Source organism: Phoxinus phoxinus (assembly GCF_949152265.1).
Source record: "Phoxinus phoxinus genome assembly, chromosome: 25".
Lineage (NCBI taxonomy): Eukaryota > Metazoa > Chordata > Actinopteri > Cypriniformes > Leuciscidae > Phoxinus > Phoxinus phoxinus.
In genome coordinates this window covers 3,709,620-3,831,515 of record NC_136900.1, presented here as the reverse complement: position 1 = coordinate 3,831,515, position 121,896 = coordinate 3,709,620, and the positions used below count along the sequence as shown (strand labels likewise).

The window sequence follows — 121,896 nt, the reverse complement described above, 5'->3', positions numbered from 1 at the left end:
GCGTACAGAGCCTGCAGAAACTGTTACGTGGTTGGAGAGACATCACAGGTGAAGGACATCATACAAAAGAGAGGAGAGATTCTGTACATGTATCAACAAATGAACCCAGTAGCAAATTATAGGGTTTTCAAACAGTTTTCTGCAGTAGAAATAACATGCCTAACCAAAAAGTGAGCAATACCCAGTGCCACTTAAACTCATGACACATACAAATACAATCCCCATCGAAATAAATGAGGCGGTTATTCTTTCATTTCTTTTTTTTTCTTTTTTTTTTGCTACTACTACAAGCCTGGAAACTGGACTTTAGGTGAAGAGCTGCCAAATTAAAGTAATAGAAAATTCAAAGAGGTCCAGAAGCTTTGCTTGTGAAGGAAGATTTGTCAGTCCATTCTGCCATGTCAATTGGATCAAATTGTGGGAAAACAACAAAAAACACTCTTTGTCCCAGGTACGTAGCCCACTCTGTATAGAAAAAGACAATATGTGCACATATATTTAGTTCATAAATACATTAATACTTGCATGGTAGTCATTAATACACAGTTTAATGGAATAATTCCCCCCAAAATGAAATATTCTGTCATAATTTACATTCCATATGCCGTTGCAAACAATACGACTTTATATATATTGTATGTTTTGCTTAAATTTTTGCTTAAATTTAAATTATAATACATTTTCATTTAATTGTAATTACCATGCAATTAGGTGTCCGCAAACATTACATTCATTTCCCACTTAAGTACATAATTTTCATAATAAGTTTTCTTTTTAAAGGTATTCTAAGGTGAACATATATTTTACAAAGGTGCTCAGATTACAAAAAGCTATCATGTGACTTCAGAAGACATGAAATATAAAGTGAGTATTTGCAGTGTGTTTCTGTATTTGGATGTGGTGTGAGTATTTGCAGTGTGTTTCTGTATTTGGATGTGGTGTGAGTATTTGCAGTGTGTTTCTGTATTTGGATGTGTTGTGAGTATTTGCAGTGTGTTTCTGTATTTTGTGTGTTGTGAGTATTTGCAGTGTGTTTCTGTATTTGGATGTGGTGTGAGTATTTGCAGTGTGTTTCTGTATTTGGATGTGTTGTGAGTATTTGCAGTGTGTTTCTGTATTTGGATGTGGTGTGAGTATTTGCAGTGTGTTTCTGTATTTGGATGTGTTGTGAGTATTTGCAGTGTGTTTCTGTATTTTGTGTGTTGTGACTATTTGCAGTGTGTTTCTGTATTTTGTGTGTTGTGAGTATTTGCAGTGTGTTTCTGTATTTGGATGTGTTGTGAGTATTTGCAGTGTGTTTCTGTATTTGGATGTGGTGTGAGTATTTGCAGTGTGTTTCTGTATTTGGATGTGGTGTGAGTATTTGCAGTGTGTTTCTGTATTTTGTGTGTTGTGAGTATTTGCAGTGTGTTTCTGTATTTTGTGTGTTGTGAGTATTTGCAGTGTGTTTCTGTATTTGGATGTGGTGTGAGTATTTGCAGTGTGTTTCTGTATTTTGTGTGTTGTGAGTATTTGCAGTGTGTTTCTGTATTTTGTGTGTTGTGACTATTTGCAGTGTGTTTCTGTATTTTGTGTGTTGTGAGTATTTGCAGTGTGTTTCTGTATTTTGTGTGTTGTGAGTATTTGCAGTGTGTTTCTGTATTTGGATGTGTTGTGAGTATTTGCAGTGTGTTTCTGTATTTGGATGTGTTGTGAGTATTTGCAGTGTGTTTCTGTATTTGGATGTGGTGTGAGTATTTGCAGTGTGTTTCTGTATTTTGTGTGTTGTGAGTATTTGCAGTGTGTTTCTGTATTTGGATGTGTTGTGAGTATTTGCAGTGTGTTTCTGTATTTGGGTGTGGTGTGAGTATTTGCAGTGTGTTTCTGTATTTGGATGTGGTGTGAGTATTTGCAGTGTGTTTCTGTATTTTGTGTGTTGTGAGTATTTGCAGTGTGTTTCTGTATTTGGATGTGTTGTGAGTATTTGCAGTGTGTTTCTGTATTTTGTGTGTTGTGAGTATTTGCAGTGTGTTTCTGTATTTTGTGTGTTGTGAGTATTTGCTGTGTGTTTCTGTATTTTGTGTGTTGTGAGTATTTGCTGTGTGTTTCTGTATTTGGATGTGGTGTGAGTATTTGCAGTGTGTTTCTGTATTTGGATGTGTTGTGAGTATTTGCAGTGTGTTTCTGTATTTTGTGTGTTGTGAGTATTTGCAGTGTGTTTCTGTATTTGGATGTGTTGTGAGTATTTGCAGTGTGTTTCTGTATTTTGTGTGTTGTGAGTATTTGCAGTGTGTTTCTGTATTTGGATGTGTTGTGAGTATTTGCAGTGTGTTTCTGTATTTTGTGTGTTGTGAGTATTTGCTGTGTGTTTCTGTATTTGGATGTGGTGTGAGTATTTGCAGTGTGTTTCTGTATTTTGTGTGTTGTGAGTATTTGCAGTGTGTTTCTGTATTTTGTGTGTTGTGAGTATTTGCAGTGTGTTTCTGTATTTTGTGTGTTGTGATTATTTGCAGTGTGTTTCTGTATTTGGATGTGTTGTGAGTATTTGCAGTGTGTTTCTGTATTTTGTGTGTTGTGAGTATTTGCACTGTGTTGCTGTATTTGGATGTGTTGTGAGTATTTGCTGTGTGTTTCTGTATTTGGATGTGTTGTGAGTATTTGCAGTGTGTTTCTGTATTTGGATGTGTTGTGAGTATTTGCAGTGTGTTTCTGTATTTGGATGTGTTGTGAGTATTTGCAGTGTGTTTCTGTATTTTGTGTGTTGTGAGTATTTGCAGTGTGTTTCTGTATTTGGATGTGTTGTGAGTATTTGCTGTGTGTTTCTGTATTTGGATGTGTTGTGAGTATTTGCAGTGTGTTTCTGTATTTGGATGTGGTGTGAGTATTTGCAGTGTGTTTCTGTATTTTGTGTGTTGTGAGTATTTGCAGTGTGTTTCTGTATTTTGTGTGTTGTGAGTATTTGCAGTGTGTTTCTGTATTTTGTGTGTTGTGAGTATTTGCAGTGTGTTTCTGTATTTGGATGTGTTGTGAGTATTTGCAGTGTGTTTCTGTATTTGGATGTGTTGTGAGTATTTGCAGTGTGTTTCTGTATTTGGATGTGGTGTGAGTATTTGCTGTGTGTTTCTGTATTTTGTGTGTTGTGAGTATTTGCAGTGTGTTTCTGTATTTTGTGTGTTGTGAGTATTTGCAGTGTGTTTCTGTATTTGGATGTGTTGTGAGTATTTGCAGTGTGTTTCTGTATTTTGTGCGTTGTGAGTATTTGCAGTGTGTTTCTGTATTTGGATGTGTTGTGAGTATTTGCAGTGTGTTTCTGTATTTGGATGTGTTGTGAGTATTTGCAGTGTGTTTCTGTATTTGGATGTGGTGTGAGTATTTGCTGTGTGTTTCTGTATTTGGATGTGTTGTGAGTATTTGCAGTGTGTTTCTGTATTTGGATGTGTTGTGAGTATTTGCAGTGTGTTTCTGTATTTTGTGTGTTGTGAGTATTTGCAGTGTGTTTCTGTATTTGGATGTGGTGTGAGTATTTGCAGTGTGTTTCTGTATTTGGATGTGGTGTGAGTATTTGCAGTGTGTTTCTGTATTTGGATGTGTTGTGAGTATTTGCAGTGTGTTTCTGTATTTGGATGTGTTGTGAGTATTTGCAGTGTGTTTCTGTATTTTGTTTGTTGTGAGTATTTGCAGTGTGTTTCTGTATTTTGTTTGTTGTGAGTATTTGCAGTGTGTTTCTGTATTTTGTTTGTTGTGAGTATTTGCTGTGTGTTTCTGTATTTGGATGTGTTGTGAGTATTTGCAGTGTGTTTCTGTATTTTGTTTGTTGTGAGTATTTGCAGTGTGTTTCTGTATTTTGTTTGTTGTGAGTATTTGCTGTGTGTTTCTGTATTTGGATGTGTTGTGAGTATTTGCTGTGTGTTTCTGTATTTGGATGTGTTGTGAGTATTTGCAGTGTGTTTCTGTATTTGGATGTGGTGTGAGTATTTGCAGTGTGTTTCTGTATTTGGATGTGTTGTGAGTATTTGCAGTGTGTTTCTGTATTTGGATGTGTTGAGTATTTGCAGTGTGTTTCTGTATTTTGTTTGTTGTGAGTATTTGCAGTGTGTTTCTGTATTTGGATGTTTTGTTAGTATTTGCAGTGTGTTTCTGTAATTGGATGTGTTGTGAGTATTTGCAGTGTGTTTCTGTATTTGGATGTGTTGTGAGTATTTGCAGTGTGTTTCTGTATTTGGATGTGTTGTGAGTATTTGCTGTGTGTTTCTGTATTTGGATGTGTTGTGAGTATTTGCAGTGTGTTTCTGTATTTGGATGTGTTGTGAGTATTTGCAGTGTGTTTCTGTATTTTGTGTGTTGTGAGTATTTGCAGTGTGTTTCTGTATTTTGTGTGTTGTGAGTATTTGCAGTGTGTTTCTGTATTTTGTGTGTTGTGAGTATTTGCAGTGTGTTTCTGTATTTGGATGTGTTGTGAGTATTTGCAGTGTGTTTCTGTATTTGGATGTGTTGTGAGTATTTGCAGTGTGTTTCTGTATTTGGATGTGGTGTGAGTATTTGCAGTGTGTTTCTGTATTTTGTGTGTTGTGAGTATTTGCAGTGTGTTTCTGTATTTTGTGTGTTGTGAGTATTTGCAGTGTGTTTCTGTATTTGGATTTGGTGTGAGTATTTGCAGTGTGTTTCTGTATTTGGATGTGTTGTGAGTATTTGCAGTGTGTTTCTGTATTTTGTGTGTTGTGAGTATTTGCTGTGTGTTTCTGTATTTTGTGTGTTGTGAGTATTTGCTGTGTGTTTCTGTATTTGGATGTGGTGTGAGTATTTGCTGTGTGTTTCTGTATTTGGATGTGTTGTGAGTATTTGCTGTGTGTTTCTGTATTTGGATGTGTTGTGAGTATTTGCAGTGTGTTTCTGTATTTGGATGTGTTGTGAGTATTTGCAGTGTGTTTCTGTATTTGGATGTGTTGTGAGTATTTGCAGTGTGTTTCTGTATTTTGTGTGTTGTGAGTATTTGCAGTGTGTTTCTGTATTTGGATGTGTTGTGAGTATTTGCAGTGTGTTTCTGTATTTGGATGTGTTGTGAGTATTTGCAGTGTGTTTCTGTATTTGGATGTGTTGTGAGTATTTGCAGTGTGTTTCTGTATTTGGATGTGTTGTGAGTATTTGCACTGTGTTTCTGTATTTTGTGTGTTGTGAGTATTTGCAGTGTGTTTCTGTATTTTGTGTGTTGTGAGTATTTGCAGTGTGTTTCTGTATTTTGTGTATTGTGAGTAATTGCAGTGTGTTTCTGTATTTGGATGTGTTGTGAGTATTTGCAGTGTGTTTCTGTATTTTGTGTGTTGTGAGTATTTGCTGTGTGTTTCTGTATTTTGTGTGTTGTGAGTATTTGCTGTGTGTTTCTGTATTTGGATGTGGTGTGAGTATTTGCAGTGTGTTTCTGTATTTGGATGTGTTGTGAGTATTTGCAGTGTGTTTCTGTATTTGGATGTGTTGTGAGTATTTGCTGTGTGTTTCTGTATTTGGGTGTGTTGTGAGTATTTGCAGTGTGTTTCTGTATTTGGATGTGGTGTGAGTATTTGCAGTGTGTTTCTGTATTTGGATGTGTTGTGAGTATTTGCAGTGTGTTTCTGTATTTTGTGTGTTGTGAGTATTTGCAGTGTGTTTCTGTATTTGGATGTGTTGTGAGTATTTGCAGTGTGTTTCTGTATTTTGTTTGTTGTGAGTATTTGCAGTGTGTTTCTGTATTTGGATGTGTTGTGAGTATTTGCAGTGTGTTTCTGTATTTGGATGTGTTGTGAGTATTTGCAGTGTGTTTCTGTATTTGGATGTGTTGTGAGTATTTGCAGTGTGTTTCTGTATTTGGATGTTTTGTTAGTATTTGCAGTGTGTTTCTGTAATTGGATGTGTTGTGAGTATTTGCAGTGTGTTTCTGTATTTGGATGTGTTGTGAGTATTTGCAGTGTGTTTCTGTATTTGGAAAAAAGGTTTGGAATGGCTAGAGGCTGAGTCATTTTTTTGTTTTGTTTGTTTACTAATAATAATAATAATTAATGTTTGTTTACTATTCCTATAGACAACACAGAATATAAATTGCACATCCAGTCTCCTTACCAATGAAGTCATATATGCATTTTGGCTTGTTTTTCCAGTAAACTCCCAGGAAATAAACTGGTACTCCAGTCAGCATAATGACCAGCCCCACTCCACACACCAGCGGCTCTGAGTGCAAACTGAAGCCCAGTAGTAGAGCCCAGAAGAGCAGATAACACACCGGCACAAGGAGACTCACCTGACAGGAGAACAAACAAAGCTTTGATATTCACCACTATAAACATGATCTGGCAGTGAATACTGTCTACTGCAGCAAACCTGGAGACTCTGCTGGATGCACTGTATAATGCACAGGCTGTCGAGGGTCGCAAGACTTTATAAATGGGTCTCCAGGATGATTTAAGGAAAATGTTTAACGGTTAACTGGGTAATTAGTATCCCTGTATATATACAGTAGCTAGATCAAATTAGTGCAGAATCAACTTTGCGTTGCCATCGGATCAAGGATCAGTCAAAAACAAAAGTTATCCCATGATTTTCTCACCCTGAAGTCATCCTAGGTGTATATTACATTCTTCTTTCATACGAATACAATCGGAGTTATTTAAAAAAAAATGTCCTGGCTCTTCCAAGCTTTATAATGGCAGTGAATGGCCCAAAAAAGTGCATCCATCCATGATAAAAATACTCCACACGGCTCCGGGAGTTAATAAAGGCCTTCTGAAGCGAAGCCATGCATTTGTGTAAGAACAAATATTCATATTTATAACCTTATTAAGTATACTTTATTTAGTAACCGTGACGATGTATGACGTAGGATGGTAAGCTTAGATGCCTCTCGCGGTTTAAACAAATAAGGCTGTGCCACAAACTGAAGCTCCTCTTCTATTATATAGAAATCCTCCGACATTTCTCTTCAAAATGGCTAATTCGTGACCGGTGTTTTGCTCTCTCCTCTGAGCTTCATCACGCTGTGCGTCGGGTCAGGTGTCATTCTTCCACCGTAAGTCAATGCGGACGGCCGTCTGGCGGAAGCTAGTCATTATAGTTTATAAAGTTATAAATATGGATATTTTTCTTACACAAACGCATGGCTTCGCTTCAGAAGGCCTTTATTAACCCCTGGAGCCGTGTGGAGAATTTTTATCATGGATGGATGCACTTTTTTTTGGCTTCAAATTTTCCCCAGCCATTCACTGCCATTATAAAGCTTGGAAGAGCCAGGACATTTTTGAATATTACTCCGATTGTATTCGTCTGAAAGAAGAAAGTCATATACATATAATGGAAACAAACTAATTTAGAGGTCTTTAGAATCGCGTGGAAAGACAGTATGTCACGTTATAAAAAGGCTCTAAAAGCAGCCAGGGCTGAGCATCTCCGCAAACTAATAGAAAATAACCAAAACAATCCAAGGTTTTTATTTAACACTGTGGCTAGATTAACAAATAAACAGACATCACCTGAACAAAATATTCCGTTACATCTTAATAGTAATGATTTCATGAATTTCTTCACTGAGAAAATAGAAAGCATCAGAAACACAATTGTAAATGTACAATCTTTGACAGCGTCTTATGATTCAGCCTCAATTATCGCCCCTCAAGAACAACTACAGCGCTTTACAACTATAGGACAGGAAGAGCTAAATAAACTTATCACTGCCTCTAAACCAACAACATGTTTATTAGATCCAATACCCACTAAACTACTGAAAGAAGTGTTACCTGTAGTGGAAGAGCCTCTTCTCAATATTATTAACTCGTCTCTATCTTTAGGACATGTTCCAAAAACATTCAAGCTGGCAGTTATAAAACCACTCATTAAGAAACCACAATTAGATCCAAATAACCTAGCAAATTACAGACCCATTTCAAACCTTCCATTTATGTCTAAAATACTAGAAAAAGTTGTGTCCGCTCAATTGTGCTCTTTCTTGCAAGAAAACGATATCTATGAAAAGTTTCAGTCAGGATTCAGGCCACATCATAGCACAGAAACTGCACTCGTTAAAATTACAAATGATTTACTTTTAGCTTCTGACCAAGGCTGTATCTCAATACTAGTTTTACTCGATCTTAGTGCTGCGTTTGACACTATAGATCATAAAATACTCTTAGATCGACTTCAAAATTACACTGGTGTTCAGGGACAGGCATTAAGCTGGTTTAGATCGTACCTATCAGACCGTTACCATTTTGTCCATTTAAATGGGGAAAAATCAAAGATAACGTCAGTAAATTATGGAGTGCCGCAAGGATCTGTGTTAGGGCCCCTGCTATTCTCAATTTATATGCTGCCACTTGGTAATATTATAAGAAAACATGGAATAAGTTTCCACTGTTATGCTGATGACACTCAATTATATATTTCATCAAGACCAGATGATAACACTAAATTATCTAAAATGACAGAGTGTGTTAAAGATATAAAATATTGGATGACGTGTAATTTTCTTCTATTAAATTCAGATAAAACGGAGGTATTACTGATTGGTCCAAAAAACTGCCCACAAAACCTCTTACAATACAACCTTAATCTAGATGGACGTCCTGTTACTTTATCCTCTACAGTAAAAGACCTGGGTGTTATACAACTTGTCTTTTGAAAATCATATTTCAAATGTCACAAGAACAGCCTTTTTCCACCTTAGAAACATTGCTAAGCTACGTAATATGCTATCAGTTTCTGATGCAGAAAAGTTAGTTCATGCATTCATGACCTCGAGACTAGATTACTGTAATGCTCTATTAGCTGGTTGTCCTGCATCCTCCGTAAACAAGCTACAGTTAGTCCAAAATGCAGCCGCTAGAGTTCTTACTAGGTCAAGAAAATATGATCATATAACACCAATTTTATCATCTCTACACTGGTTACCTATTAAGTTCCGTATCAACTACAAAGTATTGCTACTGACCTATAAAGCCCTAAATGGTTTAGCTCCTGTGTATTTAAGAGATCTTCTATGGCCATATAATCCATCGCGCTCTTTAAAATCGCTAAATTCGAGGCTTCTGGTCGTACCGAGGATATCTAAGTCCACTAAAGGAGGGAGGGCGTTTTCACATCTAGCTCCTAAACTCTGGAATAGCCTTCCTGATATTGTCCGAGGTTCAGACTCGCTCTCCCAGTTTAAAACTAGATTAAAGACGCATCTCTTTAGCCAAGCATTCACATGATGCATCTCATACCTTTTATACTACAGTTAAATCAGATCAAATGCATTCATATTATGAACAGCAGCTACGCTAATTATTTCCCATCTGCCTTTTTTGTTGTTATCTCGGGACACCTGTCTCAAAATATATAACATATATATAATATATATATAACTCAAATAGAGTTCGTCAGCTCCAGTTATGTATCCAGCCTCTCATGGAGACTTCAGATGCCCCAACGCCTGTGATGAGACGACTCGACGCCTGTGAAGAGACGACCCAACGCCGGCAATATGTTATGCCCTAAATTTTATGATTAACTAACTGTATTTTGTGTGTATATTTTTTGAAATGCATTTTCTGTAAAGCTGCTTTGAAACAATATGTATTGTGAAAAGCTCTATACAAATAAACTTGAATTGAATTGAATATACACCTAAGATGACTTGAGGGTGAGTAAATCATGGGGTAATTTTCATTTTCGGGTAAACTACCCCTTTAAAGGGATACTCCACTTTTTTTGGAAATAGGCTCATTTTACAACTCCCCCAGAGTTAAACAGTTGAGTTTTACCGTTTTCGAATCCATTCAGCCGAACTTCTGGTCTGACGGTACCACTTTTAGCATAGCTTAGCATAGATCATTGATTCTGATGAGTCCAGTAGCATTTCTTTCAAAATGACCAACGAGTTTCAGTATTTTTCCTATTACAAACTTGACTCTTCTGTAGTTACACCGTGTACTAAGATCGACGGGAAATGAAATGAAATGAGTTGCGATTTTCCAAGCCTATATGGCGAGGAACTACTCTCATTCCGGCGTAAGAATCAAGGAACTGTGCGGCGGTACCATGGGTGCAGCAGCGTAATGATATGACGAAGCACCTGAAAATAGTCCCCCAGCTCGGTAACTTCCAACATGACCGGGACTAAGTTTGTGTATTTTTTAGGCGGCAAATTAGGTTTCCAAATAAATACGGTTCGGGATCAGCACCAAAGTAAATGTCATCTAAATCGTCTCTCACAAATGTCTCCATGCTACAAGGCACGCTCCCTGTGCAAGCAGGTTGTCACATTGGTTTGTTGACGGCAAGTGCTTCGTCATATCATTACGCTGCTGCACCCATGGTACGGCCGCACAGTTCCTGGATTCTTACGCCAGAATGAGAGTAGTTCCTCGCCATATAGGCTTGGAAAATCGCAACTTTTCATTTCCCGTCGATCTTAGTACACGGTTTAACTACAGAAGAGTCAAGTTTTAAATAGGAAAAATATTGTAACTCGTTGGTCATTTTGAAAGAAATGCTACTGGACTCATCAGAATCAATGATCTATGCTAAGCTATGCTAAAAGTTGTACCGTCAGACCCGGAGTTCGGCTGAATGGATTCGAAAACGGTAAAACTCTTGTAAAATGAGCCTTTTTCCAAAAAAAGTGGAGTATCACTTTAAGAAAAGTGCTGAGCTGAATTGTTGTGCCATCTAGTGGTTTAAAGGAGAACAAAGTTAAATGTCTCTTTTTCCACGTTGTATACAAGTATTCTTATGCTTGGCTTGACTTGTTTGCGTGTTTATGGATGTGGGCCTATTTATGGGTCGCGTCAAATAAAAAAAAAAAAAGGGCCGGTCTTAAAAAAGTTTGAAAACCACTGGTATAATGCACAAATTTGCTTTACTATGTGCCATATAAGTACATGTTATGGATGTAGAAAACACACAGGCTTTTTATACTATTTGTATATAATTGAATACCTTGATGGGCCTGTATAAGTTTGGCTTCTTCCATCTGTAGTAGAGCAGGCCAGCAATAGTGACTCCATAGGAGAGGTAGTTGATGAAAGACACATAGTTTATAAGGTTGTGAGTTTCTCCAATGCACAAGATCACGATCGTGGCAGTGCACTGAAAGATAAGATCAAGAGGCACAGCAGAGAAAGAAGAATTAAAGAGTTCATTTTAGTTAACTAATTAAAACAAGTTACATCCTGAGAAGCAACATAATTGGCTGGTTGCTGTTACAAAAACTAATTGTTCTCATGAAAATCACATACACAGACAAGCAGAGCTGGAATCGGTGTGCAGTGCTTAAAGTGGATCATAGCAAGAAGACTGGGTAGATGTCCTTCCCGTGCCCCGGAAAAACACAACCTGAAACACACACGTAAACAGTAAATGCATAACAAAGGATCACTGTCATAATCGGCACTGCTTTCCAGTAAAAATATTGAAATATCCTTAAAACTATGCAAATGCAAAATTGCGTAAGATACTACTTGCTTACAAAATTTAGTGACGTACATTAATTTTAGTGGCGTGTTACAACAACAACAACAACAACAACAACAATAATAATAATAATATAGCTGCAAGCTGCAATAAAGGGGCCAATCACAGAAAAAGGCACAATGAGTTATGCAAGCATGTCTGGGAACATCAGACCAATGACAACAATAAGTAACTTTAGCAAAAACAGGTGAAAATCATAAACATAAATGAAATTGCTTTTCACTTTTGACCCCCTGGTATCAAACTGATGTGGTGAGGTCAGTGTGAGGTGACGTGTCAATATGGGGAAGCATTGTTCACTCCATCAACTCCCTTGTGTTATTCAAGGTTTGTGAAGCTTTTAATAACTTTTGGCCGGCATGGTCTGAAGATGATGTGAAGATGCAAAATAAAAAATAAATATTACACATTTGGAAACTTTCAGAAACTTTCCGCGATTCGAGACGATATAACGACTATAATTTAAAGAGACCAGTTTTATCATTTTGAGCAAACCGTTCAGAAGTTTGTGTAGCAAATGTGAGTAAAATAGCCATTTTTTCATATCTCCAGACAGAGCTGCCATAGACTTCAATAGTGGAAGAAGGAAGAATAATAACGATTACAATAGGTCCCTACGTACCTGCAGTGCTAATAATAATAATGTACAATTTAAAATAACTGTTTTCTATGGAAGCTTGTATCCGCTACAGAATAAAAAATAAAAAAGGTGATTGTATTAGTTTACATCACATAATTGCGAGATATAAAGTCACAATTGCGAATTATAAAGCCAGAATTGCGTGATATAAACTCAGAATTGCGTGATATAAACTTGCAATTGCGACTTTTTTTCTCAGAATTGCATGTTTATATTTTGCAATTCTGACTTTATAATACGCAGTTCTAAGAAATAAAGTCACAATTGTGAGATAAAAAGTCACATTTATATTTTTAAATGTTTTATTCTGTGGTGGAAACAAGCTTTCATAGTTTTTTTTATTATAATATATTTTATTCCTGTGTTCAAAACTGAATGTTTAGCATGATTACAGGAATAAGTTACAGTTTAAAACATATTACAATAGAAAAAGGACATATATTACAATTATTTCACATTCTTTTTTTATTTTATTTTTTGCTGTCTTTGTTTTTTTTTACCATTTTACCACAAGAATCGATATAATGTTCTGTGTTTCCTCAGGAGGTCAAGGTAACTGTGAAGGTGAAAGGAAAAAGAAAAGCGCTCACCTGGAGGAGGTGAAGAGATAACCATTGATGCCGCCGAAAGTGGAGAGTGCCACAGAGATCGGCATGAGGGTGGAAAACATCCCGAGGAGTTTCTCACCGAAAGTCTGAGGCATAAAGCACATCATTAATACATAAAGCCCACTGATATCACATGTGCCGTCTGTGTTGTTTTCACACCTGCTTTACTAAAGTATTCAAATCAAGCAATGTACAAATGCAGCCACACAATCTGTGTTAAAGGCAGGGTAGGCAGGTTTTTTCTAAAAAACTTTTTCCCAAATTAGTTTAAACTGTCTTTAAATACCAATACATAATTAAAATGTAAGTACTCTGAAAAAGAGAGTATAAAAATAGAGTGTCTGTAGCCCTCTCAGGGCTGCAATAAACACAGCTACTTATTCCATTCACTCCCACCCCCTCCCTTCTGGGCTCCACCCCCTCCCTTCTGGGCTCCACCCCCTCCCTTCTGGGCTCCACCCTCTCCCTTATTGGCTCCACCCCCTCCCTTCTGGGCTCCACCCCCTCCATTCTGGGCTCCACCCCCTCCCTTCTGGGCTCCACCCCCTCCCTTCTGGGCTCCACCCCCTCCCTTATTGGCTCCACCCCCTCCCTTCTGGGCCCCACCCCCTCCCTTCTTGGCTCCACCCCCTCCCTTCTGGGCTCCTTCCAAAGCCACACCCCCAAAACACATGAACGCGCGATGCCGACCGCTCAGCTGGAGGAGGACGCCTTTACCAGCGCCGAGCGCAGTGCATGTAGTGACATCATGAATCACATGTAATAAAATACCTAACTTTATCATTATTAATATAAATAAATAACTTTTAGCTAGCATATCGATACTGGTAAAGTTTAAAATATATTGAGTTCGATTCGGTAACGAACTAGTAACATAAGGCAAAGCTAAAAACAGGTTGCATTGATACACGTTTTCCCATTACCATCAGTTACACTGTGATGAAGGAGAATTTCGTGTAAGATTCAAACATATACGGTGTTTTGCATGTAAGAGCTTCCACTATGAAAGCACTGTTGACTCTGATGAGGACTACACTATTGATATTGACTCTCGTCTGACTTCTTGCTTTATCCAAAGACTTTTTGGTCATAGCCTTTTCGAATACTGTCTTCCTTTTTTGGCTTGTTTGCCTTCGCTGACTGTATATGCAGGTACTGGGAGTTTTGACTGCTCTTTCTCTGCCATAATTGTGATTATTCCTAGCTTCCGTGCCTCTTCCCCTCCTCGAGTCAAACGGGTGCGCGCATGTGGGCAGATCCTGTAGCGGCAGGGGTGGTAGCCATGGTAGCGAGGGAGAGTGACAGTCGCCCAGCCAATCATTTCATTCGTCCCGAATGGAAATAAGTAGCTGTGTTTATTGCAGCCCTGAGAGGACTACAGACACTCTATTTTTTTCAACTCTCTTTTTCAGAGTGCTTACATTTTAATTATGTATTGGTATATAAAGACAGTTTAAACTAATTTTGGAAAAAGTTTTTTTAGAAAAAAACCTGCCTACCCTGCCTTTAACCACATTTACACAGCGCTATTCCCAAACTTGTGCGTTGTTTCTAAAATAAATCTGACATATACTTTACTAAGACTATACAGCATCACTTCTCACAGAATACAGAATAAATCCATCACTTGATCCATGGTTATTATCGATTACTAAAACAATAAAAATATATTCTTGTTTTCTGTCATCAAAATAAACATGAACTGAAATAAAATAAAATAAATTCAAAAAAATTATTTGCTATAAGCTATTTTCCAAAACAATATATCTAATTTTCATTAGTTAACTTGATTTACTAAAACAAAACAAAAATGTTTTTTTTATTAAGATTAATAAAAACATAATATATAACATAAGACATATTGTTTTTATAAACTGATAAAAACACAACAAAATAGAAGAAAAAAACTTTAATTAAAATGAAAACTGAATATACAAAAATAAAATCTAATTCAAAATATAAAAAAAGGCTATAGTATATCAGTGATAGTACAAAAATAACACAGATTTAACCATCAATTGAGTTATTAACTGCTGCCCTGGGGACGGGGTGTGTTTCCCGAAAGCATCGTTAGCCAACTATAATCGCAAGTTCTGTCGTTATCAGCAGTTCAGCGAGTCGTGTTTCCCGAAAGCATCGTTCTAACGAACATTCGCAAACAGCATCGCAGAGTGTGTGTTAGTAACGACAGATCTCGGCCTGTGGTTAGAAGCAGTTTCTAGTTTGCATGACATGGACTTAATAAATCCTTATCTTGAGCAAAATAAGCAAGCTGATCTTTTATTTATAATACATACAAATGTAATTTACGTCTTTAAGTTTGTCAAAAGATTTAAAGCGTTGTTTTTGAAGTGTGTGAACGTGCTGTAGTGCGTAAGAACGAGACTGACTGAATCTGGAAATAAAGCAAAATGAGAAATAGTCCTCAGATGCCATGTTTGTAATTTATAGCAAAACATCGAGCATTAATTAGATATCAAACTAAAAAGGAAGTTATTACTCCATTCTCTTCTCAACTTCAGTTTCATGTCGACTGTAATGAAATTCCGTCTGCTTTCTGCGGACTGTAATACTTGTAATCCCATACATAAAAGTGACACAAATGTTTATTGAATCCGTGAGTGTTAGCAGTGTTAATAATCTAATAAGAATAAACCCGGCGGGTCAAAGGCCTGTACTTACAACAGCCACTGCGTTGGAGGACAGCAGCTCATCGGGAGACATGGAGGAAAAATAAGCGATGTTTGTGAGAGTGTACACACATGTCACCAGGGGAATGGAGATGTATATCGCTCGTGGCAGATTCCTGAGGTAAACAAACAAACAAACATATTATACCAACACAAATAATATTCACATTGGTATATCCAGCCACAGTGCATCATGTGTGGATAAAGATATTACGGAGTAGATCATAATTGTGGGTTAAAAAAGTGAGCCAAAAATGCATTTAGCCCATTGACAGGAATCTGTTTAGGATTTTAATCTATACAGTGCATGTACATTTTTAAATAGCATATCATTAACGTGACCCAAATGAATAATCCTGATAATTATATCAGTTGAACGACAGCTGTGAGCCAGAATGATTGTTCCAGCAGAGTGTGTGAGTCCAGGCATGTTTTAAAGTGGTGTCAGACGAACCTCCTGGGATCCACCACCTCCTCCGTGACGTAGTTGAGGAAGTTCCAGCCGCTGAAGGCAAAGGAGGCATGAAGGAAAGCCAGGGCAATCTGCCCTATAGACGGGGCTTTATTAAACGTGAACGCCACCTGTGGGGTCAGGCTCTCATAGTTACCTGAGCAGACGGGAACAAACGGTTAATCAAACATGCGCTGTGAAGAGAGATGACATTGCAAATGATTGAAAGGATTCCTGTCTATTGACAGACTGATATATCAGTATAACAGTTTGCCTTGTCAAAAGTCTTGTCAATATATTTCCCAGGGGGTGTATATATATTTTTAATTTCAAAATTATTCAACACCACTTTGTAGAGATCTGGTTTCATTTTGAGGATGTTTTTTTTAAAGGGGTTAAAGGGGTCAGGACATGAGAAATCAAATGTGCCTTGATCTTTGGATCAATAAGAGGTCTTTGTACTATCATCCTGCAAGTTTACAGCTTAAAACGTCCTCCTCATTATAAACAAAGCATTTATTTAATCAAAAACAGCTCGTTTTGATATTGGGTGATCTGTGATGTCACACGGGCAAACACATTTGCATATGACTGCCTCCAAAGAAAGACACGCCCACTCACATTCAGTCACTAACGGCTGAAATTTGTCTACACTGGATGTGAGCGTCACATCGCATCGAAAGCTCATAGAAGCCATTATAATGACGCACGCTGTCTACAGCACTGGATGTAGATGTGTATGTAGATACAGATGTGTGTTGGGTTTCTGATGTTTTCTACGTGCTTGAGTCTGTCGCCAACAGGACAATTGGAAGTGTAAAGGAACGCTTTGACACTGTTTTAATAGCTCATTTGTGTCTCTGTACAGTCTCCAGAAGGATAATGCAGCATCGGAAGCAAGTAGATTGTTTGTTTTGAATGGCATCTTGGATAATGTTGGAGGATTATGTGTTTGTTCGGAGAATTTGACAGCAGATTGTTTTGTAATCGAGGCACAGTGTAATGGAGAGTTCACAAAGAAACTTTAGTTGAAAGATGAAGCATCCAACTGTATTGGATCTGACTGCAGCTGCATCAAACCCTAAGTAAATTATTTCATAATGCCTTTCCTGTAAATTACACTTTTATATGGATAATGTTTTCATGTTACATTCTGTTGTTGGATGTACTAACGGACACAAGAGACTTGACTCCCGGCATCTAAATCACTGAGGACCTTGTGGTTGAAGTTGTTACTCGAGGATGGATGAGTACCAACTGTTCGTGATCCAGCTCCTGATAGTCTCCGGAGCGAGAAGGGAGAGCGCACACTTTATTACAGTTCATAGGAGTTGTTTTACGGATATTAAGCACCCCTGAAAAGGCAAGTCTCTATTTATTTGTTTACTGTTAGTTGTAACAAGTGTTTTTGTCTAATTCAATGTTGATGATAATGTATTGGAGAGAGACACTACGGGCTCTATTTTAACGATCTGAAACGCAAGTATGAAATGCGAAACGCAAGTAACTTTGTGGGCGGATCCCGGGCGCTGTTGCTATTATACCGGCGGGATAAATGACTCTTGCGCCGACGCAAATCTAAAATGTGTTTGTCTGAAGTTGCTTCATTATTCATAGGTGTGGTTTGGGCGTAACATGAAATAAACCAATCAGAGCGTCCTCTCACATTCCCTTTAAGAGCCGGCGCTTGTTCCATGGCGGATTGCTATTATAACGGCGGATTTGCCGGCGCACGCCAGGAGCGGTTCACAGCCGAGGAGACCGACGCTCTCATCAGGGCCGTAAAACACAGAGAAGTGACATTGTATGAGGATGGGAGAAACCCACCCAAATTAGCTTCGGTTAAACAGGCGTATAATAATTTGGGTAAATTTGTAATCTGGATTTGTGCCTATTTTTTCACATCTTCACGGACACAACAATGATTTCCCTCATGTGGTAACATGTTTCCTTGTAATAATGTATGATTTGCAAAAATGAAAACTGCTGCGTCTGTTTATATTAGAGAATCAAAGTGTATGCGCGTTGTTCACACGCTACATTATGGCCAAGCAAGCGCCCTTAAAATAGCATATGACTAACGTGCAATGCACCACTGACTTTAGACTAGGTTTTTCCTGGTCAGTGGCGGAAATGTTTTCTGAAACTGCAAAATAGCACCAGGGAACGTTTGTGCCAGAACACGCTCTTCTTTTCGCTGAACCCTCTGTAGGCATTATTGTCAGACTCCGGGTCGAACTGAACACTGCTGACAGTTTCCGACATTTTCAATGCGTGAGATTGTCCTGTTTTGTTGCCATAGAGCTCTTAAAGCTCCGCCCCCTCTTCTTGAAAGGGGGCGAGGAACAGCAGCTCATTTGCATTTAAAGGGACACACACAAACTGTGTTTTTTTGCTCACTCCCAAAAAGTGGCAATTTTAACTGTGGGGGTATTTTGAGCTAAAACTTAACATGCACACTCTGGGGACATCAGAGACTTATTTTATATCTCTTAAAAAGGCGCATAATAGGCCCTCATTAAAGGAACCGCCCCTTAAAAACTGATCATTTCAGACAGAGGGCCAGAATAAGGCTTGAAAATAATGTTTTTTCGCATATATATATTTATATATTTCTTCTTTTGTGTGTGTGTGTGCAAATTAACATTATAAGTGAACCTCAGGGAACATAAAAATAATGTAAAAATCCATGTCATGACCCCTTTAATGTTTTAGCAATGTTTTAACTACTTTGTTTTTCTCATTAAATTATTATATATATTTTTTGAATTAATGACACAATATTAACATAAAGCTCTTTAGATATCCATGTGACATTCTCACCTCCAAAGATCTGCACCAAACCGACAGTAATGATGAGCCCCAGAGCTAGAAGCTTTCCCACTGTAAACGCGTCCTGGATCCGTGTAGCCAAACGCACGCTGTAGCAGTTCACCCATGTCAAAAACACTACAAACATTCACACAGAGACAACATAAACATTTAAATAATGTCGAGATTGATTAACTTAATGTGTGACTTCAAATACAATGTTTAAAGTTTTCATGTAAAATGTTGCCATCAGAAAATACTGATTTAGGATTAGCTTGTGGTTCTTGACCAAAATGTGGGAATGCTCGAGGGGAAGTTGGACTTGTAATTCTATGGGCTCATCCATCAGTGTCACCGCTTACAGACTCTTTCATAATCACTTTCCCTCTACCAAGAGAAGTTTAAGCCCAATTGAAACAAATTACTTTCAATGAGAACAAAAAGGGGGGCAAAGAGCAGGTCTGTGAGGAGATGAAATGCCTAGCGTTTTCCTGCCGCTGTCTTGCTCTTGCTGTTTTGGTTTGAGCATGACTTATTAAAGCCACACAACAGGCTTTAATAAAGCGAGCTAATGCAGCAATCACATGCTATAGACCCATGCCACCTCCAACACTGATCAGTCAAGTGCTCTTGGCACAAATCCAGGGTTGTAACTGTAACTGGGTCATCCCAAAGACTTTAGATTAGTGGTTCTCAACCAGGGGCCGGGACCCACTAGAGGGCCTCAGCAAACTTTCAAAGGAGTTAAAGAAGCATCAAAATCAGCTAAAATATCTAAAAAACAAGATATATTCAATGAAGAACCAGGGTTCCCACAGTCTTGAAAAACTAGGACGTCTAGAATTCTAGATCGGAAAAAAATCATGTAAATTCATAAACTCTTAAAACTCAATTGCCTTTCATGGCCACTTTATTAGCTACACATTGCTAGTAGTGTGTTGGGCCCCGTTTTGCCATCAGAACTGCCTTAATTCTTTGTGGCAAAGATTCAACAAGGTGCTGGAAACAATCCTCAGAGATTTTAGTCCATATTATCATGATAGCATCACGCAGTTGCTGCGTTTGTCGGATCTGACCATCCATGATGCGAATCTCCCGTTCCAGCACATCCCAAAGCTGCTCTATTGGATTGAGATCTGGTGATCTGGAGGCCATTTTAGTTTAGTGAACTGATTTTCAGTTTGAGATGATTTGAGCATCATGACATGTGCGTTATCCTGCTGGAAGTAACCATCAGAAGTCATGAGTAAACTGTGGTTATAAAGGGATGGAAATGCTCAGGTAGGCTGTGGCATTTAAACGATGCCCAATTGGTACTAAAGGGCCCAATGTGTGCCAAGACAATAACCTACACACCATTATACCACCAGTAGCCTGAACCGTTGATACAAGGCAGGATGGATCCATGCTTCTGAATGGTGAAATCGAGACTCATCAAACCAGGCAACGTTTTTCCAATCTTATATTGCCCAAATTTGGTGAGCCCGTGTTTGAAACCTTCAAACGTCATTATATTTGCTTTTTTCCCCCCGGTTGAACAGAAAAACACACTTCACGAAATTCTGCTTAGAAATTGAGGTTAAATTCTGGTGAACCCTCATGTTAACCAAAGCCATTTCAAAATGTAGACTTTTAGCACAATTATATAAACTCCGTCATCAGGCTGTTTAAAGAAATGAATCGAATAGATAAATAAAGAAGCAAGCACTCACATATGCAGATGGTGGACAGCATGCGTGTGGCTATGTATGGAGGAATGCAATGTGGAAAAACTGGCTGAAGCACATAGTTGGAGAAAGTAAGCGCTATGACTGCCAATGTGGTGGGATACATGATCAATACTGCACTCCATAATAGCAGAAACCTAGAGAGCAACACAACACATTCAGGATATGTGACAGACGTTTGATTTTCATTCATTTTTCAAAAGATCACATATGAACCTGTCATACCCCATGAGACCGCCAAAAATCTCTGTGACGTAGGAATAGTCTCCCCCAGATTTGGGGATGGTGACCCCTAACTCAGCGTAGCAAAGGGAACCCAGAGCCGCTACGCCTCCTCCTAACACCCACACCACCAGCGCCAACCCAACGGATCCAGAATGCTCCAGAACACCCTTAGGAGAGATGAAGATTCCTGAGCCAATAATGTTACCTGAGAAAACAAACAAATCACATGTAATTGTTATTGCCTATCTACATTTGTCCTGAACACAACAGCCCTAGTCATTCATAATGCAAACCTGTTGTCTTTTCTTGGTCTGTATGTTTTACATTCACACATTCACACCTTCATATTAACATTTGCTCTTGGGCAAACCTGTGAACTCAATGAAATCACACTGGTGTCTTTGATATACTGTATACCACTTGATATATTATTTTCTATTTAATTCCTATTCATAAGAGAATCCTGGAAAAAAAAATGATGACAAGCAAAGTCCCTTTCATGCAAAGTTGACTGTTCCTATAGCAACCGGAGCTTCTAACGCAGCTTTACCGATCAGCGACTGGTTCTTTCATTTAGAAGGACGGGACTTATTTCACTATATTGCGCATTTATTGCGAAGTGGATTACCAACAATACTGATTGACCACCTATAAGCTGACCCTGTCACGCCGGGAGGAGAAACCAAGATCTACCACTTAGCCAAAGCACGCCATCAATCAACACAGCATATTGGCCAAATCAAATGCATCAAGAAAGATAATCAACAGGTCCTCCAAAACCCACCCGCCACCCTACGATGCTGGAGCGCATACTTCTCGGGGATCTGCAAACACCAGTTGCCCACCCGCCGATTCAAAGTGACAAACCCATCCTTGGACCCATCCCTGCCTTCACCAGTGCAGAGGTAGCAGTCAAGATGAAAACTGGGAAAGCGATGGGCCCTGACTACATCCCAGTGTAAGCCTGTCAACTGGGGCATCACTATCCTCACTGATTTGTTCAATTGAATTGCCAACTTATGGTGAGGCCTCACACACTTGGCTGACCTGCACCACTGTGACCATCTGGAAGGGCAAAGGTGACGTGGCCAAATGCCCCAATTACCGCCCAATCTGCCTCCTATGCCACGCAATGAAAATCTTTGAACGAGTTATCGAAGGCTGGCTTCGGGAAATAGCCTCCATTTTGCCAAACCAAAGCGGCTTTGTCCATGGATGCGGCACCACAGATGCAATCCATGCCGCTCCTGGAGAGGCACTGTGAGAAGAAAAGCCTGTACACATGGCGTCCCTTGACCTGGAGAAGGCTTTTGACAGAGTGCCCCACGGCCTCATCTGGCACGCACTTCAGGCTCACGGTGTCCCTGTAGCCAACGTGACTTGCTCTACACCAGTGTCACCAGCACCGTCCACTGCCCTGTTGGAACACTGCTGCCCTTACCAATTACCATTGGTGTCCACCAAAGCTTGCCTCTCTCACCACTCCTGTTTGTCCTGTGTATGGACCCAATCACCAAGGACTTGCAAGCGCCTCATTCACGCACGGACACTCTGCAGTTGACGTCTTTCTCACCACCAAATGCAAAGATGTGCAGTGGCTAACTCAAAGGTGGAAGACATGCTTGGATGACATGCAATTAAACATAAAAAAGACAGAGTACCTGGGACGTGGCTCCCAAACCGACATCAGCGTCAATGGCGAAGAACTGAAGAAGGCCCTGGACGAATACCTCGGATCCGTTATCACCAGTGACGGCAGCACCCTTTCTGATGCTAAAGCACGGGTTAACGTGGCATGGACGAAATGGCGCCAGCTCACTGGGATTCTCTACGACCACCGGATACCCAATCACCTCAAGGCCAAGATTTATAAGACCTGCACTGTGGCCCTTTATGGCACAGAGTGCTGGCCAGCATCGGAGGAACACAAACAAGCCCTTAACATCATGGAGATGCGAATGTGTACGGGCTTAGGGCTAACACGATTGGACCACATAACAGACAAAGATGTCAGCTGGGTGTTGTCCCAATTTAGGAGTAGATGCGCTAAGTGTGACTACGGACAAATCGTACGGAGCAACAAGGATTTAGTGGCTAGAAAGGCGCTGTGCCTAAGTCCCCAAGGATGCTGATCACGAGGACAACCAAAGATGCGGTGGCTCGATCGACTGAAGGAAGACATGAAGATCGTCAATGCTGCCAGGAGGACGCCCTCGACCGTGCCATAGGAAGAAAGCGGTGCAAAAAAAAGCAGACCTCGCAGACGAATAGGAGTAACACTAGGATGGAGAAAATAAGAAGCGTATTGAAACTGCTCAGGTAATGTCAATGGTATGACCTATTTCAGGGGTGGATAACATTATTATTTAAAATCGGTCAGAGCTAGAAATGTATCTTCAAATTTACAGGTAAAGCTTCATTTTGATGAAGACTTATGACAATCCCCAACTACTTTTTATGCACAATAACATGCCTCCCAAAAGAGGTCAACATGTTTTGTTCCCCCAGTGGGAAGTTTTTTCCCTCCCCCTGCCAATAACGGTGTGGAAAGAAATGCTCAACAAATTTTTTGGTAAACAAATGTTGAGATTTGTTATTTTACAAAAATAAACCCAGTCTGAGAAATATTCACTGGAGTAAAGACGAGCTCCAGCTTCCCTTTCATTATTGCATGCCTCCCAGTAATCCCAGTAAAAAAAAACAACAACACCCCCATAAGATTATGTAACAAAACTGATATTTATCCCTTTTTTTATTAAAGCATTACATTTGAAGTAGAACCCAATATTATTCAAAAGCGATCACAAATGCTTGCCTAGTCAACATCAGCACTAACCCTGCTGTAGTACCTGAGAGAGTTGCATGGCAAGACAATGATCAGCCCCCCTTCACTAGCCCGCTTCCTGGCAGCTCTTCTCTCAAGCACTCGTACAACGACATTACGTAACAGCAGGCATAAATAATTTACTGCTGCCCGTCAAAGCCCCGGATACCATCAGAAGCGGAGGGAACAATCTTTAGCTTTCATTCGGCGGCCCCTTTTAAGAGGACAAACACCTCTGAGAGGCCTACATACGGCGGATGTTGGTTTTAGACTCAAGGAAAAGAATGGTTTAAAAGATCTGCAAACTTTAAATGAATGTTGTTTAACACTCATTAATTGTTGAGATTCAATGATTATATTGTTTTCCGAGATTTTTAGTTTAAAAAAAAAGAATGGAACAAACAAGCAAGTCAGACATAACTACCTTACTATGTTCTTGAGTGATACTAAGAAATCACAAAACAAAAAAAGATTACTTAACAAAAAAAAAAAAAGATAATGCAATACAATCAATTAATCAAATACATTTTTATTTATAAAGCGCTTTACAACAACCAAAGTTGATCCAGCGCTTTGCTGGACAGAGACAAAAGTACAGACAAAAAAAAATAAAAAATACAGGATAATATAACGACCACAGTTACTGTTATTAAATAATTATGTAATTATTCATAAATCAATAAATAGCTATTAAATATGTATAAATACATATTAAATTTGTTACATATTAAAATAATATTATATAAAATAATAATTAAGCAACAAATAAAATTGATTTAAGCACTCTTAAATCAATAAATCACAAATAGTTAATCTGACTCTATGGTAATCTAACATGCATTTAAGAGTGCTTTAAACAGTCTATATTGTGTTCTAGTGTGCCTAAAAGCCAAATATAACAGTACACGACTAACAAGATGGTGAATATCTTGTCTTTATTAGTCTCAATACATTTACATGTTAGAAGAATGAACCATCATCAGAAAGGCAACAAGTTGTAAACTTCCCTTACCAATGATGATCGCGCACGCGCTCAGAAGTCCAATCTCCTTCTTGAGTGTCACGCGCTCAGGGATGCTGGAGTCTCGTTTAAGCTCGCTATCTTTCATGATGCTCCTCTGAGCCTCCGTCCTTTTCCTCTCTACTCCATCCATTTCAGTGAGCGCACGAACAGAGAGCTGGGCTTCCTCTCTTTAACTCGCTCCAGAGGACTGAGGGACGGTGTAAAGGCCGCGCAGGCGCCGCATCGCGCGCTGTCCGGGCAGAATGTTAACGAGCGCGCGGCATGACTGATTCACACACGCTGATGCAAAGACATGTTCTGACATTTTACAGAACCATAAATTACTTTATGATATTTGCACTTACTTAAAAAAAGAAAAGACAGAAATAATGGGCTAATTTATTCATTTATATACACTTTTATTTTTTATTTTTCTCTCAAAAGGGCAGCAGCAATTACTCACACAGATATAACCTACAGGCTTCCATAGTCTATGGCATGTTTACTAAAGAACACCAGCTGAAAGGAGAGTGGTACAGGGTGATCCCCACATCCACAGAGGTTTCCTCAAGCTCCCATTCATCCTGAAAGGATCCCCAGTGTGGAATTTAAGAAGTCAAGTCGTGAATTTGTGGCCGCAGCTTTTCTCTGCATGCAGAATAAAGGAGGCCAGTTTTCAGCTGATCTCCCAAGGAAAGCCGTTGAGAGTGAGCTGCTTTGTAGTCCAGCAGGAAGGCTGAAACTCTGCCAGCAGTGTGCGACGCTTAACAGAGGAAGTCGAGCAGAAAACCAATATATCACAGGAGCAACAGAGAGGAGAGGTGGACACAGGGAGAAGATGTACTGCGGAGAGCACACTATATGCCTGCACTCAAACCAGGAGGAAATTCATGTCTCAACTCAATTCAAATTGGCCAAGTCTTAAATCTTATGTGCCAATGATATTTGTTGTTGTTGTAATTTCATACTGAAGCAAGAAAATCTGAGGTTTACGAGTTCAAATGGTCAACGACACCATTTTGCCAGTGCCAATTAGTGACCTAAATATATGGCAGAATCTTTCATTTTGTTTTGTTTTGTTTTTTGCACAAACTTTAATTTCTCAAATCAGTACATATATCCAAATTATCCACATTATCATATAACCGGATTATTACTGAAAAAAAAAAACTATATTTGTTGATGCTGTTCATAAAAAAAAAAAAAAAATAGATTCAAAATCATTATTAAATATTTTGAATTCAATCATGCTTTCCACAGGGCTGAATTGGGAGAGTAAATGTTGAACTAGTGTTATTTATGCAGTTTTTTTGGAGAGACTTTTGCTATTTAAAAGTTTCTGCTATGTCAGTGTTTTTAGGGGTGAAGTGTTGATCTTGAGCTTGGTTTAAGGACCCACGAACGAGAATTCAAATGGCTGTAATAATAAAGCAATAATATCGGTCTGGATGAAACCAGTATCACTCTAGACTGCCAACACCTAACATCACACGTGTAAAGAAAAGTTATTTTTAGTTTGTTGGTATGTAAATCACAGGACTAAACAATAAGCATTATTTGAATAATTCAATTAAATCAGTTCATTATTTCAAGTTAGTTGAACATGGTTGATTCAATTTGGTTTGACTTGTTTCAATCACATGGAACCACTGTCTTAGCCAAAAAGAACTTTTTTTTTTTCTTTTTTGCCAGAGTCAGGGAAGCTCCAGTATGGGGTTAGAACTGTTGCATTATTCCAAATAGGCTGAATAAGATTGAGATTGACAAATAAACGTAAAGAGATTTACAAAAATCATTTAAATTCACAAATAAATAGATTAAGATACACAAATGAATGTAGGGTTTCACAAAGATTTGAAAATAAAAAGTGAACAGAAATATTATAAATGTGTTTTATGTCACAAACACAATGCATCTGTGGGTGTTTTAACCCCACAAACACTTCAGCTTAGTTTGAATGAAGCGCCCAAAGAATACAGTTCCTTTCAGGGGTGCAAAATGAACCTTCCCTAAACGTTGGAGATTAACGTCAATCTGACATTGGATTCATGAAATCAACATGATTTTAATTTTCAACGTTGGGTTTGGTCTTCAAAATGCAAATTTTGTCATTGTTTTGGAGCACACTATAAGTTTATAGATAACAGTAAGGCTAACATATTCATACTAAAAGCCAAAAAACTGGGAACAGCCATTTGGGCGTCCAAATCCATTGTGGACGTTATTGAGTGACTTATTCAATCAAACTGGAACTGTGTTATAGAAATAAATGTGATATTGATATGAGGGTAGGCAGGCAGAGATTCAGAGGCATAAGGTACTGTAAATTGGTTATTACATGCAACAATGCAACAATTATAAAACAATGAATTGACATTTACTTTTATACTTAAGTACTTTTAAAAATGAGTACTTCTGTACTTTTACTTAAGTAAAAATCTGTCTTTACAACTTTTACTTGTAACAGAGTAATATTTGACCAGTAGTATCTGTACTTTTACTCAAGTAAGGAAGTTGTGTACTTTGTCCACCTCTGCGCGATACTGTTACAAAGTGCTGGGAGATCCAGAGAAAAAGTGTTTGAATTCGCCGCAGATTTAATAACATCGCTGCGAGATCTAGTGAGAAATATTCAAATTCAGCGCAGAGTTCTCTGTTATAAAACCATAGATATCAGATCTAATGTGGAAACCAGAAGAAACATTGTGTCATTAATGAACAAGTTATAGAAGGCTTTTCAGTCATTCACCATGGATTTAATGTAATAACGCTAACTGTAACCATGATATTGTGGCATAAATATATTTTTTTTCTTTTCCTTTTACAATATTCACTTCAGGGTTCGTAGCAACCTTTTGAGAGTGAAATTCAAACACTTTTCAAGTGCTTAACACTTTTTCTCAGCACTTAAACATGATAATAAACAGAGCAATTCCAATAGTGTCCTCGGGCCCTAAATATTATTCAGTTTAAATGTTATTTTTAATGTGATGACCAAAACTCACCCTAACAAGCGGCAAATGCTTTCATTTAAAATAAAAAAAAAGACATTAAATGACCACTATAACCAGCAGATGGGAGACGAGGAGCACTTATTTTCCCACACATTTAGCTTTGAAATGTATATTTAGATATTATGAAATCTCTAATATAAGATATCAAATCATGAGGAAAAACATTTGAGTAAATTTATGATTAAATTGTCTAAATTATTTTCACCTTTTATTCTACAACATAAAATACATCAGTAAAACACTTGTGATTTTTTTATAAGCTTTTACTTGTCTTGTAAAAAGCGGTTGCTAACAAGTGTCGAAATGGGGCAATAAAGGTTGTCGGGGAGATTAAACTTAAACTCATCGAGTCACTAGATGCTTTCACAGCCTCATAATCAAACTATTATACCTCAAACTTCCAGGAAACATGTTTTAAACAAAGACTGAAAGAGTTGTCAGAAGCTCAGTGATGGTGACGCTGAAGTCATGTGACCGTGTTTGTTTTTAGTTTCTAGTGTTCAATTGAAAAAAGATGAACAGAACGTCTAAGGCAAGGCAAGTTTATTTATATAGCGCATTTCATACACTATGGCAATTCAAAGTGCTTTACAGAAAAGAATTAAAATAATCACAAAATAAGGAGGTTTGTGTCGAGGGAATCAGTGTAATATGAACTTCCGGCTTCTTTTTTTGGCGTTCTATGCGGGCGTGCGCTGAAGATTTGTTCCGAATACAAAAATCTGATTTAAAATTTTAGGGTTCACATAAACACAACTTTCAGAATCTGAAATCAGGAGGAATTCTTTCGGACTGACAAAAATGAGTGCATGTAATAAATACCTAATGTGGTTTCAAGCCCTACTGTACAATGAACAAAAATAATTATTGTTATCATCTAATGTTTCTGGAAAAAGTATGTGATGATGTTTTTGTGTAACTTATACAGGTGAAATAAATAAATAAGTGAAAAAATTAGACCACAACAGCTCACACTGAAATGGGGTGAAGAACAAAGTAGATGCAACTGAGTCTTCAGCGCCACCTTCTGTCAAATGCAGAAAATGATATAATATGTGGCAAAATTCGAACTAGCCAATATTACTGTGCATTTTACTATTTCATAAACAATGACAGTTTCATAGAAATTAATTGGCAATGTAAGTGCAATTAAATCCAAGGCACAGTCTAAAATCTGCTTAAATGGGGTTTATTCGCTTACTTCAGCTCGGGACAGCCTGCATTTCTATGTGAACTGGTTGTGGAGGAAGGCTGTGATCTGCTGGGCTGTGGCCTGTCCCACTATGGGCTCGAGTTCGGGGACTGAAGCCCCGCTGAGCTGATGGATGCTGGGAAACTTCTGGAGGAGCAGCATGGCCTTCACCTTTCCAACCCCGGGAATCTGCTGAACCAGACTCAACACCGCCGGCTCCAGCAGCCTGGACACACTCTTCCTGCGGAACGGGTTCTCCTTGTGCTCCCCGAGAACCTGCGGAGGAGGACGAGTGCCTTTGAACAGCACTGAAACTTGCAATGTTTTGCATGCTATTCAAAATAAACTCAACATGAGTGGGTATCAGAGTTTATTGAGCAAAAAACAACCAGCTGATTGTACACTATCCTGCTAATTCCACCGCTACTTACCTGAAAATCAGTGCATTATGCTATACGTAAAAGAGTCACATCTGCATGTTAAAGTGCGCTGTGGAGAAATAAAGAGACGGCGTGGTACCGAAGTGCTAGTGACTGACCAGCTGTGTGATGAGCTGAGCAGCTTCAGCAACGGTGGACACGGGCAGCAGAGTCAGACCCAGCTCCAGCACCACAAACTTCTGCAGCTCGCCGAAGTACTGCTCGCTCAGACGGGTCTTCTCCACGATCACCACACCCTGGAGACCGGTGTTCGCCTGCAGGAGTAACAGCGCTCTGGAGATCAGCCGGGTTTCAATGACAACACTGAAACATTGACAAAAGCGGTTCAAAATCGGTTATTTACATTTCTGAACCGGACGATCTTCCTCCTGTAGCCGTTTCCTGCCACCAGATCACCTTCTGAAACATAGAGGACGCAGGTCTTATCCCCGAGACAGAAGTCCACAACACCCAGCTCCTCCTCGAAGATCATCTTCACACTGCCTGCAAGAGAGAGCCGGTTACTAGACACACACACACACACACACACACACACACACACACACACACACACACACACACACACACACACAGACACAGACACAGACACAGACACAGACACACACAGACACAGACACACACACACACACACACACACACACACACACACACACACACACACACACACACACACAGCTCCTCCTCGAAGATCATCTTCACACTGCCTGCAAGAGAGAGCCGGTTACTAGACACACACACACACACACACACACACACACACACACACACACACACACACACACACACACACACACACACACACACACACACACACACACACACACACACACACACAGACACAGACACACACAGACACAGACACACACACACACACACACACACACACACACACACACACACACACACACACACACAGACACAGCTCCTCCTCGAAGATCATCTTCACCCTGCCTGCAAGAGAGAGCCGGTTACTACACACACACACACACACACACACACACACACACACACACACACAGCTCCTCCTCGAAGATCATCTTCACACTGCCTGCAAGAGAGAGCCGGTTACTAGACACACACACACACACACACACACACACACACACACACACACAGCTCCTCCTCAAAGATCATCTTCACACTGCCTGCAAGAGAGAGCCGGTTACTACACACACACACACACACACACACACACACACACACACACACAGCTCCTCCTCAAAGATCATCTTCACACTGCCTGCAAGACAGAGCCGGTTACTACACACACACACACACACACACACACACACACACACACACACACACACACACACACACACACACACACACACCCAGCTCCTCCTCGAAGATCATCTTCACACTGCCTGCAAGAGAGAGCCGGTTACTACACACACACACACACACACACACACACACACACACACACACACACACACACACACACACAGCTCCTCCTCGAAGATCATCTTCACACTGCCTGCAAGACAGAGCCGGTTACTACACACACACACACACACACACACACACACACACAACACACACACACACACACACACAACACACACACACAACACACACACACACACACCGCTCCTCCTCGAAGATCATCTTCACACTGCCTGCAAGACAGAGCCGGTTACTACACACACACACACACACACACACACACACACACACACACACACACACACACACACACAGCTCCTCCTCAAAGATCATCTTCACACTGCCTGCAAGACAGAGCCGGTTACTACACACACACATACACATACACATACACACACACACACACACACACACACACACACACACAGCTCCTCCTCAAAGATCATCTTCACACTGCCTGCAAGAGAGAGCCGGTTACTAGACACACACACACACACACACACACACACACACACACACACACACCTCCTCCTCAAAGATCATCTTCACACTGCCTGCAAGACAGAGCCGGTTACTACACACACACATACACACACACACACACACACACACACACACACACAGCTCCTCCTCAAAGATCATCTTCACACTGCCTGCAAGAGAGAGCCGGTTACTAGACACACACACACACACACACACACACACACCTTCTCCTCAAAGATCATCTTCACACTGCCTGCAAGAGAGAGCCGGTTACTAGACACACACACACACACACACACACACACACACACACACACACACCTCCTCCTCCTCCTCAAAGATCATCTTCACACTGCCTGCAAGACAGAGCCGGTTACTACACACACACATACACATACACACACACACACACACACACACACACACACACACACACACAGTTTAAGACAGTGAATATAAATCTGAAAGAAAACAATAACACAATACCGACAGTAATAGAGAGTAGAGATAGTTTACATAATTAGGGACACAAAATGTCGTGTAATGACACTTTAATGTGCCGTTTCCAATAAAGCTCTAGTTTTGTCAAGCCTACGTAATTAGTATGAATAAAATACTTAATCGTGTGCATCTAGGATACATAAATTGCACACAAAAAAATTAGCTTTAGCAAGACAAAAAAAAAAGAGCGTTTATTTTCTCTATTTGCTATGTAAGTCCCAGACAGTTGTGTGAATCCCCGACCTTTAAAGCTCTGCAGCAGAGCCGATGCTCTCCACTTCTCATGGGTGATTATGTGTCCGTATGGAGGAGAGGCGTTCAGGAGCCTCGCGGGAACTGGTTTGCTGTCCATAGATGTAGAAGAAACCAGTAACAGTTCATGCGTTCAGACCAGTGGTGCAAGACCACAAGCTACACAAACAAAAACATCTCTCAAAGCAGTTCAAAAACATATTCGCCTTCAATTAGCGAGTTATTCTTTAATAATGGACGCGTATAAATACGACAGTAAACTATCTTTTTGTTCTGTTTAGTTTTATCTTAAACAATCTACCATTTCCGAGTCAAAACCATAGACTGTAAAAAGGTCAACAACACTAGAGTCTCGTCAAATCTCGCGCCCGTTTTACCTTGCAAATATCGCGATGCTTCTTTTGCATCACGCTGTCGCTTATTGGCTGATGTGAGTCCATTTAAACAGTTGAATCCTCACAAGAGCGTTTAGTGTTTATTCACTATTCAGCGAAAGGGTTGATGGATTAATCTCGCTTGAAGATTTATAGAGCAGTCTGTGTGGCGCATTTCAAGGTAAGTCAAGAGAATGTGTTATTTCGGACGGTCAATGTTTACTGAATTAAATCGTAAATTTGAATATGTATCTTAAACTAATTTTATAACATGCATTTCCGAATAACATGCAGATTGAAGTCCAATGCAGTTTGTAAAGTCAACGATGCACGATGTATTAGTGAGATCATGTGTGCAATCTGAACGTTTTCACTGTCTGTGATTTCAGTCAGCTGTGAGAGCCAAGCCCGGGCATGTTCCAATCGCACTATCCAGCGCCAGACCACAGTATACACGTGCACGCTTAAACCAATGCCACACTAGTATACTGGCAATAGTGCACGCTTAAACTAATGCCACACTAGTATACTGGCAATAGTGCACGCTTAAACTAATGCCACACTAGTATACTGGCAATGGTGCACACTTAAACTAATGCCACACTAGTATACTGGCAATAGTGCACACTTAAACTAATGCCACAGTAGTATACTGGCAATGGTGCACACTTAAACTAATGCCACACTTGTATACTGGCAATGGTGCACACTTAAACTAATGCCACAGTAGTATACTGGCAATAGTGCACAATTAAACTGACACACTAGTATACTGGCAATAGTGCACAATTAAACTAATGCCACACTAGTATACTGGCAATAGTGCACACTTAAACTAATGCAACACTAGTATACTGACAATAGTGCACAATTAAACTAATGACACACTAGTATACTGGCAATAGTGCACAATTAAACTAATGCCACACTAGTATACTGGCAATAGTGCACACTTAAACTAATGCAACACTAGTATACTGACAATAGTGCACGCTTAAACTAATGCAACACTAGTATACTGGCAATAGTGCACGCTTAAACTAATACCACAGTAGTATACTGGCAATAGTGCACACTTAAACTAATGCCTTACTAGTATACTGGCAATGGTGCACGCTTAAACTAATGCCTTACTAGTATACTGGCAATAGTGCACGCTTAAACTTATACCACAGTAGTATACTGGCAATAGTGCACGCTTAAACTAATGCAACACTAGTATACTGGCAATGGTGCACGCTTAAACTAATGCCTTACTAGTATACTGGCAATAGTGCACGCTTAAACTAATACCACAGTAGTATACTGGCAATAGTCCACACTTAAACTAATGCCACAGTAGTATACTGGCAGTAGTGCACACTTAAACTAATGCCACACTAGTATACTGGCAATGGTGCACGCTTAAACTAATGCAACACTAGTATACTGACAATAGTGCACGCTTCAACTAATACCACAGTAGTATACTGGCAATAGTGCACACTTAAACTAATGCCTTACTAGTATACTGGCAATGGTGCACGCTTAAACTAATGCCTTACTAGTATACTGGCAATAGTGCACGCTTAAACTAATACCACAGTAGTATACTGGCAATAGTCCACACTTAAACTAATGCCACACTAGTATACTGGCAATGGTGCACGCTTAAACTAATGCCTTACTAGTTTACTGGCAATAGTGCACGCTTAACCTAATGCCACACTAGTATACTGGCAATAGTGCACGCTTAAACTAATGCCTTACTAGTATACTGGCAATAGTGCACGCTTAAACTAATGCCACACTAGTATACTGGCAATGGTGCACACTTAAATTAATGCCACACTAGTGTACTGGCAATGGTGCACGCTTAAACTAATGTCACACTAGTGTACTGGCAATGGTGCACTAATGTCACACTAGTATACTGGCAATAGGGCACACTTAAACTAATGTCACACTAGTATACTGGCAATAGGGCACACTTAAACTAATGCCACACTAGTGTACTGGCAATGGTGCACACTTAAACTAATGTCACACTAGTGTACTGGCAATGGTGCACACTTAAACTAATGCCACTAGTATACTGGCAATAGTGCACACTTAAACTAATCTCACACTAGTATACTGGCAATAGTGCACACTTAAACTAATCTCACACTAGTGTACTGGCAATGGTGCACACTTAAACTAATCTCACACTAGTGTACTGGCAATGGTGCACACTTAAACTAATGCCACACTAGTATACTGGCAATAGTGCACACTTAAACTAATCTCACACTAGTGTACTGGCAATGGTGCACACTTAAACTAATGTCACACTAGTATACTGGCAATAGTGCACACTTAAACTAATGCCACTAGTATACTGGCAATAGTGCACACTTAAACTAATGCCACACTAGTGTACTGGCAATGGTGCACACTTAAACTAATGCCACACTAGTATACTGGCAATAGTGCACATTTAAACTAATGCCACACTAGTATACTGGCAATAGTGCACATTTAAACTAATGCCACACTAGTATACTGGCAATAGTGCACACTTAAACTAATGCCACACTAGTATACTGGCAATAGTGCACACTTAGACTTGATGTAAAGTGTTTGATTTTCTGATATGCCTTGTTCTGATTTGTAGACTAAGTCGCCATAATTAATAACCATAAGAGTTGAGAATATAGGGTGGTTAAATTCAAATGCTCAGTATGCCACACACGTTATACATGTAGTAGCATTCTTGTTGCTTGTAGCTAGCATTTTCCGGATCAACTGAAAATAAGGGAAGTATGTGATGTCTTTCAAACCTTTTGTTCCCTCCTGATTTTGTGGGTTCATGTGCTCTGTGTGCAGGGTCATTTCTGAGCATGGGTCTCTGGTTTGTGACGCTGTGGCTGTTAAGTATGCAGTACGGTGAGGTAGAAGCTTTCTTTGACTGGCTGAAGAAGCCAGAACCAGCTCCAGAACCAGCTCCAGCTCCTCCTCCAGAGCCGGTCTCCTCTATTCTGCTGCAGGGAGAGACCCCTGCCTTCGAGATGAGCGTTGTTGATGAGAAGTTTTTGGCTGAAGCGAAGCAGATGGATCTCAGTCCTCTGGACAGCTGCCATTTCAGGGTGAGCACATGTCTTCACTATTATAACATGACTCTTTTAGCAATGTTGAGTCCACAGCAGAGGCTAAGATGTAAGTTAACTTATTTATTAAGTATATGATGGGATGTTTGAAGAATTCCACAAAAAATAAAATCCGTGTGCGTGGCACCACATTCACCAGATAAAAAATAAAGTAAACGTTGCTCAAAGTTTTAAAGGGATAGTTCACTAAGAAAAAAAAAAAAGTAATTTAATTACTCGCCCTCATGTTGTCCCAAACCCGTAAGACTTCCGTTCATCTTCAGAACAAATTAAGATATGTCATTGACCGGTACGCTACTACCACTTGGACGTTTCAAAAAGTGTTTTTGGAGATTGAACTAATCCATATTACTGTAATTGAGTGGGTTAGTCCAATTTTTTTTGAAGAGACTCTCTTTATATGATAAAGATTGAATTTGTTTTATTCACATATAAACATTCATCAACTCGCAGATCAGATGTAAACAGAAGCTCAAGCATGCTCCCATGAACCAATGAGGTTCGTTTGAGCTTCTGCAAGAACCAATGAGGTTCAATCTTGTCACGCTGCACATTTGAGCATTTTCTGTGTAATTCAATCACAGTTTGAAGAAAAGTTTTGTTTTTCATGAGACTTTGTTACTTCCTACTTTTCCCCAAATGTTAGGGAGTGGAAATGGTCAAACAAGCGCTCCTCTGCCGCCATCTTCTGGTTATAGTGGTTATTTCATGTATTTTTTTTAAAAGTCCCCCTATGGTTTAAATCAAGCTTTTAATTTTGTATATGTCTGTGGAAAAAAATATAGACTAATATTAACTAACTGAATTTGAACAAAAACAAAAGTAAAATTTGAAACAAGTAAATTAATGAATGAATTGATGTAACATAATATAAAAATAAATGTTTCCCAAATAATATTGTACATGAATTTCTAATAATTTTTAAAGTATTAATGTCTATGAAATTATATTAGCTGCTTTGTAAATCTTAGATTGGGGGTCCCTCTCATGACGATGATCATATATATATATATATATATATATATACATACTTTTTTAGGTTTGTTTTGTATGATGCGTGAGGTTTTGTTAATATCTGTATAACACCTATTAAAATTTTGTATTATATATATATATATATATTTATATAATTAATTTTTTTAATAGGTGTTATACAGATATTAACAAAACCTCACGTATCATACAAAACAAGCCCAAAAAAAAGTGTAAAAGACATAAAACGTACATTATACAACAATTATTTGATATTATATATATATATATATATAGAGCTTGTATTACGCATTCAACATAAGTAATTGTGTTGTACGCTAAAATATATATTTATTTTTTTATGATGATTTTTTGGGACAGATTGATGATCATATTTGAGTGTGTGTCCTCTGAAAGATTGAAAACCCTTGTTTTAGGGTTTCTCTTATGTTATGGTTAAAAAAGCAAATTTTGCAGAAAACGAGTTTCAACGTGCAAGTGTTTGAAAATGATACCGTTATCGTCTCTGTATAAATGACAAAAAACAGTGAAATCGGTGACGTCATGCACATGCGTATTAGGCCGACTTGTGTATGCGTGTAGTGTTTCTTTACAACGTGACATCGCCATCTACTGGCCTGGCATGAGTAATACAGCGTTTTTAGTCGTTTTCACGGATCCGTTTTGACAATGTGTCTTCTGTATGCGGGGAAAAAAACGCAAAGGGAAAACTGTTCCATTTTCAGTACATTGTCGTGTAAACGCATACCCTTAGTGCTGATAAAGTATACAAGTCATTTTGAAATCAAAATGGTCATTCTGGACTTCAGCTTCTCACCAGATTGTCCAATCAAATGCTCTCTAATATCTGGAGCGTCTCGCCCCTACACTACACTATAAACAGAAGCTAAAGCTGCGTCTGGAATCGGTCACTTGTTCATACATTTACTGATTTTGATATAGTGAATGATGGGGACATAGTACATTACGTAGAGCATAGTGAACGATTCAGAGTAAATCGGTTTATTTTACAGATTTATTTTCTTCTCTTTTGAGCAAGTTAGTTTTATTTTTATTTTTTATTCCTAAGGAGCAGTGGATCATTTTCAATTAAAGACAAAGACATAAATAGCATGTTTTTGCTTCCACTCACAAGATGGACAGTTCTCACTACTTGTATATGATATGAAAGTTAAATGTGATGAACAATGAACAAAGTATTTTATTTTTCTCCGAAGTGTTTTCCATACCTTTTTAGTTTAATAAAGACACGGATTATACTTATTTTTTGGCACGTCAGATTGTCATCAGAGCAAATTGGACCAGACTCAGAAACGCTTCTAACTGACGTACATCTTGCAGTGATCAATGGTGATCTCAAACTAGCCTGTTTTTTTCAATCGTATGCGTGAATACACAACACTGTTCATATAGTATATGTTATTCAGTTATTCTGCCCATAGATATATTGTATTCTGCTTTTTTAACAGGTTGTCGCTCAGCTCAAAGCAACTTGCAACGGCCTGTCGGAAGAGCAGTTGGCCAAACTGGGCGTGGCTTTGTTCAACTGCCAATCAGAGGTGGAGGGGCGCCGGACTTACTCCTGCACTGAACAAATGGTACGGTCAGTGGTCCTGAACCTGCTGAACTGTTCCTCAGTTAAAGGCTTGTCATTCTGCCAGTCAAAACAAGCACTTCGAGTTGTGTAGTGCTTAGCATCTAGAATTAACGGAGTTGGATTAGATGAATAATGGATCTCTCTCTCTCTCTCTCTCTCTCTCTCTCTCTCTCTCTCTCTCTCTCTCTCTCTCTCTCTCTCTCTCTCTCTCTCTCTCTCTCTCTCTCTCTCTCTCTCTCTCTCTCTCTCTCTCTCTCTCTCTCTCTCTCTCTCTCTCTCTCTCTCTCTCTCTCTCTCTCTCCTTCTCTCTCTCTCTCGCTCTCCTTCTCTCTCTCTCCTCTCTCTCTCTCTCTCTCTCTCTCTCTCTCTCTCTCTCTCTCTCTCTCTCTCTCTGTGTGCAGTCTTTAAAGGAGTGCACAGCGGACATGGACTCGGACACATGGAACGCGTATCACATTGTCAGTAACCGAGCGCGCGCCGTGTGTTACGCCACGCGCCAGCAGCACTTCCGCAAGCGAGCGGAGCTGACCGTCAACGCCCTGATTTCCACCGCAACTAGTCAACTGCACGCTATGAAAGATCTGAAGGTGTTGTAAATAACTTTTATTTTATTCTTAAGACCAATTCACACTCCACTGACCAACGCAGACAGTCACTTCTCAGACGTTACACAACCCGACAAACATCTGTTGTTGTTGGTCTGTGCTCGTTTTCACCAACTGATGTTCAATCAGTGCAAAGGAGTGTTGATGACGCCAACAGACACACACAGGGGTTACACACTGATCCCACAAAACCTGATGAAGTGGCTGTTGCCGCCTGCCTTATCTATTAATGCCAATTGACTGTACGCAAAGACCCGCCCCCCTTAGTTACTGTCGCTATGTCCGACAAGCTACGCCACTCTCACGCCACACCATGTTCTCACGCAGTGAAAAATACATCGCAGAGCAGAGAGGACACTGACAACACACTGACAGACACAGACCAGCTTACTTTTAATTTTAAACATATTAAACAAAGTCTCACCTTTCAAATTTGGTCATTTTGAAAAAGAAATGTAAACAATAAATACTGTTTTGTGGCTCTTTAACCCTCTGGGAACCAAGGTGTTTTTGGGGCCCTTGGGATGTTTTGAAATGCCCTGACATTTGTGCTTTTTTCAGTTATTTATAAACATGTTAATGGCAAAGGTGTAAATTCACTCTATATAGCACAAACGGGGCTACCATAATATGTGAGCAACATGTTTGTATTTTTAAGAGAATAATGTTTATGCGTGGTTATTGAAAAAAATAAAAATGAAAGTTGCTGAAATAGACCACAAAACGCATACTAAATATGTGTTCCGAAGACTTTTGACTAATGGATATTGTCGCTTCGAGTTCTGGCTTCAAAAGGATGTGAAAAACATCCTGCCTAATCTTTCACATGAAACAATACATTGATTTAAACTTTGTAAGACTGTTTTTTTTTGTCAGAAGAGGTTATGCATGGAGTGGTAATGGCCCATCAATATTAATGAGATTCAGACCCGGGGTGTGACAGACACTCCCCCAATGGCCCATCATGAGGCAAGCCTAAACAAAGAGATTCAAAGGTTTTGTTTTTCAATCTGTTTTATTGTAATTCCTCTATGTGGAGGAACTAAATGTTCAACTGAAGACACAAGTGAACATTACATGCCTGGCATTTCCAAGGTGTGTCCTGCCTTTTACCAAACTGTCCTTTGCAAAGCACACAAATCTTGCGACCAACTGTGCAAAAAGGAATATTTCGCAAAACTGCAATGAAAACAGTTTTTGCGCATTTACAGTCACCTGACTTAGAAGACGCGGTGTGTTTGGGATCCGTGTACGCAAATAATAATTATCATCATCTTTATTAAAACATTTATTAGGCTACATATTTAGAGACGCTTTTATCCAAAAAAGGAACAAAGCAATTTGTCAAATGTCATTCATAACACGGGTTAGACAATAATAATACAGGGCTAAGATTATCACAAATAAACACAAGATTTTGACGCATATCCAAGGGTTTGTGGGGAGCGCGCACTATGGCACGGAGCCGCGGACGCGAACACTTGCATTTTCCTATCAACAGTGGAAACAACTTAAAATAGCCTACTACTCTTATCATTTCTGGTCATACAGAAAATAATACATTATTCGCAACTACTTTTATTTGTGTAAACTCACAATAACAAGAAAGCGTTGTGCTTTTGTAAAATAAAACAATCAGGCACGCTTTCATGATCTCCGTGAACTGGAGCGCGAGAACTGAAACAAAATATAGCCTATGTAGCTAAAGCTTGAAATGTCCATTTTAAAACGAACAAATTCGAATCGAAAGCTAATACCTTCTGATTATGTAATGCGTATGAAAGGTGCAGTTCTCTCTAAAAGTGCATCTGCTTAACAGCGGAGATGGAGATGTTTTTAGCCGACTTAGAAAACAATAGTTTATTAATAATATTAATGGCTCTTCTCATTCAGCACTGCGGGAAAAATATCAATTCCAGGTTCTAATTTGGCCTTAGAAATCGACATGTTTTCCATATTAATTTGTGAAAATATCTGTAAAATATCTGTAATAATAGTAGGTAAATATGTAGCCTACTTACTCTTTCTGATTTCTGACTGTGTTGCTAAGCGCACTCCGAGTTGCAGGCGGAGGTAGTGATGAAGCTCCATTCCTTTTAAAAAGGTTGAAGAATATTATCGTAACATCTTCCCAACGCGCAGGTGACTGAATGATGAAACTTAATGCATTTGCTTGGGGGCGTTTCCCTGTTTTGCATAGATGGCTTAACACATTATCTTGTGAATAGCGCGCTCCGTGAGTAGGCGTGAACGAATTAAAGTCAATGAGCTCGTAATGAGCTCGACTGGAATCACTCTCTTTTCATACCGATTACAGAAGCTGAGAATATTTGTTTTTAATATAAATTACTTAATTTGAAAGATGCGATCTCAAGCTTTATGCCCGTGGGTATGTTTGCCTGTTTGACTGCAGTTTCGCGGAGTTACAGATCATTTTCTAACGCGTTTCAAATTGGAGTTCATTGACAGAGAGAGTGCAGAACTCGCATCATGTTAATTTTTCTTTATTTGGCAAAAAGCAAAACACTTTATTTTTATTGTGAGTATACAGAAAAAAAATAGAAACTGAACCGGATCGATTGATGTATAACACGAAAATGAAAGATCAAAATTAAAAGAGCATTTTGAGTTTATTTTGCATTGCAAAAAAAAAACACGAGCAAAACGCGCCGACGCGTTTTTGGTCCCCAGAGGGTTAATGTGTGTGACAGATCGCTGTGTCGCCTCAGTTAAAGCCGCTCGTGAACCGATCATCTCTTCCTTCTAGTTCATTTATAGCATCAAATAAACATGAATGAACATCAGAAGGAATGTTGTTTTAACCGCGGAAAGACGTCGGTACACTCAAATCAAATCCTCCCATGTTAATCTACTAACTGTCCTGACTGCTTTGTCGGACAAAATGGCGGATGGCGAAGTATGATTGGTCAGATCACCTGTCAATCAAGCTCCCTGCGAAGGGTCAATTCACACCGTACTGCCAAACGGCACACAAACAATGTGTGCGGTATGAATTGGCCTTAATAGATAAGACGGATAAAATCAAATCACTTTTTTTTCCTGCTTTAAGACGAGACCCTACAGATGAATAGGGTAAACATTTTAACTAGCAGACATCACCATGAACCATTCCCAGTTTACCTACATTAAGATGAGAAAAAAATGTATAACAAGTTTTCTGTAATTTAATGTTTAAATATGCAAATTAGGCAAAATCTAAGTAAATATGCACTAATTTGCATATATTTTAAAATCTGAGTATTGGATAAAGCCAGCTTCAAAATTATTTTTTCATTGTGTTCACATATTAGATGGGAAAAAATGACAGAGGGATTTATGGATATCTACTTTTGTTATCCTGTAAATCAGAATATACTGTCAATAGCCTTAAATTATTTTCAACATGTTTTTTGGAATTAAATGTTATATAAATCAGGCTAGGAATAATATATTTACAAATCCCTCTGTAAATGTCTTCATAATATAACTAGGTACAAGACTGGAAGGTTTGGTGTGTATCGGTGCGACTGAAGAGGAGATTTCAAACTTAAGAAAAGAGAGAAAAGTCATTTTGAGAAAACAGGCTTTAAAGATTTATCATCAGCCAATGAGATTGCGCATTCCGCCATTTTACGTTCACGATTGGTTGCTGATAAAAAGGAAATGACCATATTTGGATCCGACAGCATTGTACAGGAGAGAGAGCGCTTTCTAATGGTGTGTGTGATGACAGGGTGCACACCGAGATCGCGGATCATGTTGATTTATAACGCCAACTTTTGTTGAATTTATGAGAAATCTAGAGACTCAAACAGTCAAAGTGCAGTAAAATAAAGACCTAAATGTGTATTTCAGACTTTTTTTCACCACAAGTCTGAAAGACATGTTATTGAAGACAAATATCTTAAAATCTCAAAATTGACCAGTGAAAAAAACAATAAAAAAAACAGTTTTTGCCTGTCGTGTCTCGCCTTCATCTCATCTGATTCTTATTGGATTGCCACTGGGTAATTATGGAGGATTATTGTATGAGTGTTTGATGGTTCTGTGTTGGTGTCGATCTGCAGGAGGGTCAGAACGAGCTGAGGGAAATGACCGCGGCGTCCCTGGACAGGCTTCTGGAGGGTCACAGTGCCCTACAGCTCCAGCAAGGGGTCCTGAAGGAAGGCCAGGAGCAGCTGGACTCCTCCATCAGTGAAAACCTGCAGAGACTGGCGCAGGAGAAGGCCCTCATCAGCACCGGGCAGCAGCTGGTGGCTCAGTTAATCCAGGGCATTACACGGAGGATGGGTCAGTCACAGACAGACACGCGAGCTGGGAGTTCTCACTGTATCAGCGTTTAAAATGTATTCATAGTGGCTTGGTTAATGCTCTTCATCATGTCCGTGTCTCGTTTGCAGAGAACGTGAGTGGGCAGCTGAAGGATCAGACCGCAGAAGTGCAGGAAGGACATCAGGCGATTCTCGAGGACCTGGCCGTGGTCCGAGGAAGTGCTCAGGACATCTACCATAAAATGGGTGATTACTCGCCAGTGCTACACTTCCTGTCAAACGTTTGGAAAAATGACCTGTTTTTAAGTGTTAACATCATTTATAAGTGTCTTCTGCTCACTAAGGCTGCATTTATGTGATCAGAAACACAGTAAAAACTGTAACATTGTGAAATATTACAATCTAAGGTGTTTTCTAATTTAATTGTTAAAATGTCATGTATTCCTGTGATCAAAGCTGAATTTTCAGCATCAGTCTTCAGTGTCACATGATCCTTCAGAAATTATTCTAATATGATAATTTGATGCTCAGTTGTTATTGGTGCTCAATTAATAATGGATCTTATTATTAACAATGTTGGAAACAGTTTTGCTGCTTAAAGTGGATATATGTAGTTTTCAGCGGCCTCTAGCGGCGATGTTTCAGATTGCAACCAATACGTTTACAAGCGAGTGCTCCTGCAAAATATACAATCTAAATATATTGTACATGCTTTGTAGTAATGTTAGCGTACCTGTCCAATAGGACGAAAGCCAACTCCGAGTCTGTTTTTATACCCAAAACAAAGCGGAGGTTTCTCCATGATTCAAAAGCCCTGCCGATGTTGATCCGATTCACGTTTGGCCTGACGAGCTTCAGCAGATAATGATGGTTTTTGTTTTATTATTATTATTATGTGGAGTTTGTGTTGGAGTCTGTGTTGCGCTGGTCGTTTCTTAGTGTTAGCAGACTCTCATAAGTTGCAGTGTCGTCGCTGTTGAGTGCAAAGTCAGTAGACGAGGCGAGAGGCTCGGGAGCACGCATGCAGGTCTCAGTCACGTCACTGGGTTTCGCGGTAAATCCGACCCGGAGCATCACATAGAAATACTTGCTTTCAGAGATAATAGCAAAACCCGCCAAGTGGATCATTTTATTGTGAGATTACAACCCCTTCACACATAGGCAGTACAAAAATGTATTCATTTTAGTAGAAAAACTACACATAGCCCCAGTTTTGTGAAAACTGATATTGGTGTTCTAAATGTCTTTACTGTCACTTTTGATCAATTGAATGTGTCTTGGCTGAATAAAAAAAATAAAATACTTTTATCAAGGTTTCCACAACTCATATTATACTGATTTCTGAAGGATCATGTGACACTGAAGACTGGAGTAATGATGCTGAAAATTCAGTATTGATCACAGGAATAAATTACTGAAAATCTGTTTACCTAGAAAACAATTATTTTACAATATTACTACAGTAGTCAACATTTGAAGTGGATCAAAAAAGTTACTCATTGTCTAAGACAAGAACGGGTATTGTTCAAAATTCGTGTACAACATTGATGAAAGGTTTTGATCCACTTCAAAAGTTGAAATTAACTGCATATCCTGTATTTTTATTCAAATAAAAATAAGTGCAGCTTTGGTGAGCAGAAGAGACTTTTCAAAAACACTATTTTACAGTGTCCTCGTTACATGTTGCATGTACTTATCATATTAATAACAGTAAATTATGCATGATCAATTAATTGCATTTTTAAATAATTGCAACTAACCCTCTACCAAACCCTATTCCTAACCCTATAGTAATTACACATGTGGTTAATTATTATTACTCCATATTTAAATATATAATCATACTGTAACACTGTGTCCTAAGTACACACGACGCGACCCGATAAAAGGTCTTTTCCATGTTAATCAGAGTTGTTGTCCTAACCAGCCGCGACGGCGACACGCGACGACTCTGTTTTAGAAACTGTTTCTATTTTTCTGCAACGTCGCGCTGGAACAACAAACACAAAGTGTGGCAATGATAATCTCAGGCACCGTTTATGTGCTTTATTTAATGTTAAAAGCGTGTAGTGACTTTGAATATCATTTAGTGCTCCAGCTTTGAGCTGTAAATTCACCTCAGATCTTGAAATTAAACAAATGGAAACAAGAATGTTCAAACTGTAAAGAAACAAGTGTATTCTTTGACAGATTGTTAGTAACTCGGTAGCCTATATATTTGAATAATGTTTAAATGGTGTAATATTTGTGAATTTGATTATGTAGCCACTTATCCATTTTCTTGACGTGAGACTCCGCCCACACACTGTTCTGATTGGCTGTGGGTTTTGTCGCTGGATCTTATCGCATCGCGTCTGGTTAGGACACGGTGTAACATTTCACACCTTAAAATAGTGTGACCTAAAATCCTAATTATTCCAAACTTTTGACTGGTACTGTGTATATCCAGAATGTCCTTTAAAACATCCTAGATTTCCCAGAATGCACTGTATTAGCAAAAACCAAGGCCGAGTTGGCCCTGTCTTGGCAGCTGAGCTGAAATGGTGGTGTTTGTTGATCCCATGATGCAGAGCTGAATCTGAAGGGCTTCCTCCAGCAGCAGAACGCCACGGCTCACTTCTACTCCGAGCTCACCGGGAAACTGGAGCGCATGAACGGCACTCTGGGATACATGCTCCGGTATCTGGACAACATGCAGAACCGGCTGGAGGACAGACTGCATATGATCCAAGGCTATCTTGGCTGGGCAGGTACTTCTTGTTCATTCACGTGTGCACAACTCCTCAATGATATTGTGATGTTGATGAGTGTTGATGCTCCTCCTAGGCCTGAGCCTGCGTGCTCTGTGGACGTGTGTGATGCACGCTGGCTTCTTCCTGTTGTGTGCGGTCCTGCTGTCGTTCCTGCAGTGCGCCACGTTCTCCCGCGTCTCTCTGCTCCTCACCGTCCCCATCAACGCCATCGCAGAGATCAACCAGCAGTCTGCGCTGGACCTGGTGTCGCTGTCTCTGCTGCTGTTCACACTGTCACTAGGTACCAGATCTGCACTGACAACGGCTCGCTTCTGCACTGCCGACTCCTTATGAAATTAGTAGGGGTGTAACGGTACATGTATTCGTACCGGACCGTTTCGGTACATGACTTTCGGTACGGTGCACCGAATGCAATCTTTCACGTAAATTAGGCTAGTTTTGTGTGCGGAACATACGTCAATTCCGAGTTTCCACACGAACATATTAAGTGTCGGAAGTCTCCGCGTTGCACTGATTAAATCTGATTAATCGTTTTTGTGATTCAAATACATGTAAAATATTACCATAACATCTGTCTTCCTGTGTGCGGAAATTTGTTTATGTTGCTGTGACAACGAAACACGTGCATGCGCGCCTGTGTTAAGAGCGCTGATGTGCTCATCTGTGGACATTTCCAAATGCCTTTCTGTTAAAAGCGGGCTTTCCACACAAACAAACGTTCATGTGTCATTAGCATGAGAAAAAAAAATTGGACTTTAACTCTCGGGTCGGGCTCGGACATAAATATCGCATAAATAAAGATCACCACATACACGGCACGCTCGCTTTAGCCCAGCCTCTCGCTAGCTAGCGTCACGGCCAATATTGGTTTGAGAGTATTTTATTTAGTGGAGAACTTTGCAGCAGTATTTTATTTCTTATTCTTTTTTTATTTTAAATCTTTTTTATTTATTAGTCTAACGTTATATTTTATTAAAAAGTGTGTTTAAAAAAGTGTAAACAAATTGTTAAAAAAAAAGTTTATAGTAAACAACCAGCAGTTTAATGTTTTGCATTTCTTTCCCTTACTGTACCGAAAATGAACCGAACCGTGACTTTAAAACCGAGGTACGTACCGAACCGTGATTTTTGCGTACCGTTACACCCCTAGAAATTAGTCAAGCGCTTGTAAACGAGACGAGAACGAAAACGATGGTTTTTCCTTGGCTATAGAGGGATGCATTGACGTCACTTTCCCACGGGAACACACTCCCTCAGCCGGACTGAGTGTGACTGGAGTTAACAGGAGAAACTGTGAAAACGGCAGTAAAATAAATGATCATCAGTTTAAACTAAAGGTTGGACTCGATATTGTGACCCAGAGATCATGGATATTGACATGCAGCAGGAATCGTGTTTTCTGACATGTATATGAGCCACGCCGGGGAAATGCATAAAGCAAATCTGCCTGTGAACGCTTTATATAAATGCAATATAGGTTTAAATACATGTGATCACTTTTATCAATGTTATATCGTCATATCATCCAGCCTCAAAACCTGGGGTTGTCAGTGTTTACTTAAAAACATCCGATAATGCAGAATATACGATGATAAATATTTGAGTTGTCAATATAATATATATCAATATAATATTTAGGGTATGATTTTTACCCCAAAATTCAGCATATTGACACAAAATAACTGCAAATCCAGCTTTCTCTGCCTGGATCCAGTTGTTTCTATGAATTGCAGCGATGCATTGCCTTCTCTGTTCTGTAGTTTTTGACAGTCTGTAAAAATATACCTCGGACTATATTATAAATAGATTTAACAAGATATCTGTCTCAAAGCTCTTTCCCGTTTTAAGATGTTTTGTTGTTCACGGCATTCATACTGAAAACCAAAACAGTGTGTGTAACTGCAGTCTCTCCAGCCGACGGTGACGTAACTCGCAAATACTCTATTGTACGGTGTTACACACACACACACACACACACACACACACACACACACACACACACACACACACACCAGTGTTTCACATTAGTTACCTAGGCTGTGTCGCCGGCCACCGTTTTCTAAAGAAACTTGCCTTTCTTCAAGATCTGTCTTTTTTTAAAGGACTCGGAAGGATGCAAAATAACCCTGAGATAATGAGTCCGTATAATTCACCATACCAAAGTGAACAAGATTTGAAAATTGTCATAATTTATATGAAAAGAAATTAAAATGAAATGCCCCGGACCGCCCCAGGGGGACTGAGTTCATCCCTCACAGCCTCACAAAAGTTTGTGGGAAACACGGATTACATTCTCTCCTAATCTAATGCGTGATATGCTGTAAACAGCTCATCTCATGTTTCTTGTCCCATCACATCCAGTTATGAATTGCATGAATCATGGAAACTATAGCTAGATAGAGTAGTTTGCGTCACTGGAGATTACTTTTGGTCGTTTAACATTTCTGTCGTAAAACGGTTGTCGAATATGAAATGTTTAACTTGCGTCTTACCTTGCACTCCTTCATTAAAACTTTCTTTGATCTGATTGGCCATCTGGGCTTCTCTGGATACTCATATAACCAGAGTGACAAAGAATAGTTATTTTGGGCAAAATGAGTCAACAAATGACCTGTGGTTGCACATTAAACTAGGAAGAAGAAATGTAAAGTCCCAACAACGTCCATATTTCACCTTTAAATGCATGACTTCTGCAACCCTGATCTCCTGTGCTCATGACTGTCCTCTTGATGTTCTTGTGATCCAGGTCGCTGGTTTGTGCTTCAGGTTCTCTGGGTGTTGTCTAAAGTGAAGGGCCAGACCTGCAGGCCTCCTCTTCCTCCTCTTCCTCTGGGCCCCAGTGAAGAGAAGACCCCAGAGAGAGAGCGTTGTCCGCCGTCCTCGTCCACGCCGGTCCTGTGAGTCTAGGACTGCAGAAACCTAATGTTTAAAAAAACTTCTCATCCTTCCAAGCCACTCAACATGCTTGTTTTATTTATTGTTGTTGTTGTTTTATATATAACGGCTAATTTTGTGTTCTTCTCATTGTAGAAATGACCCAGACTGTGATTTGGAGGTGGAGAGCTTCATGATGGGTATTTTCCTCTTCTTCCATGTATTCACAGCCACTGTCTGATACATGTAGTTAATGGTGCTAGCTCATATGCAGGGTTACACAGGGTTTTTACAACTATTCACTTTTTAAGTCGCGCACAAATAAGGTTAAAGGTACAATATGTAATATTCGTGCATTAAAATATCCCAAAATCACAAGGCCAGTGTTATATATTTTGTTAAGTTGATTACTTGCAATATCCCAAATGTTTCCAACTATTTTTAAATCGTGATAAAATTGAGATTTTAACCGAGGAAACGGGGCGTGTGAGCGGGCGAGCTGGAGTCGCCAGTCAGTGCGTCATATCCGCGTTACGCGTTTAGTTTATTGACATTGTTTATCACGTCTGGTGTTTATGGCCATGTAAATAAATATAGCATGTGTTATACATAAAGATTAATCAGTCTTTTGGCAAATGATGTGTGTGTTCGAATGTACTTTTACAACAATTGTTTCGAAGACGTAAAACTGCGCAGCGTTATCACAACAATGAGTTAACATGACAAATACAGTAACATGATAACCAATTAAGTTTTAAACCTTACTTTTCTTGCGGTTAATTATTTTAATGAAATAAAAGCATGTCATTAAACGCATTTATATAAATATAACTTTACCTCATCAATGAACATGACTTTTCGATTCCCGTCTGACTGATTTACATCCGGTGGAGTTAAAAACGACAGTTCCCATCATTCCTCGCTCCTTCACATCGTCATCAAGCTACGCCGCTGTTGTTGCTGTTTGGAATGTAGCGCCTCTAGCGGCAGAAAATATTGCATATTGTACCTTTAATGTCGTATGTCCATAAAGAACAAATCCATACAATCTCAAAATAAATCACATATCTCATATTATTTTGTTTAATTAAACGGGCTGGGGCTCACATTCAACTGCAAGTTTAAAGTTGGTGTGAAATGAAAATTATTCTGAATGTGTATAGATCTTAGTGTGAGCAATACATCTGTGCATATGTTTTTGATTCAAACCTTCTTTTCAAGACAACTGACTTCTCTCTGGTGACTTTACCAATCATATAATTTGTTTAAACCCCGCCCCTACAAGCTTATGCCACGCCTACATCCAACAGCCTATCAACAAGCGATGCGTAGAACCAAGTCCCCGCCCTACTTTTTTTCTTTATTGATAATGTTACATTTGGATGTACAGCACAATACAGGGGGGGAAATATCTCTCTACTTCAGTTTTATTGTAACTTATTAAATGCCAAGACATTTAATAAGACCAATTTCAACACGTTTATGGAATAAAAACGGTTTATGGACTAAAAAATCACAAATAAATAATGTTCTTAGTCTTTTCTTTCCTGTGATGGGCAGCCCAGAGAGAAGCCACACGTGTTTACATTGAAAAATTCACCAGTTATAATTTAATCCATTTCAGAGTCGACTAAATATCAAAATATCTGTAATATCTAGAAAGTTTATTTTAATTTTAAACGAGCCTGAAATGCACTGCAACTCTTATTTTGAAATATCTCTGCTTCTCTACTTCTAGCTGCTCATTCAAAAAGATTAGGGAGATGAAATATGCACTTTTACAACCATCTAAACCATATTTTAATATTAAAAACATGAAGTAAACAAGCGGATGTTGTTTGATTTAATTAATTTCACATTTATTTGTATAACGCTTTTCACAATACACATCGTTTCAAAGCAGCTTTACAGAAAATGCGTGAGTCCACATTACAATTTAGAGTGATCGTTTATCAGAGGAAACTGAGATATGTTTTTCAGAAATGTACATCTACAAATCACAGTTAGCTAAAAATGTATTAATTTAAACAGTGTAATATAAGGCAGAAACAATGAGCTCATTGAAGTAATGAATACTTGTTTGTTAACAAATGATTGACATTTAGAAAATTGTATTATTGGTGCATGTTATGAATTGAATTATCACCTTAAAACCCATCAGAACACATTTGTTACACAGTCCTCGTGGGGTAGTGGGTTTCACACAGACAAAGACTTGTTGTTTTGTTCAGAAAGAGTTCACAGTCTGGCTTCTTGCTGTAGGTGATCCATGCATCCTGGCCATGTCTTCCTCTCCGTCTCCAAAGTTCAGTCATGTGACTTCAGACACACCCACCCATTCAACCCCCAGACTCAAGAATCGACACAGCATCGCAGGGGTAAGTTGTGGTGTTCATAATAATACCTTTTAATCATAGATTTTACTTCAATAAATAAATAGAATTAAAGGGATAGTTCACCCAAAAATGAAAATTCTGTCATCATATACTCACCCTCAAGTTGTTTCAAACCTGTATAAGTTTATTTCTTCTGTTATATTTTGAAGAATGTCTGTGACCAGACAGTTGATGGACCCCATTGACTTTCATAGTAGACTATGGAAGTCAATGGGGTCCATCAACTGTCTGGTCACAGACATTCTTCAAAATATAACAGAAGAAATAAACTTATACAGGTTTGAAACAACTTGAGGGTGAGTATATGATGACAGAATTTTCATTTTTGGGTGAACTATCCCTTTAAAGTCTATATTGATTGATTTATCTATATTTGGATATTATGTGCCAAGTTTACACAACCAGTTACTAACTCACAAGTGCAACCAAAATATATACCATGAACATTTAATTAAACTTTTATTGTGCATTGCAAGTGTCAATCAAACTGCAGTTGGGTTGGTTTGATTAAGTAATAATAACTCAAAAAATACAGTAACTTACTAAATTAAAGGTCATTGAAAGTGTGTTTTTTTTTTTATATTGAAAGTTTGTTTATTTAGTAAAATCAGTCGTTTTTTGGCAAAAGCAGATAACTCCACATTTCAAGTTGCAGAGTTAAACAAAACCAAGTAACTGCTATGATATAATAAAACACTCGGTTCATCTTTGTAACGTTAATCTCCACAGCTGACATAGACGCCTGACATATTGTTGTGATTACAGAGTGAGCTTTTCCCTCACCACTAAACGTGCTGCTTTAGCAAGTTTCCGTGAAAGTTTCAGCTTTTATTTTCATTTTACGCCCCAACGATATTACGGGTTTATCAAGTTCCTTGAAGTTATCCATCCTCAATCACTTTTAGTCAGCTTTGACGAAACTCCTCTCAGCTAGCGCGTCTTTTTGAAGTGACTAACGTCCTTGTCACCTGACCTGAATACTGCGCGCTGATTCGCTAAAAGGGACTTATCAGGATGTGTTCAGACAACAAGGGGGCTTGTCGGTTTCTGCTGTAAAACATAACCTTGCGATGCCTTGACAATGGACAATACTGGCTTTTGTGACAAAACGTGTTTAGGGTTTAGTCAATCTTGTCGGCGTCTATTTCAGATGAGGAGGTTAACGTTTCAAAGACACTCTGGGAAAAGTATGGCGAGTAAACGAAAATGTGCGCTTTGGCAGGAATTTTTTTTTTGGAAGTTTGGCAGACACATTTTACGTGTGGCATCGTATTGTTAGACGTTTGATATCAATGTAAAGTAGTTACACTCCTACAATATTACATATTTAAAAGTTTTTTCCTTGAAGAAATGTCTTCAAACAGCTTGAATGTAACTCGACACCCTTGCATCTTTTCGTATATGCGGTTCTCTGAATATGCAAATGAGCCCCACCTCCACTCACTCAGCTCAGATATCCACTGGTTGACGATCACACGTTGATCTGATTGGTTACAAGGTAGTTTGTGACGTCAGAAACACCAGCGATTTCAAACCGTGTCTTTGAGACTGTCTTTGGTTCACTGCAGTTTTAAGGAGAAAATGTGTTGACTTATATATTTACACACGGTTTGTCTTAAAGGTGAACTATGCAGGTTTTTCACCTTAACCGAACAGCTTCAGAGTCATTGGAATGGTTGTATTACTTTTTTCTGGTTAAATGGTGATCGTCTCGCACCCCCGATCACCTGTGAGCGGAAAAACCACACTTGCAACTTAGAGCCGGCGGGCCGCCGACTGCCGCGTCAGGAAGTATCGCGTGATATCAGGTCTCGCGATGTAACGAATTGCTTTACGGCAAAAACAATCTGCTAAAATTCTGTAATTATTGCGCTCCCTCACGCTGTTCGAACCCGAATTTAGACTTTGTAAAGAATGTCCCGTCTGCTTTGATGTCGTTGATCTACTAGCCTCTGGTATCTGAGAGTCGCCAACGAGCTTTTTCGACAGTGTTGTCAAATATCTACTCCGGAGCTGTAGGGGGAGCTCTATAGAGAAACCTGTGAGCTTAAAGCGAGAATACAGCGAAGAAATTCCCGAAGCTGCACAGCCCTGCTTTAAAACATATTAAAAACACACCATTGATGGCGCTTTTCCACTACACAGTACCAGCTCGCCTCAACTCCACTCGCCTTTGTTTGGTTTTCCACTGTGTAAAAGTTGTACCGGTACCTGTTTCCAGATACTTTTTTTCGTATCAGCTCCGGCGAGGTTCTGAGCGAGCTGAGGCGATACTAAAATGTGACGTGAAACACGGCAGACTGCTGATTGGTCAGAGAGAATCGTCGGATGGAGTATCCAGAATAACCCGGCATTTTTAAATAGTTAGATTGCGTGATATACCCATTACTAATATTATGTAAAACAGCATACACTCGATTTATTCCATTGTCCTGTGTGTGTGGGTAGCGGGTGTGTGTTGCGTCGCTATGACGACCAGGTACTATTGTGGAGGTACTGTCTGCAATGGAAAACGGAGCGAAAAGCGAGCCGAGTTGAGCTGGTACTGGTACTGGTAATGGAAAAGCGCCAATAGACATAAACATTAATAACTTGATTTTCACCACGGGGAGACTTTAACTGCTTACAGTATATTGAGACTATTTTTGAAAATGCAGCAGAGAAGAAAAACATTTCTATATATATATATGTATATTTTCTATATAATTTCTATATTTCTATTCTATATAGAGAGTTTTTGCTATAGTTTGATGGACTGCAAGGTTCTCTGAGAATGGTTCTTGAAGTCATTGTGTGATCAGCAGGCAGTGCTGGAGAACGTTCCTCTGAGGAACCTAGGAGGAGTGCTGGAGACCGTGAGTCGCTCGCGAAGCTCAAGCCCCAACCATTCGCTCGCCAGCAACAGGTGAGGCTTTACTGAAGCCTGAAGTCATGTACTTAAAATGGACTTGTCTGCAGCTAAATAAAGAGGGCAAATGTGAATGGATTTATAGCAATCCAATGTTTTGATTCTAAATCTTTGGTCTCGCTATGGATATGCACTTAATAATATTTTTTTCTTTTTTGTGAAGTTCTTTTTCGGGTCGCTCGCTGTGCAGCGGTGTCACTCGGCTGGGTCAGCCGTGCAAGAAGAGGGCTGTGTCGGGTCAGGACTACTGCAGGATTCATGAAGGCGGACACACTTCCTACAGCCGACTCTGAAACAACTCAACTCCTGTCTTTATAATGAACTTCTCTTTACAGAAGCGTCTGCAGAATGTACATTGCACTTTTCTCTTTACTTCTTAACTATTTAAATCATAGTGTTGTTTTTGTTTTTTAGTCATGGTGGTTTTTATTGTGTTTGTTGTAATACCACTTTTAGATGTATTCTGCATTATTTATAATAAATTATGAAAAATGTAATTACATTGCACGCTTTTTACTAAAATTGACTAGATTTCAGCGTGCTATTTGTAAATGTGTTATCTTGCAAGCCTTTATTAAAGAATTTTTTGGGGAATAAATGTTGTACAAAATGAGTGTCTTTGCATGTCCCGTTGGTGAACTGGAATGCTGACTGACGGATCTCTGGAAGGTATAGAGACTGCGAGTGCGCATGGCCTGAAATCGCCCCGTTTCCACCTGGTATTAACATGCCATGCGTCTCAAACGTGACTCCTGTGAGCATTGTGATCAGATTTAAAAAAAACCCTCCTCTTTAAAAGTATATTTGGGGTGTAATTCAATGTCAATCCAGATACTATGGTACAATACTTTTGGGATACTTTGAGGCACAACGTTTTTTTTTGTTACTTGAGACGTGGAAAAAAGTTAACACAAATTTACTGTTGATTAAAATGTTCAATTGAGTGATGTATCACGGGTGGGTCCTGCTCCCCAATGCACAGGTCAATGATGACACGAGTAATATTTATGATTCTGATTCTGAAGCGGAGAATAATACAGAATTATGACATATACCGGTAGGCTACTCGCAATCACTCACTGAATAAATTTATTTAAATAAATGTTGGCCCTTTTTACTGGTAAAATCAGACATTTGGCATTATTGGGATCTAGATATGATTAAGTGATTGATAAATGGTGATTCGTTCGGGAGTAGAGATAAAAGCCCGCACTGACAATTGATTGGTTGGGTCTTATAGCGTTTCGTGAATCGTGAGGCAGGGTAGCGGGTTGCGTTTTTTTGGGCTACATTTATAATGTACCGTGGCCGCAAAAAAAAAAAAAAAATTGTAGACAAAGATAAAATGTAAAAGGAACCTTTTATTAGTGAGTGTTGATCCCGGGAATGAATACTTGGCAACAACCGCTGCAGCCCGCGAGACGCGAGTAAGCGCGTCACATGTGCTTTTGACTCAACATCACAAATCATCACGTCACTCACATGAGAGCAATGTAGAAGCGTCGGTTCGGTTGTCCGTGGATGAATAAGCAGCATTCAAAAATGTCAGGTAAATGGGGAAAGTATGGAAAGAAGTATCGTAAAGAATGGGAGACAGAGAAGGGATTAAAGGAGTGGATTCGAAGTGTTCCAAATGATGAAAGAAAAGCGTTCTGCAAATATTGCAAATGTGAAGTAAGAGCTCATCACGGTGATCTGGTAGCTCATGCTGCCACTGAAAAACACACAAAAAATGCGGCTTCTTTCTCAAATGCCAGAACATTATTTGACACAGGCAGTTCCTTTCTGAGAAATAATGTAGCCTACTGTGAAAGAGGCAGAGTTGGCAAGATGGAGTTGAACCTTTCTGATGAGAATCTTTTGCCACTTGATGCTGTAGACTTCGGGGTGCAGTTCTGTCTTGCTTTGATTGAAGCCAATGGAATAAGTGACCTAGCTGAACAGGACATGAAACGCAGGTGCAGGGACTACATGCTAGAGTTATCTAAGGAAATTAGGAAGAGACTTCCAGATAACATTAAACTCTTAGAGGCTCTCAAATTCCTGTCACCGAGTCACGCTCTGTCGTCAAGTAAGCCAAGGATTGATGATCTTCCCTTTTTCCACCTCTTTAAGGGATAGTTCACTTTGAAATCAAATGTTGGTATGTTTTAGCTTACCTGAAGTGCATCCAAGATGTAGGTGTCTTTGTCTCCGCAGTAGTTTCAATTTTGATATTTTTAGGTCAAACTGTTCTTGTCTGTCAGTCATATAATGCAGGTCTATAGGCACTGTCTCCAAACGCATGCAGAGAAAAGTCCAAATTAAACAATTCCCCATCGTAAGTGCACATTGATGGCCTAAGACACGAAACAAGCGGTTTGTGTGATGAAACGAACAGTGTTTATATCGTTTTCCATCTGATCTGTTTACAACGTTTGCGCAAGCGCCGGAAGTGGTCTCCTGGATGAGTTCGCGCGAGCTTGCGTAAATGTATTTTTTTTTTACATCGGTGTAAACATCCCGGATAAGCGCAAACTAGTACCATTTCTATTAGCCGTCCTACCTACAATTTCTTTTCTGTGCATAGGTTCTGGTGTAAACAATGAGTGACGTACACACACACACACACACGCGCGCGAGAGAGAGATCACTTCCGGCACTCTACGGCGCTTACGCAGACTAAGTAAACAGATCAGATGGACGTGGTTGTGTAAAAGAGATAAAAACGATATAAATACTGTTCGTTTTATCACACAAACCGCTTGTTTCGTGTCTTAGGCCATCAATGTGCACTTACGATGGGGAATTTTTTAATTTGGACTTTTCTCTGCATGCTTTTGGAGACAGTGCCTATATACCTGCATTATATGACTGACAGACAAGAACGGTTTGACCTAAAAATATCAAAATTGCAACTACTGCGGAGACAAAGACACCTACATCTTGGATGCACTTCAGGTAAGCTAAAACATACCAAAATTTAATTTCAAAGTGAACTATCCCTTTAAGGGAGATGTAGGGAAAGCAGAGCAACAGTGGAGAGTAATTCACACCCTGGAATGGAACAAACAGAAGATGGCAAAACAGAGGACTTCTGGGTAGAAGTTTCTGCATACACAAATACTGCAGGTGATAGAAACTTTGAAGATCTTGGTAATTTTGCATTGAGTCTTCTTGCTCTACCATTCAGCAATGTTGAGCGTTCATTTTCCCAAATGTCACTGATAAAGAACAAGTTACGAAACAGGCTAGAGCAGAATTCTTTGCTAAATATAATGAGGATTCGAGCTTACATGCAAAGAAGAAACATATGCTGCCATGAATTTAAACCATCACCACGGATGCTTTCTCTCTTTACTGCTGAAATCTATTCAGCACCACCTGAGAAGGCTGGGGAAGAGAGCACAAATGTCTAAAATAAAACAGCCCTGAGATTGTACATAGTTCTGTTCAAAGCTGTAATCAAAATGAGGCTGCACAGTTAAGACCATCTTAAGAAGAAAATGTTGTGAAAAGTTCTGGAAAAAGAGAAGACAAACAACAACAAAAACAAAGGGACAAGTGTTCAAGTTCACCCAGTAAGCATATTGGTAATAATATTGATAAAAGCCAGTGTATGTTAATTTAGTTAAACAGTGTGTTAATTTTAATATTGATGCTTGTGTGTAAACAGAACAACCGCAGATCTGGAGAGAAAATAATCAGAGAGAAGTGATGAGAAGAGAAAAAGTAAGTAGCCTACAAGTTAGTACTACTGACTAGGGTCAGAACATATCAGAGAGGCCATGTTCTTATTTGACCTTTATTGTATGAGATTGTGTATAAAAAAAACCCCACAGTGTGTGATATTAAGAATTTGGGTAAGACAAAAGGCCAAAACTTTAAACTTAAACTTATACATATAAATTTATTTTAAGACCCTTTGTGGGAATCCAGCCGTTGTCTAATTTGATTGGACACTGGAAAATTGGGCTAGTTTTCATTCCATTTGGGCGGGTTTTGAGTTGTCATTGGGCTGGAAATATTTCTGGGACCTGGCAACCCTGTGAGGCACACTAGCACACACACGCAAGAGGTGCGTTCCATTGGACCGTAAGTGGACTGCGAAGTGGACTTCACAGGGTATTCCGCCATCTTAAGTGAGGTTCCAATCCGAAGGGAGCGAACATGTTCAGTTCGAAGGGCACTGCGCACGGCATAGGGAATAAGGGAACATCGATACATCACTTCACAGGAAGCGGAGAGCGATGATCACCCAACTGTCATTGCGCGCACCACGTCATCACCAGTCAGAACAGTGTGGTGTACTATACGGCTGTGCGCGGGAAGAAGGCGCACGAGACCGCTATGCAATTATATGACCATTGATTAAAAACACATATACACATAGTTAACCAAATAAAAGTTTATTTTCATATTGCATGACAGTTACAACAGGGCTTCAATTCTTAATAGTCAAGTAATAGCAGCAATAGTCATTTAAAGTTCAATTCAATTCAATTGAATGTTCAAAATTCAAATTTTAAATGTGATAGTAAATAAAAACTAAAATATGAATGTAGTCCTATATTTATGTTATATCATAATCTGCGCGACCCCGTCGTTGACTTTCTTTGACGTTTGCAGGGCGTTCCAAATGAGCGGTTATTGTCCGTGAAGTCCACTTCTGTGCTCAGGGAGCAGTGAACACTGCGTAGGGACCGTGTCGAATGGAACGCACCTAAGGTCTCTCGCTCCCTCTCTCTGCCGTGCGCTACGCATGCGCGCTCTTGCTGGCTCGCTCTAGATTCCGGGAGATTTTAACTAATTTGCGGGCATCAGGGAGCCGCTATGCAGGAGACTTGGGATGTCTGGTTTTAAAGGTCCTGTTCTACGTGATCCCATTTTTTTAACTTTAGCTAGTGTGTGATGTTGCTGTTAGAGCATAAATAATACCTGTAAAATTATAAAACTCAAAGTTTCAATGCCAAGCTGTTCAAAGCCTACAGCGAACGGCCGGTTTGGACTACATCCTCTACTTCCTGCTTTAATGACGTCACTAGAACAGTTTGACTAACCTCTGCACACAGGAATACACAAAAAAAGGGGCGTGGTCTTGTTGCGCTCCTACAGAGAAGAGGAAGAGTTGCGTTTGTAGAGTGTGTTTGTCGCCATGTCGTCGAGACGCTGTTATTTTCATCATTTTTTCTTACAATGTCATTACTTATGGAGCAAGAACCCCCATAAGGAACCATACCGCCAAAGATAAATTGTGTTTAATAAACCCAAGTAACTTACCAAAGTGGTCTCGTCTGAAATTCCTATTTGGTTTAAACTGTATAACGTCATCATGATTGCTATTAAAATGTCACTTCTATTTGTTTGCAATGATTGTAAACTTATAAGAGCCGCCTTTGAATCTGATCATATTCTACTTTATCTGGTGCAAATCATTTTGTGTCTAACCCAATTTCATTAACCCACTTTTTTATTTTCCATGCAAAGCCTTTACCTGGTGTATTCACCGTTTCCAAACTTTCCGTAAGTACTCCCTTTAGCTTTGTCCCTGTAGGTTAATACAGTAGCTAGTTTTCCTCTTCTCATATACGAGGCATTTCTGATGTTTCCACCGGTAGTGCTGCAATTGGTGTTGTTTTAACTGCTCCTAAAATGAGTCTTAGTGCTTTAGCTTGCATGATATCTCATTTCTTTAGCATAGTTCGAGATGCGATTCATACACAATACATCATAATCTAGGAGTGATCGCATGAGACCAACATATATACCCTTTAATAATTGTTTGTCCCCACCACACATACAATTATTGTAGCAGACTGTTTTAAAAGTTTTAAACATCAATCAGAAATTATGTGATTGAATGATTCTATAAAATAACTATAATAAGTAAAAACACAAAAAAATGGGATAAGCCCTATTTCTCACAAATCCCTTTTCTTACAATAGAACAAGGGAGATCATTCCAGTTCAGGACAGGTGTTGAAGGTAAAAGTTCAACACAGTCCTCATTTCCTCCGTCGTCATTCGGCTCACCTCCAAACCAAAACCTAAATAATGTATCAGATTTTAGGTTATTCAGAACACCAAAATTCATGAATCATTTTGAATCACTGTGTAAAGCTGGAGTAGAAGTCAAAGTGAAGTTAAGTAAAATAATTTGCTGTAAACAGAATTTATTTATAGGAAGTGTTTTAGCTTGTAGTAGTTTGGTTGTGGAAGAGGTGTTTTCAGATATTTCCTGATGGTTGTGATGGATTTTTTAAAAACAAGAATAAAAATACTAAATACATAAATACACAGTGCTTTTAGCTCTTACCCTTGTTTCAATGTTGAATTATCCACCCATGTCATATTGCCCTCCTGCTCTATGTCAGATAAACCGATCCACATTCTCTCAGTGACTAATGAAGTTATAAACCTCTGTGTGTGAATAAAAACAAGAATAAGTGTGATTCCTCGCATTGATTAACAGACGCTCAAACACAAACTCACCTGCTTCTCTTCAGTGTTGATAATGATCAGATCAGCTCCTCGATCTCTGCAGTACTGCCTGCTGTCAGACCAGCTCTTCAACTCATTGGATATAAAAAACCAACCTAACTGATATCCTGACAGAAACACACTTTATTTTAAAACTGTATAAAGAAATCAGATCACAAAAACAGATATGTACTAACCTTTTTCATAATCTTTCTTTAGTTCGTCGCTCAGAGATGTGACTTTGCTTTCTAATTCCAATTTATTCTGACTCAAAGAGTCAACGCTTCTCTGTAACTGGCTTTTCTCATAATTGATATTATTGACTCTGGTCTCCAGCTCCAGTTTCTTCTCACTCAAAGAGTCAACGCTTTCCTGTAACTGGCTTTTCTCATAATTGAAATTATTGACTCTGGTCTCCAGCTCCAGGTTCTTCTCACTCAAAGAGTCAACGCTTCTCTGTAACTGGCTTTTCTCATAATTGATATTATTGACTCTGGTCTCCAGCTCCAGGTTCTTCTCACTCAAAGAGTCAACGCTTCCCTGTAACTGGCTTTTCTCATAATTGAGATTATTGACTCTGGTCTCCAGCTCCAGTGTCTTCTCACTCAAAGAGTCAACGCTTCCCTGTAACTGGCTTTTCTCATAATTGATATTATTGACTCTGGTCTCCAGCTCCAGTTTCTTCTCACTCAAAGAGTCAACGCTTTCCTGTAACTGGCTTTTCTCATAATTGAAATTATTGACTCTGGTCTCCAGCTCCAGTTTCTTCTGACTCAAAGAGTAGAATTGTTGCAGTAGTTGGTCTTTTTCATTCATTAGATCAGTGTAATTGTCCTGTAAGCTGTTGATAGTCTTACTGAACTCTTCAAATGTGTTCTTGTAAGTCTTTAACAGGTCTCTCTCTTCTGTGATCATGATGAACTGGAGTACTCCTGTACTGCTGCCGACCAGCTGAAGAGCACAAATGAGCCCGAGACACACTGCCAACAACACCAAACATCTACTTCCTCCTAACAAAAAGGACAAACACACACACATACCAATTAATAAAAATCCACTCTATATAAGATATAACACCAAAAAGACAATTTCTTCATAAGAAATTGAAAGAGCTTTTTAAAGTGTTCTTCTGCATGCTTTTTTAATAAAAATCATTGGAAATAAATAGTAATATATGCAAACAAGAACATAAGCTGAAAAAGTAAAGAGAAAAAATAACTGTTAATGCATTTAATATGTAAACATTGTCATATTGTTCTTAAAAAAACGATGATTGTAATTTTATGTAACATTTTTTGTAACATTTCTTAGTTCTTCAATAAATTCTCAGTTCCTCCATTTAAACTTCCATCTCTGCTTCAGAATAAATTTACTACTTACTGCATTTTCGAGCTTTTCCTTCATCTTGGCGACGACTTGGAATTTGAGGTCCAGTTGTCCCCTTAGTATCTCTTTTTCCAAAGTTGACATAATAGATGTCTGATTCCATTATATGCCCTTTCTTGCAGATACTGTACAGTAGGCTATGTGTTCACAGATGAGCTGTGGTCTCTAGAATGAGTACCGTTTATTTAAATAGTACTGACGTGACCTGCCCCTTTTTTGCGGAACATGTGCAAAAGGTTGAAATGAAATGACGCCCTAAGACCAAAAAACGAATCAAAATGAAACAAAAATGACAACAAAACAAGTCACCTTAAGGTAGCTATAATCAATTAAGATAGTAATTAAGGCAATGCTAAAGTGGTGTAGTTATTTAACTTAAATCAAATCCATCAAAGTTACGTAAGGATGTACATTTTGAGGTGAATTAAAGGTCCCGTTTTTCCTGTGTTTTTGAAGCTTTGATTGTGTTCACAGTGTGCAATATAACATGTGTTCATGTTTCACGTGTAAAAAAACACAGTATTTTTCACAAAATGTACTTATCTGCATACCGCTGTTTTCACTGTGCTAAAAACGGGCTGATGACTTCCTTGTTCTATGAAGTCCCTCCTTCAGAAATACGTAACGAGTTCTGATTGTGCCAGCGGTTCCTGTGTTGTGATTGGACAGCAGATTAGCGCACGTTGCCCGGAAAGGCCACGCCTCTTACCGTAACGTGGAGATGCATGCGCTCAGTGTTATTGTAAACATGGCCAAACAAAGGTGATTTGACTCCGGGATGAAAATAACAGCATCTCGACGACATGGCGACAAACACTCTACAAACGCAACTCTTCCTCTTCTCTGTAGGAGCGACACAAGACATTAAGTTTCGTTTCAGAAGATAAAAGTGCTTTACTTTTAGTCAGCATTTCAGTATTCTGTGTTCCAGTAATATGCATTATTTCTTGTGTTTCTATTTGGGTCATGGTCACTTTAAGATCGCGCTGCTCTAAATGTCCTTTTGCATTGTCCGTAGTTGGGGAGTGAACACTCACGCGTTTCAGCAGTTTGTTCAAGTGTGCAAATTCACGGAGCTTCTATCATTTCTGTCTTCTCATGTCTGACGTAGCATCGTCTGTATGTATACTTTAATTTGTGAGATTATTCGGGAAGTATTATTAGTTATTTTTGACTATTTTAAGTTTGTTAGTGTGATTTGAGGATGGTTTGAATGCAAGTCGGCTATGTATATGCAAGCGCTCACGTGTACTACGAGCTGCACAGTAAAGGTGCTATAAGGTCCTATATGTAGTTCACATGTATTTCTTATTAGTTTTAAAATGAGTACAAACGAAATACAACAGGAATTGTGCAAATTTTCCTTTATTTATGTGTAATTTGTCATTGCTCTTTTGTGTGTTGCAGTTTCACTATTTTTATTGCAACTCCATTAAACCTGTGGAATTAAGAATTAAGGCCATTGCACACTGAGTCCGAAATTCGCATCCGAAATTTTCGCACGTTAAAAAATAAATCCGATCCGGTTATGTCAATCACGCTTGCCTCCGAAACTTTCGTCCGTCATAAAAAAATCGAAACGGGTTCGATTTTCTGCGTTTTTCGCATCCGTAACAAGCAGTTTGAATGGTGCTTTGACAATTCAGAGCCACCGAATCACGAATACGAAAAAACGCATACGGAAATTTCGGACTCAGTGTGCAATGGCCTTTAGTCTTCAGAGTCTTGGTGTTGGGAAAAAGTTTAGCTGGCTGTCAGGATATTAAGCAGACATATCGAGGACGGCACAGTGAAACGACGGCTATCAAGCAAGTGAAATAAAGCAGAGCAAGTTGGAAGCTAGCCAACATTTCGTTGTCACACGTATCCAGTGGACAATCATCGGACCATACTCTACAGTCGAGTGCTACTGAAGCAGCGCGAGCCACAGAGCTACAGGCTTCAGAAGAGAGTTTGCATGGAAATATAGCAGCACAGGAGAACCAATACAGTGCATCAGTAAAGACACGCTCGCAAGTATGTTGTTCGTTGAGATCCAGTTCATCATCAGTGGGGTCTGCAGCAGTTAGAGGCAAGAGCGAGGGCCGAAGCAGCAAAGGCACGCCTATGCTATGCGGAAGAGGAAGCAAATCTGAAGCTACAACAAGCTAAGTTGGAAGTGTCTATAGAAATACTAAAACATAAAAAAGAGACTGCAGCAGCCGTTGCTGAAGCAGAGGCGTTTGAAGCTGCTGCTGATGTAAAGAGTGAGAAACATAGTTGTGACCTGATCAAAGACTCTGTTCCTTTAGAAGCCTCACAACGTACGAAGCAGTATGTGCTTTATCAACTAAAAGAAAGGGATTCAGAATTTAAGTCATGTGAAAATGGTGACACACCAGCAAAGACAGAGCCGGTCACTAACCACAATGTGTCACCTCCTCCACTAAAGCCTGAAGGCAGTCCCTTCTATTCGCAACAGAACAATACTGCTCCTCATCGTCTCATCTCACAGCAGCCGTACATCAGCACATACGAGGACAGTCACAAGCCATTCAACGGGACACTTAGAGACATTCGTCTACCTCACTTCAAGTCCAGTGGTGAGCATGCTTCTCCTACACACCACTTTAGAGCACAAAATCACGACACCCAGCCTCCTCCTGCACACCATGCCATACGGCCAGACACCTATGACTGCAGCTCATACATAAATGATGGCGGCTCACACATAAATGGCTTTGTCAGGTATCTAGCTCGCCGTGAGCTTGTGGCTACAGGCTTGCTTCAATTCAATGACAAACCCCAAAATTACAGAGCATGGAAGCGTTCCTTTTTGACTGCCGTCAGAGGCCTTAACCTGGAACCGAGTGAGGAGATGGATCTTTTGCTAAAGTGGCTCGGTAAGGAGTCAGCAGAGCATATTGAGCAGATAAGAGCAATACATATTAATCGGCCAGAAGCAGGACTGGCCATGGCATGGGAAAGACTAGAGCTAACATATGGCTCAGCTGAAGCAGTAGAAAATGCTCTGTTCAAACGCATTGATAGCTTTCCGAAAAATATAAACCGAGATGGACCTAAGCTGACAAAGCTGGGTGATCTACTAATGGAACTGCAGGCCGCTAAGGCCGAAGGAGACTTACCAGGCCTCGCTTTCCTTGACACTGCGAGAGGCGTCAACCCGATCGTACAGAAACTCCTGTTTCGCCTCCAGGAAAAGTGGGTGATAGCTGGTGCAGCCTACAAGCATCAAAACCAGGTGAATTATCCCCCCTTTTGCTTCTTTGTTGATTCCGTCATCCAGCAGGCTCGCATTGCCAATGATCCAAGCTTTAGCCTCATCACCAACACAGACATAGCCCCCAGGACAGAGAAGATAGCGTGGAAGCCGAACAGACAGCGGGAAGTCTCCGTCCACAAGACAGAGGTATCACTCAGAGCCACATCTGACACGGGTGAGCCTCCAACAAAATCTGACGACAGCGAAAAGCTGTGTTTGTTGCATAAAAAGCCACACCCTCTCCGTAAGTGCCGAGCGTTCAGAGAGAAGCCCATTGACGAGCGCAAAACACTCCTAAAAGAAAACATTGTGTGCTTTAAATGTCTGTCTTCCTCGTCCCACATAGCAACGAACTGCAAATTCGATGTCCAGTGTTTTGAATGTAAGAGCAACAGGCACAACACTGCGCTCCACCCTGGACCCGCACCCTGGCAGCAGGAGGCTGGCCCTGCTTCTGAGCACGGCGGGGAGGGGGAAGAAGCTTCAGTGCAGTCTCAGGTCACCAACAAATGCACACAAGTCTGCGGAGGTGAACTTACAGATCGCTCCTGCTCGAAAATATGCCTTGTTAAAGTGTTCCCAGCCGGCCACAGAGGAAAAGCCGTGACGTTGTATGCAGTTATGGACGAGCAAAGCAATAGGTCACTGGTATGCTCACAGTTCTTTGAAATGTTCCATGATCACAATCCTAGTGCTCCTTACACACTGAGAACATGTGCTGGAGTGAAGCAATCAGCAGGCAGAAGGGCCAGTGGCTATGAAGTGGAGTCTCTAGATGGAGCTGTTCGCATCCCGTTTCCAAGCCTCATAGAATGTAACGACATACCGAACAACAGAGAGGAGATTCTAACCCCCGAAGTAGCTCTTCATCATGCTCATCTAAGGTCAGTTGCACACCTCATCCCAGACATTGATCCACAAGCCCCAATCATGCTTCTCTTAGGACGGGACATTATCAGAGTGCATAAAGTCCGCAAACAGGTGAATGGCCCTCACAACCTGCCTTACGCACAGAAGTTAGACCTGGGGTGGGTCATTGTTGGAAATGTGTAATAATGTGTAATGGGTAATGTTCACAAGCCACTGACAATTAGCACGTTCCACACGAACACCACAGAGCTGCAACGGCCCACTCTCTTTGCCGCATGCCCCAATGTGTTCCATGTAAAGGAGAGGTTCAGTGACACCCAAGCCACCAGTGAGCCTCCAGCCTCCATGCATAGTGTTCAGGCGAACCAAGGATGACAACCAAGTGGCTCCATCCATTCAAGATACAAAGTTCATGAAGATAATGGATGAGGGACTGCAAAAAGACTCAAATAACAGTTGGGTGGCACCATTACCCTTCAAGAGCCCACGGCCACGGCTCCCAGACAACAGGCTACAGGCGCTGAGGCGTCTCATGTCTCTCAAACGTAACTTTGAGAAAAATCCTGAGATGAGAGACCACTTTCTCTCCTTCATGGGCAACATGTTTCGGAACGGTCATGCAGAGTTAGCCCCCCCTCTCAGCCATGATGAAGAAAGGTGGTACTAACCAACGTTCGGAGTGTATCATCCGAAACAACCTAAGAAAATCTGGGTGGTATTCGATTCCAGTGCCCAATACAACGGTGTATCACTCAACAACGTGCTGTTAACAGGACCTGACCTTAATAACACACTACTGGGAGTGCTGATTCGGTTAAGAAGAGAGGCCATTGCACTCACAGTCGACATAGAACAGATGTTCTATTGCTTCCGAGTAAGAGAAAAAGATTGTGACTTCTTACGCTTTCTCTGGTTTGAGAATAATGACCTCTCAAAAGCCATCGTGGATTACCGCATGAATGTCCACGTCTTTGGGAACAGCCCGTCACCTGCAGTGGCTATTCATGGTCTACACAAGTCTGTCCAAGGTAACAAATTCCTAGTCGACCCAGATGTGCAGCACTTTGTGTTGCATGACTTCTATGTCGATGATGGGCTCAAGTCCCTGCCCACAGTTCAAGCTGCTATTAGCCTGTTAAAAAGGACACAGGATGTGCTCTCCAAGTCGAATCTGAGACTTCACAAGATTGCAGCGAACAACAAAGAGGTCATGGATGCCTTTCCATCCAGTGACCACGCGAGTGACCTCAAAGACCTTGACCTCGACGCAGACGTGCTGCCGTTGCAGCGCAGCCTCGGGCTTGACTGGAATCTCAAGACAGACTGTTTCCTTTTTAATGTCTCCAGTGAGGCCAAGCCCTACACCCGACGGGGTGTCTTGTCCACAATCAATAGCCTCTACGACCCACTTGGATTCGTTGCGCCCGTCACAGTCCAAGGCAAGGCTATCCTGCGAGAGCTCACGGCGACTGGGACGCGCCCTTACCTCCAGCCATGGAAGATGTCTAGACCTCTCTGTCCGAGCTCGCTGAGCTTTCCATCCCAAGGCGCTACACAGAAGCCTCACCGTCAGCAGCAGTAAGAAGAGAACTGTGTGTGTTCTGTGATGCGTCAGTCAAAGCTATCAGTGCTGTGTGCTACCTGAAAGTGACAGACAGTAATGGGAACAACCAGATTGGATTTGTAATGGGCAAAGCCAAGCTGGCCCCCCGCCCTGAACACACAGTGCCAAGACTTGAACTCTGCGCAGCACTGATCTCAGCAGAACTAGACCTACACTTGTTAGTGTGATTTGAGGATGGTTTGAATGCACGTCGGCTATGTATATGCAAGCGCTCACGTGTACTACGAGCTGCACCGTAAAGGTGCTATAAGGTCCTATATGTAGTTCACATGTATTTCTTATTAGTTTTAAAATGAGTACAAACTAAATACAACAGGAATTGTGCAAATTTTCCTTTATTTATGTGTAATTCGTCATTGATCTTTTGTGTGTTGCAGTTTCACTATTTTCCTTGCATCTCCATTAAACCTGTGGAATTAAGAATTAGTCTTCAGAGTCTTGGTGTTGGGAAAAAGTATAGCTGGCTGTCAGGATATTAAGCAGACATATCGAGGACGGCACAGACGTCATTAAAGCAGGAAGTAGAGTGATTTAGTCTGAACCGGCCGTTCGCTGTAGGCTTTGAAAGGGGACCGGTCAAATCAGCGAACAGAAGGAGTGGCTGAGAACGATGACGTTGAGGTTGTGCGCTAGTTTGATTCGTCATACGTCACGACCAAACGTTAGCGATTGGTTATGGCAGATCCAGAGTGGCTCTGGGCAGATCCAATAGTTTTACACTTCAACAGAGGAAGCCTTCAAGGAAGTTAACACTTGTCAATGGAGAGAGGCCAGACTCTATGTACAAATGAAATGTACGAGAGTCTGGTAGAACCAGGCTAACATTACACACAAGCTAAAGTTAAAAAATGGGATCACGAAGAACAGGACCTTTAAAGGATATTTTCAAATCCAGTCAACATTTAGGATGGCTAATGTTGACTGGACTAATAAACATAAATCTAGCTTGCAATCCGAGGGTCCGGACTCTGCATATCCTGCCTGAAGACGAAGGCAGGGGCGCAGCTGACCCCCTGCGAGGTATGGGAAGGGGCTATCCTGGTGGTGGTGGGGTGGATGGAGGGAAGAGACCATCTTGGTGGTGTTGGGGAGGATGGAGGTTAATGGAAGCATCAGCATCTGCGAACTCAGACATGTGTAAGTACCGATCTTTTATACCACAAGTATAAGAATTTGATTGGATAGATGAGAAGGTAATAGGTGACGTAACAATTGAGTCTTCCCGGCAGAACTTATGCTAAATCTTTCATTTACAGCAGCCAAAGAAAAACTAATGTTATAAAGTCAAGAGCCCAACTAAAGAGCCAAACACTGACACAACACTATACACTTTTTATTATTTTCAATAAAATATCACCATCTTAACCTCTGTTAATTCTCAATAAAATAGTCTGTAGATGTCTGACAGATATAAAGTCAAACTGTTGTAATAAGTGAAGCTGGTAACACTGTTTCTGGAGTTGTTTAATCCTCCTCTGTTGAGGTCTTGGGTGATCGGATACTGGTTAAAGTTATGTTGGGATATAAAAGTAGTTTCTAAGGTTTGTGGATCACCATTGTGCTGAAGAGTAGAACCTCTGCTTCAGTCCAGGAAAAGACCAAGAAACATTGAGAATATGCTGCATGTGGCTTTATTTAAAAGGCAATAACTGTATTGCAGTCATTTCTACTACAGTACTTGAAGTAATTTGTTTTATTTATTCAGTTAATTTTCAGACATGCACAGTCCTGACACTATTTTGTATGTTTTTATATTAGAAACTTACAACTTTGAGTAAAACATCCTTAAATTCAAGGGAATTCTTTTTCTCATGATTTCTAAGTACACTCAACTAATGACATTTGACAGTGTAAATATACTGTAAATGCAATGTTTCAATATACGAGAAGCGATAATTCCTTATGTATTATTCAATATATTGTAATCTAACACAATATATTATTTCATAAATTATTCAGTATGTATATAGCGAAATTTTCATTCCTTCAGGGACCATACATTTTAATTAACTTATTTCTGACATCTCACAAGACTTTTCACTTGAGCACAGTGAGTTTTTGACCAAAGCACTAATGCAGATATGCATGAGAAAGCAATGAGAGTGGAGGAGGAGGATAATAAAATGAGGATCTGCACATAGTCACAGCAAAAGCAGGTTTCAGCAGAAATAAGATAAAACTAAACACCATTTAGAATAACATTTGAAAAGGCAATCCAGTAACACCTGCTTGTCATATTTAACTACAAACTAAACTACTGCAAGCTCAGCGTTTCACTGTATGTAGCTCTCCCAGTTTGAAGGCAATATTGGAGGCAATATTTACAAATTATATCAGATGAATATGATGGCAAATTGGCAATCATCTCACATTGGCTCTCTAAAAGCACACTGGCCCTCCAGACATTCAAGAACAGTCCAAGAGTTTGCTACTTTGACCCTGCTGGGATCAAAACCATGCAATAGTCAGTTAAAAGATTAATCCACCTACATGTACATGAAGCAGAAAAAGAAAACCGTCAAGGTGATCACAACAACCCAAAAAGTTGTAGTTTAACTACCAGCTATGAAAGACTCCTCTCTGAGCTTTAGTGTTTAGTTAATGATCAACGAGTCATGAAAGAACATTTCAAACTAGAGTTTCTCTGCGTCATGGAACATGAAATTGAAAGTTACCAGCGGCCAACAATGGAAGGTGTGTTTGAGAAACATATGTAATTTGCCTATAGCGATTTCCCTATATGACGACCTGCTGCCACTGACAGTTAAATCAATAGTGGATTCATAATCTAAACAAATATATCTGCATGTGCAGATTTCTGCAATGTACTGTATACATTGTTAAACAAAATAATCTAACAGGAGAAATAGGTTCCCATGTACACATTTGGCATTTGTTTGTAACCTGTTTTTGTGGGACCCTAATGGTGTCTAGTTAAGAATTTTTGATGTTGCCAAGAGCTGTGTCCCAATATTAAGGCTGCATCCTCTGAAGGCCGTATTTGAAGGCCGATTGCGTCACAGCGGCGCAACGAAGGATGTCCCAATTCAAAGGCTGCACACTTCGGAGGTCGCATTTGAAGGCCGATTGCGTCACCGCGGCGCGATGAAGGCTGTCCGAATTCAATTCTGCATCCTCCGAAGGCCGTATTCGAAGGCTGGTTGCGTCACCGCGGCGCGACGAAGGCTACCCTGATTCAAAAGCAACGCCAAATGCACCCTTCGTTTCCCCGTGAAAGGAAAGATACATAAAAGGATCCTTGCGGCCTATTCTACCCCATAAGTCATTGCGCGCCGGTGACGACAGCATTTTTACTTAAAAATTTAAAGTTTTACAAATTGAAATGTAAGTATTATGTTTTAATTCACTCAAATAAAGCCACACGTTTTTCTTTATTATAAACTTCATCTTAACTCCTTCGTCACCATTGCGTGGCTTCATTTGTCAGGTGTTTTGAGGCAAAACTTGTGAATATTCGTTTAATAATTGTTTCAGGGAGCAAGGAGCAGACAGCTAAATTGATTAAATTGCAATTAAATAAATAAATAAACTAATCTAAATCAATTTTATTTTATTGTACTATTTGCACTAGTCTGTCTTACTTGTGTATTATAAGAAATATATTAAAAGTACACTTTTCTGCTTTTTTAGAGCAGTTCTGGAGAAAATGGGTCTGCTGGGGAAGGTAACTCCCATACAGGCCAAAAAATAAAATAAAAAATGGGACAACTTTAAAAAAAAGGAAGAAAGTTAATACACATCTTTGCTGAAATGTATTGTGCTGTTGTTGTTAACAAGCCATGGTTAATTTGCTGAGGGTGTGAGTGGGAAACCCACTGCTGAAACTTGGGCCAGGTTTGTCCTCATGAATGAGGTGTTGGGACAGAGGCAACGGTATATATATATATATATATATATATATATATATATATATATATATATATATATATATATATATATATATTATATATGTATATATATATATATATATATATATATATATATATATTTCTTGTTTAACTTTTTTTCACTTCGATTTTCTAAAAGGAAAAAAACAGATGAGAGGATACTGCCCCCCCCCCCCCCAACTATTTACAACATACATTAAACATCTCAAAATCAACATAAATATTTAAATGTACAGTACATATAATAAGTAAAAATGATGTCGATTTTTATTCAGCTGAGTGGGAGACCCTGGTGGTGCTGCTGGACCGGGATGGGCTCCTCAATTGAGACCCTAAGGCCTCCTGCTGGTGGGACTTCATCTGGGATGGTCTCCAGAGTGTTTGAGTGCATATTTTCACTATCCACTAATTTGTCTACCAACAGGTTTGCAGGGCTGACACATGGAATAAATATTGAGATACTTTATCACGCTAAATTACTTTTGATAACCACTAATACCGCATTGGGGAAAAACTACTAGTCATATATTTATAAACCTTAGTTAAGCAAAATTATCTTGCACACTCTAATATACTTTTTTTATTTTTTTATGTATTTGTTCTGCACGAATATCACATGGATACAGTACAAGGAGGGGAACGAAACCCAGTTGGGTTGGTAACACTTTACAATAAGGTTCGTTAGTTAACATTAGTTGTTAACGTTTGCGCTTCCAGCAGCCATATGCAACATGCTTAACACCGTATAACTAACAGCTATATGTTAGATTATTTTATTCAAACCAATCACCAGAACAAATCACAGTCAAGAGACTCAAGTGACATTATGTTTTACTCCTCTGCATGCTTTAAATGTTAATGTATTTCTTTCCTATCCAAGGGACTCACTTGGCTGTCATGGCCAGCATCTCCCGGCCGTGTATAAAACTTAATTCCTACAAGAGCAACTCAAGAGTAATGTCAGGTATATGCTGCGCAGCTGAGAAATTGATTCTACGCTCAAGTCAACAACATAATATCAAGTGTATCGAGGTAGTCTCTTATCTGTATACCGTTACCTTCAGGTAAGTATCGTAGTAAGATGAACAAGATTAAGATTTAGTGGTTAAAAAAAAAAAAAAAAAAAAAAAAGTTTGTATTGTATATGCTTCTCTGCTCGGTCATCAAAAATTCACTATGAGTATCTCTATTATAAGCAGGGCATCTATCTTGTCTGTTAAAGCTGGCCCACTCAGTGGCTAATTAAGCGATCCGTTTCAGCTAGACGAAGGGCGCATGTCCAATCTCAGATTTGGGGATTTGGAACAGCAAAGGTCAAACATATTACCAAGCCTTCTCAGGCTTCGTTCATCCACGCTTCACAGAATTATCCTATAGCGGCTGCTAACGTCCTTTGGGTCGAAGTGGCGGTAAAACTTGTATGTGCTAAAAGCTTTGTTGGTCACTAAGGCAGATCTTGTCAGGCGGTCATTCTATCTCTGAACGTTTATCTGGCAATCAGTAGTCTCTAATTTCATGATGAAGGTCGCGCTCATTCCTGGCCACTCCAATGCCATATATACGTGCTTCCAAGCTTTAGTCTTCAGGCTTCAGACAGCTTCGCCCTTCAGCAACCCGGATCCATCACCCTGCCCTCCTCTAACAGAGATCATGTAAATTAAGTCAATCCATCTAGACCATATTTCACAATGCATGACTCCCAACAGAGTAAAAGCTCAGACTCTGCAGTATTGTTATAATGTTTCGTTTCTCTTTTCAGATTCCTCTTATTTCCCATCCTGATCACGGCCGGTTGTTCCTTCCTCGTCTACAATTACGAAATATATGCGGTGGTAGGTCTCCGGTGTCCCCAGGGTGCGTGCGAGGGGTTTGGCTCAGAAAGCCCCACAGATATTTTCGTATAGGATGCCGTAATTGTCATTTGAGGGTGAGTGAAGCGTTCCTTCTCATCTGATTAAATTCCTAAAAATCTGCCAAGATTCTCAGATCACCCCCCCCCCCCCCCCATTATCCAATCTAACGAAGCACCTCTATCTAAAGCCTGGTTCAGGGCTCATTTAGTTGCTGTCCTCAAAAGCTGCAGCCTGTCTCCCTCCCAGTATACCGGACATTCCTTCAGGATCGGGGCACCCACTACAGCAGCCGAACGCGGCATCTCTACTGCAGCCATCAAGATCCTAGGCAGATGGTCTTCCTCCGTATTCGAATCATATATAAGACCTGATTCAAGAATCATCCTCGAAGCTCAGCAAGCTCTCCAGTAAATGGTCCAGGTAAATCCCTATGCAACTACTGGTGGTGGTGTCAAAAAAAACAAAAAAAAACACTGTGTGGCCCTGCGGCCTTGTCTCTGTGGTCAAGCAGACCGTGTATGTCTCTGTGGTCTAAAAGACCGTGTGGCCCTGCGGCCTTGTATCTGTGGTCTAGCAGACCGTGTTTGTCTCTTTGGTCTAACAGACCATGTGGCCCTGCGGCCTTGTCTCTGTGGTCAAGCAGACCGTGTCTGTCTCTGTGGTCTAAAAGACCGTGTGGCCCTGCGGCCTTGTCTCTGTGGTCAAGCAGACCGTGTATGTCTCTGTGGTCTAAAAGACCGTGTGGCCCTGCGGCCTTGTCTCTGTGGTCTAGCAGACCGTGTTTGTCTCTTTGGTCTAACAGACCATGTGGCCCTGCGGCCTTGTCTCTGTGGTCAAGCAGACCGTGTATGTCTCTGTGGTCTAAAAGACCGTGTGGCCCTGCGGCCTTGTCTCTGTGGTCTTAAAGGCCGTGTGGCCCTGCGGCCTTGTGTCTGTGGTCTAACAGACCGTGTGGCCCTGCGGCCTTGTCTCTGTGGTCTAGCAGACCGTGTGGCCCTGCGGCCTTGTCTCTGTGGTCTAACAGACCGTGTTCGTCTCTGTGGTCTAACAGACCGTGTGGCCCTGCAGCCTTGTCTCTGTGGTCTTAAAGACCGTGTAGCCCTGCGGCCTTGTCTCTGTGGTCTAACAGACCGTGTGGCCCTGCGGCCTTGTCTCTGTGGTCTAACAGACCGTGTGGCCCTGCGGCCTTGTCTCTGTGGTCTAACAGACCGTGTGGCCCTGCGGCCTTGTCTCTGTGGTCTAACAGACCGTGTGGCCCTGCGGCCTTGTCTCTGTGGTCTTAAAGACCGTGTGGCCCTGCGGCCTTGTCTCTGTAGTCTAACAGACCGTGTGGCCCTGCAGCCTTGTCTCTGTGGTCTTAAAGGCCGTGTGGCCCTGCGGCCTTGTCTCTGTGGTCTTTCAGACCGTGTTTGTCTCTGTGGTCTAACAGGCCGTGTGGCCCTGCGGCCTTGTCTCTGTGGTCTTAAAGGCCGTGTAGCCCTGCGGCCTTGTCTCTGTGGTCTAACAGACCGTGTTCGTCTCTGTGGTCTAACAGACCGTGTGGCCCTGCGGCCTTGTCTCTGTGGTCTTAAAGGCCGTGTGGCCCTGTGGCCTTGTCTCTGTGGTCTAGCAGACCATGTTTGTCTCTGTGGTCTAACAGACCGTGTGGCCCTGCGGCCTTGTCTCTGTGGTCTTAAAGACCGTGTGGCCCTGCGGCCTTGTCTCTGTGGTCTTTCAGACCGTGTTTGTCTCCGTGGTCTAACAGACCGTGTGGCCCTGCGGCCTTGTCTCTGTGGTCTTAAAGGCCGTGTGGCCCTGCGGCCTTGTTTCTGTGGTCTAACAGACCGTGTTCGTCTCTGTGGTCTAACAGACCGTGTGGCCCTGCGGCCTTGTCTCTGTGGTCTTAAAGGCCGTGTGGCCCTGCGGCCTTGTCTCTGTGGTCTAGCAGACCATGTTTGTCTCTGTGGTCTAGCAGACCATGTTTGTCTCTGTGGTCTAGCAGACCATGTTTGTCTCTGTGGTCTAACAGACCGTGTGGCCCTGCGGCCTTGTCTCCATGGTCAAGCAGACCGTGTATGTCTCTGTGCCTGTGGTCTAAAAGACCGTGTGGCCCTGCGGCCTTGTCTCTGTGGTCTAGCAGACCGTGTTTGTCTCCGTGGTCTAACAGGTCTCTGTGGTCTAGCAGACCGTGTTTGTCTCCGTGGTCTAACAGACCGTGTGGCCCTGCGGCCTTGTCTATGTGGTCTTAAAGGCCGTGTGGCCCTGCGGCCTTGTCTCTGTGGTCTAGCAGACCGTGTTTGTCTCCGTGGTCTAAAAGACCGTGTGGCCCTGCGGCCTTGTATCTGTGGTGTAGCAGACCGTGTTTGTCTCCGTGGTCTAACAGGTCTCTGTGGTCTAGCAGGCCGTGTGGCCCTGCGGCCTTGTCTCTGTGGTCTAGCAGGCCGTGTGGCCCTGCGGCCTTGTCTATACGGTCTAGTAGGCCATGCGATCCTGCGACCTTGTCTGTGGTTTAGCAGGCTGCTTGGCCCTGCAGCCTTGTCTCTGTGGTCTAGCAGACCATGTTCGTCTCTGTGGTCAAAAAAATAAAATAAATAAATAAATAAATACATAAATAAATATGTGTATATATATATATTCCGGAAGCATCAACAACGGCAAATCCATGATACCGCATACAATATTAAATGCTCAGCGTATTACACTTATATATCTCCAGGTTCTGTTCTAATCTCGAAGTAGCCTTCTATTAATTAGCTTCCAGCCATATGGCGTTCCATGTTCACACTTACCATGTTAACTCTTGTTCTTCTACTTCTAGGAACTCCAGGACACAAGAATGGTGGGTCAACTTTAATTACCGTTTTGGGGGTAGGCTCCGTCCTGGTGGAAGCATTCTTCCACCTAATTTCTGGGGGTCGGCTGCGCCCCTGCCTTGATCTTCAGGCAGGATATGCAGAGTCCGGACCCTCAGATTGCGAGCTACGGACGGGGCCTACGCCAATGAACTTTATTGCTTGCTGGGTTGTTAATAAATGGATAATTGTCACCGTATTTACTCTCCCGAGTCTTTCTGGTAGAAATGAATGCTTTAGCATAAGTTCTGCCGGGAAGACTTAATTGTTACGTCGCTGTACCTTTATCTATCCAATCACATTCCAATACGCGTGGTATAAAAGATTGGTCACTTACTCATGTCTGAGTTCGCAGATGCTGACGCTCCAATTCACCACCATCCTCCCCACCACCTCCAAGTCGAATCCTCCCCTCCACCTCCAAGTCGAATCCTCCCCTCCATCCTCCCCACCACCACCAGGATGGTCCCTTCCATACCTCACAGGGGGTCGGCTGCGCCCCTGCCTTGATCTTCAGGCAGGATATGCAGAGTCCGGACCCTCAGATTGCGAGCTACGGACGGGCCTACGCCAATGAACTTTATTGCTTGCTGGGTTGTTAATAAATGGATAATTGTCACCGTATTTACTCTCCCGAGTCTTTCTGGTAGAACTAATGTTAACAAAGATTAACAAATACAGTAACAAATGTATTGCTCATGGTTAGTTAATGTTAGTTAATACATTAACTAATGAATCTTATTGTAAAGTGTTACCGTTGGGTTTATACAGAGTTCCACTGCACTTACATGAATAAACAAAAAAAAAGGCAACGCAGACCAATAAGTTGAATAATAAAAAAGAGGGGAAAAACATATTTTCAGAAGCATGATTATCCTAATGAAAGTAACTTAAAGTTACAGATGTTGAAGGGTAATGGTAAAGGAGGATCAAAAGTAAAGAGCAGCATATGAAGTATACAGCAGGGGACTATAACAAAAAAAAACTGTGATTGTTGTGGCAAAAATTCATCAAACAAACATCACTGCGTAAGGGAGACTCAGAGTCAAATTATAAAATTAAAGTATTTATTCTTGCAAGAATAGGAGCAGTCTAATACACAGCTGTTACCCTGTGCAGAAGAGTGACACACCCCCAGACAGACTGAACCAGCTTTTATCTAAGATTCAAGGTCTTCTTCTTCAGAGCCCTCCTCCCACAGTAGTTTTCCATCCAGTGGTTTTCCATAGACAAGGAAGCCATAACACTAGTTTCGATTCGTCACTAGAGCCAACTCCTAAGCCCTCCTTCACCAAATGGCCTTCTGACATCTAGGTCAGAAGTCCTTGTTCGTCTGTTCTCTGGAGTGTCTCTCCCTTCTGCCTCCCCAGGTACATAAACATAATCTTCTCACACTAACAAGTGAGAGTCACACATGTGACATTCTTTGAATCATCTATATTTTACTAAGGATCAATGAATATCATAAAACCGCCACTACAACTCCTCACTTTTTATCATTATTAATCAAACATAATAATAATAATAATAACAACAATAATAAATGCAAGTTCAAGTCATTACATCACATCATAAAAATCAGTCTCCTTGAACCTGTGAAGAAAAAGAGTTTAGGATGAAGAAAGCATAAGGCTGTTTTTTGTGGGGGAAAGCCCCATTAATTATTTAGCAAGCAAGTAAACAATTTACTAATGCCGGGCTCACTACCGCAGTCACACTAGTAAGGAAAAAGATTATAGCACAGTAGGAAAACAAACAGATAATAAATAAATAAATAAATAAAAATAAAAAAATAAAAAAAATAAAAAAAATCTCTCAGTTTCAAACCCTGTCCTTGTACGCCATCTCGTAACACGGATGACTGCTACTTTTAACCCTCTTTACATATCAATCGTTCTCAGAAAGAAAAAGAAAACATCAACACATTTAACTGTAATCTCTACTTGAATCATCTGCATAATTTTGTTCATCATCATCATCATCCAGATAGACTGTCATTTTCAATTGAACAGACCCATGAATAACAAAATTATCAGAATAACATATACAATCATAACTCCTACACATTCAACATTTTCCCCATATCCATTTCCCTAACCATATTTTGTTCTTTTACCTTTAATTCAATCAGGCAGTGGTTCTACTTAATCAGCTTCAACAATAATCCCCATAATTTACATTAATTAATAGATCTTCTCTTCCTGAAAACCTTTGCCTTAAATATTTTCTAATTAATCAGTAACCAATCAAATCATTTGTCATATACCAATATCAATACTAAACCCTATTTTAATATAATCAGATAAAATCCTCAAAATCATCACAAAACCACATTCTTAATTCATTAGTTGGCCAACATCCTCTCGCCCCATGGACTAATGGGATGGTTGCGGCCTGTTGGTGTAGGTGAGCGGCTTGGACCCAGGTGTCACACTGATCTCCTGAGATCACAACCACACCCCCACCGGAATGAACCACTTCCTGCTTGCTGTCACCTGTGAATGGAGACTTTAAGTATTTTGTTAGTGACTGCTTGTCTTTCCCTCGTCCCTTTTGGTGTGACCTGTGGAATTTTCACCATCTGTTTACAAATTGAAACATATTATCATTAGACATTTCTTAATAAAGTCAGAGTCCTTTTCCCCTGAAAACTGAAAAACACATATCCACTTTGCTTACGTTAACAAGTTAGTATTCATACATTTGGAAAACAGAATCAGTTCAGCTCGATGCAATCCATCCTGACATTCTGAAAAAGGAAAATTTTAGGTTATGCTCTGTACAAGGTGTAGCACCTTTCTGCCACAATAATAACAATCAGGCCAGGACAGTTAGCAAAATTCATCCATAGCCATTATTCAACACATTTTGCCCTGTCTCCCAATTCTGCATGCTCTCTGTAAAGCAAAACAAATTTCGAGGTTATCGTCAGATAGTAAAGTACGTAGTTTCCACGGCCTTCGATGTCCTGGCGTTTCCTGTTGAAACAATCCAGACAGCAATTTTGTTAGGCAGAAGAATGGCTTCTTTCAGGGCTTTTACCCACTTACCCCTAGTGTTCTTCCCAACATTCATTCTAATAAAACATAAAGCATCCCCCTTTTGATGGTCGACACAACTCGATCATCAATTTAACATAACATTTAACATAGTGTTTTCAGACAAATTTCCTCCAGACATCTTTCTCTGTCTCTGAAACAAAAATATTACATTCTTCACTTAAAGCCACAATTTCATTTTCTTATCGAAGTATTTGAAGGGCAACGGCCCTCAGTCTCACTGCGTATCCTGCTTTTCAGGCCTGTTGTTTTGTCTCGCAACCATTTTTAAAAGTCGTCAGGTCGTGCTGTACAGACTTGGTCAATGTCAGTCAAAAAAACATTCTCCTCCTGTTTACGATAATCATAAATCAAATGGCTCTCTGCATAATTTGATATTGACTTAGCCAATGTGTCACATCTTTGTTGTTGCTGTCAAATCTATAACATCTTCTTTTATTTCAACCCACGATCTACAACTCCACAATTCCAATTTATATAAATACCTAAACTTATCCAAAAGTAATTCAAATCCACATCATAAATGACAAAAGTAATTACTACCAGACGGAGCGTGATGACCAATCAACTCAAATAAAGTCCCATGTTCTCTATCATCTTCTCATCAGATTCACTCAGCATTTGCCTTCTTTAAAATTTGTCACTTGCCTTAACTCATCTGTAATGAAAAAAAAAAAAAAAACACTCTCCAGAGGTTAAAGACACAATATACTCACTATTCAGGGGAATAGCTGCCCTACACTTAACACCTACAAGACATAAAGTGCTGTCACCATCACACACACTCATGCTAGACACACATACAGCATGTTAACTGCTCATTTACAATGTTCGCTCTTTTTTTATATTAACTCTAAAAGTATAATATTTAAGGTTTAAATAAGATTTAAACTTCACATTTTTCTGTAGCTTTTATATAATTTTACATGGCCTCTTCAAACCGTTTCAAATGTTCATTATTCATTTGTCTTTAGAAAAGTCAACTGCGTTGTTTTGGTTCATTATCATTATTTTGTTTAAACTTGCCTTACCAGGCCTGATAACAGAAAGACAGACAGAGTACCAAATCCCTTCCTCCACTCAGCAGTCTCTCTCTCACTACACACAAATAATCTTTTTTTTTTTTCAAACAGCCTCCTAAGACTGAAACTTAATTAATCATAGTCTAGAACCCTTAATAGTTCACAAATGTTAATATACAAATGTTTAACTCAAATTAGAACCATTACAATAATCTAAAATACATTATGCTATGAGCATTCCTAAGATTGTCTTTAATTTGAATACTTGTATAAATTCTCAATTCCTAACCTTTGTTATCCAAACTCTACTAAAAACTGTCTTAATCTATAGCTATCACCATGTCTAACCTTCAGGAGTTAAAACCATCCTATAGACATATTAGTTCAAAATCAACTTCTTTAATTTTCCTTGCCCATAAGGCAACCAACATGTTCCTGATATAAATTAATAAGTTATGTCACTGTCTCCCCAACAAATAATGACAATCAGATGGTCCCAGCTGGCTCCTGAAAGCACATCTCCCATCAGCTCTTTATCTATAATTTCCATCAGACTTGTCACAGTTGAAAACAAGCCATACAGTGAATTGCGAGGGGGGGTTTTCTCTGGTGAGTGGTATAGAGGAACTCACATTTTCTCGGTCAAACAATGCTCTGCTGACCCCAGTTGGCCTCTAGTAGTCAGCGCTCAACTCTCATACCTTCTCACATATAACACCTCCATCCGGAGATGCAGTGTCCGGGACCCCCTGCGTTAGAATGTCTCCTGGCCAGGAAAATCATCCCGTCTTTGAGTAGCCACGTACCCACTGGTGACCCGCTCGCATCACACAATCAGTTTCCTCAACAGAACTCAGCTGTTTTTTTCTCTGGAGCTTAGGAAAGACACATTCAAGAGTCACCACACCTCCATCTGGACTGCCTAATATTGTTAAGGGAGACAGGTTAATAACAACAGTATTTAATCACTCAAATCTGTTAGACATGTCCGAATCAACAAAATCTCAGTGAACAAAATTCACATCGTCTATTCAGTGTACATCTATAGTCATGGTGATAGGTCCTGTGTCACTGTCATGGTGAAGGCTAAGATCAGACAAATACGTTACTGGTCCTAAAATAACAAAGTACAAAAATGTCACTTCTGTCATTCAGGTCTACATTATTATTTTAAAGACTTCTTTAAAGTCATTCAGTTTTACAAATCTAAAATATTTAAGTACAAATTGCCCTCTGAATGGCAATGATTTATTTTAACATGATTTCTTTTAACATCTGTGTCTATAATTTTCAACTGAAACACTGTGCTTTACTAAATAGCTTATTGTCATGACAGGCTAAGATAACAGCCTTCTGACATTGAATGAGAGAGAGACTCAGGCCTTCAGGAGTTGGTACAATGTTTCTCATATTAAACCTTCTCAACTTTATCTACTTTATCTTTTAACTCTATAGCCCAGCTTAAGGCACCTTTGCCAGAAATTACATACGCTTTTCAATTTTAGAATAATTTTATAGTTGTCTTTTGCCCATACATCAGGGAATTTAGACATTACAAATTTCCACTCATATGAGTCTGCCACACTGGCAGTTTCAGTCAAGTCCCAAAGCTTATCTTTTGAAACCAAAACATCAGCTTCTTCCTTCATGGTCAATTTCCAAGCTGTTTGATTAATCAGATCCATTTCTACAAAATTGTTTTTACATTTAGCAACCCAGTGCTACTTCTACTTATTTGATCTTAAATACAAATAGATATTCTAGTTCTCAATAAGGTTTCATTATAACCTCTCAATTTTAGTTGTCAGATTCTCAATTACAATCTGCAAAAAAAAATGTTTAAGCGTTTCATTAAAAGACAATCATCTTTTTAGTTACCTTTACAAATATTTTCCCTATCTGTAATTCTACATTTACTGGTACTTTAGTTATTTTCCTTTTAAAAGGATTTCCTTACGACTTCCATCTATCAACTTTCTTTTTTCTTTCAATCTACTTACGACTTCCATCTATCAACTTTCTTTTTTTTTTTCTTTCAAAAGTAATTACTTAGCCCTTTTCACTTTCCTTAGCACTGCATTCACATTCTTAGTTCTTTCTCAGACGAAAACTTTAATATCGTCTTCAAATCCTGTTCTACTTTCAAACCCACATTAATACGTCACTTTCACATTCCATCAACTTTCTTTTCTACCTTTCTGAGTGGTCATTTACAGTTACTGCTAAACGCAGCTGACCACAATTAAAACATTCTCTGTCCCCTTGCCTATAGTTCGATTACCTTGAGCTTTCTAGCAGCTCCAGCTTACTGACACCCTTGAAGCAGTGTGTCCCAATCAGAATGTAAACACAGCTGATAAGCAGTTCTCTCTATTCTTTGACAGTCCACCAGTGGCGGATTCTATCACACTAGCCAAATCATAATCTTCATCATTATTGGCAGAACATTCATTTTCATGAACTGCACGGAAATGCATAAATTGTTTCTAAGTTGTTTTCACAAAGTTTCTGTTTAACTTTAACACTTGTCCAGGGAAAATTATCCCCGACCCATAATTTCCTTTATAAAACAGACAATGTCTTTTTTTTCCTCAATGACTTAATATCAACAAAATATCCGACATTTTACATTATTGAATTCCAAAATCTGTCTTTACATTTCTCTAATTCGGTATTATCATCAACAACAGTGATTACAATAGCAAGTACACATTTAACACCCAGAAGCCGGGCTGAATAAGCACGCGCTGTTGCTGTACTCCCAGCATAGCTGGAGTCTTTAGGTTCAAAAGATAATGGTTGTCAAACCAAAAATAACATAATTTCACTCTTTATTTTACCATTAAAATATAGAATTGTTCCCCATTTTGCTTAATGAAACATTCATTATCTTAAATCATGTTAATCCCTGTTAATCATACTCAATACCTTATTATTTTTAATCTGAACCTCACTTTTCATACCATTTCTTAATCTGACTTAACAGGCGTTCATAAATAGTTCCATAAATTTTATCAGAAATGTTATTTTCATAACATACATTTTCTACAGTTGTTTTCTTCTCAAAATGGTTAGTCTGCAGATTCAACAAGTATTATCATTACTGTCTCTGTCCCACTTATCCTACTTACTGTTTTTACAGAAACCAAAATATCATATTACTCAAATCTCAATCCTTCACAAAGAGGATCAACTTTTGTTACAAAAAATCTTCTGACATCTAATGTCATGCATCCATCTAATGGATGAAAAATAAAAACCCTTTTATCAGTTATATTCAATCTTACTATATGGAAATACGTTCTACATCGACTCTTTTATCTGCTTCAAGCCAACAACTCATTGTCTTTTCACACTTTTACACACGTTGAACGCAGACACAACAACCTTTGTTTCTCTCTGCCCTGTTCAACTGATTCCCGCACCGTCTTTAATCTTGTTTCTCAATATCATACATTTCTGCCCTTAATTTCTATCTCATTTGACAAAACACCGGTGTACCAAATTTCGCAAGCTTGCTTTTGAGACTTCGCCATATTGACCGCTTATCTGCTTTCTGTGGATTTCTCTTTTACGCGCGTTCTCTTTATTTGTCAAGCGTCCCCGACAAACCCGACCTTTCTTTTAACCCAGTCGGACGGGTTACACTATTAGTGTCCTCCTAATTACGGTTTACCAAAAAATCTGTTACGACTTTCTTGGCTCCCCCTAATTAGCCTCAGCACCCAAAAATACTTTGCTCCGTGGTGGAACAATTAATTTCCAGGTACCTATCTGTATGAAATGTCTTGGTCTGTCACAGTTCTCAATTAATTCCAGATTATTTATCTGCTTGAAATATCTTGTTCTGTCACAGACCTCAATTAATTTCAGATTATTTTCCTCGTATCTGTTTGAATTTCAGATTACGTACCACAGAAAACAGTTCCCAGCCAATATGGTTCAATTTCACTCTTCCCCCAATTAAACTGAATTTAATTACCTTACTCAGAGATGTTGTTCTGTGCCACCTTGAGTTCTTTTGATTTCCAGTGGTCGATCCTCCCGGGGCTCTGACATCGGCCGGCCTCTCTCTCTCAAGTTTACGAGGTAGAGCTGGAACTTACTCAGTCCAGGTGGCCAAACACCGTCCGATCTCAGGTCCAGGAGGCATCGTCCAAGGAATCTCACTTCTTACACTAAATTGTTGTGGCAAAAATTCATCAAACAAACATCACTGCGTAAGGGAGACTCAGAGTCAAATTATAAAATTAAAGTATTTATTCTTGCAAGAATAGGAGCAGTCTAATACACAGCTGTTACCCTGTGCAGAAGAGTGACACACCCCCAGACAGACTGAACCAGCTTTTATCTAAGATTCAAGGTCTTCTTCTTCAGAGCCCTCCTCCCACAGTAGTTTTCCATCCAGTGGTTTTCCATAGACAAGGAAGCCATAACACTAGTTTCGATTCGTCACTAGAGCCAACTCCTAAGCCCTCCTTCACCAAATGGCCTTCTGACATCTAGGTCAGAAGTCCTTGTTCGTCTGTTCTCTGGAGTGTCTCTCCCTTCTGCCTCCCCAGGTACATAAACATAATCTTCTCACACTAACAAGTGAGAGTCACACATGTGACATTCTTTGAATCATCTATATTTTACTAAGGATCAATGAATATCATAAAACCGCCACTACAGTGATTGTAAAATCAAAAGGTCTTTCAACTGTTTTTTAAAGACAAGCAAAGAAGACATAGATCTTAGGGACAAACTTAATTTACTCCATAATTGAGGACCCCTAAAGCTGAGGTCAGTTTTATGACCTGAAGTTCTAGAGAACGGTAATACAAGATTTATTTCTCTATGCCTTGTTTTATGGATATGAGTATCTGAAATAAAAGTAAAAAAGTTTTGAAATGTTGGTGGAAAATCTTCTAAATAAACTTATGAATAAATATGCATGATAAATAAACATTGACTTTCTCAATTGATAAAATCTTGAATCTGAGAAATAGAGGTGCAGAAGGAGCATATTTAGAAGAGTAGGAAATCATACGCAATAACTTCTTCTGAATTTTAGAAAATTTTGCGAGATAAGTGGGAAAAGTAGCACCCCAGACAATATTGCAATAATTCATAAAGGGAAATAAAAAGCTGTTGTAAAGCGTTAAATGAGCAGATGAGTGAATTGAAGGTAAAACAATTCTTAGAATATTTAACATTTTAGAGGATCTTGTACAGACTAGATCAACATGTTTGGACCAAGTTAAACTTTCGTCAATCAGGAGACCGAGAAATTTTGTTGAAGCCACTTGAATAACTGGAGCTCCATCAATTTCTATACAAGCATGTTCTTTGGGGTAGAATTTATTAATATTGTGAAATATCATAAAATTAAATGTTTTGACATTGAGCGTTAGCTTGTTAGTGCGAAACCAATTTGATAATATTTTTAACTCGTCATTAACATTTTGGATCAAGCTGACAAAATCCTTGTGTACTGCAATGAGATTGGTGTCATCTGCAAATAATATGGGTAGGAAATGGTCACAGCAAAGGAATAAATCATTAATATAAATTAAAAACATTAAAGGACCCAAAATAGAACCCTGAGGAACCCCAAATGCAATTTTAGAAGTTTTAGAAAAGAAACCATTGAGATAAACAAATTGTTCTCTGTTAATAAAGTAATTGCCGAACCAAACTAAGGCAGTACCCTCCACTCCATATCTATTAAGCTTAGAAATCAAAATATTATGTGAAACAGTGTCAAAAGCATTTGATATATAATTTACAAGCTGTATTAATGCATGTTCTGTTGAATATTTTTTTCGAAACCCATATTGGTGTTTGTATATAATGTTATTAACAATTAAATGTTTATTTAATCGTTCATAGACGAGTTTCTCAAATATTTTAGAGATACAGGGCAGAATGGATATGGGACGATAATTGCTAAACACCTTTGTATCACCTGATTTAAAAATGGGAATAACTTTCGCAATTTTAAGAGCTTGGGGAATAATTCCAGATTGAAATGATAAAGAGATTACATAAGTAAGAGGTTGAATAATATGATCAATGGTCTCCTTAAGAAGGATACTCTTAATGCCATCGTGGCCAGAGGCTGAGTTCTTTAAAGAAAAAACAATATGTAACAGCTTTCCATCAAGCCGCTGTGGTATTGGTAATAGGAGTGAGCAAGTTATTAACGCGTATAAACTCCATGAACACAGATGTAAGATGCAACCGATGTATTTTATTTCTTGTGCTCTAATTAATAAACATTGCTTCCAATTAGCTTCTTGTGTTGTCTCATTCTTTGTAGTTCAAAGCATGTTACGTCCATACCTTGCAAATACAGCGCACGAACACTGTCCATATTCCATATGTCCTTGAACATCACTCCTTGTTAGTGAAGCATGGTTAAACTCAATCCAACACATTATGATCCCATAATCACGGTCAGCATAGTAGTACATGGCTTAACACGGTCAAAAAACTGTGTGCTTCCCCACTACCAATACACCTGTTCTCTAATTACCCATGTGCTCCCAATATATCAATGTCAGAGCGCCCCTAATGGACAAATATGTAATTGCATTAAAATGGCTCCTACACACCAGCCCCTTAATTGCTCATGGCAGGAAGACATAACAATTACAACAAATAAAACATACATAAAGGAGCCATAACAATTAAAGCAACATATACAGACATTTGGTCATAAATTCATGACATTATAATCATAGAACCAGTCACCTCAATCATTTAACTCCAACAAAAGACAAAGCTTTGTAACAGGTCGTTCCAGAACACTACCTTTGGTTTTAATCTTTACAGTACGTACTAAACCTTTATCATCTGGAAAAGTTTCCAGGACTCTACCAAGTGGCCATGATCCACGAGGTGCAGTAGGATCCAGTAAAAGAACAATGTCGCCAGGAACAAAACTTTGTCGTTCCTTTGTCCACTTCTGACGGTTTTGTAACAGAGGTAGATATCCATCCGTATCCGTATCCATCTTTTCCAGAAAAGATCGGCTAAATACTGAACTTGCCTCCATCTTCTTTTTGCATACAGATCTGTCTTTTCAAAAAGTCCAGGTGGTAAAGCAGGCTTGCCTTGCATAAGAAGAAGATGATTAGGGGTGAGGGCCTCAAGATCATTGGAATCATTGGAAAGCTTGGTAATCGGACGGTCATTTAAAATGGATTCTACTTCACACAGAATAGTATGGAATGATTCATCATCCAGCGTCTGTTGGCGAAGTACAGAACAAAGAATACTTCTCACCATGCGAATGATGCGCTCCCACGCACCTCCAAAATGGGAGCCTGCTGGTGGATTAAAGCTCCACTGAACCCCTACTTGAAGTAACTCCTTTTCAATTTGCTTGATATTCCACACAGAAAGAGCCTCTTTCAACTCTCTGTTGGCACCAATGAAATTTGTTCCATTGTCGGACCTAATGTGAGCTACTTGACCTCTTCGAGCAACAAATCTCCTCAAAGCATTTATACATCCATCAGTGTCCAAGGAGTAAGCTACTTCCAAATACACTGCTCTGGATGCCATACAAGTAAAGATTACTCCGTATCGCTTCACATTACTACGTCCTCTTCTAACTTCGATAGGACCAAAATAATCCACTCCAGTGTTTGTAAAAGGTGGAAGATCAGGGGTAATTCGTTCAAGGGGAAGGTCTGACATCTTTTGCTCACCTGTCTTCCCTCTATAACGCCTACATACAACACATTTGGAAATTACTTTTCTTGCAGCAGCATTGGCATTGGTAATCCAGTATGTTTGTCTTAACTTGGATAACATATGATTCCTACCACAATGGCCCAATTGTTCATGAATGTGACGAAGAAGAAGATGTGAAATGTGCTGATTCTTAGACAATATGATGGGGTGTTTGGATTCTATTGGCATTGCTGCCTTCCTGAGTCTTCCTCCTACCCTTATGAGTTCATTGTCCAATACAGGGTCCAGTCTATATAGACTGCTTATTTATCTTGACTCCATTAGAACCACTCTTCAGTTGTTCAATTTCATCTTGAAATTGTTGTTGTTGACTGAAGCGAACAATAGCCATTTCAGCTTCAAAGAGATCCTCCAATGACAAAGACTGTCCACCTTGCGTTGCTTTAAACAACTTCATTTGCACATCTATGGCAGATTTAGTAACATTGCAATCTCTTTCCAATGCCAGTAGTTCCTTTCTTTTGAGATGTAGCCTATTTAGCACTTTTCTCAATTTGAGCATCCAAGCAACTGCTACCTTCAGTCTTTTCCACTCTGAAAAATAGGAGATAAAGTAATTGGTGGAATTTGATGTACTTTGCAGAATAAAAGCATTTACCTTATGCTCTCTTTTGGTTTCAGGATCATCCTCCGGAATGTTGTATTCTTCTGTTGGAAGTGGTTGATAATCTTCGGATGTCCAAAGGAAACTAGGACCTTCAATCCATCTTTTGCTTTGCCCAAAGGTTATGATCTGCATTCCACGTGAAGCATCATCTGCAGGGTTTTCCTTTGTGGAAACATATCTCCATTGCTGAGGTTGTGTCCTTTCTCTTATATAAGAGACCCTATTTGCAACAAAAGTCTGAAAGCGCTTGTCCTCATTTTTGATGTACTTAAGCACAGTCTGGCTGTCAGTCCAAAAAACTGAATCCGCTAATTGAAGTCTTAACTCCTTTCTCAGCATTTGGTCCACTTTCGCAGCGAGAACAGCTGCTGTTAGTTCCAGGCGAGGAATGGTTATCGCTTTAAGAGGCACTACTCTGGCCTTACTGAGCAGAAATGTCACATGCACTTTGTCCTCAATGTTGATAAGCTTGAGATAAGTAACCATGCCATATCCTCTTTCACTGGCATCTGAAAAATGATGTAAACAGGCATGCATGATTTGTCCAAAATCGGTGGGTTTTAGACATCGGTCCACTTTGAACTCTGACAACTTGTCCAAATCAGAAATCCAACTATTCCACTGTGTTTGAAGTATTGGTGGTATTTTCTCATCCCAACTTAGATTCTGTCTACACATCTCCTGTAGGAGTAACTTGGCAGGTAGCATAATAGGAGCGAGAAATCCCATAGGATCATACACAGAACAGACAGTAGACAAGATTCCTCTTCTTGTACATTGTTGGGTTTCCAACTGCATTCTAAATTGAAACACATCAATCTCTGTATACCACTGTAGACCGAAAAGTTCTTTCCACAGGTAACTTATCCCGAGCTAAATCCAAACATTGGATGTCTTTGCTTCTAGATTCCTCTGGAACTGATTGCAATACCTTGCGACTGTTACTGATCCATTTGATCAAACAAAAACCACCCTTTTGACAAAGAGCAGTAAGATCCTGTACCATGATGACCGCCGCCTCCTCAGAAGAGACACTTTTCAAACAATCATCCACATAGAAACTTTCAAAGACTGTTTTAATGACTTCTGTTGAAAAGAGTGGTTGATTGTCCATTGCAGTTTGTTTTAATGCATAACAGGCACAACTTGGAGAGGATACAGCTCCGAACAGATGAATTGTCATTCGGTAAGTAGAAACTTCCTGTTTCAAGTCTCCATCAGACCACCATAGAAACCGAAGAAAGTCAACATCCTCTTTAGACACCTTAACCTGATGAAACATAGCTTGAATGTCAGCCATCAAGGCTATGGGCTCCTGCCTGAATCGTATCAGAACTCCCAGAAGTGAGTTTGTTAGGTTGGGACCTTGCAATAGTTGTTTGTTGAGTGATGTATCCTTAAATGTTGCTCCACAATCAAATACAACTCTCAATGTTCCTTTTTTTGGATGAAACACTGCATGATGAGGAACGTACCAAACCTTACCATCATCACGATCTAACTGGTCTTCTGGCACCTTCTCAGCATAACCCTTCTCAAGAACATCCGAAAGGAAACGTGTATATTCCTCATGAAACAGTTTGTTCCTTTCAAATTTCTTTTTCAAACCATTGCACCTTTGTTTGGCGACACACAAGTTGTTAGGCAATACCACATCATTAGTTCGAAATGGTAACTTAAGATTGTAATGTCCATCCTGTACCTTAACTGACTTGTCCATTATTTCCATAAACTTCATATCCTCTCGGGACATCTCTTTCTTATCCACCATGTTTCGCACAATCCAACACACCTGCGAACTTCAGGCGTGTGCATGTGATATTGTAATGTGCGCGAGGGGGGAGGGGGGATCTCTGGCGTGTGCACGAACTGTGATTGACAGTCATATCTCACACCCCCCTGTGCTGACTGGACCAGAAGAATCTGGAGCGGTGGATTTTTGTAATAACAGGCTCCAGGTGGAGGTAGAAGCTTATTTATGTTGTTCTGTCGGAGCATAGCTTCGGTTTCAGTGAATATGATCAAAAAAATCTTGCCGACGGCAGCTTTAATTAAGCTTGTGAATTGGTTCCTATATTTTTTTGTAAGTTTCTAGGTTATGAGGAGTAGGCTTGGTGACAGACTTGCGATACAACCGGTTTTTCTTTCTAGATAGTTTCCTCAATTCACCGGTAAACCAGGGTTTATCTCTAGCTACTTTGGATTTCACCAGTGCATTAGCATCGAGGACTCCTGCCACTGGATCCGCCACCCTCGCATAGGTACAGTGTTTCGTTTCCAAGCCAGTTATAATGAGGTTGTTCATTCTCGTGTGCTGTTCAAGATCGTCGATTCGTTTCTCCAACATAGCTATTTTCTCATCTTTCTTCATTAGTAGCATCTTAAGCGACTGAATATCAGCTGACAGTTTCTCATTCAATGCCGTCAAGTTTTCCTGTTTAGTTACGTTTCTCAGCGTTAAGCTGATCAGTTCCAATTGTTCCTCCACTCTTTTCATCTGTGCAATCGTGCCCCCCCCCCCATACTTGCTTAGGTTGTTTTCATAAGTGTAATTAGTATGATAGATTAATGTGGTGAAATACCAACAAAGCCAGAGCTCCATTCAACAGATGAGCTGCGTGCCGCCATTTTGGTTTCCACCAAGTTATTATGATATACTTAAGGCATCAAGAGTAAAAGTAAAGGTGTGTATTCAGCAGGAAAAATCCTCCTTGTCAGGGTTTTTATGATGGTTTTGCATTTATATTGCTGCATATGTTGCATTTTACTTATGAATTTTCAAGGTTGATACCCACACAGGACAGCAACACTACAAAATAGTTTTTTTTTTTAAATATGATGCATTGTTTTACATTAAACTACACAAAAGTATATAGTTTAAACTTTAAAGTAACAAAATGTAGGCCTATTGTCACAATGTTAACAAATTGTTGTTTACAGCAGAGGGCGCATCTGAAGCGCTCGGACTAGTCTAGCCTACGGACGATTGTTCTTGTCACCTAGCAACAGTGACAGCTGCCGATGACGAGCGGGAGTAACATTTGCACTGGACTTTTTATATTCAAATAGGGTTGAAAACCTGTGTAAAAAGATTTACCGTGGTCCATTACCATGGTTCATAATAAAAAGAATACACTATAGCCTACAAAATCGCATCAAGGTAAGATATAAATAAACATTTGAACCTTATACATATATATAAGGGGCTGAAACATCCTCACCATGTCATCAAGTAAAATATAAAACATAAAAATGACAATAGCCAATTCTGGCTCCATAGCTGTTTACTCAATTATATCAAATAAATGATCAGGATGGCAGCTGTTCTCTCGCACCGTTGCTTGGTGCCAGAAGCGGTAATCGGGAACACCTGTTTGTGCAATTAGGAAATCCTACGAAGGCTGCATGGCGCGTCCTTCGAAGGATGCAGCCTTTGCATTGGGACACAGCTAAGGTCAACTAACGTCCCTTGGGGTACGTTTGGCGGCCATCTTAAAGTGATTGATGAACAATCACAGTGGTGAACAATGTAGATCTCCTGAACCACACAACATACAATGATGAATGTACCCGCTTTTTATATAATTCTGACACCAGGAATCAAATGGAAAGGTAATTGACATGGTACAACCACTCTTTATTGGTGAAAAACAGGCAAATAACACATTTTAGGGTTATAATGATGTAACTTTTGCTAATTTGTTTTTACAATAGTTTCCTGCATTAGTTTGTCATAGACCCATGACTAAGGCGTCAAATCATGCAGATTATTGAGGAGAGGTCTGCTATATCCTTTATAAGCGATGGGGCGTACAATGTTTGCCCGGAAGGCGTACAATTAAGCAAAAAATCCAATAGATTTAACATTGCAATGGATTTTGGCAAGTCATAGCTCTGAGCAAGGATTTCATAGAATCAAATGGGTTGCATTTGAAGAGGCTGGCAGACTCTGTAAGAACATATTTCACAATGGGGTTTAAGTTGTACCCTTGGGGGGCAAGAGTTGCCCAAATTTGCAACATGGATTGTGCATACGTGTTTATCCTACTCTGGATCACAGTGTCATATAGACAGGGGGTGGTCTCTCAGGATCACTATGAAGCACAAATAACCTTCAACACTTCCTAGCCATGCCCTAGCAACCATTGTCGAGAACCCTAGCGACCCAAACACAAAGAAGGAAATCTTCAAATAGAAGGATTGCAGTTGGTTTATATCTGTCATGACAGAAATCGCAGGAAGCAGTTGCAGGTACTCAAGGTTTTATTGGTGAGAACAAACTCTGAACGGTACAGAACGTAGACAGGGAGGCGGCGACTCAGGCTCGTGCAGGGACTCGATGGTCTGTGAAGTGCTGGTGCGGTGAGAAGTGGTAATCCAAAAACCCGGTGAAGAGGTGAGGAACACTGACAGGAACTCGGGAACAGGAAACACTGACAGGAACTCGGGAACAGGAAACACACAAGACGATCGCGGGACACGGCCAGACTCCACCAACACCGACAAACAATCCGACACTGGAACAGAGAACGAGGAGAGTATTTATGGGGAAGGAAATGAGCCGCAGCTGTGAATGCTGATGATGATGATGATGACAATCAGCTGGAGCGCTGAACAAACACGTGAGTGGGACAACGCCCACTCACACATAAACAAACAAAGACACGAGACAAAGAAGAGGCAATGCATTCAACAACCGTGACAGTACCCCCTCCTCTAGGAACGCCTCACGGCGCTCCCAGACTCCCTTACCTGTCGATTGTAATCATCGATAAGAGAGTGATCCAGGATGTCACGAGTCGGAACCCAACTTCTCTCCTCCGGACCGTAACCTTCCCAGTCCACCAAGTACTGGAACCCGCGTCCCCTCCGCCTAGAGTCCAGAATACGACGGACCGAATAGGAAGGTTCCCCATCTACGAGTCGCGGCGGTGGGGGAACCGGGGCAGGCGGATTAATGTGGGAAAAAAAAAACGGGCTTAATTTTGGACACGTGGAATACCGGATGAATTCTCTTGTACGCTAGAGGAAGGTTGAGGCGGACTGCCACCGGACTAACAATCTTGGTGACAGAAAACGGGCCAATGAATTTAGGAGCCAGCTTATTGGACACGGAGCGAAGCGGAATGTTTTTGGTAGAAAGCCACACTTTGGAACCGACGACATATACGGGAGGCCTACGCCGGTGGCGATCGGCTTTAGCCTTGGTGCGCGCCCCCACTTGGAGTAAAGTCTCACGGGCTCTAGTCCAAGTGCGGTGACACCTCTGGACGAAGGCGTGAGCGGAGGGAACCGCGACTTCGGACTCCAGACTAGGAAAAACAGGTGGCTGGTACCCTATACTACACTCAAAGGGGGATAGGCCCGTAGATGACACTGGCAACGAATTGTGGGCGTACTCCACCATAGACAGTTGTTGACTCCAGGAGGAAGGATTCTTGGCGACCGTACATCGCAAGGTTCTTTCCAGATCCTGGTTGGCTCTCTCAGCCTGACCATTACTCTGGGGGTGAAACCCAGAAGACCGACTGACCGTCGCCCCCAGCAATCTACAAAACTCTCGCCAAAATTTGGACACAAATTGGGGACCCCTGTCGGAAACCACGTCTGTCGGGAGGCCATGTAACCGAAAGACGTGATCCACGACTGCAACCGCTGTCTCCTTGGCTGAAGGCAATTTGGGCAAGGGAATAAAGTGGACTGCCTTCGAGAATCGGTCCACCACGGTCAAAACTACCGTGTTACCCTGGGAGGGTGGGAGGGCGGTAACAAAATCTAGTGCGATATGGGACCAGGGTCTCGAAGGCACCGACAGCGGTTGGAGTAACCCATCTGGGGGTCGATTAGACGACTTGCCAATGGCACAGACGGAGCAAGCCAAAACAAAATTGTGAACGTCGCGAGCCATAAGCGGCCACCAGAATCGTTGTCTGACTAAGAATAGCGTGCGACTAACTCCTGGATGGCAAGCAAGACTAGAGCAATGACCCCACTGAATGACGTCTGGACGTAATTCCTCCGGCACAAACAAGCGGTTAGGTGGGCACCGGATCGGTGGCGTTACCCCTTCTAGAGCCTTCTTGACTCTCGATTCGACCTCCCAAGTGAGCGTAGAGACAATTAGGGTCTCAGGAAAAATGCGCTCGGGAGTAGATGCGCGTTCGGACCGGTCAAAAATACGCGACAAAGAATCGGGTTTGATGTTCTTGGAACCCGGACGATACGAGAGGGTAAAATCAAAACGGCCGAAAAAAAGTGCCCACCGAGCCTGCCTGGAGTTCAACCTTTTGGCCGTCCTAATGTATTCCAAATTCTTATGATCAGTCCAGACGATAAAGGGTACCCCCGATCCCTCTAGCCAGTGACGCCATTCCTCCAAGGCTAACTTGACTGCCAACAACTCCCTGTTACCAATGTCATAATTGCATTCAGCGGGTGACAAACGATGGGACAAAAACGCGCACGGATGCATCTTGTCGTCTGAAGGAGAGCGTTGGGAAAGAACTGCGCCTACCCCCACCTCTGACGCGTCGACCTCCACCACGAACTGACGTGAAGGATCAGGGGCGATTAAGATGGGAGCCGAAACAAAGCGACTCTTGAGGTTGGAAAAAGCAGTCTCGGCTGCTTCCGACCACCTGAACGCAGTTCTGGGGGAGGTCAAGGCGGTCAGAGGCACGGCTAGTTGGCTAAAGTTGCGAATAAAACGCCGGTAGAAGTTGGCGAACCCCAGAAACCTCTGTAGGGCCTTACGGGAATCTGGGTTTGGCCACTCTACTACAGCCTTAACTTTGTCAGGATCCATACGCATACCCTCAGCCGAAGAAAGAGAAAGGAAAGAAAGGGACTGACTGTGCGTGGAACGCGCATTTCTCCGCCTTGACAAAAAGCCCATTCTCTAACAACCTTTGGAGTACTCGTCGGACGTGCTGCACGTGTTCCTGGAGAGACGAGGAAAAAATCAGAATGTCATCCAGGTAAACATAAATAAACTGATCGATCATGTCTCGCAGCACGTCATTAACGAGCGCCTGGAAGACTGCGGGACTGTTGGACAGCCCGAAGGGCATGACCAAGTATTCAAAGTGTCCTCTAGGGGTATTAAAAGCAGTCTTCCATTCATCCCCCTTCCTGATGCGGACCAAATGATAAGCATTACGTAAGTCCAGTTTTGTGAAGAGAGACGCTCCCTGCAACCTCTCGAAGGCTGAAGACATCAGCGGCAAAGGATAAGTATTCTTCACCGTGATGTTGTTCAGCCCCCGGTAGTCAATACAAGGTCGCAGCGACCCGTCCTTCTTCCCCACAAAAAAGAACCCCGCCCCCGCCGGAGATGAGGAAGGTTGGATGAACCCGGAAGCTAGAGAATCAGAAATATATTTCTCCATAGCCTCCCTCTCTGGAACCGAGAGTGAATAAATCTTGCCCTTAGGCGGAGACTTACCTGGCAGTAAATCTATCGCACAGTCATAGGGACGGTGCGGAGGAAGAGAAGCAGCCCTTGACTTACTGAACACTTCTCTCAGGTCACGGTACTCCGAGGGCACGTTTGACAAATCCACTGCCTCCTCCTGAAACACAGGAACAGACACAACAGAACAGGCTGACACAAGACACGAACTATGACACTCAGCGCTCCAGGCAGATATGGTTTTCTGTTTCCAGTCAATACGGGGGTTGTGATGATTGAGCCAGGGGTGACCTAAGACGATGGGTGTGAACTGAGAGTCCAAGATGTAAAATGATATAGTCTCTGCGTGATTTCCGGAGGTGATGAGTGTGACGTTCTCGGTGGCCTGGTAGATGGCTGGTAATAATTGTCCGTTGAGTGCGTGCACAGTGATACTCTGGGAAAGTGTTCTGAGGGGGACTTGAAACTGTTGAGCAAATGTGCGGTCCATAAAATTACCTTCGGCCCCGGAGTCCACAAGTGCAGTGCATTGGTGATCGTGGACAGACCATCGAAGTCTTACCGGGAGGACGGTGGATGTGGATGAGGGCTTTACGGCGGAGATCCCACCCGATAGTAGCCTCATGCTTACTACCGGGCTTGGCCTTTTACCGGGCAACCGTGAGCGAAATGTCCCGCTCCCCCACAGTATAGGCAAAGGCCTAGGGACCTCCGCCTCTCCCTCTCCTCCCGGGAAAGCCGAGCTCGACCCACCTGCATGGGCTCGGGATCGGAGAGACCGACCGCGTCCCTGCCGCTGGACCGCAGATGCTCCAACCCTCCACGGAGCACGCTGGGTGGATCTCGTGGCCCGACCCGAGCGAGTCGAGCGTCCACCCTGAGGGCGAGGTCCATGAGCCCGTTGAGAGAGGGTGGTAAGTCCAGTGCGTAGATCTCCCTTTGGACGCGGTCGGCCAGCCCATGCAGGAACCTATCCCACTGCGCTTCCTCGTTCCAGCGACACTCGGCCGCCAGGGTCTTAAACTCGATAGTATAATCAGACACGGAGCGTTCCCCCTGCCGAAGCTCCGATAAGACCCTGGCCGCCTCTCTCCCCGCGACAGCGCGGTCAAAAACTCTCTTCATCTCTGCCGAGAGCGCCTGGAACGAGGAACAGCAGGTCTCTTGGTTCTCCCACACCGCCGTCCCCCAAAGTGCCGCTCTCCCAGTCAACAGAGTGAGTACGAAAGCCACCTTAGTCTCCTCCCTCTCGAAGGTCTTTGGCTGGAGGGCGAAATGCATCCCACAACGCGTCAGAAACGGACGGCAAAAATTGGGCTCACCGGAGTACGGCTCTGGAGACGGTAGGCGGGGTTCGGACTGAGAGGCGGGCACCGGTGGTGTAGGAGGGACAGGCGGTGCGGCTGGCGCAGCGGGAGGTTGCAGCATCTGGAATCGCTGGGTCAGCTCGGACACCTGCGCGACGAGAGCCTGAATCGCGCGCGCTGCCTCCCCCTGGTGACGATCCTGTGCATCCATTCTTTGAATGCTTGCACGAACGAAGTCCTCCATGGTTGTCGCGGTGCCACCTGCTGCTTCCATGGAAGGGTCGGATTGTTCTGTCATGACAGAAATCGCAGGAAGCAGTTGCAGGTACTCAAGGTTTTATTGGTGAGAACAAACTCTGAACGGTACAGAACGTAGACAGGGAGGCGGCGACTCAGGCTCGTGCAGGGACTCGATGGTCTGTGAAGTGCTGGTGCGGTGAGAAGTGGTAATCCAAAAACCCGGTGAAGAGGTGAGGAACACTGACAGGAACTCGGGAACAGGAAACACTGACAGGAACTCGGGAACAGGAAACACACAAGACGATCGCGGGACACGGCCAGACTCCACCAACACCGACAAACAATCCGACACTGGAACAGAGAACGAGGAGAGTATTTATGGGGAAGGAAATGAGCCGCAGCTGTGAATGCTGATGATGATGATGATGACAATCAGCTGGAGCGCTGAACAAACACGTGAGTGGGACAACGCCCACTCACACATAAACAAACAAAGACACGAGACAAAGAAGAGGCAATGCATTCAACAACCGTGACAATATCATTCATACTGACTAACAGCCTTTGAAATATCATCATTGGCAGCTATCAAGCCACACTCTAGCAACCAAACAGTACCCTAGCAACTGTTTAGCAAGACCTATATCTCTGCATCAGAACATCATAAAGACATGGTGGTTGGCTCCTTTGACTAATGCTAGCAAACAGGACTTTTGAGGACTACAGGACATTAGGACAGGCTGAGGAGGCTACAGCTGAGGTCAGTCAGAAGTACACCATCAATCAGGCACGTGCACAGGTAGGTCTTATCCTGTGCAGAGTACATGCCCTTTTTGCCCTTACACTCCGAAGTGCCCTTTTTTTGGTGGTGGTGTTTTCTTCAATAAATCAATGCTATTGGTCACCCTTTACATCTGTCTGTCTGTTTTGCAAATATTTAACCAATGAAAGTTCTTAAAAAGAGCTTGTGTAAATCTTGTTCGATCCTCAAACTGTCGGTAAACCTGATAACTCCGCCCCCTCTATCTGATAACTCCACCCCCTCTATCTTGACTGAATGAACTGAACAGGACCCCTCCGCCTTTCGCATGTCAATTGCCTCGAGTTGCTGGCAGTACGTCTCGCTCTGCACCGCTTCCATGTGCTGCTCAAGAACCAGCACGTCCTAGTCTGATCAGTCAATACCGCGACAGTAGCGTACATCAAACCGACAAGGTGGTCTACGCTCCCGTCGTATGTCGCAACTCGCCCGACACCTCCTCTTATGGAGTCAGAAGCATCTGAGGTCGCTTTGAGCCATTTATATCCCGGGAGACCTGGGGCCACATTTATAAAGCTTGCGTACGCACAAAACGGGGCTGAAAACATGCGTACGCCAGTTCCTGCGCAAAAGGTGGGATTTATAAAGAAAAACTTGACGTGAAAATATGCGCACCTCCACGCAAACTCTGACCCATGCGTACACACATTTTGGAGAAAGAGCAGTTTGGCGACACCGATGGGGAGCTGGAGTTAAATGTCTTTTTGTTCACTTTTAGACAGAAAATCGAAATAAAATTATACATATACAGAAAGATAATAGCTACAAATATAATTTCACTCACCAAGTCTATCACTTGAAGCAAATATCCACATCTTAAATGTCCGCGCCAGCGAGCGCGTTGGGCCGTTTAGTGAAACTGACGCATTTCTAACGGCAGATGAAGTAAAACTGTAAATCTTCATTATGAGTCCTAATCATAAATAGGCTACAGTGCATATTCACATTTAAAATAACAGTTTAAATAAAATATAATTTAAACTATGTTTTACTATATAAACATTTAGATTAAATATGCTCATTAATGGAGTTAAACACTTCATGACATTTACTGAAAAGTTAAAAATATATATAGCCTATTCAATGAATAGCCTACACATATTTGTTGTACATGCGATGCTTTTGAACACTTTTCCTTTGGCATGCTGTGTTTTAATGTTTTAGCTACAGAGATAATGCTTATCATGATAATAGCAGATTGTGCAAATATAATGCACAACAAGGTCTATCTGTTTCCATTAAAAATATAAATCAATTAAAAATACTATTTGGCCAGTGGAAAAGATTGAGAAAAACTTTCTCTGAAATGCATTGTACACTATTTGATTTATTTATTAAAAAACAAGGCAAAGATATAGGCTACTAGCGGTAAATTATTTTTATTAATGTAATGTGACGGCACATCCGTATTTCATATTTTCCTAATGTCTTGTACCGTTAAACATGTTATCACGTGGATGAATAATCATATGCAAATGATATGCATATGAGGATATGCATAGTAAAACTAGGCGTTGTAAGCTCCATATATGGTTATTTCTGGGAGGAGACGCATGTGCGCACAATCTTCCGCTGAGTGGGATTTATAAAGTGAATCCTGCGCAGGTTCTGGCGTACGCACGCTTTTATAAGTCTGAATATTTTTTTTGCGCACGCCATTTTTGGCTTTCGGGCGCACGTACACTTTTAGTAAGAATCCTACGCACATTTTTATAAATGAGGCCCCTGAACTGTGCAGCTGACGAGCTCTCACGGCTTGAGCCTCCTCCTGGAGAATGGAGACTCCACTCTCAGTCGGTGCAGCTGATTTGGGATCAGTTCGGGGACGCTCAAGTAGACCTGTTTGCCTCCCACGACTCGTCTCATTGCGCCCAGTTTTACTCCCTGACTGCACGCTCAGCACGGACACACTGACGCACAACTGGCTGCGGGCCGTCCGCAAGTATGCGTTTCCCCCCGTGAGCCTGTGCAAGATCAGGGAGGTCATCTTGGTTACGCCTCATTGGCCCATCCGGACCGGTTCTACAAACAGTACTCCTCGCGACAGCACCTCCCTGGCCAATTCCTCTAAGGAAGGACCTCCTTTCTCAGGGATGGGCACCCTGTGGCACCCTCATCCCAATCTTTGGAACCTCCACGTGTGGCTCCTGGACGGGATGAGGTAGGTTTGAGTACCCTACCACCCTACCACTTCTTTGTCTCCTGGTGCTCTTCTCGCCGAGAAGAACCCAGAAAATGCCCAAACAGTCTCGTGCTTTCCTTCAGGTTGGAGCGTAAGCTGTCTCCCTCCACCCTGAAAGTGTATGTTGCCGCTATCGCCGCACATCACGACGCAGTTGAAGGTAAGTCCGTGGAAAAGCACGACCTGGTCATCAGGTTCCTGAGAGGAGCGAGGAGACTGAATCCTCCTCACCCTCCTCTCGTTCCCTCTTGGGACCTCTCGGTGGTTCTAACTGCCCTGCAGAGTGCTCCCTTTGAGCCACTGCAATCAGTGAAGCTTAAGTTCCTGTCAATCAAGACAGTGCTCCTGGTTGCATTGGCCTCCATCAAGAGGGTAGGGGACCTGCACGCATTTTCTGTAGACAAAGCGTGCCTGGAATTCGGGCCGGCCTATTCTCACGTGATCCTGAGACCCCGGCCTGGATATGTGCCCAAGGTTCCCACCACTCCCTTCCGGGACCAGGTGGTGAACCTGCAAGCGCTGCCCCTGGAGGAGGCAGACCCAGTCTTGGCATTGCTTTGTCCAGTACGCGGCCTCCGTGCTTACGTAGACAGAACGCAGTGTTTCAGGACCTCAGACCAGCTCTTAGTCTGTTGTGGTGGGAAGCTGAAGGGAAAGGCTTTCTCCAAACAAAGGTTGTCCCACTGGATAGTGGACGCCATTGCTTTGGCATACCAGCAGCAAGGTCAACCGTGCCCCCTTGGTGTGACCAAGGGGGCACTCTTGGGCTTTAGCGCATGGCGCCTCGCTAACAGACATCTGCAGAGCTGCAGGCTGGGCGACACCCAACACATTCGCCAGATTCTACAATCTCCGAGTGGAGCCAGTGTCCTCCCGAGTACTCGCTTCAACCAGCCGGTACTAGGACCCGCTCAGGTGTCTTCGCCTGCTCGCCATTCCACTCCACGGACTGGATACGTGCGACATTCTCCTCAGGTGAGCCTCACAAGCCCTGAGTTCCTCCAGCGCTGTTGACGTCAACGCCAGAGTTATGCCTCCGGCAGCTTTTGCGTTGGCTGGGTGCCGTCATGTGCATGGTTCCCCCTCTGGGTGACCCCCACATATGTATTTCCACTGTAAGCCTCTCTCAAGCATATGTCTTTACCTTGGCAAGCCACTCTGCCACCCCTGGGGTTGAAATATTCCATCCTGCGGGCTGGACACCCCAGTGTTCATCCTTTATACCCACGAGGTAGGGCGGAGTTACGATATGCAAATTCAGCAGACCATTGGCTCGTTTTATTACTGTTCGAAGAGGATAGGCTTCTAAGCGAACCCCATTTCGTCTTCATTCTAATTACGTTTCTTTTATTAAACCATTGTATCCACGCTTTTATTGTCTCTGTGTTTGCCACATATCGAAGTCACTTAAACATCTTGATCTAGCGATACCTATGCTTTTACCCTGCTAGTACTTGATTTACTTTAGCTGGAAAAGGTTATTCTTTCTTGGCCAGAAAGATGATATATATTTCCTAGAATTAATAATTGATTATGCTTTCTGTTTCATTGGATGAACTGATTAAATAATTGTACTATTAATTACAGCTACAGTCAATTTAAAAAATAATTAAAATATTTATAGTTAATTATAATCTGTTCAAATTCGTTACACTATATTTTTTCAACATAATTTTTGCACACTCAATGTTAGGGATGGCGAAAACGAAAAAAATGTCTTAACCGACCACCGAGCCTTGAAACCGGTTAATCGATTAGTTTAAAATATGCTACGCTATTTGAAATAACAGCCATTTTGATCCGCGCCTGCAATTTCGCAACTCTGTCGCATCTTCTCTGCCGCTCTGCCTCCCGCTCACACACACACACACACACACACACACACACACACACACACACACACACACACACACACACACACACACACACACACACACACACACACACACCCCGGCGCAGCCCTTCCACTCACGTCACTTTTTTAAAATCCCCAACAGCGTGAAACATGAGTCCCGCAAACGTGGCGCCGAAGAGCTTGTATGTAATCAGCGGACAAATGGCTCCTTAGTTTCGAAATGGTTCGGGTACAAGGTGATCGCGTTGAAAATAAAGGCGTTTGTCTAGCGTTAGAAGCTCATTTGAAACATTGCCGCGGCTCATTTCAGAAAATGACAGCTCCGAACCGAAGAGACTCCGCTTTAGTTTGAGGTAGTGCTAATAAAGAAAGATGATGATCATCATCACCTTATCTGTTACCACTGAAATGTAGATGTAATGTATTTCCATATTTAGCACTGTATCACACAAGTTGCAACTTACATCTGTGTCGTTCTGTTTGGTGATATGGTCCCACACACTACTTTTCTTTGCACGCTTCCTCCTGTCGTCTGCCCTGGCTCTAACCTCGAGTGTGTTAGCCTGTAGCCTTTACTTTTATAAAACCTTGTGAGCGCGTGAACCCAACCGCTGTGACCTCGCGGCAAATGTTTTTATTGGTTTATTAAGTACAAACGGGCGAGTTATGAAAAATTGAGTGTGAGGGATTTGTTCACTTCACACAAAAAGATCTTGGAATGAGATGGCTACGTTTAGTCCACTGTCTATAATAGACTAATTTAGAGATCACTTCTTTTTTTTTTTTTTTACCGACTACCAACAACTTTGATCGGTTAACGTTGATACGGTCAACCATCGGTCAAACGGTCATCGGTTAACATCCCTACTCAATGTTAAAACAATGTTGACATTTCTTTCAGAATGAAATGGTACTATTTTTGATTACACATTACAAAGTGATGTTTTTTCAGCATCACTTTAGCACCCTCATTTGTTGAAACAATATTAATATTGAAGACAAAAACATGCTCATACCATTGACTCCATGTTCAAACTACTACATTAATAAATAAATTCACTAGTTTCCACGTTTCCACTAGTTAAATCACATTCTTATTTTTTTGCAGTCTTTTTTCTTTTAATTCAGTCAACTGAAAGCACTTCATTCCATGTCATGAATTAAAATATCATACAGACGCAAAAGTGAAGCAAAAAAAATAAAAATAAAAAATAAATAAAACAATAAAAAAATAAATTAAAAGACAAAATTGTATTTGTTTCTGGAGGCACCAAAGGAACAGTTGCAATTGTTTGATGTGCAGTTCTGCCCACACGGTATGGTGCATATTGGAGCCAATTCTGGACTGCCTGAATATATTCATATTGGGAAACTTTTCCCACACCCATCTGCAAAGTCAAAGCATATAAAACAAAACAGAAAAACAACAGGATATAAAATTTATGCAATTGAATACATTAATGGAGGTACTGGAAGAGGGAAATATTGGATGGAGTAAGGTAAGATTTCTGGGAACACAAAAGGAAGAAGAACAATTCAAATCATTGATAGGAATAACCCAGCTGGCATTTTAACGTAGAGTCAGCGTTGAATCAACGTCAGGTGTCAGTGTTGGATAACCGTTGGATTTTGTTCATGGTTGTAAAAATACTGTTGATTTGACGTACAACTCAAATTTTATTTATATTTTGTGTTGAATCCATAGTGAGTTAACAACACCATTTCAACCATTTGGTGTTCAACGTTGTTTTGACGTTGAATTAATATTTTTTCATAAACTGACATTATTTCAATCATAAATGTTTAAGGTCAGTCGAATGCCAGCTGGGAACTCACCAAATATACACATATTCAAGAAAGTATCCTTGAATGCCCTCTTTTGCCTTGACTGCTCTTTAACCATCTTCCCAGCCTAATTTATTGATGATGCCAGCTCATTGGTCAGTGCACAGGAAACCATGCAACGGGCCCTCATTTCCAGTGAGGTTCCTCCAATTATACTGAAGTTCTCAGCTGCTATACAAAATGTGTACACAAAGCAGAGAGAACATGTTAAATGTCCCAAAAATGGATTAATAACAAACTTGCTTCACTGGATTGTAAAATCTCCTCAGCACTCTCAAGCTCATAAGTATTGTGCAGAGGGACTGAGACCTCTTGTGGAGAATAAAAACATTACAGTTCAAAACATATTTAACATGCATACTGTATAAGGAATAGGAAAACTTCTCTGCTCTTGCCTTTCATTAACTGTCTGAAGAATCCCTTGCATCTGAATGAACAGACTCCCACATTAGCATACAAATATATATTTTAAGATAAAGTAACAGTATTGTATATTGTTAGCCTGGAAATCCAGACCAAAATCTGAAAGATTTATGGTCTGGTGTCGCTTAATGAAAATCGGCCAGCTCGAGGGGCGGCACCAAGCGTGCATTTGAAAATCTCACTTCACGCAATTGGCTAACACTGCGACCAATCATAACAATACACGGGGCGACGTATCACTAAGATCCGTTACCAGCGGAGTAGTAGTGGAAAGTTTGGATCATTTTACTGACTCGGATCTTTGAATCTCGTTCTTTTTTCGAGTAATTTCGTTCACTTCAGCATAATTTTAAAATGTCATGTTAAATAGCCCAACTTATCTAGTACTTAGGAAAATGTTGATTACCTTTGAAAAGTTGGGTCTAACTTAAGTCCAGGCTATTGCAGTCTGTCACCTCACCTCCTGATCCATGGCGTTCTTTCTTCTGCAACTTCACATTTATCACGTCTACTCTGTTCCCGCCTCTCGTGTCTGTCTTCGAGTTCAAACTTGAGTGGAGCTAACTGGTAGATTATACTCTTGCCGTATCCGGTCGGCAAAACAGCAAAAACTTCGAGCGCCGACTTCTGTCCCTCTTTTAGAGATAAAGGCAAGTCTAAATCTTTCACTGTAGCGCCCAAAGCCGTTTCGAACAACTGGGGCCTATACCATGAAGCCGGTTTAGGTGGCTAGCCAGCTATGTTTCAGCTTAGTTTCCGCCAACCCTGGGTTTTAGGTACTATAAAGTAGCTCGGCTTTAATCAGTGTTCGTTGCCATGGTATCTTACGCTGCACGGATAACCTGCTCCGGGGCAGGTTAAGTTTTGGATTCGAGATCTCAGACTGAAGTTTGACCAATCAGCTGTGAGCAAAGAAACATATGACGTAACTAATTCCCAGTGTTTGTTGCAATGGCTTTACATTTTCTTCCAAATCCTGTGGAAATCTCAGCGCAAATTGTTAGACGAGCACATCGTAGACAAATAGTTTTTAGCCAGACAAAATCCCAATTTCCTGATAGTTTGTATGAAAGATACAGATTTTCTGCGGAAGGAATATCTTATCTTTGCGAACTTCTTGAGCCGCACATAAAGAATTGAACACGTCGAATTCGTTACTGTTCCGCAAATGGTATTGTGTTGCGTTTTTTTGCAAGTGGTACATACTTGCACGATCGGTGATGCACAGAATCTAGGGGTTTGTCGAACTATTCGCAAGGTGGTCCTCGCTCTGCAGGAGTAATAGTTTCATTTATAATGTTCCCCGGACATACAGTATATCGACCATGTCCATAAAAGAGGGCTTTTATAAAATTGAAAGAGAGCAAGATAAAGTTGCATTAATAAATATTCATGCTAAAGTGTTACTTGGTTAAATAAGTTCACATACTGAGATCAGTTTAATCCAGCTGTTTGATCTCCAATTTATTTATTTTTTAAACGTGGAGCCTCCTCATGTCACAGTCAGGCTCCTTTAGTGTGCAGTCTAGCTCTATAGGCTCCTTTAGTGTGCAGTCTAGCTCTATAGGCTCCTTTAGTGTGCAGTCTCTATAGGCTCCTTTAGTGTGCAGTCTAGCTCTATAGGCTCCTTTTGTAAAGGGCCCTGACTGAGTCTGTGTCCACCTGAAACATAATTCCACCACAATCAAGTTTACAAGTTTCCACCACGATCATTACAAGTTCTCTTACGTAGAGTTCTCTCCTACTGCGTCGAAAGACGCTACGGGAAAGATATTTCTTTTTCGAGATTGAAGCCTAAAAATTAATCCTTAATTTTGTAAATATTGTAAAACGCTTTTCTGTAGCATACAACCTTAGGCGGAGCAAATCACGCACCCATTGGCTGCTCCGCCAGAAAAGCACAGCCTATGCGAGGCCAGTGACGCTGACCAATGAGGACGCTTCGCGCCCTTCTGCATCATCTCCCGCCGAAACGGGCGTGGTCTAGGCCTATAAATACAAGCATAGCTGTCTCCCACTCTGATTTTCTATTCTTCACGAAGCTACACGCATCGTAGGACTGGATTCGAGCCGCCACAGCCGTTTGGAACAAGCACCTCAGCAAGACGAGCCCCTTATCGGAAGCCGCTGGTCATCGCCGCCTTCAGCCGCCGTTCCTTGCTGCGCTTCTCCGGCGTGGAATATCCTTTACATTATGTGTGTGTGTTTTGTGTGTGTGTTCGCCGTCGCGTCACACAGTTTTTCCACCACTAAAAGAGCCGAGCGTCTTTTTCAAGATGTCTCGCGCCTCCTGTGGCTTGTGTAGAGCCCCGCTCAGCGACGGGGACCACATGCTTGTGTTTCCTGCCTGTGAGGATCACGCAGCTTCAGCTCTCGTCGATGGCGGCTGCCATCACTGTGATTTGATGCCTACGGTGACTCTGCGGACTCGCCTGGCGTTCATTTACTGAAGCTGCATCTTTCCGCCCGCTGCAGTGCCGCGCCGTGAAAAGCGCCGTGCTCAGCGGAGCCCGGAACCTCCCTCCACCACGAGGTGCTCGCCGCTGCTGCCGCCAGCTTCTCCGCCCGCTTCGCTGGACTCTCTGATCGACGGACAAGGGCCGCTGTGTGCCGCCGCGTCCGTCATGGACGAGGAAGGTAAAGCCGCGTCTGTGGAGGACGACTGCTGTTCTCTCCTCGCTTCGGGTAGCGAGGGATGGGCGAGCTCCGAGGATCTCCCCTCCCCCGCTGCTCGTGAGCGTCGACGGAGAAAGACCAGCATCGATGCGCTTACCGGCTGGATGGCTGTTTTTCTGCAGAGGAACGTACGTTACCGTCCTGACGACCCGCGCCTTTTTCTTCCTGAATTCACGAAGAAATCGCGGAGTCCCGGAAAGCCCCGTTTTCAGCCAGGATGCGCACTTCTGCTTCGAGGAAAGCTACAGTGTTAAAATCCCGCCGCGGCCGGATTTCACTAAAATGTCTCGCTCGCACAGTCCCAACATACGCGACCGTGCCAGTGTATTTTTGCAGTCACCAAATCGGCATCAATGCCCGTTTGCCTGCACACAAACGCCGTTTTCACGACGCCCCAGGTAAATCTGAAAATGTATTTTCTGGTGTCCCGGCCACGGCCGATGGTGTGATGTGTGTATCCGTAATGCCCACGACCCAGTGCCCATTCGTACACACAAGCACAGCCCTACACAATACAGGGCTTGCACACATAAAATCGACTCATGTCGATTGTGCATCACATGTAAGTTAGTGAACGTGCCCGCTTTTCAGTGCCCACAATCACTACACACTGCATGTCCCGTGGTTTCTGTAAAAACGAAACGAATTCGGTCAGTCGGTTCTGATAGACAGTACTCTCTGTGCTACACGGTGTCCCGGCCACAGCCGATGATGTAATGTGTGTAACTGTATGCCCACGACCCAGTGCCCATTCGTACACACAAGCACAGCCCCACACAATACACGGCTTGCACACATAAAATCGACTCAATGTCGATTGTGCATCATATGTAGTGAGCGTGCCTGCTTTCAAGTGCCCACAATCACTACAAGCTACATGTCACACGGTTTCTATGAAACGAAACCGATGCACGGTCAGTCAGTTCTAATAGACAGTACTCCCCAGTGCTATAAATGTACCCGCGTTCACGCACCCACATTTATTCTCAAACATGCCGAGCCGTACGGGGCTCGCACCGCGCGCTCTCTCTCTCAGCTGAGAGACCTGAGCGCGCGCGGGCTGCCCGCTCGATTAAGCGCGCCCCCGCATCATACGCTGCAATGGCGCCCATGTTACAGCACACGACTGCTCTTGTGTCGCCGCCATTTCGCGACCAGAGCCCGGTTTTTCAACCCGTGCAAGCACAGCCCCGTACAACACAGGGTCTGCACACATAAAATCGACTCATGTCGATTGTGCTTTACATGTAGTGAGCGTGCCCACTGTCCAGTGCCCACAACCACTACACACTGCACGTTGCGCGGTTTCTGTAAAAACGAAACCAACGAACGGTCAGTCAGTTCACAAACACAGTATTCCCGGTGTTATAATTGTGCCCGCTACCACGCGCCCACATTTATTCACAAATATAACGAGCCCTATGGGGCTCGCCCCGCGCGCTCTCTCTCAACTCAGAGAGTCGAGCGCGCGCGGGATGCACACTGTGTTAAACATGCCTCAGACGCCACGGCGTCCATGTTACAGCACACGGTTGCTCTCGTGTCGCCGCCATTTGGCGACCAGGGCCCAGATTACATTCAACCCCTAGTCACACATGCAGATGCATGGGAAAGACTTCCCGGGGTCTCAGAATGGGTGCTAGAGACTATAAAAAGAGGCTATTCGCTACAGTTTTATCGACGCCCTCCCCGTTACACGGAGAGAGTCGAAACCACGGTAAAAACAGAAGTAGCACATCTACTTTGAGCCGAAATAGCGAAGCTATTGAGCAAAGGGGCCATAGAGCCTTTATCTCAAGCTCAGAGCGAAGGGGGTTTGTACAACAGATATTTCCTGGTACCGAAGAAAGACGGGGGTCTCAGACCCATTTTAGATCTGAGGCATCTGAACAAAGCGCTAACAAAGCGAAAGTTCAGAATGCTCACGACCAGAAAAATCCTTGCGCAGATTCGCCGAGGAGACAATAGATGACAATTTATGGCAATAGATCTGAAAGACGCGTATTTTCACATACAAATTGCATCACGTCACAGGCGATTTTTGAGATTCGCCTTCGAGGGCCGGGCATATCAGTACACAGTCCTGCCATTCGGCCTGTCTCTAGCACCTCGTACATTTACAGTGTGCATGGACACGGCGCTGGCACCCCTGAGACTCCGAGGCATCCGAATTCTGAATTATTTGGACGATTGGCTGATTCTAGCTCAATCGCCTTCAGAACTCATTCGCCACAAGACCCTAATACTCGATCACCTCGAGCACTTAGGTCTGAGAGTCAATTGGGAGAAAAGTTCACTGTTTCCCAGTCAAAGGATCTCCTCTATCCTTCTCCTCTACAACTGAACTCGCTGTCTATGACAGCACGGCTGTCATCACAGCGCAGGCGAAACACCCTGCAGATGGCGAAATCCTTCCGCAGCGGTCATATAGTGCCGCTCAGGAGATTTCAAAAAAAATGCTGGGCCTCATGGCCTCAGCTCTGCAGTTGGGCCTGCTGCGCATGCGCCCACAGCAGTTCTGGCTGAGAGCACGCGTACCGCGCCGAGCATGGGTTCACGGTCTTTATCGCCTCAAGGTCAATCAGGAATGCATTTCAGCCCTGACACTATGGAGAGCGTCAGACTGGTACCGGTCAGGTGTAAGCCTGGGGACTCCCTCGAGCCTGAAGGTGGTGTCCACGGACGTGTCCACCTCAGGCTGGGGAGCACTGCTCGACGGCAGACCGTTCTTTGGCCAGTGGGCGGAACGAGTCGAACTACCGCACATAAACTGCCTAGAAATGATGGCAGTGGACTTAGCGCTGAGGCGTTTTCGTCCTCGGATAAAAGGGACACCACGTCCTGTTCCGTTCGGACAACACGTCGGTAGTGGCCTATATAAACCGCCAGGGTGGCGTGAGATCCCGTAACCTCTTCAGGTTGACGGAACGCATACTGGTGTGGGCCCAGCACAACCTGCGCTCGCTGAGAGCAATCCATGTGCCTGGTCACCTGAACGTAGGACCAGACAGACTCTCACGGAACAACGTTCCGACGGGAGAGTGGTCTCTACACACACAGACACAGGAGTGTTAGACACGATCGAGCAGGCTAGGGCCCCGTCTACTAGACGGCTCTACGCTTCCAAATGGTCGGTGTTCTCTGGTTCGGTGTTCGGTGTCTCCGGTCTAGAAGACTATGTATTGTGTTCCTGCCCCGCGCTGCGGCCCAGGTCACTCCAATGTTTTAAGCATCACTCACTGACAATGTGTCCCATGAGCATGCTATTACCCCTCATATATATCTAATATTCATATATATGTTATTATGCCCTTAGGGGCACTACTATAAAGGGATGATGCTAAATTTTAGCCGCTCTCCCTATACATTCTTGGTGTAGGCGCTTGTATACTAGGGCGTGCGCGCCCTCGGGTGTCTGTGTCGGTCCAAGAGCACGCACGGCGTGTTACAGGGGTTCCCGTAGCGTCTTTCGACGCAGTAGGAGAGAACTCTACGTAAGAGAACGTACTCGGTTACTAACGTAACCTCGGTTCTCTCTAGGAGAGGGAACGAGTACTGCGTCTCAGGCCGTGCGTGCCCACGCTGCGTCGCTTCTGTGACGAAAATCAGAGTGGGAGACAGCTATGCTTGTATTTATAGGCCTAGACCACGCCCGTTTCGGCGGGAGATGACGCAGAAGGGCGCGAAGCGTCCTCATTGGTCAGCGTCACTGGCCTCGCATAGGCTGTGCTTTTCTGGCGGAGCAGCCAATGGGCGCGCGATTTGCTCCGCCTTAGGTTGTATGCTACAGAAAAGCGTTTTACAATATTTACAAAATTAAGGATTAATTTTTAGGCTTCAATCTCGAAAAAGCAATATCTTTCCCGTAGCGTCTTTCGACGCAGTACTCATTCCCTCTCCTAGAGAGAACCGAGGTTATGTTAGTAACCGAGTACGTTTTCTGGAGGCTAATCAACTCACAAAAAGTTCCTTGACAAACACCTGTAATTTATGTCAATGGTTTTAAATCCTTACCTTGTTCACATTTCTTCTGAAGCCTATTGAGTTAGAGGCTTCAGTTTCTGGGATTGTAAAAAATCCTACAATAAAAGAGATGTGTAAGGGCCAGTCCCTGTTTTATGCCACATTCAAATGTTTGGTTTAATAAAAAGCCCAGTGCATTCACCTCAGCAACTGTCTCAGAACACAGACAGAGAGTGTCTTCATCATTTCCTCCACCCTAATAAATAAAAGTAGGCCAATATAAAGCATAACTGTTATAAAGCAGGTTATGTTTCTGGTGTTCTGTCTGCTGCATACTGACCTCTGTGTGCGAGACTGTGTGTGTGTGCTGGCTTCAACAGGGACACTGCATTTCCCTCGACTGCAGAACATACAGTCAGCCATATCGAAAACTTAAAATAGTAATGTATCGCACACGTATCCAGTGACTTGCTTAGAGGAGTCAGCACAGGGTCAGATTGTACAGCACCAGTAATCCCATCCATAATCGGCCGTCCCTTATGCCTATATCAGAGCCAACTCAGTGTATTCTGGAGGAGTGGCCCTCCACTGGTTTTCTGAATTTCACTCTTTTTTCTAGAACTAGAAGTGTTTGTGATCAAATGTTTACAAAAATAATAAAAGGTTATGTGTAACTTACTACTTTGAATTATATTTTTATATTTTGTCTTTATCTGCTAAAAAACAATGAATATTAATCTTTATTAGTAGCTATATACATGCACATTTTTATATATTATAAAAATATAGGCTATATTTCACACACACACACACACACACACACACACACACACACACACACACACACACACACACACACACACACACACACACACACACACACACACACACACACACACACACACACACACACACACAACACACACACACACACACACACACACACACACACACACACACACACACACACACACACACACACACACACACACATTCATAGCCTACATATACATAATTTTACATTAATATAGAACGTATTTGTTTAGCTTATACATTAACGCAAACAGCAATCTTTCTCCAACAGTCTTCTCTTGCTTTGGCAGCAGAGACCGTATTGTTTCGAGCTTGTAATACATATTTAAATTCATCGTAATTCTGAATGATTATCTCTTGCTCCTCCGCGGAAAAAATATATCTCTCTCGCTCTATCCATATCGAACCCGATTGGTTGTTCGGTGCCAACGTCACTTTGGTATGTGCACGCGCTCGTGGATTAATCATAACTTAAGATCAAAGCCTGAGTTGACAGAGAAAGTTTATGAGCTGCGTCATGGTACCAATAAAGCCTGATTGCATCGGTTTGGTTTTGTCAACTCAAAACTAATCCTGTAACCCCGAGTTTGATCAGCTACCTTCATGGTACAGGCCCCTGGTGTTCATCCATAGCCATCTTGCAATGTTTACTAATGACGTCAACGTCATCTGTCTAGCTCACCTCAGGTCCGCCTATATCAGCTAACAATGACCTGGTGGTCCACCAGCGTTTTTTGGGTGGCACAAAGTCAGCGGCTTGACACGGTCGGACCTCCGGTGGCACACCATCGGCAACCCGACCAATCTAAAAATGCAGTCGGTCTGCCAGCGTTTATTGGGTGGCACGCCGTCGGTACACCAGTGGCAAGCCGATAGTCGGTCCAGTATTCTGATCGATCACAGGACATCTTTAATTTATAAATGTATATTTATTTTTATTTATTTTTTACAGTAAAAATAATCTGAAAGCACTGAATAAAATGGCTGTAGTAGTTGTATCAAAAGCAAAGTGTTGGTGGTATAAAAAATATTGAGCACGCGTTCAAACGAAATATGGGACTTGAGTGTTCGTAAAAAACAACAATAAAAAAATCTGAAATTATAAAGGTGCCACAATTGTCCCACTATCACGTGCAGGAGTGGTAATTTGCACCTATGAACGGGTCATAGAACTTCAAAATTAGTTTTAAATTTATGATTTAATAATGAGATTTTTATTCAAGTAAGGTTCTAATTCTAGATATGCCCCAGGTAACAATTTATTGTTCCCAGAACGTTCTGGGAACGTTCGTTTTTGGTTGTAGGAACGTTCGTTTTTGGTTGCGGGAACGTTCTCTTAAGGTTAGGTTTTGGTTCCCATGGAAAGTTTTCTTAACGTTCCGGGAACGTTCGTTTTTGGTTACATTGCAACCTTTGAGGGAAGTTCTTAGAACGTTCCCCTAAGGTTATTTTTTACATTCCACTAACCTTTAAAAATCTAACAATGGTACCAATTTTATTATTACTTTAAACTGCCTGTGCATAAGCAGGAATTAAAGGATAATTCCGGTATTTAACCCTCGGAGGTCGGCAAACGCGCGGGCGTTTGATCAGTTTTGGTCATACAGCCTTAAGAAATATGAAAAAATAAGCTGTTAAATGTCTACTTTTTTATGTGTCCACTTACAATCGAAATAAAACATTGTGCTTTTGTAAAATAAAGAAAGTAAACAGGGAGTGCTTTCTGCCTCTCCGTCTCCGTGAACTTTTTTTCTGAAGCACGTCTCTAAACTCAAACAAAACTCAGCGAATACTATTCACTCAGACATGAGCTATATATCTCTATAATCATTTAAGTGTGTAGTTTTAAATGATCTAATTCAAAACTAAAAGAAATATTCTCTGTTTATGTAATCTATATATAAAGAGCGAGAGATCAGCCGTTCTCATTATCGTTCTGGCATCTCATTACTCTGCTAATGTGACGCCCATCGAGAGCGCGCCGCTATTCAAACACAGCTAATCTGAGGCAACACATGCAAACCAGTCAACGCCCACAACAGCTGGACAACACACTCGCTGTGAGGAATAATAATATCGTGATAATCCTGGAAATTTTACCTCAAACGTGCTGGAGTAGCCTAACAACGGATCCAGCTGCAGATGATCAGTAAGTGCTTTGTTCTAATCGCGATATGAAATGGTGTCTGTAAACCGCAAAAGACTGTTTAAATTTGAATCGCGTTTCTGTGTTTGAATGAATGAACGGCACAGACGCATGTTGTTTACTACAGCTCGCGCGTGTCTGTGTGTGAATGAATCTATATTGCCTACTGAGATGAGTAAAAATCAACTGAATACGTTGAAATAAAATGTCTTTGTATAAGCAACATATTAAACTTAAAATTAACATTTTTGCCCTAGGCTAATATATATTAGCCTATAAAAGACAATATGTTACAGACGAAATATGAAAGACAACATTTAGTTTTGGATAGATTATAAAGTTTTTACTGCCACATCAAAACCTAATTTACAAGGTGCAAACAAAATCTTAAAAGCAGGGTTTCCGCGGGGTCATAAAAAGTCATAAAACGTCATAAATTTAACAATAAGAATTTTAGGCCATAAAAAGCCATAAAAACGTCCGGATTTTCCATACAAGGTCATAAATTACACTTAGCCACGTATTAAATTGATATGCTCTTCCATTCATTTGTTCTTCCATCAAAATGCGCTGGCGGCGGCAATGGCTTTAATTTGTTTCGCCGGTTATAGTTCTGTCTGAGGAATCTGGGTGGTATCACAGCGTTCCAGAACTACAAGGTCCATGCGGCAGTGCAGCAAACAGACTTGTCGGAAGGTTTTTCACAGAAACCCGCGCAAACTCCGAACATACTGTATCATACTGAGTCACTGCTTAGTTTAACTGAAATCATCCTGGCTATCACAATGGGAAAATGTACCTTTAACGATCTATGGCTCGAAGACGGTGCATTTAGTGGTTGGCTCAAGCCCGTCGCAAACCATCGTTATCAAGCCTATTGCACACTGTGCAAGAAGGCGTTGGAGCTGTCTAGTTTAGGCATAAAAGCCTTGAAGTCGGAAAAGCATATCGTTGCTGTAAAAGGCCTGCAGCGAGTGCAGGCGATCAGTCAGTTTTGTTCGGCTCCGTCACTAACGTTACCCGGTCCAAGTACAGCACGGGTTTCCGTTTCTGTCGCATCCAGTGCCACACACAGGGATTTCGGATCAAGCTCCACACTAAAAGCGGAGGTCCTGTGGGTGTTGAATACTGTTATCAAACACCAGTCGTACAACGGGAACGAAGATAATGCTGAACTTTTCCGAACAATGTTCCCAGACTCGGACATAGCCAAAACCTTTACGTGCGGGAAAGATAAGAACTCATACATCGCCCGGTTTGGCTTGGCAGAGTATATAAAAAAAGACCTCGTCTCCAAGGTCTCGGGGCCTTATGTTCTCATGTTTGATGAAAGCTTAAATCACACAAGCAAGAAGAAACAGCTGGACATACACGTTCGGTTCTGGAATGACGACAAGGTGCATTCCCGGTACCTGGGATCACACTTCATTGGCCATTCCACGGCCCAGGATTTGCTAAAGCACTTTAAAGTAAGTAATTCAATTGTAATATTTAAAACAAATATGATTTCTAATGCTGCATGTAATATTTGAAATAATTTCATCTTCAAACCTACGACTATGAATAGCCTAAAACCTGTGTTTGATCCATTTATTCAAACCATTTGGAGAGTAGGGAAACCGTTATATAATGTACGTTAATGGTCTGTACTCTGCACCACTCTAGCCATACTCGTTTGAGAAAATAGAAAAATAACTATATATAATCTAAATTGTTTAATTTGTTTCATCAATTGCATGGCGTGGTTGTATTTTCAGAAACAGCCCACATAGATGAATAGAACTTGAATAGAAACAGACATGTAGGCCTAGTCAAACATGGTGATACTTGCTTGAACTTGAAAAGTGTGTGTGTGTATGTGTATGTGCATGTGTGTATGTTATCAATTAAGTGGTAATGTATATTTATTTATCCTCATCTTTTTATTGTTTTCCCTCAAGGAGTGTGTGCAGCAGCTGAATCTCAGCAGGCTGGTCTCTGTATCGATGGATGGGCCCAATGTAAATTTAAAATTCTTTGAGCTTCTCCAATCCGACTTAAATGAAATGTATGGGGGTGCTCAAATGGTGTCCGTGGGGAGCTGTGGGCTTTATACTCTGCACAATGCTTTCAAGGCAGGTTTCTCCATGTGGCAGATGGAAAAGCTGTTAAGAGCAATGCACAAACTCTTTAACAATGTTCCAGCGAGGAGGGAAGACTATGTGACAGTCACAAAGTCATCAGTGTTCCCGCTATCATTCTGTGGCCATCGATGGTTGGAGATGTGGAGACTCTGGAGGTCTGGCCTTCACTTCAGCTGTATGTGGATGCGGTGAAAAGAAAGCAGCTGCCAAACCCTGGTACAGGCTCGTATGATACAATAGAGGCTGCTCAAAAGGATCCCCTGATCTTGGCAAAGTTGCACTTTTTCGCGACCATCGCCCGTACCTTTGACCCCTTCCTGAAGAGGTACCAGACGGATGAGCCAGTAATGCCATTCCTTGCCAAAGACTTGGCTGAGTTGATAAAGGTAATTTAAAAATAACTTTTGTGCTTGTCTGGGTCCTCAGCTACTATAATTATATATGTGTATAAGTATTCAATTCAATTCAATTCAAGTTTATTTGTATAGCGCTTTTCACAATACACATTGTTTCAAAGCAGCTTTACAGAAAATGCATTTCAAAAATATACATACAAAAATACAGTTAGTTAATCATGAAATTTAGGGCATAACATATCGCCGGCGTTGGGTCGTCTCTTCACAGGCGTCGAGTCGTCTCATCACAGGCGTTGGGGCATCTGAAGTCTCCATGAGAGGCTGGATACATAACTGGAGCTGACGAACTCTATTTGAGTTATAGGGACAGGCGTCCCGAGATAACAACAAAAAAAAGGCAGATGGGAAATAATTAGCGTAGCTGCTGTTCATAATATGAATGCATTTGATCTGATTTAACTGTAGTATAAAAGGTATGAGATGCATCATGTGAATGCTTGGCTAAAGAGATGCGTCTTTAATCTAGTTTTAAACTGGGAGAGCGAGTCTGAGCCTCGGACAATATCAGGAAGGCTATTCCAGAGTTTAGGAGCTAGATGTGAAAACGCCCTCCCTCCTTTAGTGGACTTAGATATCCTAGGTACGACCAGAAGCCTCGAATTTAGTGATCTTAAAGAGCGCGATGGAATATATGGCGATAGAAGATCTCTTAAATACACAGGAGCTAAACCATTTAGGGCTTTATAGGTCAGTAACAATACTTTGTAATTGATACGGAACTTAATAGGTAACCAGTGTAGAGATGATAAAATTGGTGTTATATGATCATATTTTCTTGACCTAGTAAGAACTCTAGCAGCTGCATTTTGGACTAACTGTAGCTTGTTTACGGAGGATGCAGGACAACCAGCTAATAAAGCATTACAGTAATCTAGTCTCGAGGTCATGAATGCATGAACTAACTTTTCTGCATCAGAAACTGATAGCATATTACGTAGCTTAGCAATGTTTCTAAGGTGGAAAAAGGCTGTTCTTGTGACATTTGAAATATGATTTTCAAAAGACAAGTTGCGGTCTAGTATAACACCCAGGTCTTTTACTGTAGAGGATAAAGTAACAGGACGTCCATCTAGATTAAGGTTGTATTGTAAGAGGTTTTGTGGGCAGTTTTTTGGACCAATCAGTAATACCTCCGTTTTATCTGAATTTAATAGAAGAAAATTACACGTCATCCAATATTTTATATCTTTAACACACTCTGTCATTTTAGATAATTTAGTGTTATCATCTGGTCTAGATGAAATATATAATTGAGTGTCATCAGCATAACAGTGGAAACTTATTCCATGTTTTCTTATAATATTACCAAGTGGCAGCATATAAATTGAGAATAGCAGAGGGCCTAATACAGATCCCTGCGGCACTCCATAATTTACTGACGTTATCTTTGATTTTAAATGGACAAAATGGTAACGGTCTGATAGGTACGATCTAAACCAGCTTAATGCCTGTCCCTGAACATCAGTGTAATTTTGAAGTCGATCTAAGAGTATTTTATGATCTATAGTGTCAAACGCAGCACTAAGATCGAGTAAAACTAGTATTGAGATACAGCCTTGGTCAGAAGCTAAAAGTAAATCATTTGTAATTTTAACCAGCGCAGTTTCTGTGCTATGATGTGGCCTGAATCCAGACTGAAACTTTTCATAGATATCGTTTTCTTGCAAGAAAGAGCACAATTGAGCGGACACAACTTTTTCTAGTATTTTAGACATAAATGGAAGATTTGAAATGGGTCTGTAATTTGCTAGGTTATTTGGATCTAATTGTGGTTTCTTAATAAGAGGTTTTATAACTGCCAGCTTGAATGTTTTTGGAACATGTCCTAAAGATAGAGACGAGTTAATAATATTGAGAAGAGGCTCTTCCACTACAGGTAACACTTCTTTCAGTAGTTTAGTGGGTATTGGATCTAATAAACATGTTGTTGGTTTAGATGCAGTGATAAGTTTATTTAGCTCTTCCTGTCCTATAGTTGTAAAGGGCTGTAGTTGTTCTTGAGGGGCGATAATTGAGGCTGAATCATAAGACGCTGTCAAAGATTGTACATTTACAATTGTGTTTCTGATGCTTTCTATTTTCTCAGTGAAGAAATTCATGAAATCATTACTATTAAAATGTAACGGAATATTTTGTTCAGGTGATGTCTGTTTATTTGTTAATCTAGCCACGGTGTTAAATAAAAACCTTGGATTGTTTTGGTTATTTTCTATTAGTTTGCGGAGATGCTCAGCCCTGGCTGCTTTTAGAGCCTTTTTATAACGTGACATACTGTCTTTCCACGAGATTCTAAAGACCTCTAAATTAGTTTGTTTCCATTTGCGCTCTAAGTTACGAGTTTCTCTCTTGATAACATGCGTAGCACTGTTGTACCATGGTGCTTTAGTTTTCTCTCTAACCTTTTTTAATCTAATTGGTGCAACAGTTTCTAATGTACTAGAGAAAATGATGCTCGTACTGCTAGTCATTTCCTCTAGCTCATCTGTTTGTTTGGGTTCACTGAGGAGCGGAGATAGATCAGGTAAGCTATTCAAGAATCTATCTATAGTAGTTGGAAGGATTGTTCTGCCTGGTCGATAACGTGGCGCAACATGACACATTTCAGCCGTACGTAGTATGCAAGTTACCATGTAATGATCAGTGACATCATCACTTTGCGGTATAATATCTATATCGGTTGGATCGGTTCCATATGATATAATTAAATCTAGAGTATGATTAAGACGATGAGTGGGACCACTAACGTTTTGCTTGACCCCAAAGGAGTTTAATAAATCTGTAAACGCAGCTCCTAACGCATCATTTGTGTTATCAACGTGTATGTTGAAATCTCCAACAATTATTGCCTTATCGACATTGACCAATAGATCTGAGAGAAAATCTGCAAACTCTTTTAGGAAATCAGCGTAAGGCCCTGGCGGTCTATATACAGTAGCCAAGGCTAGAGATAATAGGGATTTCTTTCTTACATCTAGGAGCGTAACATTTAGAACAAGTACTTCAAACGAATTAAACCTGTGACCTGTTTTCTGAGTAACATTAAGAATATCTCTATAGATTGTTGCAACACCGCCGCCACGACCAATCAGACGGGGCTCATGCTTATAACCGTATCCTGGTGGAGTGGACTCATTAAGACCGAAATAATCATTCGATTTAAGCCAGGTTTCAGTAAGGCAGAGTACATCGAAGCTATTATCAGTGACCATTTCATTTACAATAACCGCCTTAGGTGTAAGCGATCTAATGTTTAGAAGACCTAGCTTTAGAAATTGTTTTTGTTCACTAATATTGAGATTTTCTGGTTTAATCACAATTAGATTTTTCTTAGATCCTACAGTAGATTTATTGTTTGGCCTCACTAAACGAGGAATAGACACAGTTTCTATATAGTGTTCTACACTGGTACTTATATCAATTAATTTGGGACAGCAAAGAATGTGATTTGGACTTAGACTTACTAGTCATATGGTGTGTAACGTCTTGGAGATGTTGTCCGACAGAACAGCCGCTCCGACTCTGCTGGGGTGCAGGCCATCAGCACGATAGAGCCTAGGTCGCTCCCAGAACAGATTCCAATTATTTACAAAGAGCAGTCTCTGTTCATTACACCATGACATTAACCATTCATTTAGTGCAAACAATCTACTGAACCTTTCTTGTCATTGTCGGTACGTGGGAAGCGGTCCAGACACGACGATCTTTGCTTCAGGCGATGTTCTGCGTACCGTCTCGATCAGGCTCCTGTAGTCCCTCTTCAGAACCTCCGTCTGCCGCAGCCTGATGTCGTTCACCCCCGCGTGCAGCACGACAGCTCCGACGCGCTCGTCACCGTTCAGGATCTCGGGGACCTGCGCAGCGACATCGAGAACACGAGCACCAGGAAAGCAGTGAGTGCGCACCATACCTTTACCTGAGGTAGCGCGGACATGCCGGACCATGGAACTGCCGATGATCACAGCGTCGTCGCGTTCCGTCTCGCGAAGAGGGGAGAAGCGGTTCCGGGTGGAGATCTCGAAGACCGGGAGGGGCGGAGAGGTCCTTGCTCTGGTCCTGGCTCGTGTCTTCCGCTGTGGCATCATCCAGGGTCCATGGTGCTGTGTCGGTGTCGGGGTAAACGAAACCAGGGGTGCTCGGGTCCTGTGCAGAGAAATACACGGAGTAGAGGAGGCCGGAGTCGAAAAGTTACTAACCACTGACTTGTGAGCATCGGCGCGTGATGCTTCAAGCGCTGATCGTCGGTCTCGCAGCTCGGCCTGCCTCCCCAGCAGATCACGGATCTGCTTCTCCACGGACTCCAGCTCCAACCGCACCGAATGCAGCTCAAACGTGTCCTCACCTGCACTCAGAGGTAACGTTAGACACACATCCGATGTATTCGCCATTATGACAGATGAACAATAAATTAGCAGTGATGCTACCAATATCACTACTAATTTAGGACTGAAATCATGGATAGAACCCGTATCCTTCCAGTGATTCGAGTGTAAATAAGACGGTCGATAGGCGAGACCACGCGTGCAAATGCTAGCGGGCTAACTTAACGTTAGAGATAGTAACGGAAGTTCGGAAAGTTGGATATAACCAGCGATATCAAAGCAATCCGATTGTTTTTTATAGAGAGTAGTATCGGAGATATGTTCACACGCTCACAAACTAACAGTTAAGCGATTCGAAACACAAACTCCAAACACAACCAAAGCGGTTCGAACACAGACACAAACTTCAAACACAAACAAGCGATTCGAAACACAAACTTCAAACACAAACAAGCGATTCGAAGCACAAGCACAAACACAAACTTCAAACACAAACAAGCGATTCGAAGCACAAGCACAAACTCCAACACAAACAGAGCGATTTCAGTGATTCAAGTGTAAATAAGACGGTCGATAGGCGAGGCCACGCGTGCAATGCTAGCGGGCTATCGTTAGAGATAGTAACGGAAGTTCGGAAAGTTGGATATAACTAGCGATATCAAAGCAATCCGATTGTTTTTTATAGAGAGTAGTATCGGAGATATGTTCACACGCTCACAAACTAACGTTAACAGTTAAGCGATTCGAAACACAAACACAAACAAGCGAATCGAAACACAAACTCCAAACACAACCAAAGCGGTTCGAACACAGACACAAACTTCAAACACAAACAAGCGATTCGAAGCACAAGCACAAACACAAACTTCAAACACAAACAAGCGATTCGAAGCACAAGCACAAACACAAACTTCAAACACAAACAAGCGATTCGAAGCACAAGCACAAACTCCAACACAAACAGAGCGATTTCAGTGATTCGAGTGTAAATAAGACGGTCGATAGGCGAGGCCACGCGTGCAATGCTAGCGGGCTATCGTTAGAGTTAGTAACAGAAGTTCGGAAAGTTGGATATAACTAGCGATATCAAAGCAATCCGATTGTTTTTTATAGAGAGTAGTATCGGAGAT

At 41.3% G+C, this 121,896-nt stretch overlaps 6 protein-coding genes and 1 long non-coding RNA gene across 10 annotated transcripts; 3 read left to right on the top strand and 4 right to left on the bottom strand.

The window, feature by feature from the left end:
* Positions 1-260: 260 nt before the first annotated feature.
* On the bottom strand, positions 261-28,719 carry slc7a10b (solute carrier family 7 member 10b). 2 transcript variants are annotated; one of them, XM_079603426.1, is made up of 11 exons: positions 28,646-28,719; positions 20,604-20,808; positions 20,364-20,515; positions 18,664-18,789; positions 15,844-15,997; positions 15,382-15,505; positions 12,682-12,785; positions 11,217-11,313; positions 10,918-11,067; positions 6,070-6,247; positions 261-465 (listed from the first exon to the last, which is right to left on the bottom strand). In XM_079603426.1, the coding sequence occupies exons 2-11, from the start codon at positions 20,606-20,608 to the stop codon at positions 344-346; spliced, it is 1,212 nt and encodes a 403-aa protein (XP_079459552.1). In that variant the 5' UTR covers positions 20,609-20,808; positions 28,646-28,719; the 3' UTR covers positions 261-343. The 2 variants fall into 2 exon arrangements, with proteins under 2 accessions (XP_079459552.1, XP_079459551.1); XM_079603425.1 differs by lacking the exon at positions 28,646-28,719 and adding an exon at positions 24,440-24,605.
* faap24 (FA core complex associated protein 24) lies at positions 27,966-31,801 on the bottom strand (the record flags this gene model as incomplete). The annotated part of the gene is made up of 4 exons (XM_079603428.1): positions 27,966-28,912; positions 29,175-29,330; positions 29,420-29,559; positions 31,693-31,801. The coding sequence occupies 4 exons, from the start codon at positions 31,799-31,801 to the stop codon at positions 28,670-28,672; spliced, it is 648 nt and encodes a 215-aa protein (XP_079459554.1). The 3' UTR covers positions 27,966-28,669.
* A 346-nt stretch (positions 31,802-32,147) lies between these two features.
* bmb (brambleberry) lies at positions 32,148-54,572 on the top strand. Of its 2 annotated transcripts, none has more exons than XM_079603423.1 (13): positions 32,148-32,256; positions 34,923-35,182; positions 37,666-37,794; positions 38,195-38,380; positions 42,466-42,688; positions 42,799-42,915; positions 45,240-45,419; positions 45,496-45,702; positions 48,169-48,319; positions 48,453-48,496; positions 50,559-50,674; positions 53,494-53,597; positions 53,764-54,439. In XM_079603423.1, the coding sequence occupies exons 2-13, from the start codon at positions 34,937-34,939 to the stop codon at positions 53,891-53,893; spliced, it is 1,833 nt and encodes a 610-aa protein (XP_079459549.1). In that variant the 5' UTR covers positions 32,148-32,256; positions 34,923-34,936; the 3' UTR covers positions 53,894-54,439. The 2 variants fall into 2 exon arrangements, with proteins under 2 accessions (XP_079459549.1, XP_079459550.1); XM_079603424.1 differs by having other exon boundaries at positions 32,157-32,256; positions 53,497-53,597; positions 53,764-54,572.
* A 448-nt stretch (positions 54,573-55,020) lies between these two features.
* Positions 55,021-61,066, top strand: LOC306993847. The gene is made up of 3 exons (XR_013796549.1): positions 55,021-55,149; positions 57,256-57,311; positions 60,944-61,066. It is a non-coding gene; the product is annotated as an uncharacterized lncRNA (long non-coding RNA).
* Positions 59,896-61,097, bottom strand: LOC306993846 (uncharacterized protein; the record flags this gene model as incomplete). Its single annotated transcript, XM_079603980.1, has 2 exons — positions 59,896-59,999; positions 60,072-61,097. One exon carries the CDS (start codon positions 61,095-61,097, stop codon positions 60,252-60,254), a length of 846 nt encoding a protein of 281 aa, XP_079460106.1. The 3' UTR covers positions 59,896-59,999; positions 60,072-60,251.
* An 11,530-nt stretch (positions 61,098-72,627) lies between these two features.
* Positions 72,628-76,241, top strand: LOC306993730 (uncharacterized protein; the record flags this gene model as incomplete). The annotated part of the gene is made up of 4 exons (XM_079603726.1): positions 72,628-72,761; positions 72,869-72,963; positions 74,170-75,780; positions 76,149-76,241. The coding sequence occupies 3 exons, from the start codon at positions 72,628-72,630 to the stop codon at positions 75,525-75,527; spliced, it is 1,587 nt and encodes a 528-aa protein (XP_079459852.1). The 3' UTR covers positions 75,528-75,780; positions 76,149-76,241.
* Positions 76,242-116,490: 40,249 nt separating this feature from the next.
* Positions 116,491-121,165, bottom strand: LOC306993468 (uncharacterized protein). Of its 2 annotated transcripts, none has more exons than XM_079603264.1 (2): positions 119,909-121,165; positions 116,491-116,736 (listed from the first exon to the last, which is right to left on the bottom strand). In XM_079603264.1, the coding sequence occupies exon 1, from the start codon at positions 120,830-120,832 to the stop codon at positions 120,110-120,112; it is 723 nt and encodes a 240-aa protein (XP_079459390.1). In that variant the 5' UTR covers positions 120,833-121,165; the 3' UTR covers positions 116,491-116,736; positions 119,909-120,109. The 2 variants fall into 2 exon arrangements, with proteins under 2 accessions (XP_079459390.1, XP_079459391.1); XM_079603265.1 differs by having other exon boundaries at positions 116,491-116,708.
* Positions 121,166-121,896: the final 731 nt, after the last annotated feature.

Excerpts from the sequence above, each read along its gene's own strand:
- slc7a10b (XM_079603425.1), bottom strand. The coding sequence starts at position 24,581 with ATGGATGGAGTAGAGAGGAAAAGGACGGAGGCTCAGAGGAGCATCATG. Across the intron at positions 20,809-24,439 it reads CGCGTGCGCGATCATCATTG|GTAACATTATTGGCTCAGGA; the intron begins GTAAGGGAAGTT and ends TTGTTTTCTCAG. Across the intron at positions 11,068-11,216 it reads TTCCAGCTCTGCTTGTCTGT|TGCACTGCCACGATCGTGAT; the intron begins GTATGTGATTTT and ends CTTATCTTTCAG.
- bmb (XM_079603423.1), top strand. The coding sequence starts at position 34,937 with ATGGGTCTCTGGTTTGTGACGCTGTGGCTGTTAAGTATGCAGTACGGT. Across the intron at positions 48,320-48,452 it reads TCCTCGTCCACGCCGGTCCT|AAATGACCCAGACTGTGATT; the intron begins GTGAGTCTAGGA and ends TTCTCATTGTAG. Across the intron at positions 50,675-53,493 it reads ATCGACACAGCATCGCAGGG|CAGGCAGTGCTGGAGAACGT; the intron begins GTAAGTTGTGGT and ends TTGTGTGATCAG.
- LOC306993468 (XM_079603264.1), bottom strand. The coding sequence starts at position 120,832 with ATGGCGAATACATCGGATGTGTGTCTAACGTTACCTCTGAGTGCAGGT.